The following is a 137,067-nucleotide window of genomic DNA, read 5'->3' on the forward strand; positions in this document are numbered from 1 at the left end:
TGCAAACTATCACAGATGATTAATGTCTCTACTTAATACCACTGGGAGAACTCTATGACGAAAAGATTTGCTTAATCAACACATATGCCCCAAACGAGACTCATATACTTTTTTTCTTCTCAATATGCAATATTCTCATTACTCTAGATTATACCAGACTGGTATGGTGTAGTGGCTTCAATTTTACCTTTAACCCTCTAACAAAAGCTTACACCTATTTTTCTCCATCTCATAGACCCCACTCTAGGTTGGACTGGATTCTCACTAACCCTGTCTAATTACCATTTTTAACCTATTCCCGTCACGTGGTTAGTGCCTCGTCTGATCACAATGATCAGAAATCAAGTTTAATCCCCAAGCCAGGATCCCATACATTTGGAGACTTACTGAAGAGCTACTCACGAATCCTGATATTGCCACTGCTGTCAAAGAAAAACTAGGAGAGTATTTTCATATGAACGATTTTAATTCGACATCAGTAGATGTTCCAAGGCGTCGTCATTTTCCTTGCTTCACAATTAAAGAAAGTAAGGACACAGGCATAATCTGACTTGGAATATAAAAAAGTTAAATTGGAATCTGTTTATACAAAAAAAACAATTAGCACTGCATACTATATAAACGCCGTAAAGGCGATTACTTGGACTCAAGGGTTTTATTTCCACTTTGATAAAAAAAAAACATAAAATCCAGATTAAGCCAGACCATTTCACCTCTAACTCTGATAAAATGTATATGACTTTCTAAAAATACTGCCAAAAATTGTGTACAGCCTCCTGAGACTTCTTCATTACCCCATATCAATTTGTTCTTATCACAACTTCACTTACCAAAAATCTCCTGAGCAGCTCAAACTCACTTAACTCCCTAAGGACACGGCCTATTTTGGGCTTAAGGACGCAACGATTTTTGGTGGATTTTCATCTCTATTTTTCAAAAGCCATAATTTTTTATTTGTCCGTTGACACGGCCGTATAAGGGCTTGTTTTTTGTGCGGCGAGCTGTAGTTTATATCGGTGCCATTTTTGGGTACATAGACTATATTGTAAAACTTTTATTATTTTTTTTTATGATAGCAGGAAGAGAAAACGCACCAATTCTGCCATAGATTTTTTTTAGAGCGTTTATTATGCAGCATAAATGACACAATAGTTTTTTTCTGTGGGTCGGTACGATTACGATACCAAAATTCTTATAATTTTTTGGGTTTTTTTTCCACTTTTCTGCAATAAAACCCCTTTTTTTTCTGGAAATCCTTTTTTTTCTAAATCGCTGCATTCAAAGGCCCATAACTTTTAGATTTTTCCATGGACAGAGCTCTGTGAGGGCTTATTTTTTGTAAGACGACCTGTAGCTTTTATTGGTACTATTTTAGGGTACATATGGCTTTTTTGATCACTTTTATTGCATTTGCCTCAGTTTTTTAGCGTTTTTTAAAATGCTTTTTGCCGTGCAGGATACAAAGCATGTTCAACTTATTGTACACGTCGTTACAGATGCGACAAATCCTAAATATGTAGGATTTTATTTTATTTTATGCTAATATGAGAAAAAGCAGAAAAGGTTTTTTTTTACATTTTTCTTTTTTGTACATTATTTTTATCTTTTTTTATTACACCATTTGTGTCCCTGCGGGGGACTTACATCATAGCACCAATGATCGCTGTGATAAGGCATTGCAGGCCTTTTCTCCTGCAATGCCTTATCGCTTGTTACAGCAATCATAGACACAGGCCCCTGGCAACCAGTCAGGCACTCTGCGATTATATCACGAGAGTCCGCTGAAACTTTCTCATGCCGCGATTTACATAGATCGCAGCAGGGAAGGGGTTAACAGCAGGGGTCACTGCTCCGATGCACCCCCACTGTTGCAGGGGGAGCCAGGCTATCAGTGACAGCCGGCTCCCGCTGCCGGATAGCGCGAGATCTCTTCTGATCTCACGCTATTCCCAGGACCTAAGTGTACGCCCGGTTGCGGGAAGTACCCTGCTGCCAAGACGTAAACTTACGCCCTTAAGTGGGAAGGGGTTAAACTCTACAATTTCTAAAGAAGATGTGGAATGGGGAATTTAATACCTTAAACAAGGCTGAGCAGTAGTCGAAGAACCAATCACAGCCATCGCATTCTGGAGGCGGGATTTATGAATTGGCTGAGTGGTGGCATTGATTGGCCAAGTTATAAACCCCACCACCACAACGCGATGGCTGTGATAGGTTCTCAAGCTTTGTTCAGCTAATCAATGCAGCGCTCGATGAACCAATCACGACCATCGCATTGGTTCATCCAGCGTTGCATTGATTGGTTCTCGAGCACTGCTCAACCAATCAGAGCCATCACTTCCTGGAGGCAGAATTTATGAATCCCATAACCAAGAAGTGATCTTCTGTCAGTGGCCGAGGACTGAAGCATGCACGTTGGAGCTCTAGAGAGCAACGGGAAGACCCGGATCGAGTCCGCTAGAAAAGTATAAGACATCCCCCAATAATAAGACCTAGTGCCTCTTTTTGGGCAAAAATTAATAGAGGGGGTGAGTTATCATGCTCATTGAAATGTATGCAGACAGAGGGGAGGGGGAAAAGGAAAGGAGAAACTCACACAGACACTGCCTGCAAGCTAACAGTTACTGTATACTGGGTTTTAGTTACAGAAATCACATCACTATTGCTCAGGCATGCTCTACGGTGTATTACAACATTTTATATCTGTGTGTGTTACAAGCATTTAGAGAGCTGCTTATGCAGTTCCATGTGTACAGTCTGTAGAACACAGTACAGCAGCTAGCCAAGGCTTCTCCTCCCAGTCCTGAGAAGATTGAGAATCAGATGTACATCCTGCAGAGGGGAAAAGGGGAAAAATACAGGATACAAGTCACTTTATTCCTGCTGTACACACATGGCAGCTTATTCTGAAAAGTTAGGTACACTTTAACTAATGTTCGAAAGATTGCCAAATACTCAAAACAATCCCAGAAAGCCCACTTAAATAGATAATTATCACTCATAGACCATGGATATGGAAACAATGATTTTATATAATATATACCAGGTGATCTACCCATCTTTGCCCAAGTTAATTTGATACAGGTGTTTGTGGTGTTTGCACAGAAAAGTTTATGAAGTCAAGGTTACTTTAGAGGAAACGAGGAATAAAATATGTATACACACGATGATGATTATCCGTTCAGTTACATCCGACCTTCAGTCACTCCATGGATCAATGTTCTCCACGAATTCCTGTCTTTTACCGCTTCTTAGGCTCCGTCCAGAATTTTGCCTCGGCAGATCCGCCTTCGGCCGCTAATCCCAATATTAGCCAACCATGTGGATGAGATTTCTCAGAAATCTCGTCCACACGGGACAGCAAATCCGTCGTGGCAAAGCCGGCGTTGCGGTGCGGAATCGTCAGCCGCAGCATGTCCATTCTTTTCTTTTTCCGTTGCGGCCGCGCTCTCCTCTATGGGAGCGCCGGTCGCAATGGAAAGGTGTGTGGCCAAGCCGCACCAAAACATGCGGTTCTTCGCTGCAGCCAAGCAGCGAGATTTCCGCCCGGGAATACACCGTGTGGGAACCCAGCCTTACAATTCCACGATTGACATGTTCATGGTGGCCTTGATTGTATCTAGCCATCTTGTTCTTTGTTGTCCTGATCTTCTCTTCCCACTGATCTTGCCAAGCATCAATACTGTTTCCAGTGAGTTAGCGTGCATCCCGTGTCCAAAAAAAGAGAGCCAGAGGAGCGGAAATTTTCCTCAGGCTGCATGTACCAATATCCCGCTGCAGAATTTGCCACCCCTCCCACTCTCATCACTTGGGACCTATAGAATGCTTGCACCAAATTTCACGCTTGTGCGACACTGGGAAGTTACATTACATAGGGGTGCACTTAATTTTGCAATTAGCATTGAATAATCGAGTTGTGACCCCTTTACTTTTCCTATTTAGGACCTAAAGAATGCTTAAGCCGAATTTCATGCTTGTTCGACCCTGGGAAGTTACATTACATAGGGGTGCACTTACTTTTGCAATTGGCATTGAATAATCAAGCTGTGACCCGTTTACCCTTTGTATTTATGACCTAAAGAATGCTCGTGCCAAATTTCATGCTTGTACAACACCGGGAAGTTACATTACAGAGGGGTGCACTTACTTTTGCAATTAGCATTGAATAATCGAGTTGTGACCCCTTTACTCCTCCTATATAGGACCTAAAGAATGCTTGTGGCAAATTTCGTATTTCTACAACATCGGGAAGTTAGAGAATTAGTGGCGAGTCAGTGAGTGAGTGAGGACCTTTACTATATATATATATATATATATATATATATATATATATATATATATATATATATATATATATATATATATATAGTGTGTGTGTGTATGTATATATATATATATATATATATGTGTGTATATATATATATATGTGTGTATATATATATATATATATATATATAATATTAAATGATTGCATACTCCATATTATTATGGCTGTATGTGCTCTTCTTGTTCAATATGAATAGCTCCTATTCTTAAGAGGGAAGCATTACATTGATTGTATTTGGAAAAATGTCCAGAAACACTGAGATTAATATAGCCCGAACTTAGGTTCAAGTAATAGTTAATTGTTTCACATAATCTGCTGTGGTTCCACAATATACCAATTATCTGAAGGGCAAATTAAAAGATATATGATGTTCTCACAACTCCAGTTTAAAAACTGATGTTCTATGTCTTACCTTCCTTAAACCTAATATTAAGCCCTTAGTGATCTCCAATCCACCTTTTTACATACATCACTACTGGGCATTTACCTGCACATAAACCTTTTTAGACCATTGTAGGTTTAACCCGATAGCCACATTGCTGCTTTATTGGCCAAGAAAGGAGAAAACTCCAGACCTAGGCAATTTAACACTTTACATGCTACGATCAATAGAAATTATGGCATGTAATCAGGTGATATAGTGAGGAGGCTCCCAGAGGTCAGACCTGTCACAGTTAAGCCTGGTTTAGACACAACGATTATCACTCAAAAGATGTATTTTCAGTGATAATCGTTATATGCCTTTACAGCGCAAGATGATCGCTTAAACATTGAGTGATCACCTTGCGCTCCGAGCGGGGTATGCAGAAGACAAGCGCAGCTGCTTGTCTTCTGCATCCAGCTGTTCTCTGTTCGAAAGCGCCCAGCTGGTATACAGCTGAGTGCTCCGAGCAGGGTACGTAGAACACAGCTGGACTGCTGTGTTCTTCATACCCCGGCTGTTCATGATGCGTTCAGCTGTAATACAGCTGAGCACTCCGAGAGGGTAGGTAGAGCACAGCTGGACCGCTGTGTTCTTCATACCCCGCCTGTGTTCAGGGAGCAGGATACAGCTGAAACAAAAGTATCAGCTGTATCCTGCTGTGAATTTCTGATAAGGCTGATCGTTCTCTTTCAGCATACTGAAAGAGAACGATCAGCGATTCCTTAACAAAAACTGCACGATGTCAGTGCAGTTAGACACAACGATTATCACTCAAAAGATGGCTTTGAGCGATTTTTGTGCGAAAATCGTTGCGTCATAATCAGCCTTTAATGATGATAATCACACAGCTCCTGTCACAGCTATGATAGAGGAGATCACAGCTCATCTTCCTGACTGTAAATGAAAGTGAAAACAAAACTTTTCAGTATCAAAATGGTGGCTGATAAAGGGGCTACACTGTAGGGAAGTGGCTGAAAGGAGCAGAGGAGACCTCCAGAGCATGATAGGCAATTGGGTGAGGGGGACAGGGATGGAAAAATGGATAGTCTCTGAAGAAGAAATAAAAACTATGTCAGGTAGGTGGATGTGGATACCCCTTGCCACATACCAGTTTGATCTATGGATATCTGGGGAGAAAGCACCTGGGGAATCTTGGTTTTCACCCTTCAAAGAGCCCCTGCCGCCAGTGTAGTGGCCCAGGAGTTCTTCCAGGGTAGCCACACAATTACCAGTCCTGTAACACGTAGCTATGTGCTCCTAATAGACAAAGAGGGTGCCTTACATTGGAAAGACCCTATCTTTCCCCTTTTCTTCACAAGCTTAGGCTAACTACTTGGCAACAGCTGGCTGCTGATTGGCTGCTTGTCATTCTATATCTGATTGGTAGAGGGGGGGAGGGTAAGAGCCAGGAGCGAGAAAGTGAGCAGGGCGAGGCAGGATGAGAGGCCCACTACTAAAATAACTAAAATAAACTACATAGTAATCTTCAACGCATCAACCGCCAGATAATGAGCACTGTGGGAATTCTTACTGAGTAACCTTTGAATGCAGAGAGACAGAGAGCGTTGAAGTTTGTTGTATTGTACTAAGCTGGAACTTGGAACATCGTTATTGTCTAATGCAAAGTGATACCTCTGCCATTACTGTACCTGTTGTTTTTCTCAAATGTTGCAAAAGCTGAAGTAAACCGAGTGCCTCCAGTTTGCAAATCAAAGCTACCAGGACTCATGTTTATTATTTCTTCATTAACCCCTTGAGTCCATTAAGGAAGAGGTACTGGTGTCATGTGACAAACTACCGTTGCTAATTGCTAACCGTAATAACCCTTTTGCCACTGTGCGCAACCGAGCTAGGCCTTCTGCCATCGTTACAGGGAGAGATCGCAGGGCCACCCATGACATCCATCATGTTTACCCGTGGTCTCCCCCACATTGGGACACCCCGCTCGGTCAGGCGCATCACCTGACCAGCAGCTGCTATGCTTTGTAGTAGTAGCGGGGGTTGAAGTATGTGTGCTCCAGTGAGGGCTCAGTATGAGTGAGAGGAGTGGCATTGCAGGTTCAAATCAGCAGTGAGAACACACAAGTATATACGAGTCAAAATCCACACCCATGATGCAGATTTTGACATGTTATTTGATGTGGATATGTTGTGGATTTAGCTGCACAATCTTCAGCTGTGTGTGAACACACCCTTTGTGATTGTGGTGAGCTGACAATGTATGTAAGCCTTACGATATCTTAGGTGAGATAAAAGATATTCTCACTACTCGTGGAAAAATGATGAGCACTCTTAATGGCCATGTAGATTAAAAATGAAATTAAATTGCTACATAGGAGTTATCTATCGCCTAAGATGCAAAGGTTGATGGAAATAGTGAGTTCTTCAAAGTTTCCGAGACGTGGGGTTCATGGAATAGTTTTGGTTCATTGTTTCTGTGGCTGTAATATAATCAAGAATTTTTGGAGAAAGGTAAATGGTTATTTCTACAAGAAATTGGGTATCAGGTTTCAATTTACTGTTCAATGGGCCCTGTCTGGTATTCTATTCACATACAGACAGATGTTCATTCTGTTCTCAAGAGTCAAAACTCCTTTTTACTGATCTTCTCAGCGGGAGCAAACAAAAAAAAAGACAATATTACATCAATGGATGTTACGTACAGCCTCATCGATCACTCTTCGTTCGGGTAAATTAAACTGGTTTTTCAAATGGAATGGTTCCATGCAAAATTCAACAAAACTACACAGGCAAGAAAATTCTCTCTCACTCGAATTACTTTTATTACATTAACACCCTGTGGCAACCAGACGGAAATTGCATGACGACTTAATATTCACAGATCGGGATTTCAAACACCAAATGGCAGAAATATGCATATAGAGTCTTGACAATTAGACGCAATTTGAGATATATTTGTGTATCTGTTTATATTGAGTAGACAAGAGGGCAATGCTTGTTTTATTCTTTTAGAGGTTTTTTAGATGTTTTATTCATATTACTTTGTTTTTATGGAACGCCGTTATATCTATTGTGGTTATATTTAGAAACCACTAAATTTTAAAGGGGTTGTGCCAAGATGGCATCCGCTGTTCATATGGCCAATTGGAACATATGAATGTCGTAGTCGAAGAGAGCGGAAATATAAAATGTTGACAGAGTGAGGGGGCTCCCTCTCTCGCTCATCATGGGGTCCCGATGGGTTGCTCTGGCACACGGAGGCTTGAATATGGCCTCTGGGTTTGCCAGATACGGTGGCCTATGAGGCTCAGCCTCTGGCTGAGCATCATAGAAATTATAATACACTGCTATACTGAAAGATAGTATTATATTAGAAGAATCATAAAATATGGTGATATTCAAGTTCCCTAGTGGGACAAAAAAAGTGAAAAAATTTATTTAAAAATTAATAAAAATTCAAAACGTCAAAACCCCACCTTTCCCCTTTTACCAAGATTTTTATTTTTAACTAGCTTACCCGTCGCGCGTTGCTGCAAAGACAGACATACATACATACATACATACATACGTTCGTTTTTATATATCTAGATAACAACGAATGACAGCGTAGCTTTCATGTTACCTCAGTGGTATAATAAATAACAACCAATCGCAGCGCAGCTTACATGTTACCTCAGCTTTATAATATATAACACCCAATCACAGCGCAGCTTTCATATTACCTCAGCAGTATAATATATAACAACCAATCACAGCGCAGCTTTCATGTTACCTCAGCAGAAAGAGAAATAATAACCAATCACAGCGCAACTTTTATTCTGCCTCAGCAATATAAAAAATAACAACCAATCACAGCACAGCTTTCATGTTACCTCTGCGGTATTATATATAACAACGAATCGCAGCACAGCTTTCATGTTGCCTCAGCAGTATAATATATAACAACCAATCACAGCACAGCTTTCATGCTACCTCAGCAGTATAAAAAATAGCAACCAATCACAGCACAGCATTCATTTTACCTCAGCATTCTCAATATCCAGCAATTATCTTGCGAAACGTTCGGCGGATGCATCATCTTGTAGTTGAACACGCATCCCGTTGCTCGTAATGCCTTTTGCTTTCGTGCTTGCAATGGATATCAAATGATCTTTGTCTGGGGGCCATAACTGTCGATGATGCTCGCACGTGCGCCACCTATCGTAGGATAGTTGTACTATGCCAGTAATCTTCCCAGGAGTGAACTCAGCAACTTCCCAAAGTTTCATTACGATTGGATGAATAGTATAGTAATGCATAAAGGACAGACAGACAGACATTCATTTTTATATACATAGATGACATCAGGAAGTAAGAGAATTAGATTCCGTACGTACATTTTGGATGCTAATTCTTTTGCGCTTAGAATTGAATTATTGAGTTGGGACCCATTCACTTTTCCTATTTATGACATAATCAATGCTCGTGCCAAATTTCAAGTTTCTATGACATTGGGAAGTGTGAAAATTAGATTCCGTACGTAAAATTTGGACGCTAATTCTTTTGCGCTTAAAATTGAATAATTGAATTGGGACCCATTCGATTTTCCTATTTATGACATAATTAATGCTCGTGCCAAATTTCAAGTTTCTATGACTTTGGGAAGCGAGAAAATTAGATTCCGTACGTAAAATTTGGACGCTAATTCTTTGCCGCTTAAGATTGAATAATCGAGTTGGGACCCATTAACTTTTCCTATTTATGACATAATCAATGCTCGTGCCAAATTTCAAGTTTCTATGACATTGGGAAGCGAGAAAATTAGATTCCGTACGTAAAATTTGGACGCTAATTCTTTGGCGCTTAAAATTGAATAATCGAGTTGGGACCCATTAACTTTTCCTATTTATGACATAGTCAATGCTCGTGCCAAATTTCATGTTTCTACAACATCGGGAAGTGAGAGAATTAGTGGCAATGATGGAAATCGAACGATCTACGTGGGGGGGGGGCGTAACTGTCGATGACGCTCGCACGCGCGCCATTTATCGTAGGATAGTTGTACTATGCCTATAATCTTCCCAGGAGTGTACTCAACAACTTCCCAAAATTTCATGGCGATCGGATGAATGGTGTAGTAGCGCATAAAGGACAAACAGACACGCACACAGACATACATTCAATTTTATATATATAGATTAGATTTGGTATTGCTGCGTTCATAACGAAGTAAGTATGTTAGTTAACCGACACGGTGTATGTCATGAGAAAAAAAAACATGTCGAAAATAGTTAATTTTGCCTTTCTCACTTTACAAAAAATGGAGTAGAAAGTGATCAAAACGTTGCATGGATCAGCAAATTGTACCAATAAAAAGTACAACTCATCCTGCAAAAAAAACTTCTTACACAGCACCATTGACAAAAAAGAAAACTATTAGGGGTCTTCGAATGCAGCGATACACAAAAAAATATAATTTTTTTAAAAGTGTGAAAAAGTTGCAAAAAAACCCCCAAAAAACTTTATAAATTTGGTATTGACATAAATGTACTGGCCTGCAGAATTACATTAACATATCATTCATACTGCATGGTAAACATTGTTAAAAATAAAAAACATGCCAGAATTGCAGATTTTGTTAATCTTGCCTTTAGAAAAAAATGGAATGGAAGCAATTAAAATCCTGTATGTTCCCAAAAATTGGATAAATGAAGACCAGAGTTCATTCTGCAAAATTAAGCCTTCACAGAGCTCTGTTGAAGAAAAAATAAAAATGCTATTGCTCTTAGAATGCGGTGACACAAAAGTAAAGGCCCATTTACATGCAATGATTAGCGCTCAAAAGCCATTATTTGAGCGATAATCGTTGTCTGTAAATGCTCCCATCTTTTACTCTTCAGCTGAATGATGATTTTTAGCTGTGCATATAATCCATTGTTCAGCTACAGAGAAGATAACACAGACTGGATGCTGTGTTTGCTGTCCATGGTGCTGAATTCCCCACAGGGGCTGCTGATTACATTGTATTAAACAGAAAGCCTGCAGCAGCCCCATGGCAGAACAATGGACCTGAATGTAGAGAATAGACCACCTGCTGTTGTAAACTACTGTCATATTGCAGGTTTCATTTCCAGGTTACTACATACATATGGACTCTTTAACAGGACTTTGAAGTAATGGTGAGTGACTATTGCGTAACCCGTAAATTCCTTCCCTTACAGGTTGCCTACTGTACAGTATATGCTTTACAAGTGTAATTTACTGCATTAATATGTATTATGCAAAAACTCTCTGAATGTGGGGAGAAGAATAATGTAAGGACCCCATTGATAGCTGGGACCTAAGATTCCGTCTTAGCCCAACATATTCCCTAAAAATACTTGCATGTTCTCTAATTCCTAAAATACTGTGCTTTCACTATACTCAGTAGGTACACTTCTCCGTCCCTCGGATTTCAGTACATGCTGGGGACGGCTGTGTTTTAAATAAGGGAGAACTGTAGTGGCCCGGGAGGTCCTCCAGGGTAGCCACACAATCATCAGTCTTGTAACACCTAGCTATGTGTTCCTAATAGACAAAGATGGTGCCTTACGTTGGAAAGACCCTATCTTTCCCCTTTTTTTCACAAGCTTAAGCTAACTACTTGGCAACAGCTGGTGGCTTGTTATTCTATCCCTGATTGGTAGAGGGGGAAGGGTCAGAGCCGAGAGCGGGAAAGTCTGCAGGACGAGGCAGGATGTTGGATGGAGTTTTGGAGAAAGTGCGAGAGGGAAGACAGGAAGTGAAGAAGAAGTTAGAGGGAGTAGTGAGGAGGTTGTCATTGGAGGAGTACGTGAGAGGAGGTGCCCCTTAGAGTGGGGAGGTTTAATGTTGTCTGGAGTCGGAAGCAAGCCTTTACAAGCTTTCCAAATCAAGCGCAGTGTGGAGGAGAGAAATTGGAACTCATCTACAGAACAGTGAGTTGCACAAGCCCCTGCCAAAAGTAAAATGAGGGAAAGTGAAAGAGGCCCACTTCTAAAATAACTTCATAAAATGCATAGTAATCTTCAAGGAATCAACCCTCAGATAACTAGGACTGTGGGAATTCTTACTGAGTAACCTTTGAATGCAAAGAGAGAGAGAGAGAGAGCGTTGCAGATTTTGTTGATCTTGCCTCTAGAAAAAATGGAATAAAAAGCAATCAAAATACAATAGTTGGTCATAAAGGGAAAGAGGTGTCTGACATCATCCAAGGTGTAAAAGAGTCAAATGACAAACTCATTATTCTAGCATAAACCAATTTGAATAGCGTGACGTTTCGACTCCTCACACAGGAGTCTTTGTCAAGCTAATGTTGTCATTAGTTGACAAAGACTCATGTGTGAGAAGTCGAAATGTCTTGGATGATGTCAGACCCCTCTTTCTCTTGAATACGTGAAACTGAGTCTGGCGTGCATAAGAGCGCTCCGCCACTGTATTAGGCCTCTGGTGAGTGCTGCTGGCACAGCTATCTATATATAGTTGTTCATTAAGACACAAACAGGCTTGATCACAAAGGGGTTAAACAAACAAAACAGATGCCGATTGGAAGGGCAGAATGGCACCCCTCTTACAGTTGCAATGCTAGACCTGTGTGTGACACAATTGTTTCCTATGGGCTGCAGTGTTGTGCTTCCACAGCCATTGCACAGCATTGCATGACATGTAGCCGTTACCGCTCACGTTTATGAAGGCACATAGGATCAGTGTGTTGGTACATGTGGGATTTGTTGCTGTGCATTGCTGCTACAACAATAGTCACCCATGTGAGCTCAGGATTATGCAGGATGGAGGGTGGCTGACTGATGTCATTATCAGTCGTCATCTCAGTGCCATTCATAGATGAATACATCTAGATGCACAGACAGAAATGTACTCTTATACCAACAGTATCCATAATAATCTAGGCCTGTTTCACACGGGCTACAAAATTGCGCGATACGCATGTATGTGAAGCTCATGGTTTCCAATTGGCTCTTTCACATTAGCTATGTTTTTGTCTAATGCTAAAGTCCTATTAACTTTCTCGTAATGAAAGCGCTCAAGGAAATTGCATTTATCAGCGTCAAAATGCGAAATTTTTTCACAAATTACTCGCTCGAGTAATGTGCTTTATCCGAGTATCGCTGAGCTCGGGTCTGAAGATTCGGGTGCCGCTGCGGCTGACAGGTGAGTCGCAGCGGGGAGCAGGGGAGAGCGGGCGGGAGAGAGGGAGAGAAAGATCTTACCTCCGTTCCTCCCCGCTCTCCCCTGCAGCTCCCCGCTCCGTGCCGGCACCCGAATCTTCAGGGACGAGCACAGCGATACTCGGATAAAGCAAATTACTCGAGCGAGTAGTGCTTTTCTGAGTACGCTAGCTCATCTCTAATCGCTAACTGTACAAAACCGCGTGTACAAAGCTGCGATATCACAGAAATTTTGTAGTGCGAATATCGCTGTGGCGTGTGTTAAAGAGGCCTTATTCACACAAGTGTTGTTACGTGGCTATTTAGCCGCGTTTTTATGTTGGCTGGAAATTCGGGACCTTTGCACAAAAATAAAGCATGTCACATTTTTTCTTTTTCGAAAGCGAAAGTGTGGAGGAACACATTGAAAACACTGGGTTGTATGTGCGTGCGAACATGCACACTCGAACCCCACAAAATTGCATAATGAACGGCGCAATTTTGTGGGGAAATCGATAACACATAACACTAATTAGCCTTTTCAATCATGGCACGGGTGTATCCCGTGCCGATGTGTCCCGTCCCCTGCAGCACAGAAAATACAGTAAACAGTACAGATACGCGTATGATAGCGCAACCTTCACAGCGCAAAAAGTCATGCTATCACGAGTATATCTGCGCCTCCGCTTGTGTGAAGGAGCCCTAAGCATCAGAGCGGGTAGATTTACTCTGTCATGTGCAGCTGCCCTAGGCAGCAATAGTTTGCTCACTGCCGGCTCCCACAGAGGTAAACCGCTGCGCTGTACACACACAGCGTTTTATGCATGTGCTCGTGTAAGCCGGCCTAAAGCCTACTGAGGAGTCCTATGGTGCCTTAGGTGCGCAAATGCCCACAAAAATAAAGCATGTCACGTTTTTTCTTTTGCAAAAGCGAAAGTGTTAAAGAACCCATTGAAAACACTGCGTTCTATTCTCTGCCCAATGTATGTGCATAATTTGCGCGCTTGTGTGATTAAGCCCTTAGCAGCGCTACGTATAAACACCACACATAAGCAATGAAATTGCGTATTGAGATATTAATGAGAATCAGGCCACCCTCACACATGTGGTCGGCAAAACGCAGCTATTTCTATCACTGCTTTTTTCCACGACTTTACTTTCATTTTCGGAGTCAGACAGCAGAGAGAGCTCCCCCCTGTTCCCCACTGCTACCCCCCGCTCCACCACGCCGCCCCCCGAATCTTTTCGTCCGAGTAGTCAGTTACTCGGAAAAAGCAGTGCTCGAGTGCAAAAACACCCGAACCGAGTACGCTCGCTCATATCTAATCATTGACTGCGCAAATACGTTGAGCTGAGGCGAAGCCTCCCTAAAATTGGCTACACTGCTAAACGAAAAATTCAGTAACAGCAAATGATGAAACCTGCACTAATTATTTTCCCCAAATTTGGGTCATTGGATTATTTATTGTTTTGGCAAAAAAAAAAAATCATTACGTCTCTGATCACACAAAAATCGGCATGGCATTTTTATTCCCTCCACTACACCTAACAGTGACTTCTTGATTTCTGCAGCTAGCAAGACAACCATTCTCCCTGACCCCACAGCTCTGATAGGGTTAACTGCGACTGATTATTCCACAATCACACTCTATTAAAGCCCTGGGCTCAGACACAACCTGGGTAGAAGGTGCATGTGCTGGGGATGGGATGATGGTTTGCACCAGTTACAAGGGAGGGACAGGAGGAGGAGTTGATGATGGCCTCCAGGGGGCTTCTTTGTGTTGGATTCAGCAGCAGCCTCTAAGCTGCAAACCCATGGGTCCATACAAATCTAGCTATCAGTAAGTGTCAAGCCCAGTAGCACCCTGTCTCCAGTTCCTGCGCTCATCTGCAGCTGGCCATACAAAGACCCTCGGTAAGCCTAGAGGAGCCCCCTACAGCCAGTGCTACCCTACAGAAGAAGAAGGTGACCAGCAGGTATTGCATCTCCTCCTCCCGTGGTGAGTAAAGCATCTTGCTCATCCATGCAGTCAATGGGAAATGTCTTATGTCATGCAGGAGGCCATCAGTTGCAATCTGTCCTGATGATAAAAAGGCTTTGCATTATTAAACAGTAACAATCTGCATTATTTCCTGATGGGGGTAATGGTCAGGGAGGGCTGGCGTCTTACGCAGCAGCCAAGAAGAAGTAGAATTATCCTACTAGAATATGTGTAAGCAGCCCCCCTCCTCCCCTTCTTCTTCTTTTGAGTTACTGCTTTTGTTCAGCATCTGGGGGCTCCTCATTACTGTAATTCATTGTCCCTGTCCCTGGTGGCAGCAGAAGGTGGAGTTGCCTTTGCTGAGACTTTGATGCTTTGATTTGCTTCGCAGGGGCGCCGAGTACTTCAACAGAATGGTGAAGCTGGGCAATAATTTTAGTGAGAAGGGGACAAAGCCTCCTATCTGTGAAGATGGATTTGACACCATCCCATTGATGACCCCTCTGGATGTCAATCAGCTGCAGTTCCCACCCCCAGACAAGGTACGTACAAGAGGGGGGCATTACACAAAAGATGGGCACCACCAGGCGCATTTCATCCATGGTTCTGGTAGACAATGGGTATTTGGCGGCTTTGCTCCATTATTGATATTAGGGCTTTTTTTTTAGACTCCACCTCTATTGCTTGTATCTTATTGTTGTATACAGACATATTTTATAACACATGATTTGGATAAATCGGATGTCGCTATATGACCCTCATATAACCGATGCCTTTAGTATTTTTGGAATTATGACCATCAGGCTTATTTTTCTAGTAGCTACCATTGTCCATAGAGTTGATTCCCAGCTTTCCACGGACCCTGAATGTTCCATCCCCCAAATCTTTCTTCTATGCTGGAGTGTCATTGTTCACTAGTTCTGGCGTTCTATTCATGTTTGGATGGATCTTTCACATGTGCAAACTATTATCTCAATATACACCTAAATATACCCCAAAATTCTGCACCAAAGTCCGCTTCACGATTATAAAGCGGAAATTCGCAGCTGCGTCTTTAGGTGGGTATTGCGGAAATATTCCGCTGGTGTGAAAGTTCCCTAAGTCGCCCAGATCGGCGAGTGCTGCAGTGCATAGAATTATGGGAGGACATATGTTACATTTCTCTATTGTTAGCTGGCTACATAATTAATATAATGATATTTCAGAAATCTACAGTCCCAATATTTCATTTTTTTACATCCTATACCTGAATTTCATGTGTTTTTTTTTTTGTTTTTGTTTTTTTCTTTTAAGGGAAAAAAGTTGTAGATTTTTGCACCAGTGACCCCATATTATAGTGCTATATTTTTTTCTAACCTCCTATAGATGTATACAGTGCTGTATATTCCTTCTCCCTCTTCAATGTGTGTGTGTATATGTGTATATATATATAATATTATTGTCATTCCATGTTATCTGCCATTTAAGATTATGGACTTCTTCAAAGGGATTAGTGAAAGGAAGTCCAACCCCCCCCCCCAAATCCCTGCCCCCCTCATGTTCACTACTTTATCTCACATCCCTCCAGGAATACGTGTGACTGCTATTAGCATCTCGTGTTATAACGCTGCATTTTTATAAGCTGCGTTCGGCTTTGTGGCCCTTTAATATTGTATCCATCCTGGCTTATATGTGTCTCTGCTGCATCATAATAACGATATTAATAATATATAGTCGCCGGGACATTGCGGTTGGAATGCAGTACTGGCCAGGCAGCTTCCTTTATTTATAAACCTGGTGATGTCACCCAGTTGTCTCATCGCCCATCATCCATTTAAAGGTACAGTCCAGCTACAGATGTGACAGAGCTGAATTTAGGTAATGCAGGTTTGCCAGCAGTCCTATGTAAAAAGATAAATAGCTTAACATGATGAAGACGGACTGAGCTCTGCTACATCTGTTGAATGTGATGAGTCATCGTTGTCAGGAAATGCCGCTGGACAGATGATGATGACGATGATGGTCTTAATCGATTTCTCATATAATTATGCTACATACTCAACACAATGTAATGATTTTGGTATAGCAGGGGTATGATTAGTCTGAAGCGTCATGCTTTTACATTGTAATCTACATGTGCGGTGAGTGTCGACGCTGGCTGGTCGCGTCTGTTGGCTGGTAATCGTTCAAACGAGCGAAAATGAACGATAATCGTTCGGTATAAATGCAAGCCAACGACTAATGGTAATTGTTCGCTATTCTTTTGTTGTTCAGTTTATGCAGGCATAAAAACCATTGTTTGCTCGTTCACTTCTCGTTCGGTTTAAACAGTGCGCATTCAGTCCCTCTTAGTCACTGAGGCCTCGTTCACACGAGCGCGGTTTTACTTTAGTATAGGCGTGTGAAAAGATCGTGGCTATACTGCACTAAAAATAGCGTGAACGGGTGATTTCCAGCTATTAAGTCTCGAGCTTAATTAGCAGTGAAATTTCCCGTGCGCACAATCGGGAGCTGCGTGTTACGTGTTATCCAGCTCCCATAGGAGTCTATGGAGACTCCTGCGCAGCTCGCACCAAAGATGGGTTAGGTCTAGAGATGAGCGAGCATACTCGATAAGGCAAACTACTCGAGCGAGTAGTGCCTTATGCGAGTACCTGCCTGCTCGTCTCTAAAGATTCGGCTGCCATCAGGGGGCGGGGAGCGTCGGGGGAGAGCGGGGAGGAACGGAGGGGAGATCTCTCCTCCCGACTCCCCCCTGATCACCTCCACAACTCGCCTGTCACCCGTGCAGCCGACTCTTTAGAGACGAGCGGGCAGGTACTCGCATAAGGCACTACTCGCTCGAGTAGTTTGCCTTATCGAGTATGCTCGCTCATCTCTAGTTAGGTCCTTTCTTTTCCCGCAGCACGGACTTTAGAGGCGAGCTTTGCACACGCATGTCCTATCTTTGTTGGATGCGAGGATTTAGCGCGACGAAAATTCCTTCAAGTGAATGGTTCTAAAGGAAACCATTGGTTCTAATAGACGTGATCTTTTCACACGCCTCTCATGCGCTAAACAACGTGAACGAGGCCTTATAAAGTGAATGACTGAACGATTCTCATGTGAACGAGCCAACGATGCCCAAGCGAACTAGCTAGCGAAGACGTCGCTCGCTCGCACCATAATCGGCTCGTCTAAAAGAATCTTTAGGCTGTGTTCGCAGATCCGGCACAAAATGCAGGAAAAAAAGTCCTTCATGGTAAAATGCTGGACAGCTGAACGGAAACCAAAAAGAAACCATTCAAGTCAATTTGGCGCAATTTGCTTCCTCCATAAGACAGATCTGTTCAGCCTGCACCGCTGTAAAACAGAATATACAGTGTTTTGATTTAGCGTGTGCTAAAAACGCTGCGCTAAAGCGCTCATCTGAGAGGCCCTATTGAAATGAATGGAGGCTTAGTGCAGCGTTTTTAGCGGGCTGTAAGAGAGAACTGCTAAATGCTGTAAGATAGAAAGGCCCATGTGAGAGCGGCCTTAGTGCGATTGTGTCAGATAGACAAATGGTGGTTGGCCTGCTGATCAGATGATCAGTCAGTACAACATAAGGGATATACAGGGTGGGCCACGGAAAAGTAGTCGTCTCCAATCCCAGCCTCACACTCTTACGAAGGCCGTCTGAAAGAAAATCTGCCTTTGTTGCCATAGCAACCAATCACAGCACGGCTTTCATCTTACGTCAGCAGCTTAGTAAATGAAAGCTGCACTGTGATTGGTTGCCATGGGCAGGACACACAGACAGTATTTGTTTCAGACAGTTTCATATTTCTCCCCTGTGTGCAGCTCTCAGCTCCACCTCATAGACGATAAGACTAAGACCCCTTCAATGACATCCATATGCCCCCCATAGAGGTCTACTGTATTTACTATAAACCTGTATGGCTGTGTTAACCCTTTGCAATCCAATTTTGGATTCAGGGTTTCCTAGGGGGCTTTCTCTTTCTGCCATTATACAATGGCGCCATCTGCTGGCTAGAGCCAGTACTGCGGTATGTGACATGCCGGAGAGGCCCCCCGACAACAGAGTGGCCAGTAATCTACAGTAAGAATACCCTGCCGGACGTCTTCTGATATCGGAGCTGTACAGCCTTCAAATCAGAATGTCTTTAGACATCAGACAGTGGATTGGAAAGGGTTAACAGGTAGAACATTCGGTGTAGATTTTCAGCCGTGGAAAAATAAACCCCAACATCCACATCAATATTTGCATCAACCGCCGCACCATTGGTGATTTTGATGCGGACCTGTACCAGACTCCATCTCTCCAACGGATGGGGGTGAAGTCCGCTACCGACCTGCATCAAAACCATCTATAAGGATTTTTATGGAGATTTGTTTGTCTTCTTGGTGACCCTTGGTGCGCAAATAGCACAAAATAGAGCATCTCTCATACACGCAAAAAAAAAACTAAATGAACTAATTGAAATCGATGGGTTATATTCTCTGCAGATGCAAAGTTTGCATCGCAAACACGCGCACAGAAGAGCCCATACGAAGGAGCCCTTAGTTCTAGCATCATATTCGGGGTTAGGAGGATGTCTGCTAAGTCTGTTAACACCTATAGATCTCGCTGAGCAGACTTTCACATTATACCTTGAGGCTCCTGAGACCCACTGCAAAATCTCTTAGCATTTCCCATTTATAATATTGGTTTCAATGTACAAAGTGGTTTTTGAGATGAGATGCTCCTTTCAATTCTACCCAGACAGAGAAGAGCTAGACTGCAAGGAATTATGGGATTACCAAGAACAATGAATTTGTTAGGCCGCTTTCACATCTGCGCTGGCACATCGGGCGCCAATCCGGCATAAAATACCAGAAGAAAAAGCGCTACATGCAGCACTCTGTCATCCGGTAAAATGATGGCCAGCTGAGCGGAAATTGAACGGACCCCACTCTAGTCATTAGGGTTCGATTGGATCGGCCAGGAGATTCCCCTTTCCTGTAACAGAGCAGGAAAACGGAGGCCCTTAAACGTAGATGTAAAAGCAACCTTAGCCTGCATTCATACGAGACGGAATTGCTGCAGAAATCTTGCGGCTTGGCCACACCGAAAAACCATGAGATTTCTGCGGGAGAGCTGCAGCTTTAAAACCAGCGGCATTTTGCCGCAGGTTTTAGAGTGGTTCAGACACTGGCATTCCACAGCAGAAAAAAAAGAATTGAATTCCATGCTGCATGTCCGTTTCCGCCTGGCTTTGCCACAACAAGTTGGCCCCCCCGTGTGGATGATAGTTTTGCAAAATCTTGTCCACATGGCTAGCTAATCCCAGGTTTAGGGTCCGCGGGCGGAATTGCCGCACGGAAATTCCGTGGCAATTCCGTCCCATGTGAACCCAGCCTTAGTTCAAAAACACATGGGGCATGCACTAATATGCTCACCTCTACGGAGCGTATCGGCGCATGAACCGTTTCTTGTTGTCCGGACTATTCAAACTCCTCACTACTGCGTGTGAGTTTGAAAAAGGAAGTGGTAAGCCCTATCTTTTCTCGTGCGTATAATTACTGCGCATAAAGCCCGATGGTGAAAACGAAACCATTGAAATCAATGGTTTTGTTTTGTCCTATTATGCCACTGTGATTTTTATGACTGGCCTCCCTCACACAGGCATTCGGCAAAGCGCTGCAATTTCAATCGTGGTGCTTTGCCGCAACCATGCTTTCGGCCGCACCTGGGTATGGCATACCTCATCATTGATAAGGTGCGCTAAATGCCAAAAAATAGAACAGACTACGCTTAAAAAATTGCGGCACGATCGAGCAGCTGCCTGAGAGCAATTGGAGCGTTATACCGCAATTAGTGTGGCGCTGAAAACGCTGCGTTAATCAAGGAAAAAGCGCCGGTGTGAAGGAGGCCTTACAGAAATTTTCAGTATTTCGAACTATTTTCCGATTCATTCTTTATTTATTATTATATGTGGTATACAATTATTTTTAGCATTGCTATTTTGCACCTTGGCTGCATGTAGAATAGCGCCAGGGGCGTAACTATAGAGGGTGCAGGGGATGCGGTTGCACCCGGGCCCAGGAGCCTTAGGGGGCCCATAAGGCCTCTCTTCTCCATATAGGGAGCCCAGTACTATGAATAAAGCATTATAGTTGGGGGCCCCGTTACAGGTTTTGCATTGGGACCCAGAAGTTTCAAGTTATGTCTCTGTGCAGCATGGTTTAGGTATGGGTACGGGTACGGATACAGATAGAGGGGGGGGGGCAGCTCACCTTTTGCATCAGGGCCCCTGAGCCTTTACTTACGCCCCTGAATAGCGCCTTTAAAGGAACATGTCAGCATTATTTTGTGCATGTACAAAAAAAAATTAAAAATGCATTTATTTCGTCCCTGTGTATGCAGGAGAGAGCAGTATATCTGTATATCTTGATGCTGCTGTTCTCTCCAGTAAAGGCATCTGCTGCTTCTGCAGAGACGTGGAGTGTAACTAATACATGCTTCCTGGTTTATGATTGAGCTCTTCTTCGCTGGACGTGATTCCAGGCAGCCATTTTCCTGTGCCTGCCAAGGAGCTATGTGTGTGCTCACGAGTGGACGTTAGCCGTCTCCCAGTAGAACAGGAATTTTTATGAACCGCATTCATTATTTTGCAGTGTATGAGACAAATAGAGTAAAAGCTCTCCCATGAAAGGGATCCAATTCTGTTTTTGGCACTAACTGTATGTCTTCTGGTCAGAGCAATAATACGGCAGGGCGAATAAAATCATCGGAGAAAAAGCTAAAAATTATATTTTTCTTTCACTACTAAGTTAGAGGGGGACTCCAGGACAGAACTTGATGTATTCCTAGTATATGCAGCGTATGATCAGTAGGGGTCCAGCGCCTCGGATTCCTGCACTCAGCACAATGACACAACTGAACCAGAAAGAAAGGGGAAAATACCAATTCAAGAAAGCCTTAGGCCGAATACCAACGGACGGGTTATCGCTGTGGAATTCGTGGTCAGACACCTGCCGTGAATTCCGAAGCAATGTCTGTCCGTAGACATGCAATGTTAAACGATTTTCTCCTGCCCACGAGTAGAACTCAACTGCGATTTTTCCACCTGCGGAGGAGAATTTGTTAAGACGCTTTTTTTTGTGCAGAAAATCGCACGGACGGCTTCCATTACAGTCAATTTAGTGCGCGCTGTGGTTACTAAACAACCTTTAGTGCGCGCTGTGGTTATTAGAGGAGTATTCCCATCATATATGGATGTTTATGGCCAGTGTGGGGACCTGTCCTATCATAAATAGTATGTGCATTGTAATTGTAATTCATGAGCCTTTTGTTGCCTGTCATCTAATATACCTTAACAAGCTAAAGGTACTTGTACATGGGTCAACAGTTGCCCAAGTAATCACTCAAAAGAGCGATTACGGTCAACTGTCGTCCCCTGTAAACACGGGACCTGACAGTACAAGTGAATGGGAATCTCTTACTTGTCAGAGTAGCTTTGTTTTCAGCTCTCCTAAAAACCAAGCGACTGTCAACCCATGTAAACAGGCAGTGCTTTATCTGTGAATGACTGCCTGTTTACTGTGAATGGAGATCCTGGCGCGCTCCGCCTCCGTTCAATGAGCGATACGGTTGTTCCGTTTAAAAGTACCCTGAGTGCAATGTGCAGTACTGATTACAAAACAATACCGTTATCGAACACACTATCTGTTATATAAGCAATTACTGCATAGAAGGGCCATGTCTTTGCCCACACCTATGTTTTGTCGGCTACTTCTGGCACTCCCAATGAAGTGAATGGATCATCAGGAACATGGGTATTAACCCTTTCCAATCCAATTTGTATTTTGGTTTTCCTAGGGGGTCTTACTCTTTTTTTTTGCTGTTATACAATGGCGCTATCTGCTGGCTAAAGCCAGTACTGCATGAGGGGACACATTCGATAGGCTCCGACAGCAGAGAGGCTGGCAATATACAGTAAGAGAACCCCGACGGACGTCTTCCAACATCAGAGCTGTACAGCCTTAAATCATAATGTCTTCAGATGTCAGACAGTGGATTGGAAAGGGTTAAGGTGTGTTGATGTGAAGGAAATAATTTGGTCCCAGAGCCACTGAATGATTGACAGTCCCATAGGCAGTGATAAAGATAAGGGTCACCACATCTCCAGCAGCTTGCAGAATTGTAGAATCCCATGAGGTATTCCTTTTTTGGCGTAATGAAGGAACAATGACAGATCTACAAATTCATCTCTACAAAACAGGCAGAAGGAAGGCTAAAATAAGAATGTGCTAGTGCCCTGAGGATAAGAGTAGGTGTAAGGTTGGCATGACTATCTTGCCAATTTGTCAATGAGGGGGAGGGGTCTGATAGTCCAGAGAAGACTGTAATAGCTTGCAGTTTAGTGAGATTTGGTGTTTTAGATTGTTGGCTCTAAACAGCCATGCTCTGGTAAACTATGTTGGATTCTAAATCATGTTAAACAACCAAAGATCATTACCTAACCTATAAGTACATAAGACATGTGGAAACAGATTTAAGTGAAGGTCCCTCACGCTGGTCTCCGGTGCTGCGGCAGGCTGCAGTGTAATCCTCCGTGCTGACAGCATTCTCTTCCTGGTACGGGGCTTTGAATACCCCGCCTCCAGCAAGCGAGTGCTATGATTGGATCACGAGCGCCACTGGCTCAGCCAATCAGAACTGTCGCTTAATCATTCACAGCCATTCAGTGAATTACATAACTGAATGGCTGTGATTGGTTCATTGAGTGCCGGGTCTGATTGGCTGAGTCAGCGGCGCTCGTGATCTAATCACAGCACTTGCTGGCTGGAGACGGGGTATTCAAAGTCCCGTTAGTTACCAGGAAGAGAATGCTGTCAGCTCAGAGGACACGGCAGCCTGCCGTAGTGCCGGAGACCAGCGCAAGGCACCTGGACGCCGTCGGCTAGGTGAGTATAAGAAACCCCCAGAAAATAAGACACTGCCTCTTTCAGGGGAAAAATTAATATGACAGTGTCTTATTTTCATGGAAACGTGGTAATAAACCTGGATAGTGGAGTAATTGACAATTGATTTCGTTTGTATTACAAAAGGACATGCAATACACCTACTGCACCTAAACATGCCCAGGGGTTTCTGATCCAACCACATACTAGCTGGTCGAGGGGCTTGACTATGCACCAATCTGTCTCCTAACGACTTCCCTTTATGGAAGGTACATTGTGGTTTTTCAGAAATGATTTCCTGAAGATCTTGATCCATAGTTAAAATCTCCCAGGATCTATTATAACATCAAAGGCTTTTCTAGTTCTAGCATCATAGTTTGCAGCTAGTCTCAAGTTTTCAATTTTTTCGGATCAGAGTGGAACAACCTGACATTAATGCATCATCAAAAACAGAGTGAAGAACCCTGTTCGGATAGCTCCTACAAATAGATTCCCTTTAAGCAAATGTTAGGTGAGAAAGCACCACAGCCTCCTCAGGTTAAAAGGGGATATGGGGGAGATTACTTCATAAATGATTATAATCCCATGCAGATTCCTTTATTATATAATATATATATATATATATATATTTAAGTTGTACTTTGGATGTGGTCAGAACATGATTTTCCGTAGTGGACACCAGCCCATTGATAGATTAATGTCCAAATTCCCACCATATGTCGTCCATAAAAGGTCCAGTAAGTATGATCATCCTGCAACTGAGGGTTATTTAGTAAGGGTAGAGTATGTAGAATGAAAGCTTAATTTGTTCGCCCTAGCAATCCTTGGAAGAGAGGCAAAGTGTAGGTGTATGTAATAAATTGGGTAGACCAGTCTCTGGGCAGTAACATTAGTCCAGGGGATTTGTCCATGAACATCTCTTGCCACCATAACCAGAGCAAGAATATTATATTTTTGAATGTCTAGGACATTAATATCTCCATTTGATTTGGCCTATTGCAAGATATAGAACGAAATACATGTTATTTTAGTCCCCCAAATAAAACATCTGCAGAGGCAATTCATTTTCTTTATGCCCCTCAGTCTGAGATAAAGAGGGAACAACTGAAGGATACAGTGCAGTCTAGAGACCTATCATTGTAATAAGATTAGCTTTTACCAGGAATGATAATGTGCGATGCTACTACTCAATAAGCATGTGTTCTAAAGTTTCTATATAAGGGCTAATATTCTCTCTGTAAAGGTTGGCCATGTCTCTTGTCACTTGGATTCCAAAGGACTTGAGAAAGGGTTGGGCACCATTGATGGAGAAACTGTGGTTTCTATGTCGGTTTGCTCAAACCCCTAAGTGAGAGGGTTTTAGTTTTGTTGAGATTTAACATAAATTCAGATAGGAGTCTTCCGCCAATTCCTCTAAAAGCAGCAGCAGGGAAACCCTGGGTTCTGAGATCATAGAATCATAGAATAATAGAGTTGGAAGGGACCTCCCAGGGTCTTTGGGTCCAACCACCTGCTCACTGCAGGATTCACTAAATCATCCCAGACAGCTATTTGTCCAGCCTTTGTTTGAAGTCTTCCATTGAATGAGAACTCACCACCTCCCATGGCAACCTGTTCCACTCATTGATCACTCTCACTTTTTTCTAATATCTAATTTGTGTCACCGCTCAGTTTCATCCCATCGCTTATGGTCTTTCCTTGTGCAAATGAGAATAGGGCTGATCCCCCTGCACGGCGACAGCCCTTCAGATATTTGTAGACAGCTATTAAGTCTCCTCTCAGCCTTCTTTTTTGCAAGCTAAACATTCCCAGATCCTTTAACAGTTCCTCATAGGACATGATTTGCAGACTGCTTACCATCTTGGTAACTCTTCTCTGAACTTGCTCCAGTTTGTCTATGTCTTTTTTAAATCTGGGTGCCCAGAACTGGACACAGTATTCCAGATGAGGTCTGACTAAGGAAGAGTAGAGGGGGATAATTACCTCACGTGATGTAGACTCTATGCTTCTCTTAATACATCCCAGAATTGCGTTTGCCTTTTTTTTGCTGCTGCATCATATTATTGACTCATGTTCAGTCTATAATCTATTAGTATACCCAAGTCTTTTTCACGTGTCCTGATTAGCCCAATTCCTCCCGTTCTGTATGTGCTTTTTTCATTTTTCTTGCCCAGATGTAGGACTTTGCATTTCTCCTTGTTAAATACCATTATGTTAATCGCCGCCCACTATTCAAGCTTTTCTAGATTATTTTGAATTCTCTCTCTTTTCTTTACCGTTGGAGCATAAGAAGGAGGTCACCAGTGAAAGCCAACAGTCTCATCTCTCTATTTCCTATTTTAATTCCTGAGAAACAATCAATATTCACCAGGTAGTACAACATGGGGTTTAAAAGGGTTGGCCCACCACTTAAAATTGCTTCACAACTACTCTGTCTTTCCTGGTTTCTGCTGACCAGGACAATCAGTAGTGACCTTTCATAGAAGGTCTGATTAGCTACAGTAGTTACATGTTCTGGTCTCAGCAACCAAGGAGGACAGAGTGGTTGTGAAGCAATTTTAAAGGGAACCTGTCACCTAAGTTATGGTGCTGTTAGGGGAGGTGACAGGAAGCCCTGTGAGGTCTTTTTTAATACTGGCCCACTCCCTGGTTCCTACAATGTCCACCACCGAAATCAATGTGCCACATTGAATATCCAACTCTTTACACAATGCCACTCATGCTCTTCCCATACAAGTCTATGAAAAAGCTTGCACAGCACTGTGAAAAGAGTCGGATGTTCAGTGTGGCACAGCGACTTCAGCGGCAGGCACTGCGGGAACCAGGGAGAGTGGATGAGTATGAAAAATATCTCACCCAGCTTATGGTTCTATAGGGAGGTGATAGGTTCCCTTTAAGTGGTGGGACAACCCCTTTAGGGATAGGTTAGAAAGGAGAGGGAAAAGTATGCATCCTTGTCGTCTTCCACAGAAGACGGGTTATTGGCACCATTAATGGTGAGTGTGGTAGACACATTGTTTAGTAATGTGATAAAGTCAAGGAACATTGGACCAATATTTCATTAATGTAGGTTGTTTGTACATAAGGCCACAAAACCCTTTTGAAGAGCTTCTCTACATCAAGGTTCAGTAACATAGAAAAAGCTTGTGCTAACCCAGTAGAGGATCTGGCACTGCTAATGTTCTCGCTCTAGTGTCTTCAATAGGTGAATCCTGTTTGTGCATGTTGGAGAATATGTGGAAAAATAGATTATAGCTACATAGCGGTGCCAGAATGAGTAATGGTGTAGATCAAGCAGTAATGCCCAGTAGTAGGGAACCTGTCACCTTGCTCTCAATCATCTATATATATAAAGACGAAAGCCCTCACTGACTCACTCACTGACTGACTGGCCACTAATTCTGCAACTTCCTGATGTCGTAGAAACATGAAATTTGGCACGAGCATATATTATGTCCAAAATAGGAAAAGTAAATGGGTCCCAACTTGATTATTAAATTCTAAGTGCAAAAGAATTAGCATTCAAATTTTACGTACGTAATCTAATTCTCTCACTTCCCGATGTCATAGAAACTTGAAATTTGGCACGAGCATTGATTATGTCATAAATAGGAAACATTAATGGGTCCCAACTCGATTATTCAATTCTAAACGCAAAAGAATTAGCATCCAAATTTTACGTACGGAATCTAATTCTCTCACTTTCTGATGTCATTTTATATAAAGGAAACGTCGCATGGTTACCTCCCATGTTGTTTCCTGGTAGTGCAAAGAACCATGCAAAATGGTGAACATATTTTTTCCTCGGTATCCCTAAAGTAACCACGACTTCATAAGATTTTCCGTGTGAACACCAGATAAACACCAGTACCAAAAATAACTTGGGCAAAGCCGGGTATATCAACTAGTATATAATATATATTAATGTGTTTGTGACAGTTTTCCTGTATCCATGTGTATACAGAGAAAGCTGTCAATCACTGATAACTCCACCCATTGGACTCTTAAGCTCAGAATGAGCAGTGATTTCAATGAATAAAATACAAATTATATTGAATCTTTTCCAACCAAACTATATATCAATCTACTGAGCTCATCCTGCTTTATAACATGCTGTCCTCACATCTGTCTGCATGTTCAATATGACAGGTTATCTTCTGGCCATACCATACACAGTGCCCACGCTAATGTGTCATGCAGACTGCTCTGTAGTACCTAAACTGCTTTCTACTTTGCTGATAGAAACATGCATTTAAGCAGCTGCTTGAATGTACTTATCGCTTCCTGCACCCATCTCTACAGCACTAGAGAATTCTGTCTGGCAGAAATAAACTATAATTGCTCTCCACTATCAGAGCAGATGTGTGGTGTTCTGAGACAGAGCCAGGAATCCAGGACTATCTCACCGACTCCTAGATACTTGTTTGTAATGGGGGTTGAAAAGTCAGGAGTCTTAGGGAAGAGGCAGGAGAATCACACGCAGCGATGCATTGCAGTAAGTATAGGCATACTTTTAGGATATGCCATCAATGTGGCTCCAAAATCTTAAGATAGCTACCAATCACATGAATTAAGGTGCTCATGCACTAAAGATATTTATCACCTATCCCAGTTGTCAGACCCCCAGCAATCTAAGACTGGCAAATCCGAATGCCCCATGTGAATGGAGCGGCAATGCGCATGGTTGACTGCCACTGCATTCACTTCTATGGGATGGAGGGGGATTGCCAAATGCATGAAACAGAAGTGAATGGGTTGTCGTTTGGGTATGCACATCACTGCTCCACTCACATGGGGCATTTGGGTGCTCTGATATTGGGATTGCTAATTACACACTGATAAGTCTTCTGTAATGTGCCAGTAACTCGGTTACGTATGGATATGACCAATAGACCATTAGGTGACATGGTCGGCTGCTAGCTATTCCTCCCTTCCACCTCATATACATGGACTCTTGGCTCACTGAAATTGGTTGGTTCTACCAGCTTCTATCTGATGTATATGGCACCTTAAAAGGGTTAATCATTTACATAACAAGTCTAGAAATGCTGTTAATAGCTATTTTGAAGTAGTTTACATTGTTTGTAGAATAAAATAAAATAGTTTTTTCATCATTTTTTTGCTTTCCGTATTCCCATTGGTGCTGCTGGGGCAGGCTCTGAGCAGAATCTGTATCCTTTCCCCTCTGGAAGCTGACAATGTAGCTCTGAGCAGAATCTGTATCCTTTCCCCTCTGGAAGCTGACAATATAGCGCGTATTTTTTTTTTTTTAAACTCGTTTTATTGAAAAATAACATATTCCAATTAGGCCAATTTCACATCTGCTTTGGAACCTCGGGTCAGAGGTCCCACCGCAGGTCTGCCTCAAATTACTGGAAGCAAAAGCACTGCATGCAGAACTTTTTCTTCCATCTACAAAAGTCTGACAGCTGAGCGGAAACTGAATGGACCCCATTACAATCATTGGCTGTTTGGTTCCATCCTGAGACAGAGCCGTTCGGCCACAGGAATTCCCTTTTCCTGGTCCCTGAATGGAGCAAGAAAGCGGAACACCTGGGCGCAGGTGTGAAATTACCCTAAGGCCTCTCATGCAGGCGTGTTTTTTTTTTTTTTTTTTACAGCGTTTAGCGAGCGTTTTCAATGTCTGCTAAAATCGCTGCACAAAGTCTTAATTCATTTCAATGGGGGCCTCATGAGATGAGCGTTTTAACGCAGTGTTTAAAATGCTCGCTAAATCAAACACGGTATGTTCTATTTTCAGCATTGCAGCGTATTTTTGACGGCCTGGATCGCCCATTGAAATGAGTGGGGTGCGTTTAAAACGCTGTGTTTTTTAACGCTGCTTACGATGTGTTATTAGATAGTATTATAATCACGTTAATTGGTCTAGTAAGAATTGATGAGCATTTTTAGTGAAAACAGTATTTAAGGAACTACATATATCTCATACCTTAGGGAATTTTTCAAGACCTTTTTCTATTTTTAGAAACTATTTTTTTTCATATGAGATGATTGTATTTACCATATGGTGGAGGTCGCCTGTCCATTTTATCACTATTGTCCTATGTGCAATATATAATATAAGTAATATTATACTGTATAAGGCCATTGTTCAACATCCAGGAGGCCTAATAGACAGACTTCTGGAGTTTTCGGAACAGGGAGTCTGATTAATTGACTAAGTAAATCTGTCTACACACGGATTCCACAGCTTGCCGCAGTGAAATCCATAGATGCCCGCCGCCATGGACATTATGTACTGGCTGCTAGCCGCTCATGTATTATCTTGGTGTGTATGCTTGCGTAATACGCGCCAAGATAGGACATGCTGCGATTTTTATTGTGCACTTATTTCGCTTAAGTCGTGTGAGCGGTAACATGGCTGCCTATGGCTGATTGGTACAGTGTATTATATGAGCAAAACCTTACATGGAATACGCTGTACCCACTGGCGTAACTATAGGGGATGCAGGAGATGCGGTTGCACCCGGGCCCAGGAGCCTTAGGGGGCCCATAAGGCCTCTCTTCTCCATATAGGGAGCCCAGGACTATGAATAAAGCAATATAGTTGGGGGTCCTGTTACAAGTTTTGCATTAGGGCCCAGGAGGTTCAAGTTATGCATCTGCATTAAGAGGTTAAGAGAAGCTGAAGGGCCCCAATGTAAACTTTTGCACCTGGGCCTATGAGCCTTTAGCTACGCCGCCGAGGGTTTACCGATCCGCTTGTGTGAGCCAGGCCTTACAAGACAGTACCTTTTCAACTCTCAGGCTCAGCTTCAGCAGCTCCTCCCGCTCACTCTGCTCAGCACTGTCTCTCCACTGTGACTCAGCACAAAAAAAGGTCCCTTTTATAACCATGACTTCCATCTCTAGAAAGTTCCTACTGAGCATGCTCAGTTCCAAAATTTGGTGCAAATTTTCGTTATGCAACGCAGTTTTAGCACAAGTTACAGTCTATCACCATATCATTACTAGTAATTATTAGTAATATTATAGTCCCAGTGTTTCTGGTGGCACATTACACACAGAGTAGCTTGATTACAACACAAGACAAACACAGCTTGGCTCCTCCCACGGCAGTGACATCACCACAGGTCCTTCAGCCCACTGGATCTTTGTGGTGGAGGTAGGTCAGTGTGTTCTGTCAGGACTGCTGAGTTGTGTCTGACATAACGGTTTAGTTGTATTCTCATTTTGTTATTTTTGTCCTTCCCTTTTCAAAAGCCCTAACTGAGTTGTTCATTCGATCGTTTTTATATATGTTGTAGGACCTTCAATGACGTCACCAGGGGGCGGAACGATGACATCACCAGGGGTGGAGCATAAGAATTACATACATACTCACAGACAAGTGGTCCTTAGTAGTTTGATTTCAACCCTATAGAGCAGCTGCTTACACCTTATTACATGGGCCTCACACTACTCCACAGCTGAAAACGCAAGTGAAACAAGATCTGTTATAAAAGTGGTATTTAAAGAATTACCTAAGTAGCGTCACACAGGAGAAGATGAGAAGGGAGTCAGATTAGCTACAGTAATGTATATTGTATGGATTTACAGTAATTATTGAATTTGCCTATGTTAATACCACACTTAGCGGCATTAATCCCCTTACAGTATAGGACGTACAGAACATTATTGGGAAGTTTTGCTTTATAAGGGATTATGTATTCATATCACCCTCCTGCCAAGCTAAAAATCAATTACATGATAATTTTTCCGCACCATATGATATTCCTTCTCGTTTTTTTTTTAAACAAATTAAAATGTGATAAATAGCAGGCGATTTCTAGGCAGCGGAGAAGGAGGCAGAAGTGCGGCTCTCTGATAATTCTTATCTACGTGACATGCATCTCTGGCAGCGGCGAATTTAAAGGTTGTGTTTGAAGAAGGTTTGGGAGTTTACAATAAATTGACTACAATGAAGAAACGTCAGGTCAGGATTGATGGGCTTCACTTTACGTGATTGCTCGGTAATAGACGGAGTAGAATTTCTGCATGAAATGACACATAACATGACATCAATATGTCAAATAGCACGGTTTTACACAAGAAATAGAACTCTGCTGTTAGCATATCTTTTCATAACTGAGCCTTATTAGAGATGTCTGTTTCGAGCCATGGTTCCCAACCGGGGTGTCTTGGCACTCTAGAGTGCCATTGGAAGCCGCCAGGGGTGCCACAGCTGGCCCGGCTGGTAATTCTGCCTGAAGGCCGCTGTGTAATTATTTTTTACCAGCCATATAAATGTGGAGGCTGGGCAACATCCCTACAAGCCTGCTGAACTGTTCCAACTCACTTATTACTGACGCTCAGGATGCCATACTGAAGCAATCAGCTGACCCTTCCCTGGATCTGTATGCATTCTACATACACCTATTAGTAGTAGCACAGGTTGTGGGGGTGGGGGGGGTCAGCTGATCGCTTCATCGCAGCATTCGGAGAGTCTATAATGGGTAAGTTGGAACGGTTCAGCAGGCTTGTAGTTGTAGGTTGCTTGGCTGGAGTATGGAGGGAGACAGCATTTGTTGGGAGCATCTAAGACTGGCACTATAGGGTATCTGAGGCCACAAAACATATGGGGGCATCGGAGGCAGGCACTATGGGGGAATCTGAGGTTGGGACCCTCTAGGGCACCTAACAGGACTACTCTGTTGCTTATACCCTGGACAGAAAGAGTAACAGAAGTCCTGAATTGTACAAGACCCGATATATCACTGGAGAGCAATGACCCATCTAAGACTCACGTATTTTGGCCATGTCATGCGAGCAGAGTAGCTAGAAACATCTACAATGCTTGGACAGATCAATGGCAAATGCAGACCCGGCCGCCAAAGGATACTATGGCCAATACTGTCAGAGCTGATACTGGCATGGATATCACACAACTGAAAGAAACCGTGCAAAACCGAAAAACATGGAGGGAGCCTTTAGGGTCATCGAGGACAGAAGAAGTGGGAGTGGCAGCTTCACTCCAATTGCAATCAATGGGAGCACTGCGCTGCTATTCCACTTCCTGCTACTGACATCCTGCCCTGTGCAGAAAGTAGATTAGCAGCTCAGCGCTCCCATTGATTTTAGTGGGAGTGAAGTCGCCACTCCCGCTTCCTCCCCTGTTCTCTGATGACAATGTCCGACCCGCTGCACTGGACAGCAACCCAGATGAACAGTTCATTTATAGGGATCCCGAGCGGCGAACCCCCGTATGATTGTTACTGATGACCCATCCAGAGAATAAAAGAGCAGAAAACCTGTTTAAAGAGTATTTAAATAATATATGTATAAGTGATATATGTGGTGTTTGAACAAGCGGAATTTGTGTTTTTTCCATGGCTTTCTCCCCCCATAAGGGGAGATAAATAGTTTCAAACGTGCGGCTAGATTTTATTTGACGTATGAAGAAACGAAGATTGGTTTATGGAAATCTGTTTTATTGTTCACATAAATGATTGTGGCGACAAATGGAAACCACTGGATTGTTATGTAAAATCTTTATTGTCATAGAAAATAAAATCTTTTTTGAACCATAAAGAGTATTTAACTTTTCAGATGACTTTTTTCAGAATAAGCTTGTCATTTGTGTACATGATGAATAACCGTATCTTTAGCTATTGTATTAATTCTGTCCTACATTTTACCCCATTTTACCCGTATGCACGGTGTATCAGTGATTGTCAATTCTCTCTGGTCTGGCGGGAAGAGCCTGGCTTCTGTGCTGTATTCTATAGACTGGGGCACAGAGAACTGCAAATTGTGGTCTGTAACTGTCTGGAACACACACAGACATAAAATCATCATGTAGGACAGTATATGACAAGACTGAGCAGTGGAGATGGGATTTCTGTAACTAAAACACAGTAAACAGCGACTTACTATGAGACTTTGTTCACCTCAGCAGAACCCAGCAACACTGACCCCATCTACTATTTTTGGTGTCTGTTTCGTTTCCTTACGGCCTTTTGACATTATACAGGATAAAATAGCACTGCGAGCGGCGCAGCGCTCCCATTGATTTTGGAATTCAGCAGCAGGGTCTCCGAATGGAATGAAGGATGCTCCTGTGAACCAGCCCTTAGCTGCAGGCTGTACCTGCAGCTCTCTTCTCTCCCCTCCCCTTTCCTCTGCTGATCCTCCTACTTCATCAGTACATCTCCTGCAAATGGGTAGATGGAGCAATACCTCTGCAGCGCCACCTATCAGAAATCTGCCTGGTGGCAATCGCCCCTAAACAGCTGTCTGTGTATGGGTATTCTGACTTTGGCTTACAATTCAATCATTGTTATAAGGCTTGTTTAAAAAGTTAATTGACTTGCAGGAATTCTGCCTTACAATAGGTGGCACTGCAGAGATATTGTTCCTCCTTAATTCATTTGCATATTTCCCAGAGGAGCATGGATGTCTTCTAAGTGTCCTCACATACCTTCTAGCTGCTCTCCTTAAGGAGAAACAATATCCTTCCTGACCCATGTCTCCTGTCACAAACTTGATAGCAGGCAGTGGAGAGCAAGTTGGGAGGAAGAGGGACCCCTAGTGGTCAGCATTTTAAAGAGATTTTTCAGCAGAAAAACATAATTTTAGGTCAGGTAAGTAGCAGTTTTGCTAGTTATCACACTGGCTATCGTATAAGCACAAGTTGTTTGAAAAGTCAGTGACCATTTCAGCTTTCTAAGGTGGTTTCAAGTGTTTTATAAATGTTGCTTATTTATTGCGTAATGAGGATTTCTACTTTTCCCCTTTGCATTGTAATGTCTTGCTGTTTTTGTAATATCTCTGCCTTCTGTCAGTGTATAGATAGCTTTTCTGATTACATACAGAGACACACGTATTAGTTAACAGCTTCGTAGCAGAGAACACTTTAAGTGTGTATATACAGGATATAGGGGTTTCTTTGTATTTTAGGATGAAATTCTCTCTGAAGTCCATCAAATACATTTTACATGTTGATAAAATTCTCATTACTGTGTAGTCCGAGTTCACACTTCTGTAATTATATATTGCATACTATTCATAGACTAATATGCTTTATAGTCCATGTATCAACTCAAAACACTCAACTTTTTATAGTAGTGTTACTCATGATTAACGCCTTTGTATATTTTCTTATTATATTAAAGTCCGTTTTATTTATTCTTACAAGGTTGTGGTGAAAACAAAGACGGAGTATGAACGTGATCACAAGAAAGGAAAGTTTCGTCCCCCGAAAATTGCTGAATTTACAATCAGTATCAGTGAAGGGGTGTCCGAAAGATTCAAGGTAAGCTACATTATGAGGTCACCGGTAATTATGCTGTAAGCTCTGGAATGGAGAAGTTATTTGGATGGAACATGTTGGTTGTGGACTTTCTGATAATTGTGCGTCAAAAATCAAGTTAACGGGGTGCGAAAGTGTGATATAAGGACTATATGTTGGCGAAGTGCCATAGGTGGTCCCACCATGACAACCACAATTTATAATCCCTAGCGAGGTCTATGAGCATCATCGAGGAAGGCGAGTCCGTGGATTGAACCGTTTTGATCCTGATGGGACAACCCTATTTTCATTTAATGGGTATTTCCATCTCACAAGTGGTTTGACCCCTACTAATTCTGAAAATGATAAAAGCCTAAGTGCAAGTTGAGTACTACAGGCAATTGTGTAGGTTCTTCTCATGCTGCCAAAACAGTTCTGGTACATTGATGCATGAACTTGACAACACATCCGAAGGTGACCTGTGGTCTAAGACATTAGCAGTAGATACTGTAAGTCCTGTAAGGATCCTGCATGGATCAGACGTGTTTTTCCAGCACATCCCACAGACGCTTGATCACACTGAGATCTAGGGAAACTTAAGCCAAGTCCTCATCTTGAAGTCTGCCAGGTTCCTCAAACCATTCCTGGAAAATTTTTGCAGTGTGGCAGAGTGCATTATCCTCCTGAAATAGTCCACTGCCATTCGGGAATACTGCTGCCATGAAGGATTGTACTTGGTCTTCAACAATGTTTATGTAGTCGTACTTGTCAAAGCAATATGCACAGCAATGCACTACCTCCAGCTTCTCTTCCTATTCTGCATCCTGGTGCCATCTATTCCCCAGGTAATCAGTGCACATTTATTTGGCTGCCCATATGATGTTAAAAAATGACTTTCTTTAGTCAAGACCACTTTCTTCCAGTACTCCATGGTTCGGTTCTGATGCTCACATGTCCATTGTAGGCACTTTCATCAGTAGACAAAAAACATGGCATTTTGGAGCTGATCTGACCAAATTGTCTAGTTATCACAATTTGACTCTTGTCAGAGTTGCACAGATCCTTACACCTATTTTTCCTGCTTCCAACACTTCGAGAACTGATTTGTTCACCTGCCGCTTAATATATTCCACCTCTTGACAGGTGTTATTGTCACAAGATAATCAATGTTTTTCACTTTGTCATTTTGTGGCTGATTGGTATGTCTAATATATACATCTACACTCGTTGTCAAAAAAATTCAAGTACCTAGAAAGAGTTGTCAGAATCGAATAAAACGTTCTTTGTGTGACTGTAATGTTGGTATAAGTAAGTGATTACAGCATCAGAGCAAAAGCAGAATTTATTGTGAAAAAATAAAGTGGAAAATGAACACTTGAAGAGAGGCTCTAAGTATCCTTTTGTACCACCTCTAGCTTGAATGTAAGCTGTGATATGGGTGGGCACGGAGGCTCTAGTACCGTGTTGTACAACCTTTAGCTTGGCTACAAGATGTGATACAGGTGGGCATGGAGGCTCTAGTACCCTGTTTGGCAACCAGTGCTTGGATGCAAGATGTGATATGGGCAGGCACAGAAGCTCTACTGCCTTGTTGGGTCACCTCTAGCTTGGATGCAAGATGTGATACGGGCGTGTATGGAGGCTCTAGTACCCTATTGTGCAGTATCTAGCTTGGATACAAGATGTGATACGGGAGGGCATGGAAGCTCTAGTACCATGTTGTACTGCCTGTAGTTTGGATGCAAGATGTTATACAGGCAGGCATAGAGGCTCTAGTACCCTGTTGTACCACCTCTAGCTTGGATGCAAGATGTGATACAGGCGAGCATGGAAGCTCTAGTACCCTGTTGTACCGCCTCCAGCTTCTATACAAGATATGATACAGGCGGCCATGGAGGCATACAATATCTTATAGTTTCCTGCAGCATATCTGTCCACATTTGCTGTAACTGTGCTTCTAGATCATGCAATCTCGTAGGCCGTCGAAATTGGTGTCACAGATGGTCCAATAAATGTTCTATTGGCAATAAACCTGATGACCAGGCAGCCACAGAAGTGTGACAATGTTGTGGGGACATTCCTGTGACCCCCTTGTGTGTGCGGTTGAGCATTATCCTGCTGGAAAATGCCTCTTGGAAGCCGCCATTAAAGGCAACAGATGTGGTTGCAGAATGTCCTGAACATATCGCTGAGCTGTCATTGTCCCGCGTACCACTACTAGGTGGGACCAACTGTTGTATGTGATGGCCCCCCCAGACCATCACACCAGCAGTGAGAGCAGTGTGCTCAACCGCAGTAAAGGAAGGATTAAGGGGCTCACCCCTAGATCTCCAGACATGAACACAGCCATCATCCATGCCCAAACTAAACTTGGATTTGTTGCTTAAGACAACCTGGTTCCATTCCATAGCAGTCCATTTTTGTCGTTTCGCGACACCATTGCAAATAGAAGTGATGGTGGGAGTCAAAGACGTAATGGGCGGCGTGAGACCAAATATCTTTCAGCAAGGCTCCTGGAAATGGTTCAGACAGACACAGGGACCTGTAACGATGGTGTCACCTGTCTCTGGATGGCGGACAATGAAACTGTTGGAGATGCTTGTGCTTGTCAGACAATCAGATGATCATTTCTACTGGTGGTCTGTCGGGGCGTCCTGAGCCTGGTTGTCCTGTGTGCCCTCATGCATTCACTGGTCCCAACACTTCCCAACAGTCTGGTCAGAACAGCCCAGGTGGCGGGCAATACATCAATACGTCCATCCAGCTTCTCGCATTCCAATAATACTCCTCTCAAACTGCGCAAAATCTCTTGGATTGCGTCGTCGAGGCGTTTAGTGGTCAACAAGCTCTACACAAGCGGAAAAAGAGCTCCACTACACACAAGTAGCCTCTGAGAGCCTTTTTATAGGCCAAGATTGGAAACACTTTCAGGGCCTCAGGTGACAACACCGTTCATCTAATCACACCACAACCCTAATCATGTGTATATCTGCCTGAGATATAATTGCATGCCGAGTTTTACAGCAAAACAACTACTAGCTGATTGATTTTTTTTTTTTGACAATGAGTGTATTACAGATACCAACCAGCCACAAGGTGTCAAAGTGAATAATACATGTATATACTGTGTGTGTATATATATATATATATATATATATATATATATATATATATATATATATAATCATACATGCATACATACATACACACATGTATTCGTACAGTAATATCCCGCTGCCAGGAATGGTTGCTTCCATCACTATCCAGGTCAGCTGCAGAGGAACACGTCAGCCCCGTTAATAAGACTATTTGTAGCATTAGCTAATAGACTTTTCAGGGAAAATGGCACTTTTGATCTGAGGCCTCCGGACATCTGTGTCATTTGATTTCTGTTCGTACATTTGTCAGAATTGCACAATTCACTGCACAAAGGTTTCATGCTATTGATTTACGGAGGAGGAAAAGAAATCACTGTGCAAGAACTGGCACTTCTTCTGTCAGCTGGGTAATGACTAGCCATAGAGATTTCTTCCAGGCCACCTAATCTATAGCCTATCTAGTCTGTGCTTTATGTGCAGTTGACTACAATCTATTGTTCCCTGTTATCAGCTGTAGAAGTCCGGGTCAGGCTGAATATACTCTTCTCCAGGAGGTTTATTGACGTGTAAAATAGAAAAATAACTTCCCTTCAGTATTTTATCTCACAGACCTATGTGCAGTGCTGAGAGCCTCAATAAATAAATATCTATCCATCCATCCATCCATCTTATACTTTTATCATCATGATAATATATACTATATACAGTGTGTCAACCTTCATGGGGTCATACATGCTATCAACATTCTGCCTGCAGCAGAGATTTGAAGAGTATCCATAGGGGGGTGAAGAAGTAGCAGTGACAACCAGGCTCTGGTGCCTGAGGAGGCTCGAATGCCCTTCTAGAACATAGGCGAACACTAATATATTATAAATGGCACATGGTCGGTGGAGTGGATCTATTACAGATTTTACTAAAATGTTAAATTTCTTGAAATTTCAAAAAAAATATTCTACAACGCTTTCAATTTAGCAGATCAAGTTGAAAAGGGTGGTCTGCTTTAGAATGGTCCTCTGACAATAGGCTGATCACAGGGTTTCTCAATGCTGAAACCTCCGGCGATCCGCTTTAATCTTTTTCAGTCAACATAGCAGCAGGTGCTGAATTTCTCTGCAGTGCCCCCACAGGGAAAATGAAGCATTACACAGTTCTAGTTGTAATTAATGGGCTGTCCTTGTGATGTAAAGACATACAGGATCCTCTAGAGCGAGAATCACTATTTGTAGCTACTATCTCCATGTCTTCCTTTTGGCTAATAGATGAGGATCCCCTGAACAGGGACCTCTCCTTAAGGCTGAGTAGACATCTGCCTATGGTGCTATGGGCGTGAAATTGCCTGTAAATTTCTTTGTACAGCAAGTTAGACACTACATACATACACATATGAAAGTTACATACATAGGCATATTATATATACTCACCAGAGAGCTAAACGTGCATGTTAATGGCTGAATTAGGGATGATAGCAGCAGGTTAAATGAGTGGCCATCCAACAGGTATCATGTTAAACTTAAAGGGCCAACTTTGGTAGGAGTCTCGCTTTCTGAAACCCTGCTTTGGGGACCAGGAGACCTTGTCCAACATTTCACAATACCATATTTCTCATCTGTTGCTACCCTACAACCATGTTATTGTTGACACTTAAGATTAGATCATTGCCTGCTAATCCGGCATGGAAATATTTTTGCTATATTTGAGATTATTAGGATTTACAGCAAAGGCGTAATTTGTAGCTCCTGGGTCCTAATGCAAAATGTGTACCATGGCTTGCATGTACCATATACTATGTATAATACTGGTATCTTCTTATGTGTCAGAGGGGTCTTTGGGTCTCCTCAGGGATACACCTTATAGTTATTCCCTGGATGTAGAGACCAGTAATTTCCGGTTCTTATTTCTACATTTGCATAATTTAGGCATTAAACAAAGCAGAATAATATTAAAGAGAACTAATACAATTTACCAAGTAGCATATCTTTTGGGATTCATCAGATCACCGTTTGGCCTTAATGATGTTCTTAGTTTGTACATTTGCCCATTGTTGTCTCTTTGGGATTATTCCGCATCCTGTGTTGCTATGATGTGCTGCTAGGTAACCGCAGCATCACACGCAGGGCATTGTAAGATTTTATATCTCGGGAGCTGACATCAGCCGTGTGTTGAATCCTTTTATGTTCATAACTAGCGACGCGTGAATTTATTTGCAAGAGTTCCAATGATTTTCCATTTAATTCATTATCTACCAACCATTTAGGATTCTTGTGGAACTGTGGGCACCGAACTGAAGTGATTTGATGCTCCCATTGCAGAGTTTATGTAGGTGTTTTTCACCCAGTGCTAATCTGTTTTCTGCCCTGGTTCTCTATCTATCTAAATACCAAGGCACAATGTCTTGTTGACACCAACCCTGGAACCCAGCACTCGGGGCACATGCCCCACCTTAACCTTCTTAGCTACATCCTTGTCCCATTGTATTCTCTGGGCTTGTAAAATTGGGTGAACCAGTGAATCAGGCAGATAGTTTCCAATCTCTACTCAAAACTCCACGCAGAGAGAGAGTTCACATTGTGTAATATGCCTAGAGGTGTGCAGAAGATCTGTGGAAGAGCTGGTGGCAGGTGGCTTCTCAGTTACAGACCCATTGGACTGGGTTGGTTCAAGTGCCTCTTGTTCAGGCTTACCTTGGCTAACTAGTTTGCGTCTTTTCTCAATGGTGGGCACTGCCATAGAATATAGCTCTAATATAGCCTCCACCACTGGAGGCCTGGTCCGAAACAGAGCCTGGTTGCATGGAGTGAAACAGAGGGTTCAGGTAAAGGACTTTTAGAGAGACCGGGAAGCCACATCAGTAACCAAAATGTAACTGTTTTATTCCAACGATAACAAGAACAGTCTTAAAACCGAATGTCTTGGTTTCTCTGTATCTGTTTACATGGTAGGCTTGATAGGAGAGGAAACAAAAGGGTGACCCAGTTTCACTGTAGCATATCTCAGTCGCTTCTCAGTGGCCAAAGAGCCTTAAGACCTGTTGTTGCTGAAGCAGCTCAGCGTTGCTCACAGGAGTTGCACCTCATTGCCACATCCTGCACCCTAACTCGCTTCCACCCCACTTTGTGCCTTAATCTCTCCACAGCCTCCACCTCTGTTCTCGTCCCTTCTTAAAGACACAACAATAAAATGACAAAGATTATTCAAATAGCTATAAGTAACCCCCCTTTACACATCCGCACTGTCACATATAGATAAACACACAACAACCGTAACATACAGCAAAAAGTTTATGAGATAGCCACTCTTTTTATATAAATTAACATTATAGGGTCATATGGCCCAAATGATTGTGGCACCCCACACCCTGCATTGGGGATAATGCCTTCTTGGCTTTATTCACTCTCTGTCCACTTGCATTGACTGCCCATTTAGAAGAACTAGTGGTGTTCACGCACTCACACTGGCCCCTCCACACAAAGTTTGGTGACCCCCTGACCAAACCTGTGGCTCATTTGCTCGGACAGACCTATTCCATGCATTTTTAGTTTGACGATCCCACCCCACCACATATACAATACATAATAGGGTTGGGTAGGAGTGTGTTTCTTCAACCTGTAAGAGAAAGGTCTACCGGCCATTTTGCAACTGCAGTTGCAGAACTAAAGTGAATTGATTCTCCCATTGTTTTCTTAGGGCTGGTATATGGTACAAACCAATAAATCTACGGATACAATTGTCCATCTCTACTCATAGCTCCAGGTCAGAGAGTCCATAGTCCTGTAATAAGCCTGTAACGTCAGTCATGTATAGAATAGTCTGCTACTATTGCCGACCGTATCCATTGTCATAATCCCTTCTCCCAGCTGAGGAGTGCATGAATAATAGATGGTGCTTCATAAATATGGTAATTAAAAGGGGTGTCGTCTGGCACTACCTCCTGGGTCCTCGTTAATTGAGAATCATGATGCTTGCTGCTGCTGTTGATTTCAAGAGACCTGAAGGATGTTTTTTGTTACAAAGGCAAATATTTAGTCTAATTAAATGATGTGATCGGCATTAACTACATATCTGTATTGTCAGAGTATAGGCCCATGCCAACCAAACCAGTCCTTACTGCGCACATCTACATGTTAACAAGATAGCAGAATGCATGCAGTATCCTAAATGTCTCTCTAAGCTAAGATTCAGTGCGAGGAAGCTGATCTGGGGGTGGGGGTGAATATTTTTTTCCCCATAGACTTAGATATTTGTAGACCGCTATTAAAGGGGTTCTGTCATTAAAAAAAAAAAAATGTATACTTATCTATTCCTCCCCCGTCAGTCTACTTACTGCATCTTCTCCTCACTGATCTTCTCCTGTCTCTTGCAGTCCCAGGAGGTCACCTCACCTCCAACTGTCTGATTCTTCTGCTTTCTGTGACGTTACATACATTTACAGGCAGTCTCCTTCCTGCCATGCAATGTACGTTACATCACAGTTCACAGCCTAGCACGGAGTTCCGAACTATTACAGAGACTGCACATGCTATCTCTGCAGTAGATCAGCATTCCTTCCTAGCCAGTGAATGCTACGTCATAGGGACGTGACCTTCACTGACCTGTCGGATGGAGAATGCAAGGGATGCAGGCTCCATAACAAGACGCAGAGGCTTGCGGTGAGCTGACCCGGGGAACCGGAGAAGATCAGCAAGGAGAAGATGCCGTAAGGAGTCTGCCTGTGGAGGAATAGGTGAGCATAGAATTTTTTTTTATGACAAAACCCCTTTAAGTCTTCTCTCTGCCTTGTCTTTTTGGAAAGCGCAGCCCCAGCATGCTGCGATTCTTCGCAGTGAGCCTATCTATCAGATAGGCTCCTCGCAGAGACCTGACAACTCTTCCCCGTGGCGGAATATCGCTAGGGATATTCCGTCACGACCGTGGACAGGGGGCCTAAGGAAGAGTAAAGAGGATAATTACCTTATGTGATCTAGACTCTATGCTTCCCGAATACATCCCAGAATTATGTTTGATTTTTTTGCTGCTGCATCACATTGTTACAGCTACAGTCTTGGAGATCAGAACTTAGATCATTTAGTTTAGTAGGTAATTTAGTTAGCACTACAGTTTGTTATTTTGAGTTCTTGAGGGCTAGAGTCAGCACTAAGTAAATACTCCATTGGGTTTTGGCCACCTATAGTAAGCTAGGTACCATACTTGTCACATCTGGAATAGGATGAGGAGTGGACGACACTATGGAGGAGGAGGTACAATGTATGGATTTAGGAACCTGTTGAGCTTCAGGGTGTGGGGGCATTCGGAGACCACCTTCTAGCCACTTGTAAATAACTGGGCGTATATTGCAAACTGAGTCTCCGGACTGGTTCCGGATGTATGTGTAGCAGACTGGTTTAGGGGATCACGTGTGACGTATAATGCTATGACCGTCATGTATGACAGATTATTTTATGAACGAAACCTATGACAGACACAGTTATGGTGGCTAGTGTAGACACATTTGGATGGCACCAGTAAAGACAGTGTTAGGATTGGCATTTGTGGCGCTTGTTTGGTACACATGAAAGACAATGTTACAAGGGGGCGCTGATAAGTCCTTGGCTTTAGCCTCAAAAATTGACATATAATCTCGAAATTTCAGTTAGTCTGCATAGTCCTCTCGGATATCAATGCACATCTGACTGCGGTTTTGCAGCTTCTTCAACTCATGCAGAAAGAATTCCTTTGGCGTCAGCCGATGCCATTGCGTTAGAAATTAAGGCATATTTGGTTCCCTTAAGGTGTTTCTTCAAATTAGAAAAACGGTGATATTCCGAGGGTGCCAGATCAGGTGAATAAGAAGGAAGGTCAAGCACCTTGAATCCCAGTTTGCTCTGGTTGGTGGCTGCTGAGTGGGTTGCTGCATTGTCATCTATGAACACCTAAGATTGGTCTCACACGGACAGATAGGAATTATGGATTCCGCAAGTGTTTGATCCGTGGTAATATGCAAATGCACTGGATTACACAGTTCTGCTCACTCTAGTGGGTCGGAGTTGCGTAATCTGCTCATGGAAAATAGAACGCATGTTCTATTTTACCACTGATATCCGCAACATAGAGCCCATTTTTCTCTATGGTCGTGGATATACCCACAGCCCATACGCGGTCTTACGCAGAATGCTACACAGCCGTACGCAGGGTCATTGCAGAAGGCCTGCAGTAGTTTCCGCATACGGCCATGTGAGCCCGGCCTTAGTTCAAGTTTCCATTCATTTTAGGCTTTAATGCCTCCTTCAGTTTACCCAGGAAGGTTGTGTAATACAACTGCAGACCTGCCTCTATTATCCAGAGGAGAGAGGTGCTGCAACGAGCGGGTCCTACTCTGCAGAAGCCATTGTGATCATTTATTGTATGGTTGCCCACAGCATGCCCCACTGATATCAGGGGGAGTTCAGCTGTTGGACCCTCATGTGTTGTCTTATGGCAGTTTGCAACCCCTTCAATTTATAATGCTTAGTAGGTTTTTAGAGAATATTTTGCTCTTGTTTGCAGGTGTGGATTATCAAGTATGCCGTCTCTATCTCCAGTATTTACTTGGCTTTCAATTGAAAGAACAAGAGTTCAAAGCATATAATGAGAAGGTCATCCGTGGCAGAAATACATGAAAGTTGTATGAGTCCGCCAGTTGAATCAATTTGACAACCAATTCACATATGCACTAGTGTAAATCAATCTATACCACCATTAATCCATACAGGCTGGCATTTTGCACAGTTCCCATGTGCAATTTATATTGGATCCACATAGATGAGCGCCCGTTCACAGCTAGTTCAGATGCTGCAGTTCTTGCCCACAATTTACTAAATGATGTATACAGGATCTGCTCTCTGTCGTCTCTACCACCTCAATTCAGCCATTTATTTTTTCAGTTAATTTTTTCTCAGTCCGTTTGTAGAAAAAAAAAATCTGTTGCCTCCTGGAAACTGTCAGCATGCTGCCGTTGACAGATCTATGTCTCTATTTAACACTTGTGTAGGTCAGGCTGTCTTGACTTGGTTGCTTAACACTGCTAGTCCCTAGGTATTATGGCTCCATGCTATGGACGGTATTTGCTGCAGAATCCAGAGGCAGAAACCCGCCGTGACCGTGACTTCCACAATTCAAATCTGTCCCTGTGCATGAGGCCTCAATCTGTGCCTGAACCACCCAGCTTTCCTGACCTCTCCAATCCTGATCTCGACTTGTTTTTCACTACACCTTTCCTTGTCTGCTCTGAACCCTGCACTGATCTACGTCATGAGCGTATTCCACCGTCCCTTACTCCAGCTCTGTTCTATGAATACATCCCTGCCTGCACCCTCTAGTACCGCATTATGGAAAACCTGGCGAAGTGCATAAGCTGCCTCTTAACTGGGATTTTTTTTTAACTTTTTTTTTAAGGATAACAGTCTAGGGGTCTCCGTAGTAGAGGCCAGATCCTGATTGGTGGGGTAAGAGGGTGAAAACCGAGGAATCCCAGGTGCTGCCTCTGCTTCTAGCCCTAAGCCAAATCACTTCTGAGGCATAGCGGGTCCACATCCGCTGCCGTGACACTTGGTGTGTGCTGTCAGAGAGTTACTAGGCAATATTCACATATTTTTGCAATTGTTCTTAATTACTACCATTGTTTTTAATTACCACTGAAGTTTTTATATTATGCTGTGCACGTTACAAGAGGCAATAATGGATGAACCACAACATGCCTTTCCGTAAAATGGAACTATACCCTTTTTAAAATTACAACCGAAAATGCATGTTTTTGTGGTGCGGTATTGTAGAGCCTTAAATACTACCGTATAATGAGACTGAACATTCCTTGTAAACTACTGACATTAGTGAGGCGGGGGGCGTAACTGTGTCTCTCCTGCTGAATTCACACCCTTGAGTTGATCAGTCTGTCTCAGCTGAAGTGATAAGTACTCTTTAAGCCCGAAGAAAGACATCAGCCATCTGCTGAGTGCCTGCAATCATTTATATGAGGATAAAGGATGACCTTTTTATTTCAGCTCCAGTTTTTAGTATAAGTACTGCAGAAATTTAAGTCAGCCAAGATTTATCTGTCTATCTATCTATCTCTTCCTTCTCCCACTCTGTTACATTATACAAGGTCTAAACCAATTACAGCACAGCTTTCATTTTAGCTCAGCAGTATAAGAAATGAAAGCTGTGCCGTGATTGGTTGCTTTTCTTTTAGACCGCTTTCAAGAGTGTGGTGCCGGCCTACTTTTTCACAGTCCACCATGTATTAAAAGAGATATATCACTTTTTTTTTCTTACCCAAACCACACACTGAAACTTAATCTTTTCTGTTCTCTGTGTATGCTTATGGGGGGCAGCCATCTTGTCGAAGCTGTTAACATCCGTTCAGAGCTTTGCTTTACAGCAGCCACAATACTGTATGAAAATGACATTCACTTCTGTTGGAAAGTGCCCGAGAAGTCACTGTACAGGGAGGTGGAGGAGTTGAGCTGTAACTGTCAACGGTATTAGTGTATCTTGACGCCACCAGGAAGCTAGAGGTTTGACAGGGAGAACGCCCCTGTCACACCCCCCAACTCCCGATAGGGCCAAGAGACGAAGGTCGTTGCAGCATAGTGTGCATTAATGACTGGCTGCTCCGCTGCCTTAGGGCTTAGTCAGACGGGCGTTTTTTGCCGCGATTTGCGCATGCGCATGCGTCCGGCGATTTTTTAAAACCATTGCTTCGCAATGGTATCGGACACATGAGCGCTTTTTATGCGCTCGTCCGAAAAATTATAGAACAAAAAATCGCAGATCGCACCTATCTGCGATCTGCGATTCCTGTTCGCTTCTGTATATGCGCTCAATGGGGCCGGCGGCAGCAGCGCCGACCCCATTGAGAACATATAGAAGACAAATCATTCTTCTCTGCCACAGCTGTAACAGCTGTGGCAGAGAAGAACGATGTTTGCCCATTGAATTCAATGGAGCGGCAATACAGCCGCTCCATTGAAAGCAATGGGCTGCCGGCGTGCGCGGGGTTAATTGTCGGGAAGGGGTTAAATATATAAACCCTTCCCTGCAATTCATTCTAAAATGTGTTAAAATTAAAAAAAATTGTATACTCACCTTTCCGCTGCAACCGGAGTCCAGCCGCGGCCGCTGTCAGTTCTCCTGAACTGCTTCTCGGCACTATTCAGCCGGCGGGGCTTTAAAATCCCCGCCTGCTGAATGATCTGCTCTGATTGGTCACAGCCTGACCAATCAGAGGCCGGTTTCACTCACACACCCATGCATGAATTCATGAATGGGTGAGTGACTGCTGCCTCTCAGCGCTGAGCCAATCAGGGGCAGGTCTGACTCACATCCATTCATGAATGGGTGTGAGTGAGGCATGCCTCTGATTGGCTCAGCGCTGAGCCAATTAGGGGGCAGGTCTGACTCACACCCCCTTCACACCCACTGCAGGACGGCTGCCCGGAGCTGCAGGCAGAAGGTGAGAATGCAATTTTTTTTTATTTTAACACATTTTAGGATGGATTGCAGGTAAGGGCTTATATATTTAAGCCCTTACCGACAATTCATCCCGGGCTCGCCCGCAGCGCATTGCTTTCAATGGAGACGGCTGTATTGCCGTCTCCATTGAATGCAATGCGCTGGACAGCTCCAGCCCGTTTCTAATGAAACGCGGCTAGGAGCAGATTTTCGGGCGATTTGCGGGCGACTTGCGCGCAACGGTCACGCGATTTGCGGATGCGCATCCGTCATGCGATCCGCAAATCGCGGCAAAAAACGCCCGTCTGACTAAGGCCTTAGGCTGACGGTGACTTCAATGTTATCGGTCTAAGCTGCCAGTATTCACATGTAATAATGTACGCCTAAGATGGGAAGTAATCGGCAGCCTAAGGCAGCAGGGCAGCAAGTCATCAATGCAGACGCTGCAGCAATCACTGTGTGCAGAGCAGCCGTCCCCGGCTCTCAGCGCATCAGAGCTGAGTAGTGGCAGCCGGCGCAGCCCCTTCTGCTCCCTGATGGACGCTCACCGGCATGTTGCCGCTGCCCGCTTACCTGTTCCGCCAGCGGCAAGGGCGGACGGCCGGAGACTGACTGCTGCGGGCCAGTAGCCACCGCAGGCTCACTGATCTGTGAGGGCTGATCCACCCCCTCAACGCTGACAAAGTAGCCGCTGTCCACATCCGCCCCTCCACTGCTTTGTCCCGCCAGCCGCCGCAGCCTCTGTGTTTCTTGCCGGCTGCTACCCCGCTTACCGGTGCAAAACTTGACGCTGGCCACGCATGTGCTGCTCCAACGCCAGGCCGGCCTCCTCTCTGCAACGTTCCGCCTCCCATCCCAGATTCCTGGTTAGTGGGCTTGCAGGAGCTACAGCCCAAGCACATAAGCAGCCAATTACTGACAGGGGGCGTCACCCCCTGTCAATCTTGACTCCACCAGGACTTCCTGGTGGCGTCAAGATACACTAATACCACTGTCAACTATTGTAAATGTTGGGTCATGCATTATCTGCACATAGGCGTTACCTTTCAATCTAATACTGCTTGTGACAATGAGATGATTTCTGAAAACATACACCCTGAAATACAAAGCAAAACACCTCATATAGTAATGTCAGTGAAACAATAAAAAATGTATAGGTCTTAGAATGGCATCAGGCAAAAACACACATCCTTTAGGCCAAAATGGTCACACAAGGGGTTCAAATACTTACTAGAGCTTCATTTGACCACTTTTTGCTTAGACTATAGAAACTCAATTCTACTTTATGGTACAGTAAGAAGTAAGAACAGAATGTTTGTCTGTAGGCCACTGGTCTGGATAGATGAGAAAGATAACCTCTGTATGGCACCAATATAGTTAAAGGGCCGTAGGATGACATTCCTCATTCCATTACAGAATATATGGGCAAGGTGAAAGCTTGTGACAAAGTCAGATGGTGCGTGACAATCCTCATTGCCTGGCCCATATAGTGATGCAGAACACTGGAGGATAAGCGTACTTGTAGCCAAAGGAGATAAATTATATTAATACAATCCTGTCTTCTACACCCGGAACATGCCTAATTGCTGTTAACAATCCATTGTAAGCACTACCATACATCGATCTCCTTCAGCAGATGCTCACCCAGCTCTATGGGATCCTTCACTTTCTTGAGCAGATTTGTTGGAAAGCATTCTTCCTCATATACCCCCACCTGTAACCATGCAACTTCTTAAAGGGCCACAAAACTTACAGTTCACAGTTTATAAAAGTGCATCATATATTGCTAATGTAAACGTCCCTGGAGGTTTACAGAATTGAGATAAAGTGGAGGTAATTGGACCATAATGGCAGTCAGAATAATCCCTGGATCAATATATGAAAGTTCCTACCTGACTCCCAGACCCGTAGATATCGATATACCAGCAGCAGCAAGGCTGTATGTCAAATAGAGGATTGCAGCTTCTTGGTTAAAACTCCAACTTTATTCCATCATGCATATAAAACCAGGGACGTTTCGACCGGGAATGAATAGCTTGAGAAAGACTGGGACTTCCCAGTCGAAACGTCGCTGGTTTTATATGCATGATGGAATAAAGTTGGAGTTTTGACCAAGAAGCTGCAATCCTCAATTTGACATACACCCTTGATGCTGCTGGTATATCGATATCTATGTTGACAATTGTCCTTGGAGGACGGGTCCACATCTGAAATTAGCTTTGCATCATAACCCTGGATGAGCTCTAGTGAGTATACTCTCCTATTTTTAGTGTGCCGCAACAACCTCTGTTTCTTGTGACTCCCAGACCCGGATCAACAACCCCTCTGGTCACTCAATGTCTATATCCTGTAATATCATAGAGCTCCAGGAAGACATCTAGTCCCCTTTTAAACTCCTATATCAATTTTACCATCACCACATCCTCAGGCAGAGAGTTCCACAGCCTCACTGCTCTTACTGTAAAGAACCCCTTTCTGTGTTGGTAATGAAACCTGCTTTCTTCTAGACGTAGAGAATTTCCTAGGAAGAAACAGATCATGGGAGAGATCCTTGTATTGTCCCCTAATGTATTTACATATAGTCATTTGGTTGCCACCTTAACTGTCTTTTTTTCTGGGGTGAATAATCCCAATTTTTATAGCCTCTCTGGGTATTCCAGTCCTCCCATTCCATTTATTAATTTAGTAATGAAACTGACTGCTTCCTAGGGATTTGAAGTATTATGCATCCCAATATAGAATTGTATAGGCTGGAAAGGGTCGTCTCATCAGGACAAACCACGTTCATATATTATGGGACACATGGACATTATAATGGGGTCTCCACTCGAAACCCATCAGTTTAGAAAGCTGCTCTATAGTCACCATGTAGGTTAATAATACAAATAACCAGTTGACCGGCAACATCTGGCAAAATCAGCTGTGTGGCGAAGATGGCAAGCAGTTGTTCTTCTCTGCCACTTCTCCGCTCCGCTGGTTTTCAGTTGTCCCTGGTTTTGGATGTTCAAAATGGCTGCAGCATTTTTCTAACTACGTATTGAACACTGTACACTGTTTTTTGGTTGGGCAGTGCTGATCACATGAGCAGATGTGGCTAACTAGAGAGCAAGTGTAGTGCATTGATACAAATAAAAAAATCAACTCACCACTGCAGGATTGAATCAGTCCTCATGTGAATAAGAAGGTGCAGGGAAGAAAAACACTTGCTGCTGCAGCGCACCAACAGGTCACAGGAAAAGCAGGACTTCCAGCACTCTCATAAATAAAATGTAACTTTTATTGCACCTTATAAAGAGCAATGCATTGGGGAGCAGAGGATAAAAAACAGGAATGCTAACATGTTTCAAGCCCTATAATCCTGGATCATAATCATAGCCCATAACTATGAGCCAAGATTATATGGCTTGAAACATGTTAGCATTCCCGTTTTTATTCTCTGCTTCCCACTGTGTTGCCTTTTAGAATATGCAATAAAAGCTACGCTTTACTTATGAGAGTGCTGGAAATGCTTCGTAGTACATTGGTAATGTAAGGGTATGTTTACACAACAGAATTCGCTGCAGAAATTTTCTGCATGAATTCCACCTCTAAAAACGGTGCCAAAATCCACGGCTTTCTGCAAATCTGCACCCAGGATTTATCCTGTCCATGGGCAGAATCTGCGTGTGAAATTCCAATGCAGTAACAACACGAAAACTAAAAAGAAATGACAGCAAATTCCTTGTGCGGATCCGGGCAAAAAAGCGTGGCAGAAAATTGGGTGGCGAATTCCACTGTATGAAGATACCCTAAGGCCCAATGTCCACAGGCGGGTTTGATTTGTGGAATACCCGCAACTCAATCCGCACATAGAGAAACATGGACGCCCGCAAATGAAATAAAGCATGTGTTGGTTTTTTTTGTGGACCTTTTGGTCCGGAAAACAAATCTCAGCATGCTCCATTTCAGTGCAAATCCCACAGGGATGGCTTCCATTGAAGTAAATGGGAGCTGTCCGATCCGCGGCCCGTTCGCAATTGACATTGTGGGCGGGCCACGGATACCACAGGAAAGCAGAAGTTTAAAGAAAAAAACTCCACTGGCATGTGCAATGGCATGACAGATGACTCTACCACACACATGCGCTGTGAAGAAAAGAAAAACCCGCACAGCACCTGGACGGGTATCGCAGTGTCCTTGGCCGAGAGTAGGGTCGCATTCCGCTGCGAAATCCGATCCGCCCGTGGACATGAGGTCTTACACTACCAATGCACAGTGAGGATTAGGTAGTTTGAAGATTGGATTGGCCATCTTGGACAAATGAAAACAAGACCTGGAACCAGGGGATCAGAAGAACATTATAGAATGACAACTGAATTGTAGGGTTGTTTTAAGTTATGGCTCTAAACAATGGAATCTGCTGACTGAAAACCTGTATAGACAACTTAGGTGGTTCCTACATTGGTCACCACAGCTTTCCGCCTGCTATAGTAGTTGCAGTGCACACTTTACCTACATTTAGCTCATATGATAAATACTGTTTCCTTCCCCTTCATCCTCATAGCAGCTTTATATGTTCACTGTTAGGAAAATATAACCTTCACCTTCTATTAATCACCCAATTATATGCATTTAATATTCATACATCTCTTTATCCATCCCATTATACAATAATAAATGTTAATAGGAAAGCAGAAATGAAGCAAAGTAATTACTTGTTGTAAAGACCTTCATTTTACGGGCAGCACGAGTTTACATAATTATAACAACGGTAGCTCTTCCCATGAATAGTAATATATAATGTCTATCGCTATTTAGAAGAATAATAAGAAAATATAATAGACAGGAGAACAAATGTATTCACTGTAACAATGATACAATTGTAAGACTTTATACATATTACGCCTGCATTGTATATTCATTGTATGGGCCAGGAAATACTTCCAGCCTATACATCGAACATGTCTATACACGTCTATGGACCTGACGTATGCTGAAAGAGTGCCTTTTTGATGCTGTATAACACAGAGTTGCTTCTGCTTAGGCCATACATTCAGCATACGCGTTGGGAGATTTTTGCAGTGGTTTTTATGCCAAATATAATCTGCAGACCCATTGTGAATAAAGCCCAAGCGCTCAGCAGTTTCATAACTTAAACCTTCTTAGATCATACTTTCCAAGTCTCCTGAAATGTCAGGGAGACTCCTTGAAAAATGGAAAGCGATTCAGACTTCTGGAAAACCCGAAAAATCTCCAGGGTGCCCCACTCCCATCCGTATTCCTACACTAGTAATGTAGCTGAATGTCTAGTCAGTAGACAGAACTCTGTGTAGACAGTGCATATTGTGGTTCTGCAGTTGCCCAGTAGGTGGCCTTACTGTGCTCTCTGCTATTTTCACATGTTGTCATACAACCCCAATTCCAAAAAAGTTGGGACGCTGTGTAATATATAAAGAAGAAAAGAATACAATGATTTGGAAATTTCATATAACCATGTTTTATTCACAATAAAACATATAACATCTCAGAAGGTAAAAGGGAAACCTTTTTCCATTTCATTAAAAAAGAAAAACTTAACTCATTTAGACATTGATGGCAACAACACATCTCATAAAAGTTGGGCCAGGGGTAACAGAAGGCTGGAAAAGTAAGTTGTACTAATGAAAATCAGCAGAAAAGTAAAGTTTCCACTAAGTGAAATAACTATGTATAAAAAGAGTATGTTAGAGAGGCAGAGTCTCTCAGAAGCAAAGATGATCAGGGAGTCACCATTCTGAGAAAAGCTGCGTCTAGAAATTGTGGAACAATTTTTAGAAAAATGTTTCTCAATGTAAAATTGTGAAGACTTTGAATATCCGACTATCTACAGTACATATTATCTGGAAATTCATGTGCACAAAGGCTGACTGTCCATATTGGATGCTCAAGATCCCTCAGGTGTCACTGCATTAAAAACAGGCATGATTCTGTAAAGCAAATCAATGCATGGGCTCAGGAATGCTTCCAGAAATGATTGTCTGTGATCACAGATCACTGTGCATTCCATAAATGCAAGTTAAGAAATTTCAAAATCATTGCTTTATTATTTTCTTTACATTTATTTACATTTTACACAGCGTCCCAACTTTTATGGAAACGGGGAATTGTCACCTTCTCAGTCTCTGCAGCTGAAAGGTTGTGTGAGGTTGTGCGTCCACTGACGGAGCTGGTAATGTCTCCTTTTTTCCCCTCATTCCCTGTCTGCAAGCATCCTGATGCACTCTGCATGATGTGCTAATTTGGCGGCATTGTGCCCTTTGCACATCAGGTAGTTATAATGGTGTGAAATAAATGAGGCAGCAGGTACAGTGCTCCCTTTCCATCCATATATCTGGTTTTGATTTACAATGATGCAATGCACATACATATGGCTAATATATATTGCATATATAGCTGCAATCAAAATTATTCAAACCCATTGCAAATTAGGTTTATTTGTCAAATTTACAAACTTTCAGCTGTTTGCTGAAAAAAATCACAAGAATAATTTAAATAAGGCAGCACAACTAATATAACAAGTTTCTCCAAACTCAACACGAAATGCTACGTTTAATGACTAATGCAGTCCCAGAAATATTCAGCCTCTGAATAACATCCGTGTTGTCTCAAGCACACCCGATGCATCTAATCAAGGGCTTCATTAGTTGCATCAGGTGTGCTTGAGATAAAACCTCAAATACCTGGACTGGCCAGGGCTTTGCTGACTGTAATGTTTGATTGCATGTTAGGAATATGGCTAAGACAAGAGACAAGAGAAGGGTCCAAACAGTTAAGAAAAGAGATCATTGCCTCACATAAACAAGGAAAAGGATACAAAAAGTTATCAAAGACGCTGAATGTTCCTAAAGATACAGTTGGAAGCCTAGTCAGAAACCCTGACTACACTGTCTGGATATGGCAGAAAGAGGAATCTATCACCGGCTGCCACCAGAATCCTGAAGACGCAGATGGTCAAGAAACCTGGAGTGGCTGCAAAAGACTTGCCGCAAGATTTGTTGGCAGCAGGAACTGAGGTTTCTGGTGGGAAGTGAGTTCTGCAGGTGGGAATTGGTCTGAGGTTTGTATACATGAAGTGGAGGGGATGATGTAGGATGCACTCAGAACTGGGATCTGTATAAAGAACTGGGCTAGGTTCTGTATTTTTGGCAGTGCTGTGTCTACTAAGAGGGGACCACTGGTGACCTAGAGATAGTGCTGTGTGTGCTCACAGAATTGCTTCTTACCATAAACCCTTGTTCACAGTTCCACGTAAAAATGGTTTCTTCTAGTAAATAAAAGGGTTTGGGATGCAAAAGAATTGTATAATTGTGAAAAAAATTCCGGCATTACGCTGTGTGCGCAAATATTAATAACTCTCCTGAGGCCAATTTTCAAAAGACAGCAATTTTTTGGACACTGCCTACATACAATGGCTATAAAAAGTCTACACACCCTATTAAAATGCCATGTTTTTTGCCATGTTAAAACGTCTGACAAAGATGAATCTTTTCAGATTTATTTTCCCCTTCAATGCGACCCGTTATCTGTACAATCCCCTTGAGAAACAAACTAAAATCTATTAGGGTAGGAAAATAAAAATAAGACTAAAATATGTGGTTGCATAAGTGCGAGCCCCCTCTTATATTTGGGGATGTGGTTGTGTTCACAATTAGCCGATCACATTTAAACTCATGTTAAATAGTTGTCTGTGCACGGCTGCCATTAAGTAAAGTGATTCTGGTTTACCCCATATAAAGTTCAGCTCTTCCAGTAGGATGTTCTGACACTTTCAATGCATTTTTCAGCTAAAGCCGTGAAGAGTTTACTAATTGTTGAAAGTTAAGTCAGGAGAAGGATGCCAAAAAACCTCCAAGGTGTTACATATACTCGTACCATGGAACACAGTGAAGACGTCATCAAGAAGTGAACTGTGACATTACCAAGAACTGGACATCCCTCAAAAATTGATGAAAAACCAGGAGAAAATTGGTCTGGGAGGCTGACGAGGCCTACAGCAACATTAAAGGAGCTGCAGGAAATACTGGTTGTGTAGTGCATGTGACAACCATCCCCTGTATCCTTCATACGTCTGGGCGGTGGGGTTCTAAGAAAAGCATCCAAGCCCGGCTATGTTTTGCCAAAACCTCCATCAAGTCTGCCAGAAGTATGTGGGAGAACGTGTTATGGTCAGATAAGGCCAAAAAGTTCAACTTTGGTCTCAACTCCGAAAGGTATGTTTGGCATAAAGCCAACACTATGTTCACACACGAGATGCCCTCACAGATTTGGAGCACCTTTGCAAGGAAGAGACTGTCATAAGTCAAATGGTACATCAAAAAGTATTAGTTTCAAGGTGTACATATTTACGCAGCTACTTTTATTTTAGGGTTTTGGTTTTTTTTTATATTCCACTGTGAAAGTTTTGAGTTTGTTTTCCAATGGAATTGTCCAGATGACGGGTCACAATGAAGATGGAAATATATCTGAAATGATTCTTCGGATTTTCTAACAGAACAAAAACATGGCAATAAAAACTACCTATTTGGATGTGTATAGGCCAGAGGACAAGAGACACTCCAGAAGCTGGGCGGCACCCCTATAGATGCCGTTCTGTCATCCCGTTTTCCCAGACTCCTATATAGATACTATGTAATTGTGTGTTTGTAATGCCCCCATCTATATATACTGTACTATTCAAAGTATTGTATAACTGCTGTGCCTTGTCAACCAGTTCATGTAAACTCCATTTTAATACTTGTGCACTATGGGATGAGACTAAGCAGAGATGAGTTTCATAACTCGGTCTTTTCTTTTTTTCTATTTGCAGGTCACTGTCCTCGTTCTCTTTGCGTTGGCGTTTCTGGCGTGCGTCGTATTCCTAGTAGTCTACAAGGTGTACAAGTATGATCACGCCTGTCCTGAGGGATTTGTGCTCAAGGTAAGATGAGTAAAAACAGACTCTTCTTATGTTAGCATCAAGCAGAACTTCTGTGCAGAACAAGAACAAATGATCAAAGAGCAAGTGAACTGGAATTCTAAACTAATTTCCTCAGATACATCCTATAGAGGTCTTCTGTCTTTTCGGGATCACTGGCATTTTCATAAGGCTGAAGCTATCATTAGGCAATGTAGGCTTGTGTCTATAGACAGCGTAGGTAACTTAAGGGGGTTCTCCCACTTCTTACTGCTTTGCTGCACGAGGCAGACAATGGCAAACATTGTGCAGTGGCCCGGGCTAGTACTGTAGGAGTCCTATTGAAGTGAATTGGATTCAGCCTGCAGTACTAACTGGGACCACTGCATGATGTATGGGTCTGTCTGCTCCCTGCAGCAAAACAGCCAAAAATGGGACCACCCCTTTAACCGATACCCTAGGGCAGTGTTTCCCAACTCCACTCCTCAGGGACCCCCAACAGGTCATGTTGTCAGGATTTCCTCAGTATTGTACAGGTGATGTAATTATTCTCAGCATTTCAGGTGTTCTTACTGTAGGATATCCTGAAAACATGTTGCCTTGAGGACTGGAGTTGGGAAACACTGCCCTAGCTGTAGATATATACAAACAACCCAAAAAAGTCCAGCACCGCATACATTATAGTAAAATCTCCATCTTTGCATAAAGCATATTAAAAAATGCATGCGGTAAACAAACCAGGAGAAATACTAGGAATGTGTTTTAGTAAAAAAAACTCCATCATGGCCATGAAAGAATAGCACAGTCTACCACATTATTCTTTACGGCACAAAATGCCAGAAATAAATGGAAACTTGCCGAAACGGCCCTCGGGGGTCTCCCCTTTTCTGTAGTTTTCATTAATGGCCAAGGTAGGTTATGTTCAGGGGTGCTGTTTTGGGGATTTTAAACAGAAACCCTGACTATGCTCTTGGTCGGAGCCAATAACAAGGTCTGAACAGACCCTAAGGCTTGTAATCATATGCCAATGTTGGCTTCTGTATGCCTAGCTTGATAGTCCCATGTCCTTTGATGCTATTATATTTCACATTGCAATCCAAATTAAAAAGGAAAAACTTGTTCTTCTGTCTCCTTCTACACTTACCTGAAGGTATTTATTATATCTACATCTCCTTTTGCCCCTTCTGAGTCTACTATATGAGAACAATAACCTGGGGAAACTGTGTATTTGTGTCACTAGGAGGTAATAGAGACCCCTCTCTCTACTACTGCCTATTTGGAGTGAATCCATCAGCTGAGACATGTCAAAAACCAAAGTTTGAAAAAGTCCATGCTTTTCTGTGGGACTTGCAGACCCCACTGACCCGTCCTGACTGTGTCGCACCTCATCCACCTAAACTGTTGGTTAATTTACTTCCTTGGACTATTTGTCCTACAAATTCTTCCATTCTATATATTAGTACAGCAAAAACAGAAAAATAATTTGTAATGTTGGTGAATGTTTGTTAAACTGAGGGTAAAAGATATTTTTGGGCATCGGCTGTCCCCCGGAACATAATAGTTTTCTAAGCCCCCACAGAACAATCAACTTGAAAGTGAATGTAGGAGAGCGGCATATGAGTCAGATCCAGCGACCCGTATATTTAATACAAGCTTTCTGTGGTGACCTTTTCATTTTTATCCAGTATGTCAGCCAGAATATTAGACTGCAGTGCCAGATCTGCATTGACTAATCTTTTAAAGGGCTCATTGGTAATACTGTTGGCTGGCAGAACCAGGGTCGTAAGCACAAATGCAATGAAACCTTGACACATTAGCCAAGGACGACGGGAGTTGCCACTTTACTACCATTTGTGGATGGGGTATTTTGGGGGTAACTGCCCTTGTAAGTCATTATACTTCATACTACATATAGGGGTCTATTCTGGTGGTGCCAATGGACGTTGTCATAATGAAAAGTCAGAAGCTTGACGTTAAAGATGGATGACTACAGGATTATCTATGACTACAAGATTCTTTCCTTTGGAAAAGATATATTGGCGACATTTCGTTATGATAATAGTTCATTAAACTGAGTTTATAGTTCCTCAGTAGGGTATTTGAAATACTTGTATGAGTCTCCTATACTCAGGACAGGTACAGATCATTTTCTCTGGAGGGCCAAGAATATCCTTGCATTACACGGCCGGTCCATTAGACCTTAACATTTGCAATGCTTTATTTCATCTGTGATGGCACTGCAGGGAAGTTGGAATACTTGCTGGTAGGTTCCTTCATGGAATATAGCTGAGTGATGCTACATTCTGGGATCTTAAAAGGCATTGACCAAGGCAGACTGCATCTCTATAGGAAATCTGTCAGATAGTTTGTAGGGTCTAAATCAATGGTATACGTAGGTGGGTGGTATGTAGACATACCTTTCCTTCTCTGCACAGATCCGTCACTGAAATCAATATTTTAATGTGTTTGTTTCAGGACAAAGTTCTGTCCAAGGACTAGAAAGTAGAGCGGTATCTTACCTGTAATTCATCTTCATTTTTTGACCCTTCATTCTGCCAGCACTAGTTCTGTTTTCTGGCAGCCAGGATGGCTGCCGCTATCTTTAGACTACCAGAGCATCCATAGAGCATTGTAGTGTTAGGTCTACCAGTGCACTGTAGCTGCTCTGTGATTGACCAGTGCTGCTCATGTGATCAGAGTTGTCTAATCACAGAGCAGATCACAGTGTCTATTAGGTAGTTGGAAAATGCCAATGGCCATCATGGTTGCCCGAAAATGAAACCGTCAACAAGCGGAAGAGATGGCCAGGAAGACAAGATCAAGTATAGATAAGATATCCCTCCACCCAAGTCAGAATTTTATCTCGAAACCAGAGGGTCATTTAAGAACAAGCAGAGGAGGTAGTAGAGGCCACGCACCTGTTTATATCCATGAAAGCCGTAACCAGGCACTAAGGTTCAGTTGAAGGCCTAGGTACTTGCGTCGAAGCTCGTGTAGGGAAATGTCATTATTGCATTAGCTTGTCTTTGAAGTAGTTGGCAATACCTTAAGCTGTGATGGGGTTAGTGGGTGAGGAGCTTTCTCACTGAAGTCCTATCGATCCCCTACTTGTTTTCATGCACTCAGTAATTGCCCTTTCTTGACTCCATGTTCCGGACTGTGTGCACTTAACATTAGAAAACATTGATGTCACTCGGCATTTGTTGACCTGTAAAGCTTCGTCTGAAAGTATATTCTTCAAGCTTCAAAAGTACTTTGTGTTCTGTGGCAAGACTAATATGACTACCCCAGGCGGGATTGTATTGTGAGTCACTCAGTCGGGAGGAAAGGAAACCTCAAGTGCACATTTTATTATGTAGAAAATAACACAGCATGTTCTAGAAATTAGCTCAAAGCGATGTCTAAATTACACCTGGATATGAAAACGATATCACGATGTGCCGGACTCGCTGCTAATAAGAAAAATTTGTCTTCATTCCAGTAATTAAATCAAATGGATTCTGGATGAAAGGAAACATTTTCTATTTAGGGAAATAGAAAAGCATGACATTTATGAAGCAGCAGAGTCCGTGCAGAACATAGTCGAGGAGGCTGAGGCTGCTTTAGGAAATTGACATCCATACAAGAACCGCCAAGGGTCAAGAGTGTTGAGTAAACTCAATCATTTTTTCTACATTGCTCATCATCAAGGTCCCCGAAACTGAAGAGCTCACAGGACTGGTGCAAATATGATACTAATATAAAATAATAGAAAATGTTAAAAACATGGAAAAAGAATTTGCAAAAAATTCATCCATCCAAAGTGTATAATTCCTGTTCGATCCAGAAGAAGTAAAAAACAATTTGCCCCAAGTGCATAAACTTGACATCTACTGTATCATTTTGTTGCCCATTCTGAAAAGTGTATGTCCACAAGTACTTGCATTCATTTAGGCAAACAAACCATAGAGCTGCTGCTATGGGGCCCATGTGTAAAGGAGGGCCCCAGGTCAGCATGGACACATTCTAACTGCTATTGGGTAGTAGGAATCCAAATTGCCATTCCAGTTGAAAGGGAATGCCTAATGTTAGCAAACTGAGGATATTTCAATTGCTATCTTTCTTTGCTCTAAGGAATGGAAAAGGGGTAGGGGCAAAAAAGGCTGAGGTCCTTCATAACCTGTATGCCACAGTTGGTGGCTGCCAGCTTACCTCTCCTTCCCCCACTGATGGTCGTGGTGCGTGTTCTTTTCTGCAGATGCCCAGTTCTGGTGTCGGCCCTTTCTTCGTGAGCAACCTGGAGGTCAAGTGTACATGCCTACACTGCCCACATGCCAATCATGAGGTATCCCTGGCTTTATCAGGCACCCTCAACCTAAAAAAGGTGCCTTAGTTTTCCGCCTTTTGTTCCCATTTAAGGTGCTATCTTGTGTAATCGGACTCTCCCTTTTCTGACTTTGTTTTTTTTCTGACTCCTGACCTCTGCTTGTTGTATTGACCACTCTTTATGCTGCCTGCCCTGACCTGATCCTGCAGCGAACCCCAGATTCCAACTAGTGGGGTTAAAGGGTCAAAACTGGGGTTTCTCAGGCATCATCTCTGCATTTGACCCAAAGCGAAACCAGTGTAGGGCACAGGGGATCCACATCAGTGATCTTGACACTTCATATATATTTGTAACGAGTCCCAGAAGGAAGGCAGAACTTGGTTTTTGATAGGGATCCTTCTCTACTCAATCTAAAATTTCTGTTGTCTGTCCTGTATGCATGGCCAAACAACTGGAGCAGTCTGCACTAGATTTTCCACATAAGTAAATCAGGCTCTTCGGAAGGTTTCAGCCCTGGTTTCAGCTCTCTAGGACCTACTGTTCTCAGCATATTCACAAAGACGGGTTTGAGTCTGCTGGGGTTTCGGCAGCTCGGGCAGCAGCAATGCACTTTGTCTTTCATCTAAGAGTAGGATTCCTTTTTGGAGGCATGAGTGGTCTGAAAGGGTTTTAATTATTGAGAAGGCTCAAATTCAGTATAAATACAGTCCATTCACAGTAAGTAAAATGGCTGAGTGTTATGTGCAGAAATTTGGTGTCTCTCCAATGGTGGCCCAAAGAGATTTTAATTAATATTTGTGCTTGTAGTTTTTGCGAATATGTTGAGAATGGTAGAAACCAGGGACCTGATTCCGGGTCTGAATGCTTCTGAAGCGCCTGATTTACCTATGCAGCAAATTTGGTGCAGATTAATCCAGTCGGTGGGCCGTGCTAAAAGAACAAACCACAAAAATGATATATTATATTGGCTTCATATCAGTAGCAAACAAAGTTTTTTTTAGCATGCATGCAAACAACAAACAGTCACATCAAATAGACCCGTGCAAAGCGGAATAATTCTACTAGTAAGTTATATCTGAACATGTGGGAAAAAATAACTTGTTGGGAATCTACTCTATTTAAAGGGATTGCTCTTTGATCAGACCAATCCCTATCTATATGACCTCAAGGAGACTTAAAGGCAATGTGTCATCAGAAGATTATCTTTCCTATAAATTACATTTTTGTGTTAAACATATTTTTTTAATTTTTGGTGAATTTTTAATTTTGTTACAATTTTTATTTAAAAAATAAACCTGCGTTTTTTTCCACCAACCACAGAGCCTATTACTAGTCTGTCACTTTAAGATCTGTAGAGAAAGCTTTGCAGTCGTCATCTTACAAACATCACAGGCAGGATTACACTGAGAGGTTAGACAGACAGACACATCATTAACAATAGGTATAAACTGGGACTATCTACCCGCCCCCCATCACCACCACCACCACCACCACCTATCCCTTCCCCCTGCAAAATAATCCCTATACAGGTCATAGAACACACCTAGAACAGTCTCCCATACAACTCAATGGGCCAGTCCATTGTGTTAATGGCCCTTAAGGCTGCTGTAAAACCTCTCTTTAGATGCTCTAATTACTGTTAAATCTAGCTCAGGAAAGATGGCCGTCCCTATAGTCATGTACAGACCTGAGAATAATAAAAAAAAAACTACAATTAGAAAATAAAAACAGATTGGAAAAATGTAGTAATAATAACACTCAAAATGGCCCCAGAAGTCATAGTTGTCCCATAGTGGTCCCAGTAGTAATATTGATCCCCATTGTGGCCCCAGTAGTAATAGGGGCCCCCATTGTAGCACCAGTACTAATAGTGCCCCATTGTGGCACCGGTAGTAATAAGCTCCCCCATTTTAGCCCCTATATTGGTCATAGTAGTAGCAAAAAGTGACCCCCACACACAAAAAATATATATATATGAGGAAAAAAAATATTATATATATTACACATACATACATACACAAGGACACTTTTGCATTTTTATACACAATGCAAACACATATGTTTATATAACAGACAGAACAATTTGTATACTCACCTGCATCCAATGTGGTCCCCATGGCAGGCATACTGGCTGGCTCAGTCCTTTTTGGGGCCTTTGAGGTCTCCCCAGGCCTGCAGCCATGAACCAGGTGAAAAGCCTTCAGAGCTGACTGGCCTGCAGCTCCTCCTCTCCCTCCTCCTCAGCCCCACTCTCCTTGCACCAGGGATCATGTTATCAGCAGGCTTCTTCCCTCCTTCGCGGCCGTTGTCAGTGTGCTATCTGCACTCATCTGTTTTTATCTGCTCTGCTAGACAAAACAAGCCGATAGACGATCTCATACTGACAGCAGCACGAAGGGTGAGGGAACTTACTGCGCAGCCGGCAGGCCACAGAAAATGAGGAGGTGGGCCGGATTCGGGCCATGGGCCTTGTGTTTGACATGTGTGATATAGACCCTTTAATGCTCCGGAAATGACTCCATAGGCCAGAGAGAAAAGCTGCTGAAGCAGTGATGTAATCATACAAATCTACTATAGTGGGCACTGCTGTGGAATTGTACTGCATTTAGGGGGTTTCATATTAAAGGGGTTGTCTTTAATGAGATGGCCCCTTGAAAGAGAATTGTAATGTGCTGTCAAATTCTTAAAGCGATTGTAGGGGTTTACACAATATTGGCTGCTTTCTACCAGAAACCCATTGCAGTTCAGCAGCCTTCAAGTGAGTGGGACAGAGCTGCAGCACCATGCAACCTGTGGACAATTGTGGCACCGTTTTTGGAAAGAAAAAAGCCATGTTTTTCTAATTTTGGACAATCCAATATTAAAACCCGATTTTAAAAAAATGGGAAAAAAGTTCTAAGTAATTTTTTCTATTTTTGTATGGAATGGAATGGGAGATCGGTTTAGGATGATCCTTATCCCGAACTCTCTAACTATTTAGATTCATTGCTCAGCACTATAGGAAAGCTGGATTATGACCCCTACGGGAGGGAGCTCTAATAGCGGCCACACGGGTTGTCACCCAACTTTCCCGCAAACAAATACAACTAATAAATGTTGGGGCCAGCTGGCTCTTGGCAGAGGAGAGCTGCGGAGGAGACCGAGATCCAACAGGATGAATTTGTCTTGTTTGAGTCCAATCTCACTTGGCAATGAACTGGTTTCAAATACGTTAAATTAGAATTCTTTGTTCCCTGAAGCATAAACGACGCACAAAACAAGGTTATCGAAGGTGAAAAGGTGGCAGTTCCACTGACTAGCTGAAGACGGAACCAGCACTCGGCCCCAAGAAGCGTGTCTTCCATTGTAGTATCTGCTGTACAGATGTAATCTGCATTGCAGCTCTTTATCTGCAATGTGGATTAACCCTCTTCTCCTCCAAATAATGCACCCCCACCGCCATCCCCTTGGTCAGGAATAGGAATGAATTCTATTAGCCTCGGAGGTAGAAATTAGAATTTGGCTCCTTAACATGGTCCTCCTGTTCAGCGAGTGCTGACTGTATTCATCATGTATACATGAGTATAGGGTGGAAATGAATTAGTTGAATTAAAGCTGCAGTTACTTATGAATTTCGGTACTTTTGAGAGTCATATACTGGAAGTGCCATAGCAAAGTTCAAGCTAAAGACAGTAATTGATTCTCATTTAATATATCACATTGACTGATCCAATTAAAAAGAATCCATAGTCCTAAGAAACCTCCTAGCAAATGCTAATTTTCAGGTCAAGAGCCGAGTGCTGAGCTTGTTAATTATATGTACAGTTGTGTAATATGGCTGTTCTTCTAACATGTACTAAAAGGCCCAATGTCATCGTAGAGGTACGTCACTTCTAGGAATACTGTAGTTATAGAATGCTAAATCAATATATTCTACACTATGTGATGGTCAGGGAAGGTCCACCTTTGTGACCAATTCTTGATTCCCTGAACTTTGTTGTTTTTTCTTAAAAGTGTATTTTAGTACATACACCCTTAAAAGGGTCCTCTTCTTCTCCTGACTGCATGCTCACTGCACCTCAGCATTGAGGAGGAGATTGAATGAAGCAGTGGTTGGATATTCTCACTGTTGCTCCATTAATTTTCAATAGGACTGTCGGAGACAGCCGAGTGCTTGTACTTTCTGTCAGTCCCATTGAAATGAATCAAGTGGTGCCGCGCATGTGTGACCACCACTGCCTTCAATCTGGCGCCACTGCAGGTGGATGCAGCAAGCCCATAGTGAAGAATAAAGGGGGTCATGAGACCCGCTCTTGGGATTGATAGGGTTCCCCCACTGTTCGTACTTTCATCACCTATTCTATAGATAGGTCTATTTTGAAACAATTCCTTTAAAAAGAATGGTCCACCTTCGCAACCCAATGTATCTAAAATGCTAAAAAAGTATCAAGCAATTTTGCAAACAGTCTTCATTGAAAATATCATATAGTTTTGTGTCTACAGCTCCAGCTATGGTCGTAGCAAAGTTTAACTCTACTCTTAAACTGTTGCAGAGAACATTTTCGTAACATGTTATTTGCCCTTTGAATAATCTTCAGTTGCTTTTGTTGTGTGTTGCTGAAAGTTATAACATTTTAGTTAAAAGTTGCTACATCCATGGTTACAGACTACAAGCAAATCCTGTGCATTCTGATCCTGCAATCTTACTCCTTCCATCTGCCCCCTACTTCTTACTAACCTATCGAATGTATGCAATTGAGAAGTGGAAATGGAAGGGAATATAACTACAGGATTTGTTTGTAGTCTGTAACCATGGAGACGCATAGTTCTGCATCACTGTATACACAAAATGCTAGAAAATGTTTTAATTAATTTGCTTCATTTTAGATGTTTTCACGTAATGCTAGAATTTTGGTTGTGAAGGTGAACATAGCTTTTTATCAAAATAACTGCCCCTGTATGCTTATTAGGGAATTCTTCCCCTGTCCTGCCCTCTTAAAATAGAGAAATAACTAGCTGACTGGTCTGTTATGTGACCTCACACTCACTTCTGGGCAAAAGTGAACCTGAGTGGTCAAAGTCCTCTCCAAACAAAATAGGTTCGACCCCACAGACTTGTTCGTGAATGGATACACCCCATAGACCTGTTTGCTCAGAGGTGGGCACACCCCATAGATCTGTTTGCTCGGAGGTGGGAAACCCCCCCCGATAGATCTGTTTGCTCGGAGGTGGGCACACCCCATAGACCTGTTTGCTCAGAGGTGGGCACACCCCATAGACCTGTTTGCTCGGAGGTGGGCACACCCCATAGACCTGTTTGCTCGGAGGTGGGCACACCCCATAGACCTGTTTGCTCGGAGGTGGGCACACCCCATAGACCTGTTTGCTCGGAGGTGGGCACACCCCATAGACTTGTTTGCTCGGAGGTGGGCACACGCCATAGACTTGTTTGCTCGGAGGTGGGCACACGCCATAGACTTGTTTGCTCGGAGGTGGGCACACGCCATTGACTTGATTGTGTGCAATTTTTTAACTTTTGCAGGAGCAGTGTGGACTAGGGACACTAAAAGGTGTTTAATTGAATCCTCCCAAAAGAATATATAACATTGATTTTATTGTTAACAGTGAGATGCTTTTTAATTGTGACAATAAAATCATTGACCTTCTCCTCCCACACCAAAGTGTTGTTTTTCTACTTGAAGTGACAGATTAACATTTATAATACTAGTAAATGGCTCTCTTCAGTGTGAGATCACACGGGTCACTATGTTCCCAGAGGGAGATAGTTCTCAAACGAGGAGTTGTTTAATTGTACAATGAGCTCATTTCTCCTTGATGGAGCTGATTACGTTTTTTGTCTTTTCTTTGCTTCTGTGGCTGTGATCTCTTACAGCCGCTCGCCTCCATTCACGGTAAAAAGGCAGTTCTTCAGAGATTAACAACTCCTGTTTATACTGAGCGAGAACTCACTCACTACTGATTTTTTTTTTTTAGTTTTTTGGCATAACGCTACACAAAGATTTTAAATTTTTTGTCTTGAGCTTTTATGTGAAAACTTCAAATAAAGGAATAAGATTTTTTTGCACGTTGAACTGGCTATATCTACTTCATTGAAAATAATACACAGTGCACCCTTAGTACTTGTCGTAATATACAGGGGACCTAGACATGGCTACACAACACACCCTTAGTACTTGTCCTAATATGCAGGGGACCTAGACATGGTTACACAGTGCACCTTTAGTACTTGTCCTAATATGCAGGGGACCTAGACATGGCTACACAGTGCACCCTTAGTACTTGTCCTAATATGCAGGGGACCCAGACATGGCTACACAGTGCACCCTTAGTACTTGTCCTAATATATAGGAGACCCAGACATGGCTACACAGTGCACCCTTAGTACTTGTCCTAATATGCAGGGGACCTAGACATGGCTACACAGTGCACCCTTAGTACTTGTCCTAATATGCAGGGGACCCAGACATGGCTACACAGTGCACCATTAGTACTTGTCCTAATATATAGGGGACCCAGACATGGCTACACAGTGCACCCTTAGTACTTGTCCTAATACATAGGGGGACCCAGACATGGCTGCACAGTGCACCCTTAGTACTTGTCCTAATATATAGGGGACCCAGACACAGCTACACAGTGCACAATTAGTACTTGCCCTAATATACAGGGGACCCAGACATGGCTACACAGTGCACCATAAGTACTTGCCTAATATATAGAGGACCCAGACATGACTACACACTGCACTCTTAGTACTTGTCCTAATATATAGGGGACTCGGGCATGGCTGCACAGTGCATCCTTAGTACATGTCTCTATATATATAGACCACACATGGCTACATAGTGCACCTTTAGTGCAATGTGCACCCTGCCATCCCCGCAGCCGAACGTGTCCATCTTATGATGGAACCAAATGGCGCCGAACTGACCCTATTGTCTATTATGGGGACTGTTCGGTTTGCGCTCAGCGGCCCAACGCTTAACCAGAAGAAAAAACAGCTACATGCAGCACTATTTTTTCTGGTATTTTGTGCCGGATCTGCGACGGAACCTCCGACTGTAGGTTCCAGCTCAGATGTAAAGGCATTCTTCCCGTTTTCGTTTGCTTGCAACCTTGCTAATAAACCTGGCCAAAGGTCAACTGAAACCTGCTGCTCGGCTTTGCGTTGGACGAAAGAGCTATATATCCTTTGTACGTTTTTAGCTGGATATCGCCTTTGCTGAGGTCAAAGAGAATAGGAGTTATGGAAACCTCATAGCACAGCTTGCTTGGTGTTCCCTCACTCCTGCTGCAGATTAGGGGTATTGCTATCTGAGTCATAGTTGTATGAAATTGGAATATCCTTTTTAAGACCGACTTCACACGGATGTATTTGCATGTATAAAATTTGCGTGTGCAATACGCAAAAGAAAGACATTGATTCCAATGCGCTCATTCACACTTCCATATTTGCGTGCGCATTTCGGTCATGAAAAAATACACGAAAACAGAGCATGTTCTATTTATTTGCACACCGCACCAAAGGTCCCCATGGAAGTCAATGGAGGGTGCACAAATGTACATGTAATACGCAAGGAGATGCGGGAAAGACTGCATAATTCCGCTGAAAAAAGAACACATCTGGAACTAATTAGCAATTTCAATCAGAGTGTATTTGTTTGCTGTGTGCAGATGAACATGCCTTGTGGGCGCAAAAAGTACAATAAAACACGCTGATGTGCGTGCAAAAATATATTCTTACGCCCAAGTAAAGCCAGCCTTATGGCTGCATTCACACAACCGTATATACACAGCTGCGTCCAACAATCGCGACCATCTGAGACAATTTTTAGGCGCACAAAAAAATAGTGCTGTAAAAAATAGATTAGCGGACGTTTTTAGCTGCTGATTTTATACACTGCGTCCAAAGATAGGTCTTGCCCTATCTTTGGCTGAGATACACTGGAACCTCCCATAGACTTCTATAGGAGCTGAAAAAAGGGAGGGAGAGGGAGTTTAGCTGCTGGGAAAAGTCAGCTGGCTCTATTTAAGCATGAGCAGTCCGTCCGAGAATTTTTGCCAATCGCTGCAGTGTATTTTTTCGCCAATACGCTGCAGCTGCCTTTGTGAACGGCAGAAAATGGCGTGCCACGTGGGCGAAACCATGCAAATTTTACTGCAAATTGCAGTGGTTTCAGAATGTGATTCCGGTCAGTAACCACATTGCAGAACAAAAATTGGCCTTGTGGCACACTACTGTTACGTATCCACTCCGCCTAATAGCATGAGATCTAGCGAACTCTGTAGAATAGAGGACAGCTGTTGTAACATAATGAGGGACTTGCCAACAAGCACTGCAGACATTGCATCAAGATGCAGTACATGTGCCACTCCGTTCAATCAGCAGTATGACAGGGAAGGCAGCGCGGCTCCGTCAGATTGCCCTTAGAGCACACGATAATCCCATCGGTCTTCAACGTGTAAAAGAAACGTACGCATTTAGGGTAAAGCAGACATTTAATCACACGCCTTCAGACAAAGCCTGCCTGCTACTCTGTGTCTCTCCACCAGTTAGCGGCTAATTAAATGCAACAACATCTCTTCATTTTGCCAAAAATATTTATGACTTCTCGTCGTACAAATAAAAGAAAACCCTGTGAAGTGGTTGGTGTTTGAATGCAGAAATCTGAAGAATTCGACTGGTAAAATATTCTGCTCACGGGCTGACAATTGTTTCCTCTTCAGTAATTAGATCCCAGGAGTTTATATGCGCAGCTACAGCAGACTTAGGTATGCGGTTGTGAGTGGCAGGGCGGGAGATCAGAGCCGCAGAGCCGTGATGAAAGTGCAGAGATCACAGGCTGGCCTTCAGCCGTCGCAATATAGAAAGCTACGTGGAAATGGAACCTGAACCGCGCCATAAGGGGAGAATTTGGGAAACGGAGACCTCTTTGGTCCTGGTCAGACTGGACAAAAGAGCGTCCAGATGGGGCATATGGAGAAGGGAGATAGAAGCAGGGACTTACTGTCTCCTATGGTGCCATCCAGATTCAGTCCTTATGTAGTTTTCTGCATGGAGGCCAGAATCCAAGGTAGAGGCAGCGCTGGTTTCTCAAAACGCAATGTAAAACCAGTCTAACTACTGCCCTAGTTATGGATGGGACATGGTGGAAATAAAGGTAGGGCAGATACCTAAAGAACAACACCTAGGCCAAAGACCAAAGCACCCAAGATTATTTTCATGATGTTTCCTGATATTCTATCTGTAGCGCCTGTTAGCTGTACAGGGGGTGCCAGATTACATTCTTTAGAGGACACCCCAGGGCATATTTGGGATTTCAGCCGCACTTCAGTAGCGGTGAGCGATTCCAGCATCCTGATTGATTGTTGCGTACACACCCCCCTTTGGAGATGTGAACGAGTGGCCGGGCCCGTTAAATAAGCAGCAGCAGGGCCGTAGGAGGGTCGGCAACTAACCCCAACCCTAAACCCAAACACTAAACCTAACCCTAAACCCAAACCCTAAGCCCCTGCTGGTCTCGTGAAGTAGCACTCGTGCGGCCGGCCACTCGTGCACATCTCCAAAGGGGGATGTGTACCCAACAACCAATCAGGTCGCTGGAATCGCTCACCGCTGCTGAAGTGCGGCTGAAATATCAAATATGCCACCCCAGGGACCTTCTACAGTGACAAGAAGAAGGCAGCAGGTTCTCTGTCATTTGTAAGCTCATGTGAGTCTTCCATCTGGAGGAGTGCAAACATACATGTCGTTGTTTATTATTAGTCATGGGTTGTAAAAGAGGATAAAAAAATTTGCCATGCCTCCAGAGTAAAGCCCAACATTGTCAGTGTTGAGGGGGGCCCCTGGTCCCCCTTAGTTTCTAGGCCCTATTGCTATGCCACTGTCTAGGGTCCCAGATTATTTGGGGTAATGGTGGCTGTTGAATAGTATAACTGATGAAGTGACTGCCATGCAGTAGAACTGGCTCAGTTGCCTGGCAGCATCTGATATTTCCAGCGGGTGTCCACTTTTAAATGCTTCTTAACACACCAATCAATCAGCATCAGCAGAGAATTCTTCACAGTGTGCGACCCGATTAATCACATTTCTCAAGGTAATGAAGCATATGTGTTCGGCTTGTTATCGGGAACACTAGAAGTAACAGATAGCGGCTAGTTTTATGGGATATGCCAGAAAAATAGACAACCACGCTTATCAGCGTCTCGGACAAAAAGATGGGGCCAGATGTCTCGAAATATCGGCGCGGTTGTCAGATGTTGACAAGGAATGGTAAATATTCCTAAGCAATGGCCTGGTACGTCTCCACTGTAAATATATATAACGGACTGGTTTAAGAGTTCAAGGAGTCTTAAGATTCATTTACAATGACTTGCAGGTACAAAAACTTTTCTTGCAGATGATGGTCTCTTATTGTTGGGCGACTTGTTTGTTTCCTCTTGTGCTGCACCAATTCTCTTGATTCCTTTCCCTCGTGTCACACCTTTGCAGCAGAGAATCTAGTAAGCTGGACAACATTCTCTCTATAGGCCTAGTGCCCACAGCTGTGATGGGCTACGCAAGCGGAATTCCCCCCCCCCCCAGAGACCCCACACTCACCTCTGGATCCGCTGCCCAATGTCCCGCTGCCTTTGCCGGCACGCATGCGCAGTACAGCGCATGACGCGCTGGCAGCGATACGTGACGTGGGCGTTGGTGGACGGGGAAGCGTTTTCACGCTATCTACCGCTGTGCTACAGCGGAAGATAGCGTGACGGACGGCTTCCATTGACTGCAATGGAAGCCGTCCGTGGGTACGCCTGCGGCAAATAGAACATGCCGCGGGTGATTACAGGTGTTTTCACGGGGTGGAATTCCACTGTGGAATTCCGCACCGTGAGCATTGCGCTATTAGGTTCAATAGAACCTAATAGCTGCGGGACAACGCCGCGGATTTCCGCCTCGTGACACGCGACGGAAATCTGCTCGTGGGAATTAGGGTATACTAATGTGGCAGATTTCTGTAATTCATTCATTTGCATGGACTTGCAATAATCGGTATTTAAAACAAGCCAACGATGATGTTTATGCCTGCAGAAAATGAACAGTGAACGATTTATCATTCATCAATCGATCTTTGGCTGCATTTAGACTAAACAATTCTTGTTCCCTTTGGCTCGTTTGAACCATAATCTGTGTAAAGGGGCCTCAAGAGTTGCTCTTTAGGCTAGCTGACCACGGGGCGATGCAGTATCCCACAGCAAAGCCTGCCGCAGGAGCCACCGGCGAATCTCCGCCGGTCAGCCTTATCTAATAGATAAGAAATGAAAAAGGAGGGTGGAGCAAGACCCAGTGAGGGTAGTGGAATATTTATGGAGTACAAAGAGTTAAAGCATTTTTTTTCTCCCCTGTCCTCCTGCACACAGTCCTATCCAGCCGAACTGACGAAGGGGTTCTTCCCCGAAACGCGTATTCCATTGCTGGTTTTTAATTTCTGAAAAAATAATAAAAAAGAAGTGCTTTCACCATCACACATTGGACTTTGATCTACATCTTCCAGTAGCTTAGAGTGTTGCGCCTCCATACCAGTTCTTTTCACTTCCTTTTCGCTTATCTAATAGATAGGCTGACCGCAGAGAATCGTGGCAATTCGCAGCATGCCGCGAATTGCCCGCCGCGAGCGGACAATCGCAATGATTCTCCGCTCGTGGACAGGTGCCGGCGCTTTCCATAGCAATGCTATGGGAAGCGTCGGCCGGACAGGGGGCCTTAAGACGCGCATTATGCACCAGCGCGTCCGCTGCCTCTGTATGAGAACACAACAAACCTCCTGAGCAGCAACCAACGCATTAGACCGCAGCCGCTCCACGCAGGAAACTAATTAGCTCAGATATTTTAAGTGCGTGTCAGAACATTCTGTTCTAATTAACTGTGAATCTTAAAAATATGTTTAGCTTTGTATGGAACATCGAATGCCCCGTATTTACTGCACAACTGCAAATATTTCCATACATTTCATCATTGTATAGATCGAATCGGAAGTTTAGTTTCACACTTCCTATTTTACCATCTCTCTCCTACAACTACATAGGAGAAGCCGCAGCAGAAATTGACAAATGATGCGGATTTTCACCCATTTCAAGGAGTAGGGCGAAATCCGTGAAAAATGTACGTGTAAACACACATGGATTTTCTGCAACTGCATACATATCACGTCTGGACACTCCCTGAGGGCCCTTTTACACGGGGTGATTATCGCACAAAAAAAATTGTTGGATCGCGCAAATTTGAATAATAATCGTTCAGTCTAAACACAGCCAGCGATTGAACGAGAATTAATTTGCTTCCCTTTCATCATTCCTCTCATGCAGGCAATAAAATAATTGTTCACCTGTTCACATCATTTTGTGGTCATCGTTCACTCATCCGCTCGTGCGAACAATTTATGGCTCTGAATTAAAGTCGCATAAAGCAGCGTTTACAATGCAAGGCATATGGAGATTTTTCTTAAATTCCCAGCGTTTTTGATAAACTCTGTGGATTCTAAATCTGCAGCATGTCTATTGATGCTGTGGACTTCAGCTCTTGAAATACAGTAAAAGGGTTAAAATCCGCAGCAGATCAGCCGCTGTACAATTTGCACCATTGAGGTGAGGATTTGGTTGTATCAGATTTCCAGTGGAAAGCCCAGAGGAGATCTGTTGTGTGTGAAGTCGCCCTAAGACAAGCTTACCAGACGATCTTCCAAAGGAGGTCAAAGTGCTGACATATTAAAGGGGTTTCCCGAGACATTAAATAAAAATGATAAAAGGGTTAAAATGAAGAGAAATTGAATACCCATGGCCGCTGAGAACAGTGGGTGGCTGAGTGGTCACATGCACAATGAATGGCGCTTCTTCTGTGGGGCGGGCACCAGGGCTGCAGCGCTGGACGGGGAACCGCCGGGATAGGCGAGTATTCAATTTGTCTTCATTTTAACCCTTTATAATGTTTTAAAATTTGCAAGTAAACCCCTTTAGGACTTATTCACACGGGCGTATATCAGCCTGGTTTTCATGCCCGGTCGATATACGCTGCCCCTCTGATGCATTGGCTTACAATGCATCAGTGCACAGGAGTGTATTTCCGCGGTGTGAAAGCACCCAACCAGGTGCCTTCATGCCGACGGCAACAGCTGCATAGATCCTTTTTGGAGCCTATGCTAGCTGCCGGAGAAGGGAGGTGGGAGGGAGTTAAGCAGTGTGACTGATAAACTCCCTCTCCCTTCTCTTCTCCTCTTCATCTCTTGCCGCTGTTTGCAATGGAGGGGGCGGAGCCAAGCTGCGCCCCCTTCAGTCGCTGGCTGTGGACAAGAGGCGGGAGCTTAGCTCCGTCCCGACACTCCTATTGCAAACGGCTGGAGGGGAGGAGAGAGGAGGTGAGCTGGTGAGGGGGAGGGAAGGTCTTCCCAGGCCCCACGGCATTGCGGCCTCTGCATATATGCGCTGGGCCCTTTGCCGTTCAGGCGTTTTTACAGCACTGGTGGTCACTCGTAAAACGCCTACAGCTGTGTAAATGGGCCCTTAATGAGTGATGTCCACAGCAGGGGCTCGAAAACACAGCAGTGCACAACTATTTCTTGAGGTTCCCAGTTCTCACTTTTTGGGTTGTTGTAAAATAAACTTTAAGCCCCTTACTGCTGATCTGACAAGTCTGAACAATAATGGCATTAAAATTTCCAATAGAGTTAAAGTGGATACCAATGGTATGTATGTGCTCTCTCCAGCTGGAATAGAACTAGTAGTGTAGTTTCAAGACATTTCGAATACTAAACTATGTAAATTAGTAATGTTTCTTGGCGCAATGTTCTCTTTATATAATACCTGCTCAGTGTTAAAATTCATGTTATTTAAAGGGAATGCTCTCAGGAAGACCACCCCTGTCCATAGGCTCCATTAGGGTTTGCGATCAAGCACTTAGGGCCCCCCCTCTATTAGCTAAAAGTGAGATCTACTTAGGCTATGCTCCTATACATCTGACCCTCTGGCTTTTTTCCCTCCTACATTGTGGAAGGAAATGGATGTCAGAACTGATCCCAGCAGCAAGCACAGGTTTAATATGCTGACGGATTCAGGTTCTAGAGTCATGGCAGTGACTTGCTGTGACAACTTCCTTTTACAAGGGGTATTCTGTTTTGACCAATAAATCATAATACATCTTCCATTATAATTCCCGTTTTATTGAATATTCCTTGAGAAAAGGTCCATGACAAAAGAAAGTTTTTCTGAAGCCAACAATGTACGAATGCCCTGACCAGATACAGAATGCTCCTTTTTCATATGGGAGCCAGAGATAGCCCTATTGGCAGCACCAGTAGCCAATCAATAAGTATTGGATGCAGACTCTACGGTATAGGTTTTTGGAGCTTCGAGAAAAGCAAGAAATGCCTGGCTATTGGTCCAGACCTGCTTTATTAAACTATATACACACACTGTGAATTATGGCTTATTAGTTACTGGTTCAAGCGAAGAGTAAGAAAGACATATGGATATTAAATCATTAAAGAAGAAATTGGTTGCAGATGACAGAATGCATGAAGCCAATATAAGTAAACATTTCTATTCAGTGATAGAGAAGCAGCTGGCCGGCTCATTTACTAATGAAGTACAAGCAAAAATGTATCCAAGTGCACCTTTTATCCTTTTCTACTTAATAGTCATCTGTGGCCTTTTTTTTATTAAATTATCACTAACTTTTCAAACAACTGCTATTTACTTTATCTAAAATGATGTTTTTATGCTGAAAAATCACTGTAAATGGCTGGCTACTAGTGGTCTCTCTTCCACTTAACTTGCTGGCTCCCGTCTGCTGTAAAGTAAGTGACAGGAGACGCAGTGAGGGAATTGGAGGAACTGGATGAGTCAAATGAAGAGTAAGTTACGTTTTAGCTACAGAAATGACATCTCCACTGCGGACTCTTGCTCTACACGGTCTTGATAATGATTTTTTTTTGTCTGTGTGTATGTTACAGACAGTCAGAAAGCAGTGTGTACAGTTACAATGCGTGTGTATACAGTGTATAAAACACAGCCTGGGCACCAGGTTCCTCCCACCAGTTTTCTCCTCTCTAGGCTGTGTATCTGATTTTCGGTTCTCTCTGAGCTGGCAGGATGAGACTGCTACTAAACTGTCTTCTCTACATTGCACATAGAGAGCAGAATCTATAATTCTCCAACTGTCTGTAACACACACAAATATCATCATCATAAAGGACACTAAAGAACTCTGCAGTGCATATGTAATTCCAGTAACTAACACAGTAAATCACTCACTATTAGCTCCAGCAGTCAGATCTGTATGACTCTCTATCCCTTTTCCCACCATAGGAACCATGAGTCATTGCATTTATACACTTCCCATTAGAATCATAGAATGGTAGATTTAGAAGGAACCTCCAGGGTCATTTGGTCCAACCCCCTGCTTAGAGCAGGATTCACCAAATCATCCCAGACAGATGTCTGTCCAGCCTTTGTTTGAACACTTCCATTGAAGGAGAACTGACCACCTCCGTGGTAGCCTGTTCCACTCATTGATCACCCTCACTGTCAGAAAGTGTCTACTAATATCCAATTTGTGTCTCCTCCCTTTCAGTTTCATCCCATTGCTTCTAGTCTTTCCTTGTGCAAATGAGAATAGGGCTGATCCCTCTACACTGTGACAGCCCTTCAGATATTTGTAGACAGCTATTAAATCTCCTCTCAGCCTTCTTTTTTGCAAGCTAAACATTCCCAGATCCTTTAACAGTTTCTCATAGGACATGATTTGCAGACCGCTCACCATCTTGGTAACTCTTCTCTGAACTTGCTCCAGTTTGTCTATGTCTTTTTTAAATCTGGGTGCCCAGAACTGGACACTGTATTCCAGATGAGGTCTGACCAAGGAAGAGTAGAGGGGGATAATTACCTCACGTGATCTAGACTCTATGCTTCTCTTAATACATCCCAGAATTGTGGTTGCCTTTTTGGCTGCTGCATCACATTGTTGACTCATGTTCAGTCTATGATCTATTAGTATACCCAAGTTTCTTTTCTGCTGCTGCTTAGCCCAATTCCTCTTATTCTGTATGTGCAAGTTTCTAGATCACCGTTCAAGCTTTTCTACATATTTTTGAATACACTCTCTCTCACCTAGTGTAAGCTATCTCTCCTAGCTTTGTGTCGTTGACAAATGTGATCAGTTTCCCATCAATTCCCTCCTCCAGATAATTTTTAAATATGTTGCACAACACTGGGACTAGGACAGAGCCTTGTGGTACCCCACTTGATACATTCTTCCACTTGGCTGTGCAGCCATTTATGACCACTTACTGAGTACGATCACTCATCCAGTTGTGAATCCACCTAACAGTTGCCTTGTCAATACCATTTTTTCAATAAGGATGGTATGAGATACTTTGCGAAATGCTTTTACTAAATTCAGTGTATATTATATCCACCGCATTTCCCTGATCAACCCAGTCGGTGATTCTGTCATACAAGAAAATTAGATTAGTGTAGTATGAATTGTTTGATACAAACCTGCTCTGGTTAATTACTCCATTTTTATCCAATTTCTTGCATACATGCTGTTTAATAATTTGTTCAAAGATCTTTTCCGGTATAGAAGTCAGGCTCACAGGCCTGTAGTTTGCTGGATCCACCTTCTTCCCTTTTTTTGGAAGCTAGGGACAACATTTGCCCTTTTCTTCTGGGACTTCTCCTGTTCTCCTAGAATTTTCAAAGATTATGGCGAGTGGTTCAGCAATTACCTCCGCTGCTTCCTTTGGGCTGCCTGTCCACGGGGGTAGGGATATCCCGCAGTGGATCTGCACCGCGGGAGCAACCGCCCAGGAGCAGGGGAGAGCGAATGGTTCTCCCCACTGAGCAGATATGCTGCGATTCTCCGTGGTGAGCCTATCTCTAGGATTCTCTGCTCGTGGACAGTGGTGCTGCGCTTTCCATAGCAACACTATGGAAAGCGTTTACTGCATTCCCCGTTCCCATATTATTGCCACGGGTAACGCAATGAAAATTCGCCAATGGACAGACAGGCAGCCTTAGTATCCTACAATGTTATGTATCTGGACCTTGAGACTTGAATTCATTTAAGTAAGCTATGTTTTTCTTCACCACCTCTCTGCTTATAGATTGAATTCTTTTATTCCCCCAATAGCACAGGGAAGATCATTAGTCATCTTGTTACCAGAGACAGCAGATTTAAAATGAGTGAGACCCCTAGTTGCCAGCACTTTGGGGTATGTTTACACACAGATACACATCATAGATCTGCTGTGTCAAAATCCACAACAGTCTTCAGTTTAAGGGATGAAGCCTACTGGAAATCTGAGTCAGTCTGCACCAAATATTGCCTACTTAAGAGTGTCCTTATATCTGTAAAACTGGAATTGAAGAGCCAGTCAGATAAATTAGTGCCTCCCTGAGCTTGATTTTGTCACCGTGTTAGATTTCTGTGTGGGTTATCTCCTCCTGGGCATAAAATATCAATGATAATATAAACCCCCTGCAGTAACTGTATCTGCTATATTACCTTAGGGCTCTATCTCACATGAGCGTTTTTTACCGCTTAACGAACTTTACATTACTTTCAACAGTGCCTCGCAAACAAGAGCGTGACATGCACTATCTTGGCGTGTATTATGCGCACACCCACCCACACCAAGATAGTGTATGAGGATTGGTCAGCACCAAAAACTGCTACATGTGAACATACCATTAGGCTATGTTCACACAGTGGTGGAAGTTCTGATGAATGTTCTCAGATGAAATTTCTTCGGTAAATTCTACCGCATTTCTGCATCCAGGGCAGAGTCAAACTCAACACAACTGGTGGGGATTTTGACTTGCAATACGCTGCGTACCCGGAGCAGATTTCAAAAGATGCAGCTGTCTTGTAACCTCTAAAGTCTTCGGCTGTCAACGCACTCCTTCACCCGGTACCTGGCAGCCTGTACTGAGTGGAGCACCGCTGGTCCGATGGCTTTGCGCTCAATAGTCTGCCGGGTACCGGGTGAAGGAGTGAGCCAAAAACTGTGGAGGTAAGGAGAGCGCTGTATGTTCTGAAAGCAGCTGCAGGTACACAGCTGATTTCAAGTCAAAATCCGCACCAGTGGTGCAGATTGTGACTGCGGACATTCAGCAGCATTTTCACCCCGTGTAAGCATAGCCTAAAGGTTCGATTTGAATTCAAACTGAAGGGGGGTTAAATCTGCAGCAAATCGCTGACATGTGAATTGCACTTTTGCTAGTTATCACAGTGGCTATTATATGAACATGAACAAAGTGTAGGGACCATTTAAAGATTTCTTACCGCGTTTTTGTATTTATGCAGGTAAATATCTGACTGGCAAAGATTCATTGAACCTGCTCTTGTCTAATACACATGACAACAATGTTACAGAACTGTAACATTACTATATTTTTTAAACAAGAAGCAACTCAACAGGAAAAAAATCATCCATTAAGGCCACCTGCACACAGGTGGGGCGAACCCTGCATTTGGGATTTGATCCGATGCCCAGTCGGTTACCCATTAGGACCTGTCCGGCGTCTTCTCCTCTGCTGCTGATGTGCCGGCCGGTGCACATGCGCAGTACAGAGGACGCCGCGCTGTCGCTATAGCACTGCCGCAACCATTCTGCAATGATGATTGCAGAATGCCCACGGCATGGGCGGCTTCCATTGACTTCAATGGAAGATGGCCATGCGTAGCTTGCACAAAATCGCAGCATACTGCAATTTCTCCCCTGTGCGTCAAAAAACAAACAAATCGCAATAGATTTCCGCTTGTGGAAGGAAATTGCGTATTGTCACAGCATGCTAGGAGCTGGATTTGCCATGGAATCCCGCTCTGGATTTCGCAATGCAAATTTGCCTGTGTACAGGAGGCCCCAGGAATAGCGATGCTGTACATTAGACAAACAAAGGTGCTTAGGCACTGTAGTTCTTGTGGGTAAGGAACCGGAGGTTAACCAGGTTAATTACCCAAAAGAAATACAGGGGGTTGGACTAGATGACCCTGGTGGTCCCTTCAAACTCTAGGCTTCTATGTGTGGTAAGAAGAGGCTCAAAAACGTGATATTGGTGACTGCTGAGCCAAGTTAGGCTACCAATATATCCTCGATTCACATAATGCAATTAGTTTCATCTGGTTACTGAATTCTATTCTGAGAATGATCCGAATTCCAAACCCTGGGAATTAATAGTCACGTAGCCTTTATAAAAGGTAATTGTAAGCCTTGAATGAGGCATTCAGGTAGGCCTTTGTAGACTTAAAGACCACTGATTACTTTCTTGTTATCCATTTGCAGAACAATCGATGCATCCCTGCGGCTCTTGACAACTACTACACTGAACAGGACACCAGTGCTCAAGGGAAGTTCTACACAGTCATAAATCATTACAACCTGGCCAAGCAAACAATCACACGCTCGGTATCCCCATGGATGACTGTTCTGTCAGAAGAGAAGCTGTCCGAGCAAGAGACAGAAGCCTCCCAGAAGTCCGCTTAGCTGCGCCCATACATTGTATCTCAATCTCAAGAGAACTCGAAAGGAACTTTAAGATGAAAAGATAAAAAAAAAAACAACATCTAATTAACTGCTCTGCCTCTCTGGCAATCAAGTGGTTAAGATTCATTTAGAAATTACTTGTATTTATGTTTAAGCAAAGCACGCTTCTGTATACTGGTATTGCTGTGCATACATAACTGTACAGATCATAAATGGATACACATCAACAGCGAATCATAGACAAACGAGTAACTTCACAAAAGGGAAGCTTGCTGAATATTTTTTTTCTTTTTTATGGTTGTTTGATTTCATGTGGATGATTTGGTTTGGACCAGGGTGTCCTAAGATGAAATATCAGTTTGTATAATAGTTAGCAGCAACAGTATGATTTTTACACGTTTAGATGAAAAATGTCCAAATGTGGTTACTGATTGGGTTCTGATAATTGTGTCTAGGTCCTGTTCAACTTGAAAAGAACATTCCAATAGTGTCTAGTTTGCCTAAATAAGATAACAATTTGTATCTAGGTCAAGGTTGCTAGATGGGACCATAGTAATAGTGCCTAGGTCAAGATTGACTAGATGAGATCATACCAAGTGGGTGTATGTCGAGAAAAACTAGATAAAATTTGGTATGGCAGGAAATAGCCAATCTAGACCTCAGCAAAATTGTTATGATTTTATCTGGGTCAGAGGTGACAAGGTAATACCGTACCAATCGGGTTTAAGTCAAGGCTGACTACATATAAGCACCGCAATTTTTTTTTAGGTCTACGTTGACCATACTAATTGTGTCTATGTGAAGAGTGACTGGATAAAATCATACAAATTGTGTTGAGGTTTAGGCTAGGCCTCATTCCTAGGCCATAGGTGTTTTTACGCGGGCCCGCCGGCGCTGTAAAAACACATGAACGGGCACACAAAGCTAACATTTGAGTGCCCATTCAGACAGCACGGGCCCCCACGCATATACGCCGAGGCCGCAATGTCGTTTCCTCGCCTCCTCTCTCTCCTTCCCTCTGGCTGTTTGCAATGGGAGTGGGCGGGATGGGGGCAGAGCCAAGCACCCACTCCCTTTCCACAGCCAGCAATGGGTTGGAGCGGAGCGGAGCTCCACCCCCATCGCAAGCACCCGGAGGGGAGGGGAGGAGAGAAGAGGGAGGGAGCTTAGCAGTCACGTTGCTAAACTCCCTCCCACCTCCGATGCTGTCATGGCTCCTATAGGAGCCCATGCAGCGGCCAACGTATTCCGGATGGAGAGAAAGTTCCAGGGCTATCTTTTTGGCCCAGCCTGAAAGCGCACGGTGCTATACTGGCCAGCCCGGGCGCTTTTACATTGCGGTGGCCATGAAAACCATGGCTGATATACGCTCGTGTGAAAGAGCCCTTAGCTGGATATTACCATGCCAATTTCGACCTAGATCCAATTGATAACATAACACACCGATCCTTTCTCGTAGAAGGTTGACTAGTTATGAACTTCCCAATTGCGTTTAGATCTAGATTGGACAGCTAAGACCATACGAATTGCGTCTAGGTCAACATTGACTAGATAATATCATACCAATTGCCAAGGTCCAGATTGGCTAGATATTACCATATCAGCTGTATCTAGGTCAAGGTGGACTCTGATTGGTTTAAGGTGGAACCCCCTAAAGCCTCTCTCCTCCCAACAAAGCAACACTTAGGTTTAGAAAAATAAGCAATGCATATTTTTCCACATCCTATTTTCATTTTTGGTGTAAAAATCAATTTCTTTTACACCTCAATAAGACTTATAACCTAGAAAATAAATCCGCCTTATCATTTTTGCAGTTAGGTCAGTTCGTGACTTGAAAGCCTTTTTTTTTTTCCTGAAGCAATATTTGAAAAAAAATATTTTTTGAAAAGAGCTTAGTTCTGAAATTGAACAAGCTTGAAAGCTCAGTTCACCGCTTTGCACATTTTTATTTATTCCCCCCCCCACCCCCACCCCCCCTTTATCAAATCCTAGATGCTGCAATGAAAGGTTATATATGAATTAGTCTCAACCTGTCATTGTAAGGAGGACAATAATGTTCGGCATTTGCAATAATAAAACAAATGCATATTTAGAATGTAAAACACTGGATATTTTTGGATGTTTTTATACTTGAGTTCCGTGAAGTAGCAGGAAATTTCTTATGTCAGTGGTGGTTGTAATTCTAGATGCTAAAAGCTGTGTTGCTGGTTATGGTTTCAGTAAATGACTTCAATGATCACTAAGTTTTGAGACTTCGTGTGTAGAAGCAAAGCCTCAAATCAAATGCTTTTTTACTTCTCTGCATTGTTGCAGTCTAGAAACTTTGGGCTTTTGTGAATGTGATAAATAGAAAGAATCCTTCATTTTTTGGGGGTAGGGGATGTTAGGGAGGGGTAGGGGACATTTTCCAAAGTTAGCATAAAGAAAAAAAAAAAGCTGATCTTTACCTGTTTCCTTTCATGTCCATTTTTTGCCCTGGAACAAAATTTTTAATTTTAGCAATTAAAAATGTAAAAAAATTGGACACCGCATCTTCAAAAAAATTTTATTTTCTTGACACCATGTTTTTATGATCCATTGTTCCGTCCAAATCAAGTCCATAAAAGGGGTGTCAGCGTAATTTTTCTTCAATTAGTGCTCCCCATGTATAAAGATGCAGCATCCGATACTCGCCCCTTCCTGATCCTCACAGCTTCAGTTTCCTCTCCGATGCTGGGTTGTCAGGCTGCAATCAGACGGTTTACAGGACCTCACAGACTACTGCAGTCAATCTCAGACCTTAGTGTTCGAGCACCAATGTTTGTGATTGGCTGCAGCAGCCTATGATATCTCATAAACAGGCTGACTGGAGTCACCTGGCACAGAGGACAGAGCTGCAGTGCTGGAGCTGCCGGGAGCCAAGAAAGCTGAATATAAAGAGCTTTTATTATATTTACACAGAGCATGAATTAAAAAAGGAATTAACTCTGACAACCCCTTTAATGTACCTCACTAGGGATCAGTGCTTTAGTTTTACCAAAAGCTTCAACTTGCCTGCATAGACAGCATTAACGGGGTTGTTCAGTTGTATACCATTGATGGCCTATTCTCAGAATAGACCATCAATATTTGATTGGTTGATGTGCACCACCTGGGCTCCCTGACGATTAGCTGTGCATCAGATTAATGCATTAAGCCAATTTGTGCAGGAAACGAATAGCTCCGTTCCCACTGCAGTGCCTAAGCTTGGTATTGCAGGCTCTTCACTTCAGTGAGAACTATGCCTGTATAGCAAACAAAGGTGTCTGCTTCCTGCAGAAATTAGCTCAGTGCACAAGCATAGCGATCCAGCAAACAGCTGATCAGAGATGGTCCCGGATGGCAGGCCCACGAACATCTACTATTGATGGGCTGTCCTAAGCATAGGCCATCAATACTTTATAAATGGACAGCCCCTTTTAAATAAGAACATTTTTTTCCATTTGCAACAAACACTAGAGGAAGGAAGCCTATGGTATATGGAGACTGATGTATAAACAATATGCACTAAGCTCCTAAGCGCTCCGTAGTGTTGGCTACAGCCAGCATCAATTTTACACTATGAATTTCACACTCAGAAAAAAGTTTTTGACAAATCTAAAAGGAGCGTGTAGTGCGACCCTCCGTTCCTAGAGTAACAAAGATGGCCGCATCGCTTTTAACTAATTGAGGCACTCTGACTACATGCCACTCTGACTGCCCTATATGGGCAGCACTAGCCAGAGTGGCATGTAGTGTCTTACACTAGTGATGTATAACAATGCACAGTGTGCCTCAGGTAGTTAGGAGCGGTGCGGCCATCTTTGTTTCTCTGTGTATGGAGGGTCACTGTAATCAGATCACAGATATTTGATGAAGTGTTTTGAATGAAAACTAGAAATAAACGGTAGTGAAAGATAGGCATATACTTTAGGGCTTGCAGTGGAATTAGAAGACATGCAATTCTAGAGATCAGTGAGCAAGATTCATCTGTGATGGCTTCTCAACTACCTTCTATCCTGTGTAGATCGGACCAATTAATTGTTGGCTACAATTTTGGGTAGTTGCCTCACCAAGGACACTGAAAAGTATAACAAAAACGGACATGGTTTTCAAAGGAGTTGTCCAGGATTGGATAAAAAGGCTCTGCTTTCTTCTTCATGGGCTGGTTTGACATTACAATATTCACTTGGATGCAATACTAGCTATAGCCTATAAATAGGAGCGGAGCTGTTCCCTCACCCCTTCCGGGGAAAAAAAAAGGAACCCTTATCCTGGGCAACCTCTTAAAAAGTATACATTTTGCTGTAACTTGCTCTTGTAGCAGTGAGAATATTGATTTTCTACAGAAAATACAATCAATGTATAATGGGGGGGAAAAACAACATATTTGCTGAAATGGTTGCTTTCAGAACAATTTCAACCATTATGTACTTAAACATTTATTGAATGTCAGGACACTTGCATTCTTTGCTTTGAGTACCTGAATTGGTGCAGCGCAGAATATATAGGTTTGCAGTAAGAAATCAATCACTCAGATGATTCTAATGAGGAAATCTGCCTGAATACATCTTTATTAAGCAGGATGGGTATTTACAGTGAATTACTGGTCATGCTTGTTATGATTTGGCACACGTACACCCAATCATGGATAGGTACTCCGCGCAGCACTAACAGAATATGTAAAACATTAGTATGGTATATATGTAATTAAAAAAACCCACTGCCATGCACACACATTGATTCCTACACTACATATTAGATGCCACATTAATGTATCACGTTAGCTGATGAAAGGGATACTGAGATAGTCGTCATAGAATTGCACATCATGTATAGAGAGTCGAGACTAAGAGAGTTTGTCACTAATTAACAGCCGATTTGCTGCCATGGCCGCCGATTCTGCCACATACATTTTATACATACATACCTTCGGTCATGGCTGTTGTAGGGCTTTCATCAGAAGTCACCTGTCCCTGTTTAAGAAAAACAAGTACAGATGGCAGGTTTGGTGGCCGGACATTTGGGGTTGTGTGACATGCATTGCAAACCAAAGGCTGGGTTACTAGTCATCACAATGTGTAACCTCCGTCCCACAGATGTCATCTGTATCTCTTTTTCTTAAAAATGAGACTGGATGTAGATTCTATGGTACGTGCTCTAAATTGGCCACTTGGAGTACCGATTTAATGGCAATTGGATCTGTCCTTTCACAGATAAGCAGTCAGCCGTTGTAAATATGTAGAGGGGGACTTATTCTTTGTTACAATAACCTATGCCAATACATTTCTGTGCCTCTATGATCTATTTAGCTTTTAGTGAATTGATAGACTCATTGCATATTGCTTCAACCCACAAAACTCCTACATTCATTCTGTATGCAAAGTTTGTGCTGTGGGCTATAGATCCTACAATGGTGATTGACGTTCCATAGGTCATACAATAATGATTGCAGGTCTATGGGTCATAGAATGGTGATGGGAGGCCCATAGGTCATATAATTATTATTAGACCTTTATGGGTCACACAGTGGTGATGAGTGTCACAGATTGTACAATAGTTATTGAAAGCCAATGGATCGTACAACAGTGATGGGAGACCCATGGATTGTCTTATGATCAGAGGCCCATGATTATACAGTGCTGATTGGAGGCAAATTACTGTAAAGCAATGACAATATTACACCCCTGGGAAGTCCGATTCTTCCCATATAGGGCCAAAATTACAACAGTTTTATAAATAATCCCACCTAAAGACCAATATTTTTTTTGACTGGAAAACCAGCATTTTTGGAAATTATGTTGATAATAGAATAAGCTAGGATCCACCTTTAGACAAGAGATTATATTGGTCGTTGGGTAGAGCGGTTTATGGCAAATTCATGCAAAAGACATCTATTTTGAAACGTAAGGCTACCGTCTCTTTCTGCATAAATATATAGACACAATAAGAGCGCTCTGCTATAGTCATTCTAAGTAGAACATAACACGTCTCGCACGATCACACTTCACTGGCACCACAACCAACACCATTTACATATAGCCCTTCACCCTTTCCTACACTAGTCTCCGACTTGTCTGATGATGACAAATAGTACTTTAGAGACTTTAAATGTTTACCATTATTTTACTCTCATGCTGACTGAATGTTCTATTTTTCTCTCTTTTGCCGGTGAACACTTTGATTGTTCCATTCTTTATTATTAAATAAAATGTGAAAAATGCAATGGCCTTTGCTTCTTTGTGAACTGAGTGACAGACTCATATGGAGAAGACTCTGCCCATAATCTACGAGGGTAAGAGACAGGAAAAACATAACGCAGTCAATAACCCTACGCAACTGGTTCTACTCAGAGGTTGAAAAGTTTGGCTAGTAGATGGTCCAATGTGTTGGAGTTTCAGAGTATGGAGGTTACACGGAGAAATCTTGGCGCCTGTAAAGACACTTACCGTATGTGTTATTTCAAGCCACAATCGGACAAGCTGAAAATTGAGCAGGTCTTTGTGACATCCGGTCTTAACCTGTTCAGCCCTGATACATTGTCAAAGTTGACCTGGTTTGGCAGTTCACAGCAACACAACTTGGAGCAAACTGTAAGACATGATTGAAGTTCTAAGATATAAGGGTGTTCTTACACAAGCAATAGTGTTAGCCGCTAGCACTCACGGTTTCCCAACAATTCCCGGGCAGCACCTGTGAGCGCCGATGCCGCCCAGCAATTGTTGTGAAAATTCAGGCACTAGTACTTGTGTAATAACTCCCTAAAAAAAAAGTAGCTAACAAGTTAATTAGGAACCATTGTGGCAACAGAGACCAAATGTCAGGAAGAACTACAGTTCCTACTGCATTGCCACAGTGACCCATAGCGTACCATCAAAATATGCTTGTAGGATCACACTGTGTCCTGGCTGAGATTCCAGCAGTGTGCACAGAAGGCCTAGTGACAACTACTTTTGATTCTTGCTCAGGTGTCAGATTAGGTTTGCTAGGATAGTGTATCCACTGTGGACATCTCCATAGTAGTTCGATATTTATGAAATGCAGGCCATTTCTGCAATGCCCATGTTCTACAATGGAGAACACTGCACATATCAATGGCCTTCTGCTGCCTGAACTGTCAAAGGGGGAGAAGTTAGGACAGTTAGGAGTTGATGGAACCAGCACCTATCAGACATTTATAGCATGTACTTACAATATGCCCTAAAAAGATTTTCCATGGCTTTTTTACACTTCGTTTTGGCCCTTCGGAGAGACAATGTGGCTCTTGGACCAAAAAAAAGTTTGTGCACCCCTGCTATAAACCTATCAAGTGTGTGTGTGCAATGCATACTTACAATAGCTCCAAGAGTTACATCACTAAAAGGTTTACTTTGAAGTTCAGAGGGCCTGAAGTCTGAGGCAAGCCAATGTCCTCTTTGCAGTATTTATGTCCTATGTGGCAAAGGCACTGGATACCAGGAGAGACCTAGTAAATAATTGGGGCCCAGGAGCTTGAAGTTATGGCCCTGGAAAAATACTCACAGCAGATACTCATTAGATGTAAAAAGAGGAGAAAAAAACTGTAAACAGAAAATGAAAAGATTATGCTGATGAACAGAATCTCTATATGTATACTGTACTGCTTCACAGCTGACCCCTGCTGAGCCAATTCCCACCTAAAAGCTCTTTAGTGGGCAATTGTCCAGTGTGCATGATCACCTTGGGCTTCTGCTCCATTAAACGGCAAGGAAAAGTGGGTATTCGTTTCCATACATATTAGATCATCAGCAGAATCCACCGTTAATGGTATGATCCCCTGATCAGTGGCCAATGTTTGGTGGGAGTGAGAGTTCTTTCTACGACTAGGAATAAGGTTGCCGGTGAAGGTAAAGGGCTGTAGTTACTATACTGGAACATGATGCATCACGTGAGAAACTTTATGGAAACTTGTGTGCATGGAGAGAAGGAAAAAAAAAACAATATACACATATCTTACCAAGTTCCTGGAAGAAAAAAAAAATGTATATGTTTTTTTTGCATTGCGCTTTCCTTCTCATGTTCTTACAAAGCCTTATATCTGCTTTACAAGCTCTCCTACATTTCAGTTAGTCTCTGGGGATATTCCAAGGGTTGTTCTCTTCTCATGAAGGAGCAACCCCCCCCCATCTTCCTCCTCTCCTCTTTTAGGCCCCCTGTCCACAGGCATTGTGAAGTCCCGCGGCGAATCGTCGCCGCCTGGGAGCAGGAGCCGGCAGACGAATCTCTGCGGTCAGCCTATCTGACAGATAGGCTAGCCGCGGAGAATCGCAGCAATTCATAGCGCGAGTGTAGAATCGCGATGATTCTCTGCTTGTGGACATGGGGCCGGTGCTTTCAATAGCAATGCTATGGAAAGCTTTAGATGGCACGATTTACCGCCAGCGAAAACATGCCTGTGGACAGGGGGCCTTACAATCTGTTTAGCATAACCACATCCACTCAATACTACACAGCTGAGCTATTTGATGTCTTATCTCACCTTCCTCTTTGGAGTAGCGACTGGTCCTCTTCCCCACACTTCCATCTACATTACCTTGTCAGTAGTGCAATTATATTGATATACTCCATAGTCCGTCCAGATCAGATCCACCTTCATCCTTGTCTTCTAGCATGCTGTAGTACTATAGCATTGATCTACGCAGCTGCTCATTCCCCTTGCCCGGTCATCTGGCACTCTATAGTACTACTGTAATTGTTAAGGAACATTTACAGGGGGCGATTATCGTGCAAGATTCATTCAAGCAAACGAAAATGTGTGATAATAGTGACGTCTAAATGCAAAAACATTAACTTTTCATTATTGCTCACTTTCAACCAACATAAAAATCAGCACTGAATCGCTGACTTCTCGCTGTGTGTAAACGCTCCTCACTCATCGCTCATCGCTTCACATAGTGTGTGAAGCCAGCGGGTATCAGCCTATCTAAACGCTCTGCGTGACGTCAGTGCTCGTACAGTTGTTTAGCTGACAGTAGTCTGTGTAAACCCATCATTCTCTCTCCTCACCTCTGACCTGTCATCAAACACTCAGAACAGAGGATGATGCAACTGGATTCCCTTGTAACACATCCTTATCACCTCCGCTCTCCCTATCATTTCACCTTTCGCATGCTCAGTAAGAAGGCAGAGAATGAGTGTTCATGACAGAGGAGCACAGAAGCAACCCACCAGTTTAGCCTAGCTGACAGATGTAGCCATAATGTAAGTCCTCCAGCTTGCAGTCTATTGGAGAAACTGCAAGTGCAGTAAGTAAACGGGCAGAAAAATTTAATAAAGACAAATTACAAAGAGTCTTATTTTTGTCTTTTTTTTTTTTTTAATCAGTGTGTTTTTGCAAAGGTGTCCACAGCCTTTAACCATGAGAGATTCAGTATTCTTTGGGGTATGCCAGAAAGAATTAGCCCTGCTCATACCCATCAGTGATTCATAGTCCACTCTTCAAAGTCACTTTATGCAATATGTGTCTTTTAATAAAGTATCGTGGTTTTATAGTCCTCAGAGAGTAGAGACATGGATGGACAAGTGAAAACCTAGGGCCCTTTTACATGGAAAGATCATCATTCAAAAAAGAAAAAAAAAATTGTATCATGCGAATTTGACTATCTGTTCGGTGTAAACATGACCACTGATTGAACGTCGAACAAGCATTTGTTCGCTTCTCGTTCGTCAATTTTATGCAGGCTTAAAAATCATTGTTTGTTTACACGTCGTTGCGTGTAAACAGCGATCCTTTAGTCGTTCACTGTACAGCAAATATGAACAACTAGAGAATGAAATCTACCCTGTTTCCCTGAAAATAAGATATACCCTAAAAATAAGACATAGCATGATTTTCCAGAATTTTTGAGGATGCAAAATGATTTTTCAAGCTTTTGAGGATGCTTGAAATATAAGCCCTACTCCAAAATTAAGCCCTGCTAACAGTTAATTAAAAAAGTCGATTTAAATAGTGTCCAGGCAGCTATACATGTAAAAAAGTTACACCTTTTTGAACAAAAATAAATATAAGACACTGTCTTATTTTGGGGGAAACACAGTAGCAGATTTTTGCCTGTATAAAGTGTTGAATGAGTGAGCTCCGTGCTCATTCGCTCGTGAAAACGAGTTATCATTCTGTGTAATAAGAGCCTTACTGGATAGTCAAAGAAAAAAAAAGCCCAGCTTTGTTTGACATTACAATTAACAGCCATTGTATAAACAGTGTCGACATGTCTGGCCTTTCTGCAGGTAATACAAACAGCTCAATATCTTCCAGTTAATTGCAGACATCTCCACGACCTCATTATCACAAGTGACATTTATTAACATATCCAAGCGAATGTTCAGGAGGGAGATGAATGACAAAAGTGGCATTTCTCAGAGATCTAACATTGTGCAATTATTGAGTTATGGCTGTGAGGTTCCATTCAATTATTAACTATCATACCAGTCCAGAAACAGTAAAGAAAATGAACACATCACTAGGAAGAAAAGGATCCAGACGCGGAAGCCGGCATTGTTCTTGATGGCCTGAAACCAAAAACACAAGAAAGTAAAGATCTGATATGGATGAAGAAGATCAAGAACAGCAGATCTACAAAAACAAAAGGTTTGAATCACATTCCGAGTGATCTACTCAAGAGCTTCAGTCTGGACATTCAAGTTACCACCGGAGTGCACGGTGCAGTTTATTAGCTTCATTCACTGTCAGGCGGCACACTCCATTCACTTCAATTTGGAGAAGGAGGATGAAGTGTTGCAGCCCTCTTCTTCCTCCGTGCGGTCATCAGCTGCATGGCTGGATAGAGATGCAGCTACAATAAACTTGTATATCTTACCTAACCAGGGTACCAGAAGCTCAGTATGTAGGGAACCTGTTAGTTGATGAAGTCCAGCGATTAATGCAGCCTCGGTACTCACAATGCTTGGATCAGAGCTAACAGACTTACAGAAACAGTGCCCATGACCGGGCTGCATCTCCACTGTATATGTAATAAGGCAGACAAGAAAATGGAGTTGTTTCTGCTGCAGGAAGTTATCAGGCAGGAAAGGCTTCACAAATGTTATATATAGGAGCATGTAAGGGCACTGGGAATTTTGTATTTCTTGTAAAGTAATACTTCCCCATGCTTGCTTTAGTGAAGCTTTACATTCTTCATGAGATCTATAATTTTGGAGCATCTTTTCTGATAACAATGCACTGTACTTTTCCGCTTTTATTTCTCCTAAACGTTTATGAATAAATTGACAACTGGGAGTTACTCCCCCCCCCCTTTGTTATAGGGGTGGGGGTGGTAACTCCCAGCTGTCAATTTGCTTAGCACTGATTGGAAAGTGTCACAGTATGTAGGAACACACCAACCAGTCTCGGCGCATCACCAGTAATGTTTTTGTGCACAAGTTTTCACGCGGTCAAATCGCAGTTGTGGGCATAGGATTGCATTATCTAATGCAATCCTATGGCAGCAGAGGGCGGAAATCCTGCCTGTGTGCATTTACCCTACCTTGTATAATATAGGGTATGGTAAGGAGAGTTTCACATTTGTGTTGGAACCTCCGGCCAGAGATTCCATCACATATTCAAGAAGCAGCGCTTTTACTTCCATCCAAAGGCCGATCAGCTGGGTGAAAAGCGTCCGGACACCATTATAGTCAATGGGGTCCGTCCGGCACTGTTTACCACCGTCCATATGCAGAGCTGTTTGGCTGCGGGGATTCCTCTTTCCTGCTCTGTTCGGGAACCAGAACCCCCTGTGCAGATGTGATGGCCTCCCTCACACACGATTTGCCACGTTTCACTTCGTTTTTAGCCGGCTTTTAGCACTCATCATTGATGAAGAGCACTAAACACGTAAAATAGCACAGACGCCGCTCGAAAAAAGGCCGTCTAAAGCTGTGTGAGAGGGTGCATTGAAAACAATGAAACACTGAAAAAAACATATATGTGAGAGGCCTAAGAGGTGAAAACTGAACCCCCGCTGCAGTCATAAATGTATCTTCCTGCCTCAGCTATGTAAAGAAATATTTTTAGTACTTGAGATTAGAAAACCTTGCACTTTTTGTTTAGGGGAGGGGGGGGGGGGGGGGCTGTTTTATTTTTTAATACCTTCACGTTTTAGTTTAATATTTCAAAATTATTTTATTGTACAGGGAGCACATTATCTGTGTTCGCTGCTGCTCCCACATACAGATCACCAATAAACATGATCTAATGGTAACGGCCCATTAGATCACCGTTAACAATGATCTGTAATCACAGACACAGAGAAGAAGCTCATCACATCTTCTCCGCATGACTGCAACCCCCGCTATGCAGAGGGAATCCTTGTGACTTCATTACTAATGTCACTAGAATTCCCTAGCAACCACATGACTGAGGAAACAGAGCTTCCACATTTTAGGGGGTTCAGACTCCTCTCATGCTGCAGGAAACCCCATGATCACTGGGTCCATGCTGCACAGTGGGATCAGGTCCCGATATTACTTGCTGTGACAGTGGATCGCTCTTGTGCTGCAACAACCCGCTGATTGCAGCATTCCTGCAGCGTAGGATGGGTTAAACTAACTGGTTCTAATCCAGCCTCCCTTATCAATGGGGTCCCTGAACTAATGAGGTCTTGATGTCCACACCTGGACCAGAGGCTGTTCGTTACAACCATAGTGGAGAAAAGGAGGGCCATAAATATATGGCAGATGAGCGTGAGGTTGTCATGGAGGGGTTAAGGACAAACTTACCAAAAGTCACCCGGTTGTGACAGCTACCCCAACATCCCCTTTAGCTACCCATTTTCCCAGCATAACCTGAACAGTCATGCCCAATGTACACAATTGTTGATAGCAGTGATTCTATGTCTATGGCCAGATTGTTGGCTGGTGTATCATCAGCAAGTCACAATTTCCCAATATACCCAGATATCACATGGCAGGGTCTCTTCACTTGAAGCTGTGGACCCCATAGAGCTCAGCTTTTCCTATGTGAGTAGGCAGAAACTGGTAATGAAGCGCACATCCAATGACAGCGACGGAGATGGGAAGCATACTGCCGTAAATTCACAGCCCTGATGGCTGGAGACAGCTGTCATCTTTACAGTCTACTCATCCATCAATCTCATATCCTCCATTCACCGCGTTCTATTAATTCAGCGGACGCTTTTAGGAAATGTGGGATATAATTCCTATAAATTAATTGCAGAGGATTTATTTCAGTCTCACAATAAAGTGATACTTCTCAGCAGAATTTCCTCGATAGTTGACACCAGTTTAACTTAAATCAAGCTGTGCAGGGGTGAGAAGTGCCATCACGTCCTTGGGGAGAACTCGGAAACCACCAGTAGTAAGTAAACTGCCATTATATGTAGATTGGCAGATACACAAGATGGGAGTAAATGGAGAAGGAAGGTCTCCAGTGAGTATCAATGCAACCAATGTCACTAGTGTTTAAAATTGATATATATACTAGCTGATATACCCGGCTTCGCCCAAGTTAATTTGGTACTGGTGTTTATCTGGTGTTCACACGGAAATCTTATGAAGTCGTGGTTACTTTAGAGATACCGGAAAAACATATGTTCACCATTTTGCATAGTTCTCTGTGTTACCCAGAAAACACCACGTGGAGGCAACCATGCGACGTTTCCTTTATATAAAATGACATCAGGAAGTGAGAGAATTAGATTCCATACGTAAAATGTGGATGCTAATTCTTTTGCGCTTAGAATTGTACAATCGAGGTGGGACCCATTAGCTTTTCCTATTTAGGACAATCAATGCTCGTGCCAAATTTCATGTTTCTATGACACCGGAAAGTGAGAAAATTACATTCCGTACATAAAATTTGGATGCTAATTCTTTTGCGCTAGAATTGAATATTCGAGTTGGGACCCATTAACCCTTTCCAATCCAATTTATATCCTGGCTTTCCTAGGGGGCTTACTCTTTTTCTGCCGTTATACAATGGCGCTATATGCTGGCTAAAGCCAGTACTGCATGAGGTGACACGTTGGATAGCCTCCGACAGCAGAGAGGCTGGCAATATACAGCAAGAGAACCCTGACGGATGTCTTCCAACATCAGGGCTGTACAACCTTAAATCATAATGTCTTCAGAGGTCAGACAGTGGATTGGAAAGGGTTAACTTTTCCTATTTATGACATAATCAATGCTCGTGTCAAATTTCACGTTTCTATGACACCGGAAAGTGAGAAAATTACATTCCGTACGTAAAATTTGGACGCTAATTCTTTTGCGCATAGAATTGAATAATCGAGTTGGGACCCATTAGCTTTTCCTATTTATGACATAATCAATGCCCGTGCCAAATTTTATGTTTCTATGACACCGGAAAGTGAGAAAAATACATTCCGTACGTAAAATTTTGACGCTAATTCTTTTGCGCATAGAATTGAATAATCGAGTTGGGACCCATAAACTTTTCCTATTTATGACATAATCAATGCCCGTGCCAAATTTCACGTTTCTATGTGAGAAAATTACATTCCATACGTAAAATTTGGACGCTAATTCTTTTACGCATAGAATTGAATAATCAAGTTGGGACCCATAAGCTTTTCCTATTTATGACAATCAATGCTCGTGCCAAATTTCACGTTTCTATGACACCGGAAAGTGAGAAAATTACATTCCGTACGTAAAATTTGGACGCTAATTCTTTTGCGCATAGAATTGAATAATCGAGTTGGGACCCATTAGCTTTTCCTATTTATGACATAATCAATGCCCGTGCCAAATTTTATGTTTCTATGTGAGAAAATTACATTCCGTACGTAAAATTTGGACGCTAATTCTTTTGCGCATAGAATTGAATAATCGAGTTGGGACCCATTAGCTTTTCCTATTTATGACATAATCAATGCCCGTGCCAAATTTTATGTTTCTATGTGAGAAAATTACATTCCGTACGTAAAATTTGGACGCTAATTCTTTTGCGCATAGAATTGAATAATCAAGTTGGGACCCATAAGCTTTTCCTATTTATGACAATCAATGCTCGTGCCAAATTTCACGTTTCTATGACACCGGAAAGTGAGAAAATTACATTCCGTACGTAAAATTTGGACGCTAATTCTTTTGCGCATAGAATTGAATAATCGAGTTGGGACCCATAAACTTTTCCTATTTATGACATAATCAATGCCCGTGCCAAATTTCACGTTTCTATGTGAGAAAATTACATTCCATACGTAAAATTTGGACGCTAATTCTTTTGCGCATAGAATTGAATAATCAAGTTGGGACCCATTAGCTTTTTCCATTTATGACATATCCAATGCCTGTGCCAAGTTTTAAGTTTCTATGACATTGGGAAGTGAGAGATTTAGATTATGTACGTTAAATGTCGACGCCAATTCTTTTGCGCTAGAATTGAATAATCGAGTTGGGACCCAATTACTTTTCCTATTTTGGAGATAATCTATGCTTGTGCCAAAATTCATGTTTCTACGATATCGGGAAGTTGGAGAACTTTTGGCGAGTCAGTGAGTCAGTCAGTGAGTTAGTCAGTGAGTTAGTCAGTGAAGGCTTTCAGCTTTATATATATATATATATATATATATATTTTTTTAATTTATTTATTTTATTTATTTTATATTACATTGAAATGACTGGGTGGCTATTGACAGGTACTGCAGTGTATATCGCTGGAGGATCTACCGTAGCAGAGCAGTACCTGGCAAGAGAGAGATAAACAGAAAGAAAACGAACACTCTGTTGCATCACATAAAAACGGGATTTTCGTGCGGTGCGATGCAACTTAACAGTAAGAAATCCTACTGCAACAGCCCTAAACTAAGCTCTAGCTGTAGAAAAAACAAAAACAAAACAAAAAAAACCAAACAAACAAAAAAACATATACATCACCTAAGAAGCGCTACCAGCTCAGGCGCAGCTTCTCCCTAGTCCCCAGCACTGGTTCAGCATGCCTTCTGGCTGGGGATTGGAAAATCCACACCTCCAGTAACCGCTGCCTCTGATTGGCTGAGGGCCGCGGCTCAGCCAATCAGAGCCAGCGCTCGATCAATCACAGTCAATGAATGGCTGTGATTGGTTTATTGAGTGCTTGCTCTTATTGGCTGAGCGCCGACTTATGCACTTTAGGCCTCCTTCACATGGGCAACAAAGTCGCGTGATTTTGTAGCATTGCTACAAATCGCATGTATGTGAAGCCCATGCTTTCCTATGGGTTACTTCACACATGCAATGTTTTGTAGCATGCAACAACCAGACACAAAAACCCCGCAGGTCGGGCGGTATGCCCACGGCTCGTGAAGTTTTGTAGCCCATTTTTCCCTATGGAGCCTTCCCCTCTGTTGCATCACATCACACGAAAACGCGGTTTTCGTACGGTGCGATGCAACTTTGACAGTAGGAAATGCTACCGTCAAAGCTATAATCTAAGCCCTAGCTGCAGAAAAAAAAAATTCACATACATCACCTTAGACACGCTGTCAACCGGCCGCATCTTCTCCCCGGGTCCCGGCACTGATCTTCTCTTCTGGCCGGGAATTCAAAAATCCCTGGCTGCTGGAAGCGCTGGCTGTGATTGGCTGATACTTAGCCAATGCTTGATGAATGGCTGTAATTGGTTCAAACTGTCTGCCAATCACAGCCAGCGCTTCCAAGGAGGTGGGGATTTTTCAATCCCCGGCCAGAAGATGATGCAGAGAGACAGTGCCAGGACCCGGGGAGAAGCTGCGGCAGTGCCCCGAACAGCGCGGGAGAGGTGATGTATACTTTTTTCTTCAGCTTCAGCTACAGCATATTTCCAGGGTAGGACTTGTATTTCAAGCCCTCCCTGAAAATCCTCGCATGTGATGCTACAAAGTCGTGCGACTTTGAAGCGTCATATGCAACTTTGTAGTGCTACAAAATCTTGGTATTGCCACGAGAAGACGCAGCGATATTGCATGGACCAGCGATGCGATATTGCTGCGATTTTCTCATGGCTATGCCGTGTCGCCCGTGTGAAGGAGGCCTTAGGCTGTAGCGTTACGACAGTGCTGCAAATCGCTTGTATGTAGAGCCCATGCTTTCCTATGGGTTCGGCCACACCAGTGATGTTTTGTAGACTTCTACATCGTGAGACTACAAAATCGTGGCATGCTCTAAACAGCCGCAATTTGCCATTATTTGTAGCCCATGTTTCCCTATGGAGGCTGGTACTTTCTCGTATGGCATAGCACGAACTTGTGATTTGCATGCTATGCGATGTGATGTGATTTTAACATTAGAAAGTCGTATTAACCTTCTTGCTACAAAATCACGCAATTTTGTTGCAAAAGAAAATCGCGGGCAGCACCGACGTGATGCTACATTTTTTCCCAAGAAAAAAGTATAACTGACGCTACAAAAATCACGTGTACATAGCAGCGATATCGTAGCTGTTTTGTAGCAGCGATATAGTTGTTGCCCGTGCGGATACAGCCTTAGGCTTAGTTCACACAGGTTGGATTTGCCGCAGAAATTCCGTCCGGAATTTCCCTGTGACAAATCCGCCTGCGGCTGCTAATCTTGGGGTTGGCCAGCCGTGTGGACAAGTTTTTTCAAAAATCTCGTAGACACAGGACAGCCAATCCGTCACAGCAAAGCCAGCGCTGCGGAGCGAATTTCACAGCCGCAGCATGTCAATTTTTTTCCTGTTTTTTCTCTATGGGAGCGCTGGCCACAACGGAAAATCATGCGGCCAGGCTGCTCCAAAACCCGCGGCAAAGTGACGCAGGTTTTGAATCTGCGCTTTCCCAGTGTAAATTCTGTTTTTTTTCGCTGCGGCAAAACCACAAGTTTTTCAGCGGGATTACGCCTTGTGAGAACCCAGCCTAATGCAGGTTTCACACTGGCTGCAAAATTGAACGACTCGTGCAGACGCATGTATGTGAAGCCCATGCTTTCCTATGGGGTTCCTTCACATTACAGAGGTTTTGTAGGCTGCTACATTGTGACTACAAAATCACTGCTCTATACAGCTGCAATTTGTGATGTTTTGAGGCCCATGTTTCCCTATGGAGCCTCCTTGTTTATCACATTGCATAGCCCAAACTTGCGATTTCCGTGTAATGCGATTTTAACATTAGAAAGCCCTATGAATTTTCTCGCTATAAAATCGTGCGATTTTATCGCGTGAGGAAATCGTGGGTAGCAGCGATGCGATGCTACATTTTTCCCAAGAAAAAAAGAATCACTGACGCTACAAAATCGCATGTACATAACAGCGATATCGCCGTTGCCTGTGTAAAAGAGGCCTTAAACACTCGGGAGAGGCATCATCACTCCTTAATCCTTTACAATCCAATTTTGGATTCAGGGTTTCCTAGGAGGCTTTCTCTTTCTGCTATTACACAATGTCGCCATCTGCTTGCTAGAGCCAGTAGTACAGTATGTGACATGCCGGAAAGGCCCCAACAACAAACGGCCGGCAATATATAGTAAGAATACCCTGCTGAGCATCTTCCGACATCGGAGCTGCACAGGCTTCAATCAGAGTGTAGGAAGATGTCAGACAGTGGATTGAAAAGGGGTAAAGAGCACCTGGAAGGTGAGTGAGGAGACTTAGAAGGCTATGAATGCTCCTCTAGGTAATATATTGACACATAGGAATGTGAAACACTGAATGAGAAGTGAATGAGAATCATGCAGTCTATACAGGCTGCATGAGCACGAACGAGTTAGTTGAGGAGAACAAGAATTTGGCACTTCTCATTGTGTCTAAAAGCAGAATGAAGCCAAGACAAATGAGGCAAAAAGCAAACAATAAACAAGATAAACCCTATAATAATGGGCTTTTTGGAAGCATATTGCCGATTATGTTCCGGTGTTACGAGATCCATGTTCATGATAAAGAATCATTTTAGACATCTTTAAAAGGTTATTGCCTATAAGGGCTGTAACCCTGGAGGTGCTAGTAATCATTGCTCTAACCAGTAGAGCAGGTTATGTAAAGTGTAGTAGAATTGTATGTCCTAGGGAATGTGCGTCCTCCTTACACGGTGATCTCGTTTCCATGTAATGCATTTCCTAGAAGACGACTGAATTCAGAAATGTGTGAATAGAGGATTATGGCTTATTGGGGCTGAGTGTGGAAAGCAGTGCTGCCATGTGACAAGTGGGAGGGGCAACACAACACCACTCTTCTATATCACCTTCCCCATCACACCAACATAATTACAGCTCAGATGACTTTGGCCAAGAATATTACCTCTCGTATATCCTCGTTTCCTTCTTTAATATTTTCTGTGGCGCCCACCACTAGCTGATGGATATTGTCAATCTCCGTTTCCTGCGAGATGAAAGAAAGGAGAGTAAATATTGACCCCCGAGATGTCCACAGTCTTATTACTTCTTTATAAACTTTACAAGAGCTGTAATAACCTGACTTCACAAAGGAAAGGAAGCAATCACCTTTCACAAGCAGTAAGTATGAAGCTCCCATTAGATCATTTTTCTTGTACACTGCTTGGGTCCCGGTCGTGCCTTTGATTTAGCGTATTGATTGGGGGAAAGGTTCCTGGCATATACACCTAAACACATGCACATATGCATAGGGTTCAAATCACCGTAGGCTAAACCCCACCCTACCACCACAAAAAAAAAATACTGTCTTTTTGGCTTTGATTGGGCAGATGTATATCAATATATCTTATCTCCTCATAGAAGTTTATGGCCGAGGTCTGGCACTGTATGCCTATAACAGCTGCATTCATCAAGCAGTCAAAATTGTATGTTGGGTGTTGTTCTTGACATAAGTGTACCACAGAAGTTTCTAATAGGACATGAACAGGGCCTCAGAGGCTCTCCACCTGACGTCTACAACAATGGTAATAAGAGACCAGCGGAAGAGATGGTGCGAATACTGCAAAGCCGTCCTCCACAGTCAGTGTGGCTGACAACTTGAGTAATGTTACAGACTGGTTTCTAGGAAGGTGCTACCTGACAATCATATTTAGTAGGGCCTCTTACTTAGTGGGGCTCCTTTGGCCCTAACAATATTGGATCCTCTCCGTGGCACACATTATACTAACTGCAGCTGGTATTTCCCTTTATTCATCCTTCAAACATCTGACAAGTTCTCTCAAAGGAGACAGACGCTGTTCATATTTCCTGACGTTCCAGTTTGTCCCAAAGATGTTCAAGTAGGGTTCAGGTTGGGTCTCTGTGCAGCCGGGCCGATGGTGGAACATCCATATCCTCAAACCAACGTAAACCAGTGTTGGATTTGTGACAAGGCAGGTTGTCTTGTTGGAAGTATGGCCGACCATTCCCAGAGTATGGTCACATTGTTGGCAGCACACTATTGTCTAGAACAACAAGGTACACCTCCGTGTTCATGGTTCTTGCCACTAAAACCAACGCCCAACACCATGCCACGTAAACCATCTCCAGACCATAACAGAACTTCTGCTGTTCCTAACTGTTGATACGACACACTCAGGCAAAAAGGAGTTTCCCAGCATCCTCCACACCCAGGTATGTCTATGTGATTTTAAGATGGAGTGGCGCAATTTTTTACTCCATACAACGTTCCTCCATTGCTCAACTGCCCAATGATGAAGCTCTTTGTGTTATTGCAGATGGGCTGATGCATCTTCTTTGAGAGAACAACCCAGACATTTGCAGGGCGAATAGAGGGAAATAACAGCTAAAACGTATCAGATGTTAGTAGAAAGTAAGCCACGGAGAGTATCCAATGTCATTAGGGCCAAAAGGAGTCCCACTAAGTATTACCATACGTAAATATTTTTGATTCTTGCTTAGGTGTCCAATTACTTTTGGTAAGATGGTGTATATACCTAGCTACTACACGGTTAGCTCAACCCTTTGCAATGTGCGAATCAGATTTTTGTAAGGATACATTTTGTGCACCCGTGGTGTAGGATGACTCTGGGATTTATTTTCTAATACTTTGGGGGGGTTTCAGTGATATTCAAATCATTTTTTTATACATAAGGCATTTTGCAGGTACTGTCACACATGCAGGAAGCCTCATTTCTCCGATGATGTGCTGGAGACACAAAAGATGGGACTGGAGAAGAGTGGTCGCTGCGATAATGCGGCAGCTTCATTAACTGCAGTGCTGAACATTACTTTACACGCTCAATCTGTTTGTGCCATACTTACTAGCAATGAGGGATTAATTTAGTAGTAGTACAGATAAGACGCACTTCTAGCATTAAAAAGCACATAACTAGGTACCTCCAGCCGAGAGAGGAAATGGCTTGATGCAGTAATTAGTAGAACAGTAATGCACCAGATGTCCAATTTCAGTCGAATCCACTTTTAACCACTTACTCATCATGCTGCCAAACAAAACTAGGGTATGATACCTACAATATTAGGTTCCTAGTGGACATGAATTCTCATTTGACTTTTATGGTAATGAGTGACAGAATTGCTTGTTACGGTGGAATTGCCAAGTCTCTGTGCCCTTGACAATTTGCCCTTGAGCTAAAGATGTGCGCCATGAAAGGTTGCTAGGGATAAGCTGCTTGACAACCTCATAGAAAAGGCTGTAGGCATCCGGCAGTGACTCTCTAGCAACCAGATAGCCTCAGATGACCAGTGGTCCATCCAGCGTTCGATAAACCAGAGAGATCAATAATGGATTTACTTAGATTACCTGCTGGAGAACCTTCTCTGTGAAGATTTCTTGAAGTCTGGATATTTCAACTACCTTCCCTTCTATTTGCCTGTAGAACAAAAAAAAAAAAAGCTTGCTGACTGTAATAAGAGGAATAGAACACAAAACAAAAAAATGCATTAACGTCAATGAAAAGTTTAACAGGAGGAGCCACGGAGGAGGAAGAGGCGGCATCCGGGGCTGTACAGGTCTATGAAAGGGGGTCACAAAATGAAAACCAATTTACCACCACCATTTTTTGCAGCTTTGGAGCTGCTCCTGACCCTGCAGGGGGGTGAGCAAACAAAACAGCTGGTGGAACGGCGCAACCTTTAAAGAGACAAAGTAAACAAGTCAAGTCTGCAAATTCCTCACCAGCTTCTCGTTTATCAAAATACTAAATGATCACTTGTCCGTCCGTGAGTTACATGCTCCGCCCCTTGATCACATGACTGACATCACAGGCTTTGTAAGCACACGGCTGCTGTCCGGCTAAATGTTTGTTAGTATTCCATAGCAACTGAGGTTGCAGGGGGTTTGTAGCGGATGTAATTCGCCTGTAATCTGCACAGGGATAAAGGGCCTGTGATGACGTCACTGTCATGTGATCCGGGGCAGAATATGTAACTCACTCGGGATGAAGGACCTGTGATGACGTCACCAGCATGTTATCAGGATGAAGGACCTGTGATGACGTCACCAGCATGTTATCAGGATGAAGGACCTGTGATGACGTCACCAGCATGTTATCAGGGGGTGGAGAACGATGGTGACATCATCATCGGTCTTTCATCCCGAATGACGGTGCTGCTTGTGATCCCTGTTGTATGGAATTAAGAATGTATGTAGCAGAGTTGTATGTGATGTACATCTAGCATATCTGTGTGTGTGATGTGAATGAAGCAGAGCTATCTGGCGCATTACACCACCAGAAACACTGGTACTATAATTTTCTATTTACTAGTTATGTCAAAACCACCAGATAAATGCGTTTTCAGGTACATGACAGGAGAGGCAAAGAGCTGGGCTTGGCTTTCAAATAAAACGTAGGGAGTGCAGCAACAGAATCGAGGTAGTCTTGCTGACCGAAACCAAACTGCCTCCACTCAGGTGTAGTGCTCTCTACATCTTAGCCTGACTCCCTGCCTCATTTGCCTGTACTCGGATTGCAACAATGAAGAGGTTCCATATTCGAAACACATTTATTAGCTGGTTTTCTACTTTCTGTCTTGGAAGGTTGCACCATGCCAACAAGCTTTTTTGTTTATGCTCTCTGTGTCATATCACATCTTCTTCAAGCAAGGTGGTAGTCCGGTTGGGTAGCACCTAGGCAACCTTCTTGGCCTTAGCAATCCATTCTTGTCTTCAACAGCCCTACTTTTATCACGTAGGTGCATTAACATCCACTTGGAGGTTTGCTCCACCTACTTTCTCTGCAATCACTTCTCTTGACCCTGTAGGGCTGATTATTTGCTGCACCCCTTTCCAGTTTTTGCCGTCCAACTGCCATGCAAGGAACAGCAATTTAATCTGACTGGAGCCATGCTGCAGTTGGTGTGGAGAACCAGTGTGCAGATGATATGTCAAAGGGACTTTTGTTGGTGCTTTTTGACCCACACCAATATTATTATAATGCACCTTCACAATATGCCATAATATTACAAGATGGAGATATCCCTTTAAGTACTCCAGCCCCGTTTCACAATCCAAAAGTCAGACTAGTAAATACGGTAGCTCATTTGCCTTCCCTTAATATTGTGTGCAACTGTGCATGTAATTTGGTAAAACAATTAGATTGTAAGCTCTGCTGGGATAACAACTCATCTGAATCAATTACTTCCTGCCTTTAAAGTATGCGAACAGAGGAGAAGTATTTCAGAACCCCCTACATGAGGTCGGGTCTGAACGATTTCTATAAAGTACGTGGAATTGATGCAACATATGGCCGCATTCAACAATTTTTTGCATTACTTCAGTGCCAAAAGTAGTAAAAGAACAAACAAACTGTAAAACTTAAGTACAAGTGTACCCAATATGTGAAGAAATTCATCAACAAGCAAATGTATTTATAGGTCCTCCCAAGCTTGTCATAAAGAGATAAGACATTTCTGCAGTCCTCATCCGTGGAACTATAAAAGTATTCTGCTTATCAGCACTTTATTTGTAATAGAGAAGTTCTGTAGGAACACATTATAGTCACGCAGTAAAGTATCCTTATGGTTACAGGGAGGTGAAAGCACAAGTCTCATGAGCCATTCGGAAAATGTTCCTTATATGCTGCAAAACCTGAAGCTGTTAGGATCATGAATTCTATTACTACTGTACTACAACATAAATGGGTGGTGGACGTCACCTCAAAGTGGATACCATAGCGTTATAAGCGGTTGTCAGAAGTTAGAATACAGACAAACCCCCTTCTGGCTATACTTCCCGTTAGGAGTCCCCACACTGCACACGTTTTGCGCTTGGGATTGACCAGCAGATTTCATCCTATGTATTTGTTAAGGGTGAAATCTGCAGTGAAAACATCCATGACGAATCTGCAATGGGAGCGACATGCTGTGGATTAGAGAATCCACAGCATGCCCTCAGTTCAGTCTTTAAAGCTCCATCCGTGTAAATCTGTAGCGGTTCTGCAGTGCGTCAATTCACCCTTAACCCTTTCCAATCCACTGTCTGACATCTAAAGACATTCTGATTGAAGGCTGTACAGCTCCGATTTAGTAAGACGTCTAGCAGGGTATTCTTATTGTAGATTACTGGCTGCTCTGTTATCGGGGGCCTCTCCAGCATATCACATACCGCAGTACTGGCTCTGGCCAGCAGACGGCGCCATTGTATAATGGCAGAAAGAGAATGCCCCATAGGAAACCGTATATTTAAAATTGGATTGCAAAGGGTTAAGACCGTATTTACATGAACGTATATGCGCAGTGTTTTGCACACACAATATACAGTCAATAGAACCCATTTATTTCAATGGGCTTGTTTAAGTTAGCATTTTTTTTGCATCACATTGCGTTAATGCAAAAGAAAGAAAGAAAAAAAAAAAAAAAAAAAAAACAAAATCACAGCATACTCCACTATCTTGTGCATTTGCACAGGAAAAGCTGACACATTGAACTAATTACACCAATTGCCAATTTCAATGAATGGGAGCATAATTGCAGGTTTTTTGCATGTGCATATGTGCACGATTTGTGGGTACAAAAGCACGGTAAAACACATACATGATGCAAATGCGCTCATGGCAGTGTGACACTAGCCTAAATGGCCACTAATCTTTCAAACAACTTGTGCTTTATTGATACCCAGTGTGAAAATCAGCAAAGCTGCAAACAACTTTACCTAAAATGACACTTTTGTAAATTCCCTCCACCTTGCTGACCACCCTCTGCTAGCTCTTGATTGCCAAGGGAGGGAATGTTAGGAAGGCAGAGCTGTGACATGAGTCATAATACTCATTGAACTGCATGCAGAGGAGGAGGGTGACAGACAGACACTCATGCACAATGAGAGCTCCCAGTAGAGCAAATGGGAGACATTCTGGTGTTTGTACACATGTCCACTGCTAAATCTTTCTGCATTCCCCTGTCTGATGAGGTTATGTTTGTGTATGTAAGAGACAGATAGAAAGCAAGATCTCTACAGCTCTCGGTGCACAGTCTATAGAACACAGCACAGCAAAGTCTCCTCCCACCAGTCATGAGAGGATGGAGAATCAGATTACACCCTGCACAGGGTAAAATTGGCTAAAATTCTGGATATAAGTCATATAATGGCCAATATTCTTATTCTCAAAAATTATGTGAAAATTCAGGTACGCTTTAAACTGCTTTTGAATGGGCATAATGTGCCTGCAATACAGCCCAGAGTACCAATCCAAAGGCAGGTCTACTGACCCAAACTCAAATCATCATGGATCCTTGTGTTTTGAAGCCCCCATCCATATGCATCAAAGCGCTGCAAAGAATCCGCACCACAAATCCACATCCGATAACGGCCCTAGAATTCTTCAGAGAGATTCCGCATTGTTGCTGTTCGGGTTTCCAGTCCCATCAGAACTAGGACTTCAAACAAGAGGACAGGATGCCATTGGATCTTTATCAATAATTTATGATTTTAAATCAGCACTTGTTCACATTCGCCTCTTCGTTCTCCCTTGTGCTGTTCTGTCAGAGAAGCAGCAAAATGAAACAAAAAAACCCCAAAACGTTCCTATTATTTTCGGTGGGATTTCGGAGCTTCAGTTTCCTCAGCTCAGTTCTCTTCCATCGGCTTTCTATTTTTTTTAAATGGAAAAATAATGCGGACTGCAGCACTTTGTTTCCACTAAGAAAAGCAGAAGCAAACGGGAAGGACCTTTACTGTTACATTATAGTCACCGGGTGACGGAACTGAATGGGAAGGTCTTCATTTTGTTTAGTTTTTGTTATCTAACAGATTTGTTTCTAAGTGAATATACGCAAAAGGGACAAAAGAAAAGAAGTCAAAAAGCATCAGTTAAAGGGAACTAAATGGAAAAAAACTGCCAGAAATGGTCTTTTGATTGTTTTACCAGATCGATAAGAAAAGCAAAACTATATCTTGTTGACTAGTATTTTCACTTAAAAAAAGAAAACAAGACAAAAACACGAAAAAACCCCCAAAAAACGCGGTTTATAATTTACGCTGCGGTGAATTAGCCATTTTCTTATGCTGCAACTTGCCTCTCAGATTAGAAAAGTAATTGGTTCCAATCGGCACTAGGAACGTATTTGCACGCAGTCGATAAAACCCATTGATTTCAATTGGTTCGTTCACATAAGTGTAATTTTTTCACCCATTATTTACGCAAAAAATATGCAGCATGCTCTATTTTCCTGTGCATTTGCGCAGGACAAAAGCACATATTGAACTAATTATACTAATTGCCATTTGAATGCACAGAAAGTAAAGTAAAACATGCATGTGTGTGCAAATACGCAACACCCATTGTGCAAAAGCGCATGTAAACATGCTTATGCCTATGTGACATGGGCCTAACGCCTACCGAGAGCTCTGACAAATGAACTACGCCTTTAATGGGGGTATTCTGCGCTTTTTCAACCGATGACCTATCCTCATCCTACTGATGAAAAATGAAGACGGCCGGAATAACCCTTTAAGACTTGCAGCCACCACTAGGGGGCGCTCCTGCATATGGATTAATACATAACTTAATGGGAGCTGTAAAGCTGGCAGACCCCCAAGTGGTGACTGTCAGGGGCTGCGACAGACCTTAGAGCAGCACAGTCTGCCTCTATGGAAGGGAGCGTCCCCTAAAGAAGGTCCTGCTTGCACACACTTATTCCCTTTTGCTTATGGTTAAACTGATGGTAAAATCTTTATCTTACACAGGTTGCATAATTTAAAAGTCAATAATAGGAAATTCTTAAAAGGTCAAACTGTCTTGTGTTATAATCTGGGGCCTGCGGGCCTGGATGGAGGTTGGAAGAACAATCAATATTGGCAACAGAACATTCTGACTCAAAGTTTTCAATGTTCCGCTCTCCATGCGCCAGGCAGCCGAGAACCACCACCCACACCTTGCCTATTAATAGTGCTTCAGTCATATGTAGCTAATGTTCACATTCAGCTGTGTTTTCATTAATGGGAGCCATAAATTATCCTCAGTTTAGCAGACAATATGAATTTAATTCTGTTACCGGGGTGAAGAAGTTTGGGTTCTGTAAATTAAATACAAAACATGTGATTTCTACTCCCGAGTGGGCAGCTTACTGGAAGCAGCACAGACATAAGTGCAGGCCAGGGTATGGGTGACATTAACCTGGTAAACCAAGAACTAGTTAATGATATCGGAAATGAGAAGACGCAGCCATGAATAGGAAGATCAGCAGATACTTGAAGTCTTCTCCAGTCACTAAGTTAGTCCATTTTATGCTTCGGGGAACATCTTGAAAAAAGTACTGCTTCTCCTTGTTGTGTCCCTGGGAAAAAGTATACAAAATTATCTCCCCTCCAGAAGGAAGAAAACAGTCTCTCTAGTGCCACCTGCAGGTAGATACACGGTTAGGCGGGGCTCACACGGGTGGATTCCAATAGTGGAATCGGCGCCTTTGCGAAGGATCTGCAGCAAAACACAGCCATTTAAAAGCATGTAAACTTGCTTATTCGCTCGCACTTGTGGATACAGATTGCGTACTTCCTGAGCGGAGGAGAAAAAATAAAAACTAAAATAAAAATAAATAAATTGCAGCATGCTTTATTTTGCTATGGACTTCACGTGGACAGCCTCCATTGAAGTCATTGGAGACGTCCGACCCACAGCCCATATGCAATTAACATTGCCATTGCGTATGGGCCGTGCGTAGCTTGCCATTATATAACATGAGCCAACAATCAGTTTTCCGTAGTTTCTCTCAATTACTGTGTCTACGACTCCTCTGGTTCTAGGAAGGTACAAAGACTACACTGAAACATCATCCTACCACTGGGGCGACTGCCTTCTGTTGTGCTCACATTCTCCCTATTCCTCCCCCTGGACACGTCCTTTAGGGGTTAAATGGTTTGAGGGTTGCTCCTCTATGCCCTCCTGTTATACCTCAGTTAAATAAAATTAGAAAAAAAAAATATATATATTATATACATACACATATACATATACACATATACACAGACACACTACAAAGTGAATAATTGAGTTCTCCACTTTAGACTATCCATACTTGTCAGAAGGGCCGCTTGACCATAAGCAGATGACAAAGTTTCCCTCTGCTGTGGCCCCACCCATCAGTGGTGGCAGCCAGGGTTCAATTGATACAGCACCTCTGCTGGAGACATTAAGCATTATACAGTATCAATTCCAAATCAATGGCATCTGTACGTAATACAGAAAACCTCAAGCGACAGATGCTCTTTGTTCACTTAGTCCTCTATTAACCAATAAAGCCCAAATAGAGAGCAGACACCTTTTTTTCCTAAACTAGACAATCCCTTTAAAAAGGCTGAAGGTTCAGCAGAAGATCATTTATAATATAAGTGTCAATGTCCTACTGTAGACAGAGATGTGCCCTTCCTTTACCAGTCACTACATTTTTAAACAACTTGTGCTTATGCGATTTCCTGACCCAAAATTACGTTTTTGTCCTGAAAATATACTTGATTATTGAAGAATAGTGGAGGAAACAGGGGATTTCGTAAACTATGATCAGAATTTCACTTATCAGGTGGAGTCAAAGAGGAGCCAACAAAAAGTAATGGCCACTTGAACAGTAAATGTAAGTACAAGTACAGGTAGGCAGCAAGTACATGATATAAGTGTATTGTAGAAAGGTAACACTTCACATACCGCTCCCGTCTGGCCTCACACTCGCTCACAGCAAGGTCACTGCGAAATGAATTGTAAACCGGGAGCTGGGAATCAGCAAGTACCATTACAGCACAAGTACACAATAGTATCTATGCCGGAGGTCTGCTTTATATACACACCACCGATGTGGCACCGCAGAAAACCGTACACCGGTTATCAGCAAAAACCAACCGTAATGTAGGGGATGGGTGGCTCAGAGGAGCAGGCTGCACCTTAGTGGTATAAATATGCACAAGTCCCTAGAAAGATGGCGGCACTGTTGTACCACACTCACTAGGGGCAGCTGCCAGGTTACCCTCATGGAAACCTGTCAAAACCCTACACAGAATGTTTTTGGCGCCACAGAGACTGCACCGCCTGTTCCCATCCTCCTCCCCGCTTTGTTTCTGAGGCTGTCAGGTTTTGGCAGTATGCGCCACACCTGGTGGTCCTGCCCGGAGGTGGAGAATCTGTGGACGCAAATTCATAACTTATTAAACCAGCTATTTGTGGGTCCGATACCCAAATCATCCACGGTCTTCCTCCTGAGGGATCGCTCCCATAAGATTAGATTCAGAGCCCATAAACTTATACAGGTTATTTTATGGCCGCAAGGGTCCACATGGCCTCTAGATGGAAATCCCCGAACCTCTCTTTTCCAGAGGTAATCAATAGAGTTTCTTCAATTATGCTATACTATTCGGACGGATACTTAACGAATTTCCTAGCTACATGGGAACCCCAGATTAGCCATCTCGAAGTTCCAGGACTACATCACATTTTCACATCTACTTAAAAAACTGAAGCCGGCTTCCAAGGGGGAATTTTACTAGGCTACACCATTTGGATCTTTGATGACCCTGTTTTATACCCTTGGTTACCCCCTCCCATTACTCCACACTAGGAGTAACATGTTGTATTAAAATCTAATGTAAGTTACGAGGACAATAATTAGCTCCCTGCGTGGGGGCTAATTATCCCTGTATCCTGTACCATTTTTGAAAATATCTTAATAGTCATTGAAACTAAAAATATGCATGAGCGTCATTGCCGTTTAGGCTAGTAGAAATCTGGAACCTTTCTTCACTGGTGGCCATTACGGTTAGGGTAGGTACAGTATGTAATGTTCAGTGCCGCTACCTCCTAAACTAAAATACTAGCAGAACAGCACCACAGGGGACAGTCCTAACAGCTTTCACGACAGTTTCTGAAGAAGATGCAGACTTTTGTGCTGTTTGTCGCTTTTTATACAGGCCTCACCACTTTTCCAAAAAGTTAGCAAAGTCACATATTTTTGTGCAGAGTTTTTCAGGGGGGGCGTTGCCACTCAAACCAACCGATTTAAGTATAGTTTACGCCAGAAATTGGCATAAAATGATGCCAGAAACGTACACCAGGTCAAACCTGGCATACGTTTCTGAGAAACGGCATAGAGGTGGCGAGATGTGCCCAATACATGATGGGCTGCACTTCATGTATTCTGCTCATGGTGGTAAATTATACTAAGCCTGATGACAGAAATGCCGGACTTAGGAAATTTCCCCAACATGTTAGGCCAGATACACGTGACAGAGCAAGATTCCGGATGCAGATTCCGGCTCTGACCACGGCCGGCGACCCCATGTAACTGCTTTTGCTGTACTGCGAATGACCGCAGACATTCGCCGTCAGTCTTGTGCAGTACAGACTTTAAAAAAAAAAAAAAAAAAAAGTTAAATTTTTTTTTTGCGACGTCGCTAGGCGAAGATGCGGGTACTGGTGGTCTATCCGCAATGTAAATTATTGACAAGCTGTGGGCCGGACCGCTTCCATTAACTTGAGTCCGCAACAAAAAATAGAGCATGGTGCAATTTTTCCTCCGCATGCGGGAATCATACTTTGTTTTCGTGAGTGTGAAGGAAAAAGCGAGTTTACATAGCATGCTTTAAATGGTATCTGCTGCATATCCTCCGTGCGGAGTGCGGACACAGACCGCGGATTCCACAGCAATCGGCTCCAGTGCAGGCGGGTTCAGCAAGTATTTTGCCTAAGGGATTTTTCTGTAACGAAACATTACAGAATGTATAATAAAAAGTTGTACTTTCTACTCAATGTTTTACTTCTTCACCATCTTCAACACTTGTGTTCACTGAATGAGAGTTCGGTTTGTATCCCGTCCAGATAAAGCTCCATTTGCTAAAGTTAACAGCAGTGACAGAGGAAGGGGAGAGCGAGCGGGATGAAGTTATGCCTGAGAGGGCGACGCGTGAAATAATTTATATGCTTCCTGGTGTTCTCCGAGTCCGTTTATCATGCTCTGCAGTACAGATAACTGTATACAAGCTTTGCTTGAAGTTTTCATTTAAAAGGGGCTTTTATAAAAGCGGTCCATGCGCCAAAAAGATTTTAAAAAAACCCTTTTAGCCACTTACTAGATTCTTCTGGTTGTATTGCAGGAGGGAATGCATGTAAGCGCTGCACACGATCATGTGATCTAACAAGACCGCTTGATATATAATCTTGCCATACACCCTTCCCCAGACCAGACCATGCAAGAGCTTCAAGGGCTTACTACAAGAGAGCGCTTATAAGAAAATGTGCCACCTCTTTAAAAGCCAATGCAGCCCTGTTTAATAATGCAAAAAAAAAAAAAAATGTGCAGTGCAGGTATTAGGTATTCATATGGTAATCAGATTATTTGATGTCTATGTGTTACTCAGCTCAGCTGCAGGGTGAATTAAAGTAGAAGTTATAATTAGAATAAAATAAATCCATATCATCTATCGGAAGCTGCTAGCAAACTGCTGCAATTTCTTATACTATAACCACCCCACCACCCTACCCCCCCAGGATAAAAAGGAGCTGAAAAACAAGGTTCTGTATGTATCACACATGTCTGACGAGAGTCCTATATATATGTCAAACCTATTCCCTGACATATACCAGCAACAGCAGGTTCCAACACATGCCACTGTATAGCAGTAGGTCTCATCCATAACTTCCTTTGATGGGGGAGAGGGGTGGGGGTGGGGGGGGGGGGTATACCAATTTTTAACCATTTAGAGCCCTTTAAGTTGTTTTTAATATAAGTTGTATATAGAGGGGATCCTAATTAAAAGTAGCCCTAGTCAGGTGTGTCTAGAATGACATGTACTGGGAGTAATTGAATCAGACTTGCTAATACTACTTTCCAGAATATGTGGAAGTGATCCATGTTAAAAAAAAAATTGATTCTACCTACCCGATAATCGGGTTTCCAGTAGTCTCCACGACAGCACCAATTGAGATTGCCTCCTCCTGGTAGGACAGGAACATACTGAGAGGTTAAAAGCTCCCCCCCTTCCCCACTTTCCTCAGTGGATTCTAACGAATTGCTGGGGTAGGAGCTCAACCTAAATTTTTTCCCCTAACCGGGGTTTTTTTTTTTTTGGAAATTATATTCTATACTACTTTTTTAGGGGGGGAAGGTACGGGTGCTGTCGTGGAGACTATTGGAAACCCGATTATCGGGGAGGTATAATCTATTCTTTCCCCAGTCGTCTCCACGACAGCACCAATTGAGACGTACCAACTAAAGTTTTCCTAGGGTGGGATTGCTGCCGAGAGGACTTTGCGGCCGAAGACCATGTCCTCGTCCTGCTGCACTTTTACCCTATAGTGTTTAACGAACGTGTGGGGTTTCTTCCAGACTGCGGCCTTGCATATCTGCTCGACCGAGGCTGAGCTATGTTCGGCCCATGAGGATGCTACTGTCCTTGTAGAATGGGCTTTAAGAGCTAAAGGGATTTCCTTCCCGAGGGCTTTATAGGACTATATGATGGCTAGGCGGATCCACCTGGCTATGGAGCTTTTCGCTGCTTTGTTCCCTTTATTTGGGCCACTGAACTGGACGAACAAGTTGTCGTCCCGCCTCCAGTGGCTTGTCGCATCTATGTAGCCTAGGACTGCTCTCCTAACGTCCAGGCAGTTTAGGGTTTTTTCTTCCTCGTTTTTAGGTTTACTAAAAAATGAGGGGATTATTATGTCTTGGGACCTAGACACTTTTGGCATAAAAGCCGGGTCTGTTTTAAATACTAATTTGGTGTCCGAGATTTTCAGGAACGGGTGGCGAATGGACAAGGCCTGCAGCTCGCTAACCGGCCTTGCGGAGGTGATGGCTACTAAGAAAATGGTCTTCATAGTAAGCATTTTTATGGGTAGTGCTTCGATCGGCTCGAATGGTACCGCTGTCATGGCCCTTAGAGCCCAATTAAGGTTCCAGTCTGGAAAAAGATTTATGGGCCTAGGTCGTAATCTAGTTGCTGCTGCTAGGAACCTATTGACCCATCTGTTGTCTGCGAACTTTGTTTCACATATGGCGCTAAGGGCTGAGACCTGGACCTTCAGTGTGCTTGGAGAGAGGCCCATCTCTAGGCCCACCTGCAAGAACTCTAAGATTAGAGGGATGTCCAGGATAGAATCCCCACGATCCCTTCCCTGTCTCCATGAGGGAAACCTTCAAACTTTCTGGTAGATAAGGTGGGTCGTCTTTTTTCTGCTGGACATTAACGTTCCTACTACCCTCTCTGAGAATCCCGTTCCTACTACCCTCTCTGAGAATCCCTTCTCTCTTAGTGAGGATTCCTCAAGAGCCATGCTGTTAAGTGGAGCTTGTCTAGGCTCGGATGCTTCAGTGGCCCCTGCGATGGAAGATCCGTCCAGGTAGGAAGGTGACTGGGTCCTGGACGCTCAATGTTGCTAGAAGACCGAACCAGCTTCTCTTGGGCCAGAAGGGGGTCACCAGGATTAGTGTGCATACCTGGGTTCTCAAATGTTGTAAGACTCTGGGGATCAGCGGTATAGGAGGAAAGGCGTACGCCAGCCCCTCTCCCCAGTCTTGGCCTAGGGCGTCTACTGCTGTCGGCCGATCTCCCGGCCGGAGGGAGAAGAAGTTGCTTACTTTGGCATTTTCCCTGGTTGCGAACAGGTCCAATTGTGGGGTCCCCCACCGGTTGGTCAGGATTCTGAACGCCTCCAGGGAGAGAGACCATTCTCCTGGGTCTATTTGCCTCCTGCTCAGAAAGTCCGCTTTTTGGTTTAGTGTCCCCTTCAAGTGGGTTGCCGTGATCGAAAAGATCCGGCCCCTCTGCCCAGTGAAAAATTTTCTGTGCGATGTTTTGCAGGGCGGGAGATCTTGTGCCCCCTTGGTGTCGTATATGGGCGACCGCTGTGATATTGTCTGACAGTATCTTTATATGCCGATTCCGTAGCGATTTCCCTAACTGCTGTAGGACCTGCCATACAGCCTGTAGTTCCCTGTAATTTGAGGACTGTTCTTTCGACCTTTGAGGCCAGGGGCCCTGAAAGAACTGGTTCCCCACATGCGCTCCCCATCCCCAGGCGCTTGCGTCCGTTGTGATGTGAGTGGCTGGGTTTTGTAGCCAATGAACCCCTCTCCGCAGGTTCTCTGGGGATGTCCACCACCGCAGGGATGTTTTCACCGTGCTTTGGATGAACATTCTTGTCCCTAGAGAGGACTGACTCTTGTCCCACGTGGATAGGACTGAGGCTTGCATGGCTCTGGTGTGAGCCTGGGCCCATGCCACTCCTGGAATGCATGACGTCAAGCTTCCCAGGAGAGACATGGCTTCCCGAATTGTGCATAATCGTCTCCGTAGGAAGGTCTTGACTAACCGTCGGATTTTTTGTATTTTTTCCTCGGGTAGGCAGGAGCATTGCGATTCTGAGTTGAGCGTTATTCCCAGAAACGTCTTCTGCTTGTCGGGATCTAGGCTGAATTTTTCCCAGTTTATGATCCATCCTAAGGATTGGAGAAGTTCTAGCATTATCCCCAGGTGTTCCGCTAGGAGTTCTCTGGACTCTGCTATTATTAAAATATCGTCCAGGTAGGGTACTATTAGGACCGACTCCTTCCTCAGGTAGGCGGCTACCTGTGCCATAATTTTGGTGAACATTCTGGGTGCTGAGGAGATCCCGAAGGGCAGGCATCTGAATTGATGGTGCTCTATTCCCTTGCCCATATCCACTGCGAACCTTAGGTATTTCCGGGACCCCTCGTGGATCGGTACGTGGAAATAAGCATCCTTTAAATCGATGGATGCCATGTAGGCTCCCTTGGGAATCAGCTTTATTGTTGAGGCGATGGAGTCCATCTTGAATTTTCTGTATCTGATGCAGGTGTTCAGAGGATTCAGGTTTACTATCATACGCTGCTTCCCGCAGAGTTTTCTTACTAGGAAGAGCCTGGAATAGTGGCCCTGGGTTTCCTCATCTTGCGGTACGGGGGATATTGCGTTTAGTTGTTGCAGGTCCCGAACGTTTTGCCTTAGTAGGTGTAACTGTTGTTTGGAGCCTCCCATGATAATGAATTTTCTTCTGGGGAGGAACACCAGCTCTATCCGGTATCCCTGCTGTAAGATCTTTGGGATCCATGGGCCTTCGCAAATCGCGGCCCATTGATACACAAAGCTCCCCAGCCTTGCCCTTACGGGGATGGCGTCAGGGTCTCTGCTTTGGCTCTCCCTGGTGGGGGTTAAAGAGGATGTTCCTTCCTCTGCCCCCCTTGGGGTAACTCCAGCGGCCTGTCTTGCCCTTGCCTCGGTAGGCCTCGGGCTGTTGCACTGGGGTCCGGAAGGTCTTCCCTCCCTCTCTGTGGCTTTTCTTCCGGGAATCCCTTCTTTTTGTCGGCCGCCTTCTCTGGAATCTTGTCTAAGTCCGGTCCGAACAAAAACTGGCCGTAGAACGGGAGGGCACATAGCTCATTTTTTGAGGCTAGGTCGCCTGACCACGATTTCAGCCATAACACTCTTCTGGCTGAGTTAGAGCGGGCTGTAGCTTTCGCCGCGAGTTTGACAGTTTCGGCCGCGGCGTCCGCTAGGAAATTTGTTGCCATACGCAGGATCGGAAGGGAATTTAGAATCTGTTCCCTCAGCATCTTATTGGTTAGGTGTAGCTCCAGCTGCTCTAGTCATACCCCCAGAGTCCGCGCCACACAAGTGGCTGCAATCCCTGGCCTAAGTATGTTTGCCGCTGCCTCCCATGATTTTTTTTAGAAGGCCCTCCGCCTTGCGATCCATGGGATCTTTTAACTGTGCGGCGTCCTCAAAGGGCAGGGTCGTCCTCCTGGCTACTTTGGCTACCGGGATGTCTACCCTAGGTACTTCCTCCCAGCTTGCGCAAACTTCCTCCTCGAATGGGTACCTTCTTTTTACCCCCCTAGCGGAGAAGGAGCCTGCGTCTGGTTTTCTCAACTCTTTCTGGATTATTTTGGTGATATTCTTGTGGACAGGGAAGGTATGCTTGCGCGTCTCCCCTAGTCCCCCGAATATCTCATCTTGTAAGGTACGTGGCTCTCTGGGCTCTTCCATTTTTAGTGTAGCCCTGACTGACTTAATCAATTCTGTTAAGTCGTCTTGATGGAATAAGTATCTTTTGTGGCCCTCATCATCTGAGGACTCCTCGGCCGCCTGTTCCTCTTGCTCCGACCCGATAAAACTTGGAGTCGGAAGGCTCATCGCGAACATACGCCTTTTTCTGGCGTTTCGCTGGCGGTGCCAGCTGTGACGTTAGGGCTGATCTAACTTCCTCCTTCACCAGCTTCCTAACGTCCTCCATGAATCCCCCCGATTCCTCTCTGACTAGCCTAGCTACGCATGCCTTGCATAGAGGCCTCTGGTACGTAGCTGGCAGTCTCGTTCTGCATTCCACGCATTTTCTGAGTTTTGTTCTGGGGGGGGGGGATGTCTTTTTTATCCCCCTGACAAACAAAGCATTTTTGCGGGTAAATATGCAATTTTTTTATACACAACATACTGGATATTTGCATTGTATTTTTTGACGCACTGGCTACTTACGGCCGCTGAGGCTGAGGTTTCAGCTGTCTCTGGGGCTGGAGCACTCATTTCTGTACTGGTGCTGCAGACACCCTGCGACCTGTAGTGCTGGTCTGTTCTGGCTTCTCTCAGGTTCCTATATTTTTTAAATTTTCGCGCTCCTGCGCTAAGCCCCGCCCCCTCCGCTCCTGATGCAGACGCGATGATGGCATCGCGCTGGACACGTGACGCGGCGCCCCACCATCAAAGGGCTTCCTGGAGCGCCACGCTGTAACGAGGGGGACTGAGGCTCCCGCTTTGTACCCCCCCCATGGGCCGCCGCGGGAGGAACCTGGCCCGGGAGTTACCACCCCATGTGGCGTCCCGGGAGTCGTCCGGCTTGGAAGGGAGGACAGGCTGACCCACTGCCCTCCGATCCGCCTGTAAGTAATCCTGGCTGGCTTCTCCACCAGCTCCTCTCAGAGATCCTGCCTCCTGGCAGGACAGGAAGACACTGAGGAAGGTGGGGAAGGGGGGGAGCTTTTAACCTCTCAGTATGTTCCTGTCCTACCAGGAGGAGGCAATCTCAATTGGTGCTGTCGTGGAGACGACTGGGGAAATAATTGTTCCAAATTTCACCACCAGGGGTCAATTTGGAACGACATGTCAGACATGTAGAACAAATTCAAGGAACTGTCAAGCTCCATTTGACTAAGGAATTCCAGGGCAAACATCAGTCGTACTGCTGTGTCTCCAGGAAGCAGTTCTCGCAAGCATTTGATCTTATACTGGAAAAAATGCAAACACCTTGCCTGGGCCATGTCTGTCTTGTAAGTACTTTTTTTCATAAGGATCGCTTCCACATGTCCTGGATAGTATTATTACAGAGTTTTGTTCAATTGCAGAGACTGATACCATGATTGCATTGTGGGGTGAAGCTCCCCCTCTCACCAATCAACCACTTACATACCTTGGTCGCTATGGACCACGGCATGTAAAGAGTTAAACGGACCAGATCGGAGGGTTCTCCAGGCTGTTTGAAAAGGAACCTGGCTGTCAGTAGTTATCTGTGCTGGCCTTAGACTAAGCTGCTGTGTTTTTACCGTTGCCTTGTCTAAAGGCCCCTTGGTAACCAGCCATTTTTGGAAAGGTTACTAAGGGATGAAAAAGAACTGTTCAAGCTTAATAAAATTCTCTTTCATATGCTACTTCAGTAGCAGGACCCCCTATTAGATCCATATGCTTTAACCCCTTAAGGACGTAGCTCTTTCTCCCCATTTTCGTTTTTTCCTCGTTCCTTTAAAGGAAAAAAAAATCATAACCCCTTTATTTATCCATCGATAAACTCCTGCAGCGTTAAGGGGTTTAGAGAATGCCCACTTGGTAATACATTTGCCCTGCAGGGAAATGTGTTGCATGGCCACATTGATCAGGTGCATGCTGGGTCGGCATCATTACAAAAACAGGTTGTCGGGAAGCAATTGCTGAATCCAAAGTATTTTTGCTTTTTAAAGCAGATCATTTTTATTGAAGATATATTTTTGAATACAATTACCCCTTAATTTCTACACATGTATACATGCATAACATACATACATAGAACAGTCTTAGGTTTAGGCAGAAATAGTTTTGAGGCTTAGAAGGAAGCACAACCCCCAAATATTAGAATATAGACACAAATTCGATTACTTAATTTTGTGCAATACTACATTTAAGACAAGGGAATCTCCCCATAGAATCTATAAAAGATGCCTCACACTTAAAGGGGTTGTCCCGCAGAAGCAAGTGCAGTTCTGCACTTCTGTATGGCCATATTAATGCACTTTGTAATATACATCGTGCATTAAATATTGTCCATACAGAAGTTATATACTTACCCCCTCCAGGTGCTGGCGTCCCCGTCTCCATGGCGACGACTAAACTTCTCCTCTGGTCGCCGCAACAGTCGCACTTGCGCAGAGAGGAATCCTCTTCTGGAGGGGCCGGGCTCACGAGCTGCGTCCTGGCTCCTCCCCCTTCTCAGAGTCATCGCGTAGCTCCGCCCCCGTCACATGGTGCCGATCAGCCAATGAGGTGGCTGGAATCGGCAGTGGAGCACAGACAGCAGAAGAACATCCACGGTGCATCGTGGGAGAAGACCAGCGGCAGCCATCTTGGAAAGAAGATTTTTTTAAAGTTGCTGAACGGGGATTCAGGTAAGGGAATTTTTTTTTCTTTTTTTTTTTAATAACACCTGGCAGCAGTATTCCTTTACAGGTACTGGGCAAAAAAAAATTTTCTCTTTAAGCGCGGGACAACCCCTTTAAGGCTACCTTCGTATGGGAAAGCGTGATATTGGGCTTAGAAACCCGGCCTGATATCACATTTGTGAACATGTGTTTTACCCACGGATGCACGGAATTTTTCAATCAAAAACGACTTGCATCACTTCTCTGAAACTCCGATCCTCCAGCGCTTGTTTCACACGCAAGTGTTTCCAATTCATTTCAATAGGAAACATCAGATGCATGTGATGCGTTTTACGGTCCCATTGAAAACAATGAGCGATGCGTTCTGAGTAGAGATGAGCGAGCATACCCGCTAAGGCAAACTACTCAAGCGAGTAGTGCCTTATGCGAGTGTACCTGCCCGCTCATCTCAAAAGATGGTGATTTGAATGTACACAAGGTCTCCACTGCATCCTATAAAAGTCAGAACAGGAACTGTCAGTAGTGCAGCCTCAGGCTCTGGCCAATTATCTCTCAGCACAGAAGCTACGGTATATTTAGGGCCTCCTTACGATTTGATCCAGTACAATCAAACCTAAAATGTAAAAAACAGGTTTACTGCAAAGTAGAGATCATGGGACAAGTTTACCTTACTTCATCGCACAGACTGTTCATCTCGCTGACGAGTCTCTGGTTCTCCTGTTCAAACTGTAATAAGACAAAATACACGTATTAATAGCCATAAAATCTTGGAGATGTCAGCAGCGCACATCTGTCTAGCACTGGGTGACAGAATGGGGATTGTAATAAATCAGAATAGGTAATAAAAGTACGGCTGGCTGCACAGCTCGGAAGGAAGGTTACTTAGAAGACGTCAAATTCAGATGAACTGATAATCTTTATTGGAGAAATCAAGGTGTTTTCTCTAGGATCAGACCCAGAAGACCAGAACGGTCTTGAAACGCGTTGATGCTTTCAACCGCTAAAGATATCTGTTCTTACCGTCTAAGTAATCTTCCTTCTGAGCTGTGCAGTCAGCCATGAGCCTTCCTCTTTTGTTAACTATTCCGATTTATCCTATACGGTCCACTGCATCCCGAGAAGGTGAACTGCTGCAGCTCTGCTCACTGCCATCATAGGTGGTGTACTCTGCGCACAACACCGAGAGGTAAACTCATGCACATGGGGGAACCCCAGGGAGCCACCGATGAGCTACAATAGTGAACAGCAGGGCTGCCCTATGAAGCGATGTCCTTTTTTATAGACACTTCAGAGTCAATATTGTGACCCATATTACAGTTTTCCCCCAGTCGTCTCCACGACAGCACCAATTGAGATTGCCTCCTCCTGATAGGACAGGAACACACTGAGAGGTTAAAAGCTCCCCCCCTTCCCCACTTTCCTCAGTGTCTTCCTGTCCTGCCAGGAGGCAGGATCTCTGAGAGGGGCTGGTGGAGAAGCCAGCCGGAAGCCTACTCACGGGCGGATCGGAGGGCAGTGGGTCAGCCTGTCCTCCCTTCCCAGCCAGACGACTCCCGGGACGCCACATAGGGTGGTAACCCCCGGTCCAGGTTCCTCCCACGGCGGCCCATGGGGAGGTACAAAGCGGGAGCCTCAGTCCCCCTCCTCGTATAGTGGCAGCGCGGCGCTCCAGGAAGCCCTTTGACGGCGGGGGGCGGGGCGTCGTGTCACGTGCCCAGCGTGGTGACGTCATCACGCTCGCATCAGGAGCCGCACGGAGGGGGCGGGGCTTAGCGCAGGAGCGTGAAAATTCAAAATAAGGAACCTGAGAGAAGCCAGAAGGTGGACCAGCACTACAGGTCGCAGGGTGTCTGCAGCACCGGTATAGTAATGAGTGCTCCAGCCCCAGAGATAGCTTAAACCTCAGCCTCAGCGGCCGTAAGTAGCCAGTGCGGCAAAAAATACAAAATGCAAAATCCAATGTATTGTATATGGAAAAATTGTATATTTACCCCCCCAAAAATACTTTCTCCTCTGTTTGTCAGGGGGATAAAAAAAGACATCCCCCCCAGAACAAAACCCAAAAAATGTGTGGAGTGCGGGACGAGACTGCCAGCTACATACCAGAGGCCTCTATGCAAGGCATGCGTAGCTAGGCTAGTCAAAGGGGAATCGGGGGGATTCCTGGATGACGTTAGGAAGCTGGTGAAGGAGGAGGTTCGATCAGCCCTAACGTCACAGCTGGCGCCGCCAGCGAAACGCCAGAAAAAGGCGCATGTTCCTGACGAGCCTTCCGACTCCGAGAGTTCTATCGGATCGGAGCAAGAGAAGCAGGCGGCCGAGGAGTCCTCAGACGATGAGGACTACAAAAGATACCTTTTCCATCAGGACGACTTAACAGAATTCCATCAGGACGACTTAACAGAATTAATTAAGTCAGTCAGGGCTACATTAAAAATGGAAGAGCCCAGAGAACCACGCACCCTGCAGGATGAGATATTTGGGGGACTAGGGAGAGGCGTAAACATACCTTCCCTGTCCACAAAAACATCATTAAAATTATCCAAAAGGAGTGGAAGAAACCAGACGCAGGTTCCTTCTCCGCTAGAGGGGTAAAAAGAAGGTACCCATTTGAGGAGGAAGTTTGCGCAAGCTGGGAAGAGATACCCAAGGTAGACGTCCCAGTGGCCAAAGTAGCTAGGAGGACGAGCCTGCCCTTTGAGGACGCCGCACAATTAAAAGATCCCATGGATCGCAAAGCCGAAGGCCTTCTAAAAAAATCATGGGAGGCAGCAGCAAGCATACTTAGGCCAGGGATCGCAGCCACCTGCGTGGCGCGCACCCTGGGGGTATGGCTCGAACAGCTGGAGCTACACATAAACAATAAAACCCTAAATTCCCTACCTATCCTGCGCATGGCAACAAATTTTCTAGTGGATGCCGCGGCCGAAACGGTTAAACTCTCGGCAAAAGCTACAGCCCGATCTAACTCAACCAGAAGAGTACTATGGCTGAAATCATGGTCAGGCGACTTGGCCTCAAAAAATAAACTATGCGCCCTCCCGTTCTACGGTCAGTTTTTGTTCGGACCAGACCTAGACAAAATCCTGGAGAAGGCGGCCGACAAAAAGAAGGGATTCCCGGAAGAAGCCGCAGAGAGGGAAGACCTTCTTCCGAACCCCAGGGCAACAGCCCGAGGCCTACCGAGGCAAGGGCAAGACAGGTCGCTGGAGTTGCCCCAAGGGGGGCAGAGGGAGAAATATCCTCTTTAATCCCCACCAGGGGGAGCCCAAGCAGAGACCCTAACGCCAGCTCCGTAGGGGCAAGGCTGGGGAACTTTGTGGACCAATGGGCCGCAATTTGCGAAGGCCCATGGACCCCAAAGATCTTACAGCAGGGATACCGGATAGAACTGGTGTCCCTCCCCAGAAGGAAATTCATCATCACAGGAGGCTCAGGGCGACAGTTACACTTCCTAAGGCAAAGCATTCGGGACCTGCAACATCTAAACGCAATATCCCCCGTACCGCAAAACGAGGAAACTCAGGGCCATTATTCCAGGCTCTTCCTAGTAAGAAAACCCTGCGGGAAACACCGCATGATAGTGAATCTGAAGCCTTTGAACACCTGTGTCAAGTACAGGAAATTCAAAATGGAGTCCATCTCTTCAACGATAAAATTGATTCCCAGAGGGGCCTACATGGCGTCCATCGATCTGAAGGACGCTTATTTCCACGTACCAATCCACGAGGGGTCCCAAAGATACCTAAGGTTCGCAGTGGATATGGGCAAAGGAATAGAGCACCACCAATTCAGATGCCTGCCTTTCGGGATCTCCTCAGCACCCAGAATTTTTACCAAAATTATGGCAGAGGTAGCTGCCTACCTGAGAAAAAAGTCGATCCTAATAATACCCTACCTGGACGATATTTTAATAATAGCAGAGTCCAGGAAACTACTAACAAAGCACCTAGAGATAGTGCTAGAACTCCTCCAGTCTGTAGGATGGATCATAAACTGGGAAAAATCCAGCTTAGACCCCAACAGGAAGAAGACGTTTCTGGGCATAACGCTCAACTCAGAATCACAATGCTCCTGACTGCCCGAGGAAAAAATCCAAAGGCTGGTCAGATCCTTCATACAGAAACGATTATGCACAATTCGGGAAGCCATGTCTCTCCTGGGAAGCCTAACGTCATGCATTCCCGGAGTAGCATGGGCCCAGGCTCACACCAGAGCTCTACAGGCCTCCGTCCTATCCGCATGGGACAAAAAGCAGTCCTCGCTAGGGACAAAAATGGATATCCCAAACACAGTGAAAACATCCCTGCGTTGGTGGACATTCCCAGCGAACCTGCAGGAAGGGGTTCATTGGCTACAAAACCCAGCCACGCACATCACAACGGATGCAAGTGCCTGGGGATGGGGAGCGCATGTGGGGAACCAGTTCTTTCAGGGGCCGTGGTTCCAAAGGATAAAAGAACAATCCTCCAATTACAGAGAGCTACAGGCCGTATGGCGGGTCCTACAGCAGTTAGGAAACTCGCTACGGAACCAGCATATAAAGATACTGTCGGACAATACCACCACGGTCGCCCATATTCGGCACCAGGGGGGCACAAGGTCTCCTGCCCTGCAAAACATTTCGCAGAAAATCTTCCACTGGGCAAAGGGCCGGATCCTTTCGATCACGGCAACCCACTTAAAAGGGACGCTAAACCAAAAAGCGGACTTCCTCAGCAGGAGGCAGATAGACCCAGGAGAATGGTCTCTCTTTTCCGGGAGGCATTCAGAATCCTGACCAACCGGTGGGGGTCCCCACAATTGGACCTATTTGCAACCAGGGAGAACGCCAAAGTAGGCAAATTCTTCTCCCTCCAGCCAGGAGATCGTCCTACAGCAATAGACGCCCTAGGCCAGGACTGGGGAAAGGGGCTAGCGTACGCGTTTCCTCCGATACCGCTGATCCCCAGGGTCTTACAACATTTCAGAACCCAGGTATGCACGCTCATCCGGGTGACCCCCTTCTGGCCCAAGAGAAGTTGGTTCGGTCTTCTGACAACATTGAGTGTCCAGGACCCAGTCACCTTTCCGACCTGGACAGATCTGCTATCACAGGGGCCACTGAACCACCCGGGCTTAGACAGACTCCACTTAACAGCATGGCTCTTGAGGAATCCTCACTAAGGGGGAAGGGATTCTCACAAAGAGTGGTAGAAACGTTAATGTCCAGCAGAAAAAAAGACGACCCACCTTATCTACCAGAAGGTTTGGAGAAGGTTCTCCTCATGGAGACAGGGAAGGGATTCCGGGGATTCTATCCCGAGCATCCCTTTGATCTTAGAATTCTTGCAGGAGGGCCTACAGATGGGCCTCTCTCCAAGTACCCTGAAGGTCCAGGTCGCAGCGCCATATGCGACACAAAGTTCGCGGACAATAGATGGGTCAACAGGTTCTTGACAGCAGCAGCTAGATTACGACCTAGACCCATAAAACTTGTTCCAGACTGGAACCTTAATTGGGTTCTAAGGGCCATGTCAGCGGAACCATTCGAGCCGATCGAAGCACTACCGATAAAAATGCTTACAATCAAGACCGTTTTTTTAGTAGCCATCACGTCTGCAAGGAGGGTTAGCGAGCTTCAGGCTCTGTCCATTCGCCACCCATTTCTAAAAATCTCGGATTCCAAATTAATATTTAAACCGCACCCTGCCTTCATGCCAAAGGTGGTATCACATTTTCATAGGTCCCAGGACGTAATAATTCCCTCATTTTTTAGCAAACCAAAAAACGAGGAAGAAAAAATCCTAAGCTGCCTGGACGTCAGGAGAGCAGTCCTAGGCTACACAGATGCGACAAGCCACTGGAGGCGGGACGACAACCTGTTCATCCAGTTCAGTGGCTCAAATAAAGGGAACAAAGTGGCAAAAAACTCCATAGCCAGGTGGATCCGCCTGGCCATCATAGAGTCCTATAAGGCCCTCGGGAAGGAAATCCCCTTAGCTCTTAAAGCCCATTCTACAAGGGCAGTAGCATCCTCATGGGCCGAACATAGCTCAGCCTCGGTCGAGCAAATTTGCAAGGCCGCAGTCTGGAAAAAAACCCCACACGTTCATTAAACATTATAGGGTAAAAGTGCAGCAGGACGAGGACATGGCCTTCGGCCGCAAAGTCCTCTCGGCAGCAATCCCACCCTAATAAACTTTAGTTGGTACGTCTCAATTGGTGCTGTCGTGGAGACTGGGGGGAAAAATGGATTATACCTACCTGATAATCAGGTTTCCAGGAGTCTCCACGACAGCACCTGTACCTTCTCCCCCCCCCCCTAAATGGATAGAAAAGAAACTATAGAATATAATATAAAAAACAAATATATATATAATATAATTTTATAATCAACAAAAAAAACCCGGTTAAGGGAAGAAATTTAAGTTGAGCTCCTACCCCGGCAATTCGTTAGAATCCACTGAGGAAAGTGGGGAAGGGGGGGAGCTTTTAACCTCTCAGTGTGTTCCTGTCCTATCAGGAGGAGGCAATCCCAATTGGTGCTGTTGTGGAGACTCCTGGAAACCTGATTATCAGGTAGGTATAATCAATTTAAAAAAAAAATTTTTTAAACGAGTTAACGCTCTTTCACCCGGCAAGATAATTGGGAAAGACCATTTCCCCATTTGAGTCTATGGAGTGCCAGAGGGGATGCTGAGTAATAGACATCCAGTTTCTAGAATCTGGTGTTCCCATGCAGGGTGGCTCTGGATTGCCAGAGACATATGTGAACCCACCGTAAGGGATTTCAGAATGCTACATTTTCAGAAAAGTTCCCCACACAAGTGCCACTAATTTAAAGGATTTCATAAATGGTAAATTCAACGCCACATCAGTAGTGCTCTTGAATTTACAAAATGCTAAAATGACAGAAATTTCCAGGCAGTGCTGAAAGGATGCTGGTACGTTACCAAGTCCCTTTTGTTAGGAAACTGCCACAAATGCATCTGGAATTAAAAACGAGGCAGCTTTGCTTGAAGCTCCTATTAAAAAATATACTTGCGTGTCCATAACTCCCATGGAGACTGATGCGTCCCTACGGCAACAGACATCAAACAAACCCGGTGTAGTCAGATGCTGTAGTCACACTCCTTTCCATCTGTCCTTACTCCGTCCTAACACAAATTGGCACTTTAGTAAGAAGCAGAGGACAGATGGAAAGAAGTACGACTGCAGCAGCCGACGTCACAGTGCTTGCTTGCAGTCTGGTACCATGGATATACACAGATGTGTATAGGAGTTCTAGACACATAACTAAAAACCATTGGTTAAATTGCTCCATTTTTTATTATAGATGTATTGGAGCAAATTTATTTATTTTGGAGGACTAAATATCTCCCGTATTTACAAGCAAAATATCATTTGGACAGCATTTCAATCTGCCTGTGCTTGTAATAGCAGAAGTGTTCCGCACATTTTTGGCAGTAGGGTAGTCATTCCGACAGCGGCACACTTGGTTAAAGTCTGGGTGGTAGAAAAGCAATCAGCACGGCCGACAGCAGCCGGCATTAATCTTTAAAAATCAATTTAGCACGTAAGATTTGTCTACGGGAATAAAAAGAATATCTAAAAAGAGCAGATCCCTCATCTGGAAGGATTACTGGAAGTATATGAGGAAGATGTATGAGCCTTCACTAAAACATATAATCTTTACATATTCACTCCCTGCTCCAACCAGGCGTGACAAATCATTGTTCTAGCAATAATCGCGCCATGCACAAGGTCCGGATTCCTTCTAAAGACGAAAGCTATCAATTTTAATATACTGGCCTCCTGATTTATGCACACAAGTGTTGAGCAGATGTGACAAGCCACTGTGTAAAAAAGTTTTAATCACACATCTAGGTGTTAAGGGAAAATCAGAAACAGGGCATTTTATTGGCACTCATTTGCCATTGTTTGAAAATAGAGGGCGATTCCATTGAATTGGCATGCGATAGTCCAGAAAGTTCTTTATTTTGACTTTTCTGTGATTACAAATGTGCTTATGCTTTTTATGTATTAAACTTTAAGACCATCTGAAAATCCAGAATATTTAATAATCCACCATATACGAGGGGCTGCTGATAAGTCTTTGGCTTTACCCAGAAACAAACGAGATGGGAAGATGAAACTTTACATTTATTCCACATACTCTCCACTGATGCCAACACACTTCTTACATTGGTATTCCAAGTTCTGTAAGCCTTGCAAAAAGAAGGATTTTGGTTGTGCCTCAAACCAGTCATCCGTAGCAGCCATGGCATCAGAAATGGTGTGAAATTTGGTACCCTTGAGGCGTTGCTTCAGGTTTGGAAACAGATGATAGTTGGAAGGAGCTAGAACTGGTGAATAAGGTGGGTGGTCAACCAGCTGGAAGCCTAGCTCCACCAGTTTTGCCGTGGTCGCTTCTGCAGTGTGAGTGGAGGCATTGTCTTGCAGGAACAAGATTCTTTTGGACAGCTTGCCGCGCCTTTTGGCCTTCAGAGCTGCCTTCAATTGGTCCAAAAGTTCAACGCAATACCTTGCATTGATGGTGGAACCATTTTGAAGGTAGTCCACTAGCAGCACGCCCTCCTTATCCCACAACACAGACGCCATCACCTTAGTGGCTGATTTTTGCACCCTGAACTTCTTTGGGCGAGGAGAACCACTGTGCCTCCACTCTTTTGACTGCTCCTTGGTTTCAGGGTCATATAAATAAATCCAGGTCTCATCTATAGTGACCAGCCGATCCAGGAAGTTCTTATCAGTCCAGAAACGCTGACAAATGGACCAGGAAGTTTTCACTCGCCTGCTTTTCTGATCTGTTGTCAAACATTTGGGGACCCACTTTGCAGATAGCTTCTTCATGTTCAAATGTTCATGGATAATGACACAAACACGTTCAGGAGAAATCCGCATGATGTCTGCTATTGCTGCAGCTGAAATTCCCCAATTCTCCAGTATGAGGTTGTGCACAGCATCGACGATCTCCGGCACAACAACCTCTCTCGGTCGTCCAGGATGTTCCTCATCATTGGTGCTGAAGTGGCCCATTATAAATTTGGCAACCCAGTTCTTAACTGTAGAATATGAAGGGCATTGATCCCCCAATGTCTGCGACATATCACCATGAATATCCTTCGCGGACTTTCCTTGCAGAAACAAGAATTTTATCACTCCTCTGCTCTCATTTGCTGTGAATATCGCCTTAGACTCCGCCATTTTGTTTTCCCGCCTGCCTAGATCACTGTTGCCATAAGCTACAAACACAACATTTTGAAAACATATATTAGACACATAAGGCTTTCATGTGATGTAACATTCGTTACCATAGAAACAAAAAAAGAACACAAAGCCAAAAGACTTATCAGCAGCTCCTCGTATTAGGTCCCTCATGAAAGAAATTTCACTGTATGGATGTAGTTGTAGTTCTCATGATGTGTCAGTCATGTTATCTACTATGTACTACAATGCTATAAATGGAGTTCAAGGAGTTGTACCAAGGACAACTTTTATCACCTCTCTACAGGATAGGTGATAAGTCTGCTGTGGGTCTCGGCTGCTGAGAGCTCCACCGATCAATCTCAAAAGTAGGGGTTTCATGCCCCCCTCTTCTCATCATTGAGCGATTACTGCACCCACTCGCACGGACGTCCAAGTTGAATGGAGCGACGTTCGAACACATGCACGGTGTTACTCCATTCATTTCAAGCATTAGTGGCCAGCCATCTCCAGCAGTTCCAATGAAAACAAATGGAGGAATCTCATGCATGTGCAGCCGCCGCTCCATTCAATCTCCTCCTCCCTGCAGGGGGTGCAGCAAGCCTGCAGTGAGGAGAGGTGGACACTGGACCCCCATTCTCAGGATTTTTGAGGGTCTCAGCAGTAAGACCCTATCAATCAGACTTTTATCACCTATCCTGTAGATAGGTGATAAAAGTGGTCTTTTATACAACCCTGTTAATGTATCATAATGATTCATAACACTTTAAAAATGTTAAGTTATAGTTTGCCACATTTGTACCATTTCCAGCTTTCCTGTTATTTCCCAATTCCTGCCGCATTCCTACAAAATACCCCGTGTACTCTAGGAGAGTCCAAGACAATTCGAGAGAGTAGGAAAGTAGTGTTTAATCAAAAAAGTAGGAAACTTCTATTGCAAAGTGTCAGAATGTGATGTAGTATATTGTCTAGATATATTTACAGAGTTCAGAACAGCAATTTTCTCCAAGTGCCAATGCTTCTGGATATAATGGGTGCTATTAGTTAGTGCTGTGATGGTGGCCATTTCCTACTGCCATTTTTTTAAAAACATAGGAGAAAGAAAAACCAACAATGGAATTAATACCATCTTTACTCATTTATTGCTATGCAGAATAGCATAGTGCTTCAATTGTCTGAGTGTGGATTTGGGGCACTGTATACTTAAATCTTTGATCCAAGTAACCTGTAAATAAATAGAACAAAAAAAAAAACAGTGTAATTATGTTTATATATTAGGGGAACGGCGATTTGTAGTATCACTATTCAAGCCTGGTAGGAAATACACACGTACTCCGTGTAAACTTGCCCTCATCTGTGAAGAGAGCCAGGTACCAATGCCGGACCTGTCAATTCTGGCATTCGCCAATTGAGCTGCATGGCGCTGGGCTGTGAGCACAGGTTCCACTACAGGACGTTATGCGCTAATGGCATCTGTTTTTTGCAAAATCTCTTATTTATTAGTTCTATTCAGTAACAAAAATGCAAGTAAAAAAACAAGACGGTAGTCCATAAGCATGAGAGACCAATAGCGGACATACGAAGTGTTTAGAATAAACCCCACAGCCAAAGGAAAGGGAAGTCCACATACTACACATACAAACTACCAAGGAAATCAGAGAACACTGAATGAAACTAGCCCAGGTGTGCATGAATGTGAAGAACTCTAAGGAGTCCTTAAAAGAAAGCCAATTCTGCATGGTCAGACAGTACAGATCTAGGTCATCTCTACTCCTCAGCCAATGAGAGTTCCATATGACTGAGGAAATCTAACTCCAAATACCTACTCCGTGAGAATAGGACATCGGCTGGAGTGCTAATATCTGGGAAGGATTGTTCCCATAACAGTAAGAAAGTGCCTTAGCAAGGCCCTCTTTACTGAACAAAATATACCCGGTATCATAGATAGTACGGCTATCTGAGGAGTGCCAATGATTGTTCATCCAGGAATGAAAAAAGATGGAGAAGACCTTCTTCCATAGCGAGTGTATCTGTGGGCAGAACCACTAGATGTGGAGCATAGAGCCAGTGGCATTGTGACAATGCCAGCATTCCTACACAGTTGGATACACTATGTAGATCAGATGGGCAACAGTACGACCTAGAGACGATTTTATAGTTTTGTCTTTCTCTTTCTTGCGCTCTGCATGCCATAGGCAGTTTGTAAATACACAAGAATGTTTTAGACCACTGCTCTGAGGACAATTCAGTAACAAGCTCCCATTCCTATGCACTCATGAACCAAGGAGGACCCTCATCTAAGATTGTTCATAGAGCCCCCTACAACTGAGAAATAGTGCTCTTGGGATAGGACTCTTGTATAAGAGGAGACTCCACTGGGGCAAGTGGCGCAGACAGCAATGGTAGTGGACGAACGGAGGAGAGAAAAGAGCACAGTTGGAAATAGAATAACATGAGCAGGAACTTAGAGGTCGGACAGAGTAGGGAGCATTGAGGAGGCGGTGAGTGCATTACATAAGCTAAATTTAGAGCTGTGAGGCCATACCAGGAACGGAGATACGTCGGCACTAGGATAAAGAGGTAGTGTTGTCAAAAATGTGGTGCATGGTCCAAGAGTGTAGGAGATTCCCAGCTTATGAACTGTCTGATCGAAACTAAGAAATAAGGATTTGGCTACCCATGGCAATGAATAGAGTACTAATGGAAAAAGAGAGAAAACTCAAGATCTACCTTCTGATTCCAACTGGCACCATGGAACAAGTCCACCAGACATGTCAGGATAGAGGTTTGGTGATAAAGCTGAAAATCTGGGAGGCCTATGCCTCCATCTGACTTGGTTTGAAGCATAAAGTTACGTCAGAATCACTGTTTCACTGATCCCCAGATAAATCTAGAGATATCAGCAGGAAAAAAAGAGGGGGTAAGGTTATTAGAAGTGCTTGAAATAAAGGCGTTTCAGTAATAGATCCATTTTAATAAGGTTTATCTTACCAAACTCCGAAAGACCAACTCGCTCATGAGAGCAAATCAGCGATACTTTGAGAGGATTTGAAGTTTGAAGTTAAGATTGTAGAGCTGAGAAAGGTCAGATGGCACCTGAATAACAATATATTTAATAGAACCAGAGCACCAATGGAAAGATGCCATAAGAGAATTAACCTCGGAATCCATCAGGGAGATATTAAGATGTTCAGTTTTAGAAAGATTGACCTAAAAATATGGATGTGTCAGTAATTTAAAAAAACTAAAAACTCACCCATAGTAGAGGAAAAGCAGACCTTGGACTTCGGTACATATAGTAGTAAATTGTCGGCATAGAGGGTAAGGCTTTACACTCTTTGTTGTCGATCACCAGACCTGTAATATTGGGGTTATTACGTATGGAAATGGCCAAATGCTCCACAACCAAAGCATAGGTCAAGGGGGAAAGGAAGCAACCTTGTCTGGTGCCAGTTGAAATCTTTATAGTGGATGAAAGGCTCTAATTAATCTGCACTTTCGCAGTGGGGCAGCAATATAGGACCATAATTTTATTCGACATGGAGGAACCCAGAACAATTTGGGACAATCCACTAGGTAAGAAGGACTAGTGGACCCGGTTGAACACCTTTTCAATGTTCACTTAAAGGATACAGGCTGGTGTTTTTGGGAATTTAGCTTTGGATAATAGTAATATTTTCAAGGTGTTGATCCTAGCCTCTCTGCCAGGGACAAAACCAACTGATAGATGTGAATCAACTTTGGAAGATGGGGTTCCAAACATCTGCTTTTGATAGTTTGGTGAGAAACATGCGATCCAGTAGCCCACTGGAGGTAATGTTTTAAGGGCTTTAGCAGTGCTGCTCCTGTTCCTGCTCACACAAAAGGAGCAGATGCTGGTTGAGATACTGGGTTGATGCCCTTTTTTGGCCCTGTCCAGCTCTCCTGATATTGGCTCCATGCTCTTTAGACTGTCCTGGGAGACACAGCAAATCATCTTGTGACAACATGTTTGGATAAACCATCCGAGAGAAGCAAGACTACCCTAGGCAAACTGACTGGGCTGTTAACACTGCCTCATGCTACCAGTATAGACAAGGAGACTAGCTAAACCTAAAACTAGAGAAGACTCCGTCAGGAAGAGTACGAAGAGGAATCATCTGTGGCCACCACCTGCAAAACCATTCTACTTTTGGGCTTGTCTTGCTGTGGCCTCTCCATTGCTTCTGTTGTCACATTCATTTAGACCAAAACAGGAGAAATTCCTTCATAATCGTTGATTAACTGGACCGATTTATCTGCCTGAAGGTTAAAGGACTTTGAGGTTGACCATGATGCTTTAAGTGTTCCCGTCATGGTTTTTCTGTGTTTTAATAGTATTTATTAAATTTTTCATTTTCAAAACAGAGTATAACAGGCTGAGTAATGATCCTTCATGTACCAATAACTACACATTGTAAAGAGTCATTGTCATAAAGCATGCCGTGTTTTATTACATATGACAGTGTTGTGGAACAGTTATAGAAAAAGTAAGTAAATACCAGGTATAAAGAATATTACTAAAGTCCAAACTCCAGGAAAGTTTTCATGTAGACAGAGGCGGCCCAGGTATTTACTACAGAGATAAAAGGAAGTTGCACTCAACCCGAAACACAATGGGTGATGGAAATCCAGACGTTCCATATAGTGTAAAGCTTAACAAGCATAAGAGACATGCATTTTTCATAAATATATGTCTGGTTGATCACAATGATATTTTCTCTTACATTGGGAATGTCTAAGCTTTTTTCCTTTCATTTTCTGAGCAGTGTATAAGGGTGGAGGCGTGTATGACTGTTTATATACATACACCCTAAAACTAATACTTTGAATGCTGTCATAAAGGCGAAGGACACATCAACAGTCTTTTTTGTGGGTGTCTATCAGCGTGTGGGTATCAAGCATGTGCTTCAGCACTCATACACACTCAATATCTGCAAACAAATGCATAAAAATGCAAGGTTCTTACTGCACAATTTGATCAAATCGTACCCAGCTCTATACACCCTCTCTTTAGGCTAAAGAGCCTTCACATGAATGGGAGGTGAGGTTTGCATTTGTCACACATTTTAGGCCTCATGTCCACAGCCAAAATAAGATTTAAAATACGCAGCGTGATCCGCGCCCCATAGGGATGCATTGGACACTCGCAGGTAGTTAAATACCTGCGGATGTCATTTTCCCTTCAGGCGCGGATTGCGTCTGCAGGAAAACACCCGCAGCATGCTCGATTTTTGTGCGGGTCTCCCGCAGGCTTCTATTGAAGCCTAAGGAAGCCGTCCGGATCCACAAAACACCCTCACGTGAATTTCTGCTTTCCGGCGCAGGAGCGTGGGAGAGCATGAATTTAAAAAAAAAATGGAGTGCCCGGCGCATGCGCGCAGCACACTGCTGGCGTGCGAGCACATCCGCCGGGCCAAAGAAAGAAGATCCGGCCGCGACGGAGGGGAGACCCGCAGCGTCCGGACAGGTGAGTTTATTCTTATTTTCAGCCTCATGTCCCCGGGAAAGGAGGGACTTGCTGCGGGATTCTGCATGGAGAATCCGTGGCGGGCCTGATTTTCCCGGTGGACACGAGGCCTTAGGCCTCGTTCACACAGGCTACAAAATCATTGCTACAAATTAATCGCTACAAAACGCATGTATGTGAAGCCCAGGGTTTCTAATGGGTTCTTTTCACATACATGCGTTTTGTAGCGAGACTATGTAGCCCGTGTGAAAGCGGCCTTATGGCATAACCTGGGGATAAAAGTGACAGTTGGGAACGGCCCTATGAGCCGCCTTAGTTTAAGTATTGCAGGAGCACAAACTCCCACTTACCCCAAGGCCTGCTGACTCCAGCACCTGCGAGCCGTAAGACCCCGGCAGCAGGAACTGTTCATGCGTACTGTACATGTATACATCTGTCAGAATGCTGAATGTATATTTATGTGCATCGGCAACAATCATTTATTGCTATGTATGCCTGGATTACTCATTGTGCTGCTGCCCATCAATAATTGGGGCTTTAATACATTCCAAAGAGTAATTATTTTTACCAAATCTATTGCTACCATTTGTCAGGCTTCTCTGCAGAGTCTGTTATTTTCTGGTGAGGTCTGAAGAACCCAATTCTACGATACAGAAAGTCAAATCCATTTCCATGCTTTGACCTTGAAGGCGACTGCAGAGGACAAAAGAACCAAGCAGTCACAAAGGACAATTCACATTGAGCAGTACTGTGGAATTAACCCATCAGGCAGCCGCAGGAACATCATCCAGAGTGAGCTGCAGGTAGTTCATGGGCATATTAATACTAATACTTTGTGTTGGTCATTGGCAATACCAAGGCTGACCACATAGTCGTTAGAGGATAAACAGGAAGGAAAAAAACCACATTCCCTAAAACAGTGCCGTTCCTCAGATCTTGGATTTCAGGGGCGACATAAAACATGTAATGGGGTCTGGTCATAGGAAGATAACCGATGGGGGTTTCTGTAGGTTGGAGCAGAAAGCTGCAAAAAAGCAGCAGCTTTCACTCTGGTATCTCCACTTTACCCATATGTTACTAGGGTTGCTACCCGGTCGGTAATTCCCCGGCCTGGCCCGTATTTTGCCTGCCAGGCCGGTGCCGGTATTATTTTTTTACCGGCCATATTACAGGCCGGTATTTTTGAATGTTTCCTGCAGGAAGATCCCGGATGAGTGGTCGGTGGAGACCGGGCACACAGCCGGACTGTGGAGCCGACAGCTGGCTTTGAGCGCTGCCAGTTCAAGAGGAGATCAGAGATGAGATTCTCCTTAAGCCTCCTTTATTCCATCTCCTACATCCAGATATCCAGCCGCCATCTCCAGAGATCAGGCGCTGCTAGTAGTGTATGGTCTACAGTGTATGGGCTGCTAGGAGATTTTATGACAAAAGGTCACCTGCCCAGAGGCTCACTGCGGAAAAACTGCAGCATGCCGCGAGCAGAAAATCGCTATGACTCTCCGCTCATGGACACCGCAGCTGCGCTTTCCATAGCAACACTATGGAAAGCCTTCACTGTGTTACCTGCAGCCGGATTATCACCGTGGGTAACGCTATAGACAATCGCCCGTGGACAGGCAGCCTAAAGGAGAAAAAAATGCTGTGATAAGCCATGCCCTTTTTTTTTTTAACCATGGCCGGTATTTTTTTCGTGACAAAAGGTGGCAACCCTATATGTTACTCAGATGGCCACTTATTTGAATGCCACATGCAATACTACATTTCCCCTGTAGTGGTCACTGTAGTGGAAAGGAGTTGAAGCGAAGAACTCTGCCAGGCAAAGATTAGAGGTTTGTCAGCATTCTAGAGCTAGCCCTATAGTAATTAGCTGATTGCCATGGTAAGCCTCACATAAAAAAGGGAATATCTTTGCTGAGAAATCTCTTTAACCCTTTCCAATCCACTGTCTGACGTCTTCAGACATTCTGATTGAAGGCTGTACAGCTCTGAAGTCGGAAGACGTCCGGCAGGGTATTCTTACTGTAGATTACTGGCCGGTCTGTTGTCGGGGGCCTCTCCAGCATGTCACATACTGCAGTACTGGCTCTAGCCAGCAGATGGCGCCATTGTATAATGGCAAAAAAGAGAAAGCCCCTTAGGGAACCCTGTATCCAAAATTGGATTGCGAAGGGTTAATATTTGCTGTATACGTAGAGTATACACAATGCATTGAGTAACTTTGTAAATTATTTTCTGAAAAGTGTTGTACCAGGATTACAAGTTATCCCTTATCCAGAGGAAATGGGATAACTTTCTGATCAGTGGTGGTCTCACCACTGAGATCCCCAGGGATCCTCAGAATAGAGGTCCCATGCCATCACTGTGGGCTTATTGAACCCCCACAGTGAGGAAGAGACTGAATGGAGCACTGGTCATGTAAGCAAGCTGATACTCTATTCATTTTCAATGGAACAGAGGAGATAGCCAAGTGGCAAAATTTACAGTGCTTGGTCCCGGGCATATCTAAAATTATGTCGGGGATTAAAGCCTCCTGCTTCTGCAATCAAACAGAAGCAGGATGGTTTGTCAGCTGTTAGTCACAGCTAATAACCCGGAGGAGGGAGCAAAAGTGGGTTTTAACATTTTCCAATCCACTGTCTGACGTCTTCCTACATTCTGATTGAAGCCTGTGCAGCTCTGATGTCGGAAGACGTCCTGCAGGGTATTCTTACTGTATATTACCAGCCCCACTGTTGTCGGGAGCCTCTCCAGCATGTCACATACTGCACGCCGGAGTACTGGCTCTAGCCCCCTAGGAAACCCTGAATTCAAAATTGGATTTTAAAGGGTTAACCCATTCTGCCTCCTTTATTTAGTACACATCACTCAATGAACGCGATGTACTAACAACTTAAAGTATAATTTCCACTATGCGACCACCAGGTCCCTCTGGCACAGCAGAGCTACAGGGTTGTTGTAGACTCTGATAAGTTCTGTTAGTGACTAATGTCACCACAGGAAAAGTTTTTTCCCGTAACTGAGGCTCCTATGGATGCCCCAGCTACAGTGGAAAAATGTTAAATAAAAAAAAGCATGTGAATGTTCCCCAGAGGTCTTAAAACAGAGATCGTAAAAAGAATAATTACATAAATAGGTAAAAAAAGAT

The 137,067-nt window shown here is 43.6% G+C and overlaps 2 protein-coding genes across 3 annotated transcripts in view; one reads left to right on the forward strand and one right to left on the reverse strand.

Moving 5' to 3' along the window:
- The first annotated feature begins 14,681 nt into the window (after positions 1 to 14,681).
- NSG1 (neuronal vesicle trafficking associated 1) lies at positions 14,682 to 82,253 on the forward strand. 2 transcript variants are annotated; one of them, XM_066573289.1, is made up of 5 exons: positions 14,682 to 14,874; positions 15,248 to 15,398; positions 34,901 to 35,017; positions 56,378 to 56,488; positions 80,096 to 82,253. In XM_066573289.1, exons 2-5 carry the CDS (start codon positions 15,270 to 15,272, stop codon positions 80,294 to 80,296), a joined length of 558 nt encoding a protein of 185 aa, XP_066429386.1. In that variant the 5' UTR covers positions 14,682 to 14,874; positions 15,248 to 15,269; the 3' UTR covers positions 80,297 to 82,253. The 2 variants fall into 2 exon arrangements, with proteins under 2 accessions (XP_066429386.1, XP_066429387.1); XM_066573290.1 differs by having other exon boundaries at positions 14,682 to 14,851.
- Positions 82,254 to 89,754: 7,501 nt separating this feature from the next.
- Positions 89,755 to 137,067, reverse strand: part of STX18 (syntaxin 18) — a 144,601-nt gene continuing 97,288 nt past the window's right edge. The window contains exons 8-11 of the mRNA XM_066573291.1: positions 119,892 to 119,950; positions 101,916 to 101,985; positions 99,498 to 99,578; positions 89,755 to 90,820 (exon numbers count right to left, since the gene is read on the reverse strand). Of these exons, the coding sequence (XP_066429388.1) occupies positions 90,725 to 90,820; positions 99,498 to 99,578; positions 101,916 to 101,985; positions 119,892 to 119,950 (306 nt within the window). The 3' untranslated portion in view covers positions 89,755 to 90,724. The remainder of the gene's footprint in view (positions 90,821 to 99,497; positions 99,579 to 101,915; positions 101,986 to 119,891; positions 119,951 to 137,067) is intronic.

This window comes from Eleutherodactylus coqui, chromosome 7 (genome assembly GCF_035609145.1).
Source record: "Eleutherodactylus coqui strain aEleCoq1 chromosome 7, aEleCoq1.hap1, whole genome shotgun sequence".
Taxonomy (NCBI): domain Eukaryota; kingdom Metazoa; phylum Chordata; class Amphibia; order Anura; family Eleutherodactylidae; genus Eleutherodactylus; species Eleutherodactylus coqui.

What these genes read in the sequence shown, in the direction of transcription:
- NSG1 (XM_066573289.1), top strand. Translation starts at nt 15,270, where the DNA reads ATGGTGAAGCTGGGCAATAATTTTAGTGAGAAGGGGACAAAGCCTCCT. An exon ending in AGTTCCCACCCCCAGACAAG is followed by an intron (nt 15,399 to 34,900) that starts GTACGTACAAGA and finishes TATTCTTACAAG; the next exon opens with GTTGTGGTGAAAACAAAGAC. An exon ending in CTGAGGGATTTGTGCTCAAG is followed by an intron (nt 56,489 to 80,095) that starts GTAAGATGAGTA and finishes ATCCATTTGCAG; the next exon opens with AACAATCGATGCATCCCTGC.